The sequence below is a fragment of the Paralichthys olivaceus genome, chromosome 9 (genome assembly GCF_024713975.1).
Source record: "Paralichthys olivaceus isolate ysfri-2021 chromosome 9, ASM2471397v2, whole genome shotgun sequence".
NCBI classification, from domain to species: domain Eukaryota; kingdom Metazoa; phylum Chordata; class Actinopteri; order Pleuronectiformes; family Paralichthyidae; genus Paralichthys; species Paralichthys olivaceus.
Genome location: NC_091101.1, coordinates 6,194,535 through 6,312,479, shown reverse-complemented (window position 1 = coordinate 6,312,479; position 117,945 = coordinate 6,194,535). Strand labels below are relative to the sequence as shown.

The following is a 117,945-nucleotide window of genomic DNA, read 5'->3' as shown; positions in this document are numbered from 1 at the left end:
TGTAAAATGGTCACTGCAGGAGAGAGATGTGACATGAAATAAAACCAAAGGATAGCGAGGAGCAACCTGTTAGCCTGAGGGATGAACACAGGAGGACTTGTTTATTTCATCTCACAAAACAACAGACAATCACATACACGCACAGAGCAGCTGGGAAAGTATTGTTGTGATGATTAAAGAACGATTATGGCTGAGATTGGGTGATGTCAGGAGCTGTGTGAAAATCCACAGTTTGATTGCAGGATGGAGAGAGGGAGAAGAACAGGACTGATGGATGAGATAATGGAGGGATATGATCTGATCTGTCTGTGATCTGTATAATCATCATCCTCTACATAAACCAACTGCAATCTTCCAAAGTACGAAGCAAAATCACGTCAGACATGTCGGGGTGATTTTAAACCCATTTCCTTTGACTCCATACAGACACAGGTAAAAATAGCACTGCTTCATTCTGCATTGTGGATTTCATAATCTGTTGTAAAAAAGCTAGTTAACATCTGTTATGGGGCTTTATTTATAACTCACATTGATTGTGACCCTTTCAGTAGAGGTGAAGGAATATTTAAATTATACCTACACGCTTAGCAGCTACCATTTACCTAGACCAGGAGCTGGCAGGTTAGCTTGTCAGTATTGCCAAGTAACAAGGACCTGCTGGATGTTGCTGGTTCATCAAAGTCATAAGTCGATAAATCCTCACATTGAATGGTGTTATAGAGCCCTTACATCTGTTAAAAGGGCTATGGGAAGAGATTCAATGAAGACGGAAACAGATTATTTTTGAGGGCCTGTGAATGAAGGTAATTCAGTTTGAAGAAGGTGACACGAGGGCCCTCTTGGAGAAAAAAAATAGAATTTACCAAATTACACAGCTTTAGGCAGAAAGCTATAGTGGCATGGGGCGTTGATATGGGGTATCCAGGGTTTCCTACAATGGCCACTGATGTACTTTTATTAGTTTCAGACACTTTTTTTAGATAAGATAGTCAGGCCTTTTGTGTTATTTTTCTTTCTCACAGATAGAGTTGAGCTAGGCCCTATTTTGTTGTACTTTGTTTATTTTGTTTGGCACAACCCCCACAGTTCCTCCTTCCCCCACATGTTTCAAAACTACGTTTGTTGTTTACCATCATTTAAATTGTAAATAAACCTTTTTTTCTTTGACTGCCTCACGTCCACCCTGAGTTCTTTCTTTGTTAATTGTCAGTGTTGTTTCTGCAAACACGGAAACGTAACAGTCTCATTGCAGTCTCCTGCACATAACAGATCACATCATTTAAGAGGGTTCTCTCAAAATTCTCTGAGCCCCTCTCAGCTGGCAACCCCACACAATTGCTTGCTTTGCCAACCCTGCTGCAACGCCCCCGAGCAGGGAGGTCAAAGGTCGTTACGGACCCTGGTGTGTGAAGAGCTGGGATGACCATGGAACATGGAAAGGAACCACAGGGGGTGTGGGACTGGACCGTGGTGTGTTTTAGAGACGTACAATCCTTAAAGAAACTCAGCAAATTCAAGAGGATAAAATGGATTTCAGTTTGGTAAATCATGGACACGAGGCAACATCATTTCAGCAGGGGGCAACATGAAACTGTTCGTGACTGAGGCTTTAAACCTCAGACTAGGACAGCAGGTCAGAAAAGGAACAGATGGCCTGTGGCTTTATTAATTTACTTTTATGTATCTGTTGTTTCTCAGAGAGTGGAAAATCCTGTCCTCTTCTTCCCTTCCTCTTGTCAGCAGCAGTCAACCACTGGACCGTACAGTCAGGCCGGATCTGCTTTCTATCATTCTCTGTTTCTCTCTGTCCTTCTCTTTCAGGCAGTGTTCCATATGTTGACTTGTACCTGTTTAGATTCTCTTCCTCTCTTTAACATTTATTATCTGTTCTTCCTTTTGCCTTCTTCTTTCTGCGTCATCGAAAAAATGTTTCTCATCATTATTTTAAGTCTCATTCTATCTCTGTGTTTTTCATGACTCATTCTGTTGAAGGCTGGGCATTCATTAGATTTTTTTTCTCTGTAGCTTTCCCTGTCCTCACCTCTTTGAATATGTCTCTGTGATGCTTTCTGTTTCTTTGTCTTCTTTTGACTTCCGAGTTTTCTCTCAACATAAGAGGCTTTTAAATAAACAGTGATTGTAGAGGTTGGCAGGGTGCAATAAATGACTATAATTAATCTTTCTACTTTCAGAGATATGGAAGGTGTGACTTTACCTTTGCAGTGTTGAAGATGTGGGAGAACAGAATATATATGCTGAGACTATTTTGCTCTGTGGTTTTAAATTTGAGAGGTCAATGAGTCCAAAATATGATTTTGTAAGAGGTGATCATAAACTTTGACAATGCCAGTGTCGGCTTTCAGACCTGCCCCCAGTCAGACAATAAACAGACAGGATGTGTTTAACGATGCGCCCCGTTTTTCTCCAATACAACATTTCAAATCGATGGTGGTTTTGTTAGGACACAATCTGAGATGTTTTGATGCAGCTGGAAATGTACCAGAAATGTTAAACTGTTGTCCAGTCCACAAATTAAGAAAGACACAACAAATACAATGGAAAGTGCTATGGAAGAGAGGAAAGACACATTATGTCAGCAGGGTGATGGAAGGATTTGCATGGGTCACAGTGTCTTAGGCAGACATAGAGATCTTTAGAAGCAACACAACCTAAGCACACATGATAGTGCATATTAAGGTGTACTCACTGGCAGTGGTGGGGAGTCAAAAGTGCATGACAATATCCCAGTCTCCTTTTTTTCAATGTTCATCCAGAGAAGGGGCAAGAGTCCTGTTATTGACGTAAATAATATAACGAAAGATGGCAGAATTCCGAGTTTTGGAGTCCTGGTAACGTTCATCATATATAACTTGAACAGAACTGCAGGGAAAACACCATATCACCCCTCTAGAGCACTGCACTTCCTGAATTCAGGCTAACTTGTCGTCCCTGATGTCTCTAAAAGTAGAATAGGAGCCAGAGCTTTCAGCTATCAAGCTCCTCTCCTGTGGAATAATCTCCCATTTTCCCTTTTTTAAAGTTTATAGTTAGAGCTGGCTCAGGTTTGTCTTGGACCTGCTCTTTGTTATGCTGCTATAGGTCTAGAACAGTGGTGTCAAACTCAAAGGCCCAAAATTAAAAACTGGGCCACGTCGAGGGACAAACAGGGTCAACATTTATTAAACAGGATAGACAGGATATTGGATAAAGTGCAAAAAGAAAACATATTTAGGTCGGCTGCATTCTTCTTTTATTAATTCTTTTAGCCAGTTCATTGAAGTTTGGGGTTGGGGTGCATCAGTGAGACGACTCCTGTGTGGGTTTTGTTGATTTCATCACAAGAGAAAAGCGTGTGAGTGAACTTGACTGGGCACAGAGCGCAGCACACAGGCACTGGGATCTCTGGAACGCTGGAAAAACAATTTAATATCGTCAGATACTCGGCGAGTAAGTGGAGACGAGTGCTCTGGCCAGGCATTGCGCACCCTGGCTCGCCCTATGGAGCCTGTGCACGCCGCCTGGCTCTCACTCGGTGAGTGGAGAGGATGGCTCTCTGCTCCTATGCTTCTAGCCGGACTTTGCGCACCTCGGCTCAGCCTGTGGAGCCTTTTTTCACAAAAAAAAGTGTGCGTCCCATTTACCACCAGGCCAGTTAAGATAGACATATGATATTTTATCGCTGGCTGCATATAATTGTACCACAGGCCAGAAGTGGCCTGCAGGCCTTGAGTTCTCTTTCCTCTTCTACCTCTTTATCACATCAGTGTCTCATCAATACATGGTACTGACTTGACCTCTTCCCCGGAGTCCTTGTGCTTTATCATTTGTAGATCCAGGACTGCAGCTGCAGCCACATCGTGGATTATGACGGCGGATCATGCATCATGATCACGGTGGCAGCTGATCGTGGATCATGATGGTGTATCCTGATATATGCGAATATATGCGCATGCACAACATGTCAATAACAGGAGGACAAACTAATACAATGAGACATAACTACTTGTATAGGTATTTTTATTTCAGTTTTAACATAAAACATACCTACACATTACAAATTAAGTAAATGAACTAACCGTAAAACTTAGACCATAAAAAAAGACAGCTCTCTCGCTCGCTCCCCTCTCTCTCTCTAGTCACCCTTACTGATTATTGACTTATAATGTAGCCTAACCTAAGAAATCTCTTGGCTGCTGTCCAGTTCGGTAATATGGGTCTCTGTGGGTGACGTGAGCTGAAAGTAGTGGGAGTGTATGTTGCGAGTTTAGGGGGCACATCAGCCAGAGCTGTAGTGTGTGTGTATGTGAGGGAATGAGTGAGTGAGACTGCAGCCTGCTTAACAGAGGGTCGCAGGAAGAATGATCTGAACTGCTCATGTTTCGGCTACAACACCCCGCCTAACCGATCCGAAACCAGCCCAAATTTGTATCCACCCGCCTGACAACCCTGGTCGCGTCTCACTTTCAGCAGTGAGTGACGCTGTGCAAGTCCAACTTCTGTGGCCTGACCCGTCATGCAGTGTGCCCACTCGCAAAGCAGCCGCTGATGTGTTTTTTTCCACAGTCGAATATTAATTTTCACAATCGAATCTCCGTTTTTTTAAAATATTCGAATATATATTTGAATTTAGAATATTCTTTGACAGCCCTATTGTGGACTATGATTACAACAAAACTACTTGATCTACAATACATCTACTCACATTCTCTACCATTACTGACAACAACTCCTCAATGTATCATTGCTGCTCCCTTCATTTCTATCAGACATTTTCTTATGTACAAATACTAACATTGATACACTATTCCATTATGTAACGAACTGTTTCTTCAATCAATGTTGTAAATATTTTGTTGATGTTCTCAGTTTCACATGGCATCTATTGACCTTCTGTCTGTCCTGGGAGAGGGACCCCTCACATGTGGCTCTCTGAGGTTTCTACCTTTTTCCCCAATTTTTTTAATAGTTTGTCCTGTTGTTCAGGTTTAAGGGCAGAGGATGTCCCACCTTGTTAAGCCCTATGAGATTTGTTAATTTGGGCTATAGAAATAACATTTGATTGATTCATTGAGTGTGCTGTACTCCTTTTTCCCTATCAGAGTTCTCCCTGTGATAGTACAGGCCTGGTGGGCCACTTGGCAAAAGAGAGTCCAGCTAGGCCAAAATAATTTTTTTAACAACAAAACTAAAATTAATTCCAATGAAATAACAAAGAATCATGCCAAATATTAATTATTTTGGACATTTATAATCACATGTGTTTGGGCAAATCTGTGCAGAGCTGTGTGGGGTTGTTCTGGGGTAACCTGCTACGTGATGCAAGCACGACTATCATTGTTGACCCTTTGCACCTGATTGAACAAATTGCATTGCTGAATATCAGAACTGGCATAACAAAAAGGCAGATATAAACAAATGTATCAACCATCTGAATGTGAGAGTCCTCCTTAAACCAGGTGGAAAAGCCTCATCAGTCTAGCAGCCGACAGAGTGCAGGCGACACACAAGACAGGTGTTTAATCGCTCTGTGCACCAAGCAGTGTACCCCCTGTTGTACCTGTGGCTGGTGTTTGTTCTCACTCTGACAGGCTGAAAGGAAAAGCTGCAAAGCGTCACTGACACAACAAGTGCCCCATTCATTACAGTTCACAGGAACACGTGGGCAAGCTTGGAAGAACGTTTTTTTTTTTTTAACACTAACCCATGTAATGTCACATCGTCTAACACATGGTGAAACTGCAGAAGCACCAGGATCCAATGATACAGAATCATGCACATTAGGATGAGGAGGTGTGAGATGATAAAAAATGTCTCCCCAGCAGATGATAGTGTAGGAATAACCCATACAGCTCATGACCAGCTTCCTCTCCATTGAACCCACACAAAAGCCCTATGGTACTCTATTGGTTAAAATGACACCATTAAAAATGTACCAATAAAATACAATTGTCTCTGTGTTTCTCACACTCAAACTATGTCACCTAATTGAGAAGACAGAACTTTGTCCTTGTCTTTACATGACTCAGATTAGAAGTTCAGCAGCAATTTCCCAGGTCATGTTTAGTCTCAGAAATACCTTGAAACATCTCCACAATTTGAGCATGAAACAGGTTTGACCTTAAAGTTGAAACCTGTGTTACAACCATGGATGAATCCGGGCTCAGGCCCAGAGGTCAGAAGCCAGACGCTTTGTTTGAACTGATTCCTCAACATTTCTAGTTTAAATGTCACACAGCTCGCCCGCTCGAGTTGAAATATTTGCAGCAATGTCGCATAACCCAATTAACCAGTCTCTTGTCAGCCTCAGGCAGGGCTCCTGGAGAAGACATTGAAATTTTCCAAGCACACCTCCAGATGGTCTTGAGGACCCAGATACATTGCAGCAATTGCAGTAACTCCCACCAGTAACCTTCCTCTCCTATTTTCTGGAGGAGAAAGGGCAACACAAATGTTCCTGTGCCCTAAAGTGCACAAGTTGTCACACCGCAGTAAAGGTCAAGTTAAGTTGTTGTCCTGTCTCTATGTTTGTATTGTGACTTCCTGTTTTATTCTGTAAAGTAACTCTCCTCTCATTTCAGGTCACATGCCCTTCCTCATGTGCCTCGGTCTGATTGTCTTCCCCGATCCTGATTATACTCACGTGTTTCCCATTACCTCCATTTGTGCTTATAGTCTGCGTGTCCCCTTTGTCCTGTGCCAGTGTGTCTTGTCCTCTTGTCAAGCAGCACCAGCCTTTTCGTCTCGAGTAAGATCCATAGTCACAGTCGGTTGCCTCGTTAAGAGTGTTTTTTGTTGGCCTTTTGCCTCATAGTTTTCATAGCTTCTTTAGTTAGCGTAGTTTAGTTTATCTTTAGATCTTGTCCCTCTTCAGAGGTGATTTTTGTTTATGTATATTAGAAGTGTTGTTCCCCATTGTAGGAGTTTTATTTTAGTATAGGTTCATAGTTTTTTCTCTCTTAGGAGGAGATTTACTTTCTTGTAACTAGTTATAGTTGATCCCTCATTGTAGGAGTTTTTTGTTTGAGTTAATGTTGGTAGTTTATTCCTATTTGATTTGTAACTAATTTTCATAGCTTTTTCCCTCTTCGGAGTAGATCTTAGTTAAGTGTTGTTTTCTTTTTCCCTTATCCCCTCACGGAAGGTAGGATTTTTTTTGTAATCATTCCCTCTTTTTTCGAGGCGCCTTCTGTTCTCCTGTTAATTGTATTTCTTCGACAAATAAACACCCAAGCTGAATCATCTCTCTCCTAACTCTGCGTCCGAGTCCTTCCTCCAAGTCCTGTGCATGACACAAGTAACGCAACATGAAAATTAGCTTTGTGTTTGGTGTCAACACATCATTAGAATGTGAGTTTCTTAAAGGAAGCACATACAAGTTTAAACTTTATTTTTGCTTTGAAATATAATGGGTGGGCTTTTAGGTACATGTATTAATGATCAAGAGGGTAGTTTAATCTGAGGATCTCTATCCCCCTTGGTGAGACTGATTAATGAGTCAGTAGCAACATTCAAATGAAATGAAATGTTGGAAAGATAGAGGTCATACATGTATTCTCCAGGGTATATGCACACATTTGCCCCATAGAATACATTTATGTCCTGATGAATACATACAAGCAGCTTATTTGACTGGTTATGCTGGATTTTTAAAATGTCAAAGATTTCATTAAACCTCTGGGAATGTCGTGTTGCTTGAGGGATTTATTCCATACAATCACTGGGCTGTGTTACAGCATGTAAGGTTTGTGAGCTGGATGAAGCACACACTGTATTCTGAGCACATTCTTCAATATAACACACACATGTATACACATCCTATCACAGTATACCCAGGTGATGTAATTCTCTCTAAAACACTGCAGGCTGGTGGTTATTACATGATGCCCCATCATACACACCTGATAACCTCACCCCCTATCTGTCTCCAATGCACATATACATACAGACCATTTCATCCACACACATCTATCTCACTATCTTCTCATTTACACTACGATGCATATTGTTCTTTGGGATATAAAAGCTGTGGTGTGAGCTGAACTCTGCCACTGAACCGTGCATCTGATATTCTACATCATAAAGCTAAACCTGCTGAGTGTGCGTGTGTAATAAACAGAGAATGGTAAGGTGGTAGCAAAAGATCAACAGGCCAAATTTATTTTCTCTACCTGCTCAGCTCACAGTGGCGTCATCTACCTGCCGAGTGTGCTTGTGAGTGTCAGGACCGGTGCAGTTGTCTGCTGTGTATTTTGATCAGTCACAGCAGTCCTCCTCTCACGTCCCACTGACAACACCAGTCCATCTGTACAGAGAGATCACAGCAGCAGAGGCTGTGGAATAGCTGCTGCCTTTCATTAAGAGGTTGCTAATAAAATGATGATGAGTCAATGACACACTCAGTAAATGGAGTGTGTCAAGCGGAATCATTCCAGGGTTAAGATGGCCATGTGGATTTAGTGCAGTTCTCAAGGTTGTTTGTATCTTATACCAACTTCTTCAACTAGGTCATCCAACCCTCATTTTAATAGCCTTTATATGCTATAATAAAAATCTGCCCCTAAATTGACAGAATCAAGTTTCACATAAATCTGTCATACATCAGTTTTTCATATATTGAATCTTGGGGTGATTTAATTTTTTTTCTATTTGATGCTGACACATATCAGTGAGTTACAATTGCTTATTGCCAACATTTTGTAACACAACTTACAACTGTTGTAAAACAAACTCAATACACGTACAGATCTATTTTTTATTGGTGAAGGTTCAGAAATGAGACTGTGGGAGCGAGTTAGACATTTTTTTCAGTTTTTCTCATTTCTGACTTTTTTTTCAAAAATTAACATGGGAGTCAATGGAGAAATGAAAACAGAAAACTTTTCTCAGTAAGTTGACTCAGCCTAAACTACTGCACCAAGAGATGTCACAGTGACATGTGTGCGTAGGAAACAAACTCTACTTTCACCTGAAGTGGCACCCATAGTGAAAAATAATTCCTGGGTACAAATCTGCTCCAAAATTGAATGGGTTCTTCCCTGACCTATACCACATCCCCGCATCAGTTGGATTATGTGGAAATGCATTTGGTTGTTTTTTGTAATCTTGCTTATACACAAACAAACAAACCATCGAAATAAACAGACAGGGGTGAAAACATAACCTCCCTGGTGGAGGTAGTAATGGTCAGAAAAAAATCGGAATTACACAAATTGAATAGAAGATTTACTGGAAACTGCAGTGGATGACCTAACCATTTATAACTTGTACTAGGGCTCAGCATAAAGGAAATTATGATGCTGATTTTAGCCCAGAATCTATTGTGTTGGAATATGTGAAGGCTGAGGGTAAAGAGTGAAAGGCAGTTTATGGGAGGAGTTGTCTGACGTGGAGAATGATCTGGAGAGCGGACTGACGAGGCAGGGGGTGAGTGAAGCTGTAGGAACTGTGGAGACAAGCTGGTTATGGAGAGGAGCGCTGTGAAGCATAGCAGGCACCGACGAACAGGAGAACATAAATGTGTCTGTGGATGCAATCAGTAATAAATCTGCCCATTGCGTTGTTGTTCCCAATGCACAAAATCTTAATATAGGATTTTTGGCAATATTATCCCATTCCTTTGACTCAGTATTTTTATTATTGTTTTTCTCACCAGCTGAGGCAGTTGTAGTTTCCCTCTCATTGCAGCCTTAGTGCTAAACTAAAGACATCATGTCCTGGGTCCCCCTTTCGACTTATACCTGCAGTTAGAGATTCTTTGGGTAAGTGGAAACAACATAACATAGATAAAGTATGACGTCCTATGTTGTTGGCAACCTCTTTTGGATTTACAGATCCAGACAATAGTGAGTCACATTAGTGTTCATTGGGAACCTTCTGTTGAAAAGAGGTCCAACATTAACTCTCTCTGTTTTTATCTCCATCAACTCTTGAGAAACGATCTTTGCCATTCAGCCCTCTGGTTCGGGGCATGTTGTGCACTGTGGGTTGCTCTCACTGTTATATCTGGAAACAATACAATTGAGGTCAGGTGGCATCACTCTTATAAAATACCTTGAAGCTATAAAATCAAAAACACTGGGCTGAGGGGGTCTGTAGAATTCTTCACCATGAGTGACCCCTCACACTTAAAATACTGTATGTAAAATGTAAAAATAATTATTAGAGCAGTTTTGAACTGTATAATATTTATGAAATGCAACAGTGATGGCCAGAATCTAATGGACAATATTTATGAATGACCTTTACTGGCCAGATGAAAAGTGAGGACTGTCCTCACTTTCCAAAAATGTCCTCACTCTGTAGAGTCTATGCTTAAACTGGTCCCCACAAAGACATAAGTACAGGAACACACACACTTATAGAGGCCAGCTATCCCTTGCCTGGCCAAGGCCAATTAAGCTGGCACTCTCTTTATGCCTTAACTAAACTCCCTCTCTTCCTCTCTCTCTCTCGCTCTCTCTCACAGACACACACGCACATTTTCCAAGACAAACTCTCTCCTTCCCTCTGCGTGTCTTTAGCTCTCACGCTCTCTGATGGGGACAGGTGGACGTGTGTGACTGATAAAGAAAGGTAGTTTCACTCGCTCCCATGAAAGAGCTCAATGAAGATTCATTGAATCACGTAACTAAGACACACGCACAGACAGATAGACACACGCACAGACAGACACACGCACAGACAGATACAGGCACAGACAGATACACGCACAGACAGACACACGCACAGACAGACACACGCACAGACAGACACACGCACAGACAGATACACGCACAGACAGACACACGCACAGACAGACACACGCACAGACAGACACACGCACAGACAGATACAGGCACAGACAGATACACGCACAGACAGACACACGCACAGACAGACACACGCACAGACAGATACAGGCACAGACAGATACACGCACAGACAGACACACGCACAGACAGATACAGGCACAGACAGATACAGTCTTTGATTAATATTCAGGCTCTTGACCACCTCTTTAGAGAGTGTTTGTACCAGATGGCTGCATAACACAGAAAACCTAAGCTACGTTTGACTGGAACATTATTGGGTGTCGTCATTATCAAACTTCACTCTGTCACCTCTGAAGCCGTGTGTGTGTGAGGATGTGTGTTTGTGTGTGTCACTCTCAATTAGGCCATATTTGGAAACACATTTTGGATTTGAACCAGTTGATTAAGAACAGCTTGTGGACGCTGGAACCAAATATAAAGATGGACAGCTCCCAAAGAGTGAAGCCTGGTAGGCTGTGTAACATTTAATACTGGATTCAAATAGGAGGTGGTGCTGCAGATGGAGGACACAAACCTAAAGGGTTTGCCATTAGATTGTATAAGGATTCAGTCAAACAAAATCTTCTGAAATGTTGAGGGAATATTTCAACTATGCACAGATACTGCTAATTGTGTCTCTCTCTATATATAGAGAGATGTATGGATGTATATATATATATATATAGATAGATAAATAGATAGATAGATAGATAGATAGATAGATAGATAGATAGATAGATAGATAGATAGATAGATAGATAATTAGGATTCTGTAAAAGGTACACAAAGGTCCTGTTTGAGTCGCTTACATGCAGTGAGATCCACCTTGGACTTCATTCTCAGGTGCCTCTTCCTTCGCCTATTGACTACTAATAGTGCAAATCCATGTGTACTTTTGCCACAAGATTCACTTGCACAGTTTGGTAGTTAAGAGAGGAAATCATACATTTGGGCCCTTAAACCAAAACAAAGTGCTGAAATACACTGAAATCTTAAGAGCTGAGTGAAACTGCAGTGTGGTGATAATTCTCTGTGGATTCATCACCAGGAAGTACCCCTTACACACTATTCATTTGATTTGTTGTTAGTATAATCACATTGGTTACTTTAAGAAACCAATAATAATGTGTTGCCATATGAGTCAAACACTTAAACCCATATGTTTATGAATCCTTTTCTTAACCTGTGCAGATTATTAGTTGCATGCAAAACACTGTGGCAGGAAAGTCAAATATATTGTGTTTTCATCCCATCTATATCCATGAACACAAAGTCAGTTTTCATGTCCCTAAACATTTTCTGTTTTATTTGACTTATATTGGCAATTTATAGTTTTACATAACTTTTTAATCAGGTTTTATTGATGTTTATTGGTCCGAAATTGTCAATAACATCAATTTGACTGAGTTGAACAATAAATTAGACAGAATGATATGAAGTGAGGTAGGAAAGTCAGACTCAAGTAAACAACTTCTCCTCTATGAGGCATCTTCACCAGGCACGGCTGTGAAAACCTTCTCCGAAATGACAGAATGTAGCCACAGCAGGAATTTCATCTATCCTCTCTTCTCTGTGTGTGCGTGTGTGTGTGTAAGAGAGACAACAATGGTGTGTCACAGGTTAAGAAGTTAAGGCCAACTGTTTCACAAAGGTGTATGACAGACTAACCTGCAGGTCTAACATACACTTTTTTATTTGATGAGTGTGTGTGTGTGTGTGTGTTTGTCTCACCAAGCCTCCAGCTTTAAAAAGTTCCAAGAGAAAAACAGGAAAGAAAACACAGAAGTAAGAGACTGCGGGACAAAATGACTCAAGAGAAATTAAGACTGTCATACGTATAAGCAAAGGCAGAAGGGGAGCAAAACAGACAGAGGCCAAGAGAAACAGAATTTCAAACAGCAGCCATGTTATCAGTTTGATATCTAATTTGCTGTTAAGATAAAGACTGATGCCTCTTTGCTTCCGGTGGTGCTCCCCTGATGCAACAAAAGCCAGTGGCTGACTCAAATTAACATATCCTCTGACTCGGTGTCCCCACAAGCACACATCAAGGTACTGAATTGCAAACAGGACCAGAGCAACAGTGCAAATCAATGCCACCAGGCTCTCAAGTGTATGTGTGTGTGTTTGCATGAGTGCATGTGTGGTTTTAAAGCACCCTCATCATTTGTACAAACGATATATATATATATATATATATATGTATAGCAGATATATATAAAAAAGCATTAAGTACAATTCTGGTTAAAACTGGTCTTACTAAAGAACCGCTGACACTCTTAATAAATATTATTCTAATAGCCTTCAAAAACACAAACATGACTTTACACGAACAGTACGTCACTGGTGTGGTATTCAAATCATGGAGAGTCACTTTTTCCAATAAGTTATAATGACATGGTAAAATATGGTATCAAAAGGATATTTAGCTGCTATTTAACTGGTGATAAATGAGGAAGTTGTCTTATCTTTTATGTTTTTGTGACACCGCCTGGAACCCTTTTTCTGAAGTTTCTGCCATAAAGTCCACGTCTACTTTGCTTTCTCTAATTATTTGCTGCAGACCGAGGAGCAGGAAGATGAAAGAGGAAAATAAAGTCAGTGTGTGTTTTTTTTCTCTAGCAATTTTATGTAAATGGTGTGAACACAGAACAACATATTGGTTAGCTCAGGCTTCCAGTGTAATGTCTATTTTGTATCAAATGAAACATTCCCCCGTATTGTCTAAAATGTAAAAGATAGAGCACATGTAAAAGTGTTTTATTTTTATCTGTACAACTGAATTGTATAAATGTTCTTTGATGAAATACATTAATGCTGGTTTTAAATTGTATTTAGTACCAAAATCTACATTTTAGTGAGAACACTCACGTTCAAATGTTTAATGGAACAGTAGAACAGATTATTGTTTGGGGTCTAGGCTCCGACTTCATCACTCCCCAGATATGATTACACAGATGTGATGGAAGTGATGAGCAAATACTTAGAACCCCCTCGTCGGAGCCTACAGGTGGACGCTGGGGTGGTGGAGGGGCTGAAGCAAATGGCAGCGGGAACTAGCTCGCAAGCACCGCTCCAATGATGGATTGAACATGACTCATAATTTCACCCAGTGTTTGAAACGGTCTTGGACTTTTCAAACACTGTGATGCCATGATTATGTAGAGTCATCAATTTGGGACATGTCGACATCATGTCGTTTATATATATTTGAAAAGGTTAAAACTCTCTGAAGTTATTTGATTGTAATGTTGTGCGTTAAGAGTGTGTCATATGTGTTTACGATGTCTGTGTTTGTACACTTTAATTTGAATAACATTGCCTAAAGGTTTCTTTCATTGCCTTCTAAAACAAACGGTATGATTATTTCTCGAATTATTTTCTCCAACAGAAGGAAATCGTGTTTTTATTGGGGATTACACATCTGGAGATGCCACGAGAGCCGGTAGCAGGACAGCATGCTGCATGTCAGATTCACTATTCACTGTTGGCTCTGGCCTTTGGAACATCACCACAAGATGGCTTCGTGGAGCTACTAACAATGCCTCACTGCAGCATGAATGCATGGAGAGAGCTGGATAGCCATTCAGCCTTGCTGTGAATTTGTCCCAGTGACAAACCCTGGTCTTGCAAACAAATCCCCTTGTCACCACATGCTGAATCGTAGGAACTGCTCAATTTTAATCTTCATATTCTATGCTTTTAACTGTAAGGGAATTTGGAAGGAGAAAATAAATGAGCTACACTGGCCTCTATTGCTTAGATGTGATTCTCCTTATTGGCACCAACTCCACCTGATCAAAATCAGACAGTTTTTCCTTCCCATTGATAATTCCTTAGTCTCTCCCTCCCCTCAGGTTAAGAGTCTGAGTGTCATCCTTGGCATCCACTATCTTTCTATGCTCACATCAATAATGTAACTCAGTCCGCATACTTCCAACTACGAAACGTTACATCCCATAGATTTATATATATGAAAATATTTAAATGTATCCATGATGTATTACTGCGTGGTGATGTTCCAGGATTGATGTAATTGTGTTTTTGTCTGCTTGCTTTGTTTAGATGAATAAGAGGAGTGTTACGTGTAGGTTGTTGAATGATAAAATGAAACCAAACGAACTCTGTGCCTTTCATTCTCAAAGCAGACAGTCGCTGACATTGCATGGTCCCAGTTAATGACTGTCAGGAAGATGTAAACAAAACTCAATTTAATCATTTCAACAAATGACTCATGCTGTTGTTTTTCTAGAGAACGCCCCCATGAAAGTCAAATTGTTGCACTGGATGATAGAAACTACAAATGTCATTCATTATAGAACAAAAATAATAGACACACACTTGCTTGAGGCGGATCTATGTTTTGTCTGTGAATTAATTCTGCAATTAACACAACCATTTTTCCTAAATATCAGATGTCAAAACCACTTTGATAATTAATAGTTGGTGTGCATCCCATTGTTACACCCTTCAGAATGAAATTTGGGCAACATTTGCCGACATTTAAAAACAACAACAAATTCCACACCACTAATGAGTTACTTTTTTTCAGACGTTGCTCCAGCTTCTTAAAGCGGTTTAGAGCCACTTCAACAGTGGGACACACATTTACATAATTCTAATTTTATTTTTGGTGGCCTTTTAAGAGTTTGCTTAAAATTCCCCTGGCAGTTGAATGGAAACACAGCTAGTCACAGAGACAGGATGCTCAGTGTGTTTCATTTTTAACCTTGCCTTGTTCATTTAGCACTCAGATGCGTCAGTCTTTATTCCATCTCTTCTCTGTCACAGCCTGTCCTCACAGTTTCTGTCATGGCCGCGCTCATCACTGGGACTGAGACCTGAAATGCGAATCATATAAAAAATAAAGTTTCTCCTGGCAGGGGCTGAAGACAGAGGCAAAATGGGGACAGCAGGCAGAAATATTACTGACATCACAGGGGGGAAAGTATCTTGGAAGTTTTTGAGAATGAGGGGAAGAAATTAGTTCTCTAACTGAGGCTGTAGATTCTTTGAAATTTGAACTGGTTTTTAATATTGGGTGGGTCCAGAGGAAAATCATGCAAGTTTGGTTAATAGACTAATTCAACAATGGCTTGTGATGTGTCACTTCCTCATGAAAATATAATATACAAATCAACATAATCTTAAATGGAAGCTATTCTTCTTATTGTTCCTTGTTCGTGGAGAGGTCACGTCAGTACACTGAAGCATGGTGAATTCTTGAACCCAGAAGCTGTTTGAAGTTTAGCCTCTTTACACTGTATCACAGATGAAAGTGAAATCCCTGAGTATCTTCATCTTCATACATCACATACATGGTTCTGTTCATTACTGGCTCTGACTGATGTTTAATTTAAGCTTCTTCTATTCGAGGAACATTATCATAGATTATCAATTTCACTGAAAAACACCAATAACTTCTCTGCAAACCACCCCCCCAAAAAAATATTTTAGAAATAACATTAAATGGCTTGTCTCTTTAAGTAATTAAATTACGTGTTGTCTGTATAATGTAGTCAGGTATTACTGCAGCTAAAGCAGATATTTTTATTTTACATTTATTGCCCTCAAGAACATGAAAGGACAGAAATAAGTCACTCAAGGAGTGTCTGGTTGAAGGTTACCTTGTTAATCTGTGGTTTTATTAACTCAGAATTTCTCTCATCTGGATTACAGCAGCTGGCCAGAGAGAGAACACTGAGACGCTGTGAGGATTAAGCCCAATTTCAGCCCTGAAGGGTCGCCTCTGACTCATTTTAAAAATGGACCCAATTTCTGCCTGGTCTGGTTGACGTTTGATGTTCAGTTTGAGGAAACTCACAATACTCAGTGGGGTGGATGAAGGGGGGATGCCATAACTATCTCCCTTAATAACCATTTCTGCTGCCCCCCCTCAGCCCCCCATCCACTCTAAAAAGAGATGTCTGCGTGTGCAGAGAGAATTTGTGATTGCAGGTGAGCACTCTACGGTTAATAATGATAACGAAATCACAGGATCCACGGTTTATTTTTAATAGGCTGCCCCTGCAAGATTCACATCCGTGGGACCTGAAGCAAAACTGGGGGTGGTCGCAGCAGAGACATGGTCTGAGGCACTAAGTTAAAACCGGCCCGAATGAAACAATTCAAGTCAATTTTATTTGTATAACGCCAAATCATAATATACATTATCTCAAGGCACAAGATGAACAAGAGGACAGCACTCTCTCTCTCTCACCCTCCCAAGTAATGTTCACACCAAGTTTGGTGAATACAGATACATGTATTATTGATTTTCGAGTTCTTTTGTTTAAGTTACTTTGACATCGCATCAGGAAAATATGACAACTAATGTGAATTGAGTGATTTAAAGGTCCAGTGTGTAAGATTTAGGTGAAAGGGATCTACTGGCAGAAATATAATGTAGAATAATCCTCATGATGTTTTCACTAGTTAATTTCATCTAAATTGTAGTTTTCTTTAACTCAGAATAGGCCCGTTATATTTAGATACTTTATATTTACATCGAGGGGACCCTCTCTACGGAGGCCGCCATGTTTTTTACATTAGTCCAGACTGGACAAACTAAAAACCTTTTGAGTTTTTATGACTGAAGCTACCACAGTTTCTTTTTCATGTTTGGAAGGAGAGGGTGAGCTGAGGGGTGTTCAGCTGCAACATGAAATTTCAACACTAGATATCACTAAATTCTACACACTGTACCTTTAAGGTCGGGACTTTGAAATGACAGAACTGACCAGAGGTTTTGAGCATTTTTACTCCCACAGTGTGAGGATGTCACATGTTCTTGTGATTAGGCAGCTGCAGCATGAACGTCAAAACTCTTTCTCTTTCTCTATGGTCTCTGCTACATATGAAGAACTCCATAATAACTTCTCTTATGATAGCAGCCTTTTCATGGAAATGTTTTTCATGTTAGTGTCAGGAGGCGCATGCAGATGAAAACAACAAAAAGTTACTTGTCATATTATTTTTCATTCCGTTTGCATTCTACTTTCACTTCTTCTTCCTCTCCTGTCTCCTGTGTTCTCCCCTTCACCTTAAATCAAGCCCTTATCTTATCTTCTCTCATCTTTACTCAAGAGCTGCTTCCTCTCCTTTCATCATCTTCATCCTGCAGGAGCTTCATCATCACCTCCATTTGTTTGTATTCTTGTCTTTGTCTTCCTCCCTCCCTGGGAGGAAGCCTCCCTGGCTTTCCTCCTCCTTTCCTTTCTTGTCCCCCAATTCGTTTCTTTCTTTGCCTTCATTATGCTGTCTTTTTCCTTTGTGCTTTCTTCTCCACTCTCTGGTGATATCTCTTCCTTGTCCATATCCTCTGTTCCTCCTTCTCCTTCCTTCCTGTACTTTTCTAATTATCTTCACCTCTCTGCCCTTGTCCTGTCTTTACCTTTTTTCCTCCACTCCACTCCCCTCCTCTCTCCTTTCCTTTTTATACATTTTCAACTTCTCTTCCCTTGTTCTCTCCTTTACTCATCTCTTCTCCTGGGTGTTTGACAGCTTTATAAAAGTCCACTAAAAGCCTCTGTCACGGGCTGCTGTTATTACCACAGCCTAATTTACCTTCAGTGGAAAAAGGCTTTTACCAGCTGCCATTTTGGCACTGTGCGTTACACTGGGAAATCTGAAAACGTTACCCGACCCGGAATGTGAAATAAAAGGAGAAAAAGGTTGACAGAGTTTATTTTAACTAGGAAACAATGGTGAAATGGAGAATATATCACTAACCTTAATTCAGCCAAGTTTGTATGTTTTGTTTGATAGCATGAAGAAATTATAAGACAAAGGCAATTAGGTCTACTGGTGTTTATTGTGAGCAAATTCAAGCTAGTAAGTAAGTTTGTCTGAAGGAGCTTGTTAGGGAATTGTGTCTCAATTCAGGGGCTGTCCAGTCCCCCTGTTCTTTGTTTATTCCACTGCTCTGTTCAGCCTTTTCTAAAGGGGTCTGAATAATTGCACTCTGAAAAAAACAAGTTGTCTTGGGTCCAGCTGAACAGTTGAACAATAATTAAATGCTGGGTCATCTTCAGTGTTGCACAGAGCTCTTGTAAGGATTAGAAGTGAACAGATCCAGTCTCGCTTTCAGTTTTGTATTACAGTGATAGTTTAAATTTTATAAAGTAAATAATTTCGTAGAGCTGTTGGTGCCCATTTAATTATATATTTAAAGTGAAAATGAACAAAGTCAGTAAACACATAATCAGGAACACCGTAACAATACTGTACTGTGGTAATGTGTGGACCTCCCTTTGCTCAGCCTCAGTTATTTGTGACATTGATTCTGAAGATGGAACCATTCCTTTGAGATTCTGCTCCGTGTTGACATGACTGCATCACATCATCCAAATGATCTTCAACTTGATTCACATGGGACTGTGGAGGTCACTGAGGTTCACTGAACTTATGTTCACAAAACCAGTGTGTAATGACAGTAAGTTCACTTAGCCTTTAGAAGATGGAAAACTGTGGCTATAAAGAGACGGATATTATCTGCAACAATACTCATTCCTCACAGCATTACACCACCAGCAGCAGCCTGGACTGTTGACACAGGGCAGGTTGGGTGAATAGATTAATGCCAAATGTCAAATTCTGACCCTACCATCTGCAGCCTTAGCAGAAATCCAGCTTCATCAGAGCAGAATGTGTTTTCACAGTCATCACTTGTGCACTTTTGGCGAGCCTGTGTCACCAGGTTCATCCAGTCCGGCAATTATCCTTTGACCTCTTTCATCAACAAGGTGATTCCGTCTGCAGAACTGCTGCTCACTGAATGTTTTTAGTTTCCCTCACAGTTAAAAACTGTAGACTGTTGTCTGTGAACATCTCAGCAGTTTTGGACTGCAGTTTCAGTCAAATCAGACTGTCTGGCACCAACAATAATGTCACTAAGGTCACTTTTTTGTCTTCCCCATTCTGATGTTTGAAGTGAACATTAACTGAAGCTCCTGGCCTATATCTGCAGTTCTATACATCGCTCTGCAGCCACATGATTGACTGGTTGGATGACTGTATGAGTAGTTAAATGTGCAATTGTTTCTAATAAAGTGCTTTGTGAGTGTACAGTACTTACCAAAGTTATTCGTTTATTATTAGTATTAATAAATACATCTGAATTGTAACCAGGTTTAGTTTAGTATTCATATTTATCAATTAAATGGTGCATTGTTTCAAAGAAGCCAGACAGATGAGCAGTAATTGAAAATTCCTATTTTGGTAAGTGTGTGTGCGGGCTTGAGGATGGTCGGAGGAGAATGAAAGAATACCTGGCTGACTAACAATAGATCCTTGCTTTCCACTGACTAAGGCCTGAGTAAACAAGGTGTCAATCCCCCCTTGGTTTCATGTGTAGACCATGTGTTTGATGGAGCTGGAAGCTCTGGCTCCATTGTCCTGCTGGTATAAACAGAGTGAACGTGTATGTGCCCCTCAGGACTAAATGAGAGCGCCTGCCATTGGAAGGCAGCCATAACTAGCACTCAAGGGACACACACATACACACACACACAAACAATTTCAAACTCTGTCTATGTTTTTTTCACTCAAAAATGCATTTGCAATCCCTTGGTCCCTGTGGGTGTGTGTTTTGGGGTTTAATTAAGGGATTTTTATGGCATAATCACTTGGCCCTAATAAAGCCAAGAAAGTCTTAGGGGAGATCTGCACACACATGCCTCCTATTCTCTCTCACAACACACAAGCAGGCTCAGACTTACATACACATACACAGCATGGTATGATCTTCCCAGTTATAGACCATCAGTCAAAGCATTGTAACTGCCAGGTTCTCTACAGTAAATGATGGGGTGAAACAGAGTGGCACAGTGGTGAACTACTCTGCACCAGTTTGGTGTGGTGGGCTGATTCGCCATGCGGCAGGCACAGGACAGGGTGTGATGACTTGAATCCAGCAACACATTACACTCCTGGTGCCAAGAGTTTTGCTTGGTGAGCAGGGAAACGGCACAACGAATATTTGCTTAATCTACTTCACTTTAGGGCGGGGTCATGAATGTATAAATGTAGCAGTGGTGAACAACCGCTAAATTTAATTTTCGCTTCCTGTGGTGCAGGCAAATCAGCAGTGTGGCTTCACATTGAATTAAACTCTGGTGAATTTTGCACACCAGTCACAGCCGTAAAAATCCCCCTGGATTCATACAACTCTCTCTTTTCTTTTGATCTTTTTATAATTTTAATTTACATTTTAAACCAGTTGACGAATAGTCATACTGACACAAAAAATTTGACTGGTGATAAGGCCAGCTAGACAGAATAAGGAATGAATTAATCTTCTCAGCTCTGCAAACCACATAAGTTAGTCTATATTGATGGCCTTATCTTTTCTGTTTTGAGTCTTGATAGAACCGTCTGAAAGCAGCTGGTATCACTTCCATCTCAAGTCTCTTTCTCAAGAGATATTGTCACTGTCAAGCCACAACTTCACACACCAAATCCATTGGTTATTTTTGTACAATCAGAATTAAAAAATGTTATGAATTTCCCCAGTGTCTATTGCAAGTCAACAGATGTTTTGGATACCAACACTTGGAAACAGGTCAAACCCTCTCATGAAATATCAGTTAAAACTTTTCTGTGCTAATAAATCCCCATCTGCACTTTCTGCCTTCCCCAGTGTCTCCATCCAAAACAGTGACAGTTACTCAGCAGCTGTCGTCTTGGGCAAAATATTGCACTACCTGGAGCTCTGTACTTTAAATTAAAGATATGCTGCTGTGATCACCCACTTGATGTGACAGAGATTTGTTTTAACTAGTATCTCCAAATCAAACTTATTTTAAAAATTCAGATTTATTGTTGGATCATAGCACGATCATGATAATGTTTAAATATGAGGATGGAGCAGGTAATGGTTCCTTAACCAAACTCCCAGCATTTGTTTTTCATGATCTAGATTAAATTAAACATTTAAAATCATTGATTCTATACCTTTACTGTACAAGTGGGTGTGGATCATTGTATGATTCACAAAAAACTAAAAGGTGTCATTTCTTCAGGTGTCCAAGTGGATCTAGAAGTAAATTAAACTTAACAGAAACATTATGTGCCTTATTCAGGGTTTTGAGCTGCATTGTCCTGGTTTGACATGTCGGACAAAAGCTCTCTACTGTATTGCCAAACAATGTGTCATGATCACATTTAAAGGGACATATAGTGCATTTTATATTTATATTTAAGAATTGTAGTTTTCTTTAGCCCAGAAAAGGCCCTTTATATTTAAATATGACAATTAAAGGCTACCACGGGTTCCTTTTCATGTTTGGAAGGAGAGGGGGAGGTGAGGGGTGTTCAGCAGCAACATGCAATTTCAACACTAGATATCACAAAATTCCACACATTGTACCTTTAAGAAATACGCATTACAAATGTACTAAAGAATATGTATATTGATGAATAGGGGGGGAACACATCACTAGTGAGCTAATTGGCAGTTTGGGGTAACAAAGAGATGGAAGAAACAGTCCAGTGGTCAAAGCTGCACAAAATATGCTTTTGGAAACATTTATTTTGTTCTGCCTGAATGCACCCTCTAATCCCCAAAAGGGTTTGAGTTACAAAAACACTGGGTCCTATGATATTTAAGCTTAATGGTATCTCCAGCCCACATCCCTTACTCTCATCCTATAAATCAACTCAAAAGCTTTGACTTGTGTTGTCTGTTGTAAATTTGAAGTCTCTAATCTTGACCCCTGTTGACAGCATCAGCAGAGCCACAGAAGACATTATAAAAGTGTTTCCACAGGCTGAGTTCTCACCAGGACGTGAAAACTCATTTTTATATTTACAGTAAAATCACTGGAGTGCTGCATTTAAACGATCTCTTCATATTTATATTCTTGTATTAAACGCATCCTATGGTTTTATTTAATAAATCCTATTGTAACTGTGGTGCTATTTTACTGTGGCCACTGATATATTCTTATGGATGTACAGGGTTCATGCTCTGTCCATATAGATTTTAAGAACAGCTCATTTTTTAATGGTCACACTCCTGAATGTTATTATTCAAAGCTTAATTTACAAAAAGAAAAATGTAAATATCCAATATGTAACTTCTGCTACTAGGAGTCTCTCATTCAAAACAATCTCACAAGGGCTAGTTTGATGACATTGTGAAGCAACGTGGAATCATGGGAGTTGCTGTCTACCTGACGTGACTCAGGGGTAAGTCATGTTCACTGATGAGGTAATATGATGTTTTATTCACGTAACGGATCAAATGGCCATGAATAATCGTCCTGCATTATGGGTGACCAATACAGACAAACATGAATCAGAACCCAACAAGTTCTCAGTCAGGTCGTCTGTTTAACACCAGAAAGCACTGTTTTAGTCAGTGGTTGTTCGTCCAAACAGGATTTGCACACACGCACACGCACGCACACACACACACACACACACACACACATATATGTATATATATGCTTTAGATTTGACTATTGATTTCAGTGATTACCTCGCCTTTAACCTCAGAGGAGGAGCTCAACAGTGAGATCACAATGTAGTTGTGTAGTGTAGTTGTTGTTGACATATTTTTTTTCTCCATATATGGTCACTGTGACCTTTGACCACTGAAATCTGGTCAAAAATTGAAGGAAATCCCTCCAGTTGTTTTTGAGATCACATTCAAGAGGCCACAAGAGTGAACTTGAGTGTTTAAAGTTTAAAGGATAATATAGTATAGTATCATTGTATTTTATTTCCTTCTGCCATCAGTGCCTTTGACATGGAAACAGAACCTTGCCCATTGACCACCAAAATCATATAAATTACTCTGTGAGTCCAAGTAAGCAGGTATGCCAAAGAATTCCTGATAAAAACAACAATCTCCAGTGGCAGCCATGTACTTTGATCCTTTGATATAAATAACTGGAAACGCCCAGTGGCAGCCATGTACTTTAATCCTTTGATATAAATAACTATAGATCCATTGATCTAGGGGTTAGGGTTAGACTGATAGAGTGATGGCACAGTTAATGAAACCTTCGACTGAGAAGACAGCAGCTTTCATTTACGAAGACAACAGCTTACCAAATATGCTTCCTTTACCAATGGAGCTCCAGAAGATTAGAGAGGACCTTATTAAAGCCATAGCTGAGACTAAGGCTATCAAACTTGATGCCGAGGCCAAACTGGCTGCAGAACAGCAGAAGCTCATGAGCATTGAGGCCAGGTGTGCAACTCTGGAGGCATACATGCACCACGAGTCAGCGAAGGGTGATAGATGCTGGAGCGGGGCAGAGTCTCTGGAAGAAGCCAATATTACTCTGAAGGAGAAGGTGGAACTTTTTAAAAGTGAGAGGAGCCAGCTTCAAGACGAGCTCAAACGCAAGGATGAGCTCATAATATATGCAGTAGAGACAAGGAATGCTCGCAAAAGATCCCAGGTTGACCTCATGGCCAAGCTGGCATCAAAAGAAGATGAGCTCAAGAGCACTGAGGCCAGGTGTGCAGCTCTGGAGGCATCCCTGCACCACGAGAGAGCCAAGGCTGATAGATGCTGGAGCAGGGCAGAGGCTCTGGAAGAAGCCAATATTGCTCTGAAGGAGCAGGTGGAACTTTTTAAAAGTGAGAGGAGCCAGCTCCAAACTGAGCTCAAACGCAAGAATGAGCATGAGAACAGCGTGAGGTGGAGGCAGCTTCAAGACGAGCTCAAACGCAAGGATGAGCTCATAATATATGCAGTAGAGACAAGGAAAGCTCGCAAAAGATCCCAGGTTGACCTCATGGCCAAGCTGGCATCAAAAGAAGAGCAGCTCAAGAGCACTGAGGCCAGGTGTGCAGCTCTAGAGGCAAACCTTCACCAGGAGCTGGCTCAGTCTGAGGAAGAGTGTAGCAGTGAGGTGGAGCTGCCTCAAGTGGAAGAAGAGAGCTGCACTCAGACCAAAGACAAGTGCAGCAGTGAGGCAGAGCTGCCTCAATCTGAGGGAGGTTGCAGCAGTGAGATGCAACAGTTATTAATACTGAAGAATGTGAAGGTGGAGCACGAGACAGGGGAGGGTAAACACAAATCTTCAGACAAGAAAGCAAGGAACATTAAGCAGCTGCATCAGAAGAAAAAGAAGAAGAGAAGGAGTCGAAGGCCTCACAGTTTTTACTGAAAACCGTTTACCCCTTCTTACATTACCTACTTCACCCTTCCCCCTTCCTACCCTTTATCCACTGCCCAGTCTTACCCCTTTCTCTCCCACCCCTTACCCTTCACCTACTCCCTGAAACAAACCCTCTAACCCTCAACCCTTTGTGTGCTTTTGTAAGTAAAGATTGTTAATAAATGTAAAAAAACACATCAACCTGTGTACATATGTTTCTGAATACACAGAGACAGGATTCATGGCTCTGATCAATTACTACACTATTACAGGGTTGTTGGTGTCAAGTCACCAATACATGTCAACATTTCCTTGTGAATCATTTTGTGCGCGACTCATTTTGGTGATGAAACAAATTTTAATGCTCTCAAAGATCTGTGGGTCGGCACGGTTCACTCTGACAGCTGAGAGGGACACAATATAAACATCGTTTAGATCAGCCTTTCTCAAGGTGTGGTCCGTCCCCTAGTGGTCCGTGAAGTGACAAGTAACATATCATGTTTTAAAATTTTAAATGCCAAATTTAATATCAGTGTTTCTCAAACTGCCTGCGACATATATGTGTTGTTTTCAATATCAAATCAACTAGTATGTAAAATCAAAAAATATTTGTTTTGTGGCATTTTGTTTGCAACAGCGCAACCGTTTTAGGTCAAAATAAGTGTGACCCTGCCATAACTTTGGGAATGTGCCTGTGCAAAGCATGGATGTATCGTGCACAGCTTTGAATTAAAATGGATCGGTGGCTTAGGACTGGGTCGCGTAAAAGAAAAGCAGATGAAAATTCTGACACGAATGGAAAAGTAGTTGAGTCCCAGGATGATTGTTTAACGTCAGTGACGTCCTCAAAGCAGACCCCGCCGCAAACTCGTCATGAATGTGAAAAATCCACCTCTAGGGTGAAACAAAAATAGCACATCGACTACATACTGTAGTTTGCGGCTGAACCTCTCCTTTCCTCTCGCTCGCTTCCACTCACTCCAGTCACACACACCTCACCCCCAACACTTCCTCATTCATGCCCCAACCTGCTGACAACCGGCCAATGGGGAACCAGCCATGCCATCCCACCCCAACCATTGGTCCAAATGGTCACGTGCCCTCCTGTGACACATTTGAATAGAATAGAATGCCTTTAATGTCATCACACAATGAAGCATGGCGAAATAACAGCAGCTACCACTGAAATGTGCACTTTAGTAAAAAATAAATAAAATATAACAATAAAATAAACATGTTTACAGGACATTAAAAACTATACAAAATAGTGCAAAGAGAGGTGCAAGAGGAGGTAGTTGTAGTTGATTGTAGTGCAAAGTAGGTATTTACAGTTGGATTGTATAGGAGTTATTTTATTGAGTTCAGTGTTCTGACAGCCCATGGATAGAAGCTGTTCCTCAGTCTATTAGTTTTGCATTTTAATGACCTCAGCCGCTTCCCAGACGGCATCAGGTTAAAGAGTCCATGGCCAGGGTGGAAAGTGTCCCTGGAGATTCTCTGTGCTCTGCTGAGGCAGCGGTAGCTGGCAATGTCTTCCAGGGGAGGTAGAGGGGAACTAGTGATCCTCTCTGCAGCCCTGGTAATCCTTTGCAGAGCCCTCCTGTCTGCAGCCGAGCAGGCGGTGAACCACACTGTGGAACAGTACATCATCACTGGCTCTATGGTGTACCGGTAAAAGGACACCAGCAGTTTCTCCTCCAGAAGGTGCCTCCGCAGCACCTGCAGGAAGTGGAGTCTCTGCTGGGCCTTTTTGACCAGCGCCAATATGTTGGCTGAACAGGTGAGGTCCTCAGTGATGTGTGTCCCCATGTACCTGAATGAAGCCACTCTCGCCACGCTCGCTCTGTTGATGGACACATTCAATGATGTGGGAAAACACACTGCTTCAGCAACAACCACACTTAACAGCTGAACACAACACAATCACAGATAACAGTGACAACAGTGAACAACACAGAACTATCAGGCCGTTACAATACATTTTGGCGCTATTTTGAGTAAGGTGGTCCGTGAGTGTTTTTTTATGGGTTAAGTGGTCCTTAGTCTGAAAAAGTTTGAGAAACAATTACATAGGTTTATGTCTCTCTCTCTCAATATGTATATCAAATGCTTTTTCGGAACCATCTTTCATATTCACTGTTTACAACAACAAAAGAGTGAAATCGGTGTTAGACTGTTCCTTACAAAAAAATATGCATGTGTAGAATGAATGGTAGCACATGTGGTGATCATATGGGTTTCACATGGGTATTATCACACCACAGTAAAATCAAGTTAAGTTTTTGTCCTGTCTCCATGTTTGTATTGTGACTTCCTGTTTTATTTTGAAAAAGTAACCTTCCTCTCATTTCAGGTCACTTGTCCTTCCTCATGTGCCTCGGTCTGATTGTCTTCCCCGATCCTGATTATACTCACGTGTTTCCCATTACCTCCATGTGTGCTTATAGTCTGCGTGTCCCCTTTGTCCTGTGCCAGTGTGTCTTGTCCTCTTGTCAAGCAGCACCAGCCTTTTCGTCTCAAGTAAGATCCATAGTCACAGTCGGTTGCCTCGTTAAGAGTGTTTTTTGTTGGCCTTTTGCCTCATAGTTTTCATAGCTCCTTTGGTTAGCGTAGTTTAGTTTATCTTTAGATCTTGTCCCTCTTCAGAGGTGATTTTTGTTTATGTATATTAGAAGTATTGTTCCCCCATTGCAGGAGTTTTATTTTAGTATAGGTTCATAGATTTTCCCTCTTAAGAGGAGATTTACTTTCTTGTAACTAGTTATAGTTGATCCCTCATTGTAGGAGTTTTTTGTTTGAGTTAATGTTGGTAGTTTATTCCTATTTGATTTGTAACTCATTTTCATAGCTTTTTCCCTCTTCGGAGTAGATCTTAGTTAAGTGTTGTTTTCTTTTTTCCCTTATCCCCTCACGGAAGGTAGGATTTTTATTTGTAAGTTTTGTAGTCATTCCCTCTTTTTCGAGGCGCCTTCTGTTCTCCAGTTAATTGTATTTGTTTGACAAATAAACACCCAAGCTGAAACAGCTCTCTCCTAACTCTGCGCCCGAGTCCTTCCTCCAAGTCCTGTGCATGACAGTATTTACAGGTGCTTCACACATTTTACAACCAAAATGTTCCAAAACCACGCTTCCCATGTGCAAAACATGTCAAGATGAATTTCACATGTGGTCACACCTGATGTACTCAATTCACATCCAAAAATAGTCTTATCTAAGAGGGGATAATTGTGTGGGTTGGATTTGTAGGCTATGTCACAGTGTGTGTGTGTGTGTGTGTGTTTGTGTGTGTGTGTGTGTGTGTTTGTGTGTGTGCATGCATGTGTATGTTTGTCAGTAGTTTTGAAGTTTTCTGGATGTGATTTGAAACTTCCAGAGCTTTTCCCCAGACATCAGAAATTCAAAGAGAAGCTCTTTGAAACCTTTTTGAGAAAGAACCCAAGTCTTTAAAAATGTCTTCAGGGAATGACAGAACTGTGTGTTGGTGTGTGTGTGTGCCTGTTTGAGACACAGACAGAGGAAGATAATAAGTCTCCCTTGATATGAAACACTTTTCTGAGAGTTCACAGAGCTGTGATGATGCATTCATTTGATACAGATACTAGTTGAAAGCTTATTCAGGACTTGTTCAGTTTACATTCACTTCTCTGTGTGTGTGTGTGTGTGTGTGTAGTACATCCTATTCTGCTCATGTACAATGCGTTGATGTATCTTTGCTCCCAGTAAACTCATGAGCTATTTGGACACCCACCTTCATGGCAGAACCAAACTGACCAATATTTTACTCTGTCATTGATTTCCCATCCCTGAGCTCATACATTGAACAACTGTGAGATTCAATTTGCACTTTGATGACAAAATGACTCAATCCTGTTAGATTTCACTATTATACTGAGATCGCATGAAACCTATCACCTCACTCTCCAGTTTAAATGGTAATACCACTCAAGTTTAATGTTTCATTCAATCACTTATATGCTACGGACAGCTAAATCAATAACTGTAAACAGGAACAACTCTTCCCTGAAGCAAGAAGCAACAGAGACAAGAATCTGGTGTCATCGAAAGAAGGCCAGAAAAGCAGAGACAGTATTTATTTGAGATATTAGCAAATACTGTAGCTGCACATTGTGCATTTAAAAGTAAAATAAACTCAAATGTAATTTGATGCATAATGTTTGGATTCAAGAGGTCGTGATGCAGTTTGACATCAGCGGAGCCGCATTTAAACCTGTCTCATATCTGGTGACAGGTTGTCCGTCAGAGTCTATTGACTTTGCACTCACAGATCTGCACACATATCCTACTTGGGGTCCTCACAAGTGGTGCTAAGCTGAACACAAGCTGCCACATTGTTCGAATGCAATCTGGACCATCTGAGCACCCATGGACGTGTTGGTCTTAAAATTAGGTGTGATCAGTTTCCTCTGCAGAGAAGCGTTTTTTACCAAAGGAAAAATCTGCAGTTGTCATATAACAACTCACCAAGATACCTGACCTTTAAAATGAATGGGAAATGGAACTCTAAATTATTACATGTTACACACAAAATTCTTCCATGACAAATGAAGAGAATAAGTCCGACCCTTTTGAACCATGGCTCTGGTGCTGCGATCAAGTATCAGAGGCTCTTTAGACCATGTCCTCAGATAGCTCAAATGGAGCCCTTGATCTTTTGCAAATATGAGGATTACATCTCTAGAAAATGTTTTAAAAAAAAAAGTCAATTGTCAGAAAAGCACTAGGGCGATGAAAGCTATGCTTTGCTGGAGTGTATCGTATTTAGCAGTTATCAGTTCTGCAGCTGGGGGGTAGATTATGAATGCAGCTGGGCATAGCAGATCTACAGGGCAGATAATGGTCGAGGTGAAATACAGCTAATATTGTTAAGAAGAGAAACTAATGAATGAACTGCCCTCACCCCATGGCAGATATAAGCTGGAGTTAATGATAAAAGCAGCAAGGGCAAAGTTGCACACAAGCTCATGACTATATGCATTGCATGTGTGTGTGTTTACGTGTATTGCACTGCATGTGTCTGTACTAGAATGTATGTAGTGGTGTGTGTGTGATGACACACAGATGGGACCATACATCAGGTGTTCTTAGGACCAGGGCCCATTTTCAAAATGGCCTGGAAGGTTAAATGTCATTAGAACCACAGTGAATCAGAGAGAGGGAAGCTTTCAGGGTAATGTACAACAGACACACACACACACACACACACACACACACACACACACACACACACACACACACACACACACACACCTGCAATAGGAGGTGCAATATGTTCAGAAGGGACATATATGTTACCACTGAGATGGAGAGAGGACACTACTGAGCACTCCATAAATATGGAAGGAGGAAATCCATATGCTACACTATGTGAATAGAGAGAAGAGACAAAATCAAGTGTGTCTGTGGAGTTGTATGAAGGGAGGAAAGATGGATGAGAGAAGGGGGGAAATGACAGATAGAGAAAAGCTGTATGTAACAGCACATAAATTCAGAGCCATGCAGAGCCGGGACTGAAATATGGCCAGAGACACTCGTCAGGAGCTTGGCTGACCATACATTGGAAGGGGCCAAAATGATGATGGGCTTTATTGGAGCACCGGAATATTCCAGTTGGGTAGTGGGCACACTCTCATAATGACGAAATATAAAAGCTGGATGACCAGGATTGAAAACCACCAGTTAAACAAATATGTTTGGTATATTTTGTATTTAAGAAAACATAAGCAGGTTCTTAAAGTTTTCTCTTGTCTTTTGGGAGTTTAAATAAATGAAAAAGGTTTGGTAAATTTGGAACTTGAAACAAAGTTGAAACAAAGGTTGTGATTGGCTAGCCAATATGCAGCATTCTCTAATAAATACCCCAAATGACAGGCGTCTGTCTGGCTGCCAAGCATTTGCAATTTGGCCAAAAATATAAAAGAACGAAGCTAAAGATCCGGGAACCTGAACCAGAACCTCCACTATTTAGAGCAAAGTAATTAAAGAAACAAAGGTGTGCAAAAGTAAGTAGTGTGTGATTTCAGACTCTCAAAATTAGTGGTTTTGCAGCTTAACATATAAACTGAAACCTATAATACACAAAATAAATGTCCAAATTACAGTATAAGAGGGTGGTGCGGCAATTAGCGATGGTCTCACAACAAGACAGTTCCTTGTTTGAATCCCGGTTAAATGTGAGGGTGAGTGGTTCTTTGGCTCTGTATGTTGGCCCTGGGAAGTGCTGGCTGATCTGCACCCCGCCTCTCGCCCAATTTCAGCTGGGACTGGCTCCAGCTCCCACTGCAAACCTCAAAGGACGGCGTAAGCAGAGATGATCCCCAAAAATAAAAAATGACAAAATCAACAGGACAAAACTGATTCGTCAAAAATCAGTATTCTAAGGTAAAACACACAAACACAAACACACACACTTCCTGACAAGTGAACAGCAGCATCTGACAAGACATCAATCTATCACCTGTGATTCAAGCAATCATTTCCTAATCCTCCCTTTTTGTTTTCCCTGCTCCCCTCTGTCTGACTTTCTCTTCACTTTGTTTTACTCCAGTCTCTTTTTCATAGCTGTCCTCCCGCTTTCCTTCCTCATAGTCATGCAAACCATGTGCACGCACAAACCCCTGCTAATGCGCACACATGCACACATGCCTTTTCACTCTCATTTCCAGCAGGCTCTTTTCTGTCTGACAGAGTATTAGAGAAGAGTGTGATGGAAGGAGAGAGAGGGGAGGGGGCAAAGTGAGAGAAGGTCACCTAGGGAGAGCTGGTTATTGAGTGACTGACTGGAAAAGGGAATGAGAGGAAGATGAAGAAAAGAGGAGGATCTCCCTCTTGGTGTTGCCATGAGGTCATTTCAGTTCAAACAGCCGAAAAACAGGTGACACACAGCTTCTACTGCAGTTACTGTCACTTTTAGAACATTTGGCCCCATTAGCACTATTTCTGCTACTAATGCCAGAACTACCATTACCACCTTTGGTGAAGAGCCACAGGAAGCGAAATTAACCACCAAGCACCACCATTACAATTTCATCATTATGCTACTGTTGTGCTACAGCTACAACTCTACAACCTTCTGCTGCCATTACTAGTGTAGAAGTGATGATGTAAAATCATCCAATTTGTGACAAGATTATTAAGGCATGTATTAAAGGTTCAGTGTGTAGAATTTTGTGATATCTAGTGTTGAAATTTCATGTTGCAGCTGAACACCCCTCACCTCACCCTCTCCTTCCAAACATGAAAAAAACCTGTGGTAGCTTCAGTTGTCATAAAAACTTAAAGGTGTTTCGTTTGTCCAGTCTGGACTAATGTAAAAAACATGTCAGCCTCCGTAGAGAGGGTCCCCTCAATGTAAATATAAAGTATTTAAATATAAAGAGTCTTCTCTAGGGTGAAGAAAACTATAATTCATACAATTCAGATGAAAAGAACTAGTGGAAACATCATGAGGATTATTCTACATTAAATTTCTGCCAATAGATCCCTTTCACCTAAATCTTACACACTGGACCTTTAAATCATTCATCTCAAGTTTCTCCTTGAAAATGTTAGAAACAATTAAAGACTTTTTATCAGCTGTGAATAGTTGGAGCCCTTAGTTTGGTTGAAATATCTTTTTTCTCTATTTCCTTCACAAACCCCTACAACTTTAAAGGGGAACTGCTACTTAATGTGGGACAAAAAGTCGCCAGTAAAGCCTTTTGTGACTGCTCATGAAACTCAAAACATTTGAGTCTGCGAAGGTTGCAATTTAGGATTGTAAATTATAGAGCAAGTAAAAGAAGGGGTTGTGGAGAAAGAAGCAAGCTTACCAGACCTGCGTAGGCTGCTCGTCATTTCTGCTGCAGGCTTGTAGCTTAAGGCTACTGTACATAACACAAACTCTGCAGTGTGCTGTGATACAAAGACACTCTGCGACAATTGGTGGTTACAATTAAAAAGAAAGCAAGACATATTTCCATATTACCATATCAACAAAGAGTGAAGCTTAACTTAAACTTAAACTTCCTTTATTTATCCCACAAGGGGAAATTATTTTTGCTGTGTCTTCGAATTAGGAATTACTACTTTTAATGGAATGAAGATTTGATTTTTAATGCACTGTTGACAAAATCTGCAGGTGTAGATCACATGCACAGATGCACATTGATCTGAGATTGTGGTCACTGAAAAAAAGAGCCAAACCAATTTCCAAAAAAATGTTTTCTGATTCATTTAAAGACAAATTTATAGTAGTTTGTCAATATTTCTATATAGTATTGCTAGACATATATTGTAGTTTCCTGTCATGTCATGTGTCAGTACCATAGGCTGTACACAGAGCTCCCACGTGGTGGATTCATAAACCATGCTCCTCCTCCTTGTTAGTTGAATGGGACACATTTAAATTTTCTATGAAATGTATTTGAAGTGTGAAGAAGCTCTGGTAAGGGGGAGGATTCAAGAGCATATAGTTCACATATATTGGTATGTGTGTGAGCTGTGTACATTGATGTATACACGATGCAAACTACAGAAGACACATTGAAAATAGTCACAAAGACATTGCCATTCTCATAAGTATTCTGCATTTCCACTTCCACAGATTTTTGTTGTCCTGTTACCAGGCACTTAATCATCTCCTATGCATCAATAATATTCAACAAAGATTCATGTTGCATCAGTACCCAGAATGCTTTGTAAGCAGTGACACAGGCGATTAATCAAGAGGACGATAAATTAATGCTGGTTTGTCTCACACTTTAAAGCTGCTCTCAGTTGTATTTCTACTGATCAAATGACTAAATTTAATGTGACAGGGGTCAACCTACAGAGAATTATAATGTTTGACGCAGCTAAGAGCCGAGTGAATGTTGGACTTGAGGTGTCAACACTATGGTATCAAATAAATGTTAGTGTTGCTCTGTGTCTGCTGGATGTATAAACACATTAGCTATCAACTTTATAAGTCTATAACTGGGTAATACAGCCGCACAGGGGCTGCATTAGCTGGTTTAAATATAAAGTGGAAAGTGAAGCCAATTCACAAGTGCCTGTATTCTCTGCTGTATCCTCTCATGACCAGCAGAGGGCAATTCCACTGGTTGCAAGTCTACATGAAAATTACCCAACTTCTTTTCTCATGAGGTTGTCTTTTCAATCTACAAGCCAAAGAAACAAGAGAAACAAAACAACACAGAACAAAACCATTATTTTTCCATAAATTGACATCCACCTTCCGACCTGGAATATATAAATATCAAAGACATATCACCCCATATATTGATATGTGACTATTTTTCATCCTTAATATCTGTATCAGAAAAATCCTGCATCTGTGGGCTCAACTGCTGTGAGTGTTGTGGCTAGAGGAAAGCTTTCAATTACTTTCAAATCTGATATGGAAGGTGGCAAATGGAAGGTGAGTTCTTTGGGAAAGTGAACAGAAGCTGTTGTTAGTCTGTAGCTACCAATAAACCAATTCAAGCAAGACCAACATCTATTTACCACAACAACATCAGAGCAATACTGAGTGTACAACCAGGTGAAGATGTGTTCAAAGGAAAAGGTTTATCAGATTGAATAGTGTATTGAATATAATATGTCATTTGTAAACCTTGATAAAGGAAGACATGTTTTTATTCTGATGAATGAACACATTAGAGCTACAGAAGTGCTCTGCTTGTCCTGTAGTTCTTATTAAAAGGGTTATTGCATTTGAGTCACTTTAATACTATGGCCCCTAAATTAATCTTATCAGTGTTAATCATATCCTTCAATGCAGGTATATTTTGAAATATTTCACACACACACTCATACACGACACATTGAATGGTAGCAATGCTCTGTGGTACAAAACAATACTAATTAATTTCTCTACTCCTAATGTTCAGCGTTTCTAATTCATTCTTGTATTCTATACCAGTCAGGCTGCTAATGCATTTATGTCATCCATATGAAAAGGCTGCATAAATCATATTTAATTCATCCCAAATCCTAGTGATGGAGGCTTTTGGGGAATTACGTTTTTTAACCTAAAATTCCAGTTAACATAGAAAAATATGTCTGCTATGAGACTGACAACATAATGAGACGTGGACAGCAAAACTGAGGCTTTGTATATCTTTCAAGACAATCTATTCAAGTTTTTTAGTCTTTGGAAGCTCAGCTCTTCCAGGTTGTTCGGTTGGACGTCAGGTTGAAGAGTTCACTGCGCAGTACTTGTTCAACACATCTTAAGACATGTGAGCTGTTTCACTATATCTTGTTCCCTGACAGTGAAAGGCCAGGATTAGCTTCGTGCTCCTGAATTTAAAGGTTGCAGAGGAAAGATACTGGCACACGTATGGATTAACACTGGATTAAATTGTATTCTTGGCCCTTGCTCGTCACAGTGTGTGTGTATACGTGCGCATGTGACAGTTACCTTTTCCTTGGGTGAGTGACAGGAAGGCTGCTAGTTAAAGTAGTGAAGCTATAAAGCTTGGGGTAAAGTAAAGGTTTAAGTGGTGGTTGAAGTCATTAACTGGAATTGACATGCCTACATAAACTGGAAATGGAGGTGTTCTAAAACTTGACCACTAGTGTAAAAGATGCAGTTGATTAAATACCATATCAACACTGGACACAAACACAAAGTTATTTTATAATACAAGTCAATTGATCAGAAAGTGTATTCACCACTGAAGTGTCTCAATACCAAAGCAGTAAATGTACTGCACACTCTGGATCATATTTCCTCTGACTTTAATTGCAGCATTACTCAAACTTTTATTAGCAATTAGCAGAGGACATATCTGAGGAGAATGCCTGTCAAAACGCCAGCTGTAATCGTCTCTTCAGATAGCTCTTTGGTTAAAATGGGACCCTAATTGAGCATAATGACCTGTCTCTGTCTGTCCCTTCTTTAGATGTCACTTTCTATAATATTGCTCTTTTTGTGTGGGGTAACGTCTCTGACTGCTCCAGCCCTCCTAAATGAATCATTAGCAATTCCTGTCACGGCATGAGGCTCCTCTGCAAAGGAAATGAACAAAACAAATGACTGTCACTATTAAAAAGAGGGAAGGAACTATCTTGAACTGTAAGGATATTTTAAACACCCCCATTTAATCAGTATCAGGACGGAGAATCCAGCCAGAACTCAGTCCAGGGTCCTATTAGGGCCTGGGTGGGTCCAAACCCACCCAAATTGTTGTTTGAACAATTCACAAATATTATGTCTCCTTGACATTATATTAACATTCTGGAAATTACATCATTTTTTTAACATTAATTATCTAGACTGTGGCAGCCCATCATATTCTAATTTGTCCCTCCACAGGTTCATAAGGAACCAAATAATTTTTTGAACTTCTCTTAATAACATAAGAGATCTGTAATTTGGTGTGTGCATTGCTATTTGCCGCGTGCTTGCTCACGCTGTCATGCCACATTGTGCGTTTTTACTATCCTGTCAGACCTCATAGTTTCAGCTCCAATTGTAGCACGCAATGCATTTCTTTCTCACCCTCTTATCTCCATGGATTGAAATAATTGTGTGGGAAAATGTACTGCTATTCTGATGTAGTAAGGCTCATAATTACTAACTGCATTATGTTGAGAGACAGTGTTTGAAGAGTTACATGAAAGTAATGCACAGCTGCCTCAGAAATGGTTATTGAGGATGGTGGCCAAACATAGTGCAGGAATTTGACACCAAGCACCAGGGTTTACATTCTGTTTCCTGAGTGTTGTTGTGTTTAACCTCAGCAAACACTTTGATTTGGTTATAATACATATATATATATATATATTTTATATATATATATTTTGAAAAGTAAATAAATAGTGTCTGACTTATAAACTTCATATCTTTATTATTTCTGCTGTGACTAAGACCACAATCTTTGAGCTGTGTGCCTTAACATAGACATACAACAGTATAGAAATACTGTAGTTACTTTACACAGTATTTTAGCCAAATACAGAGTTAATATATGTTTATCAGTGACCTGCCAGATACATTAATTAACAGTGTTTATTGCACTTAAGATAAATGAAATGTCTAGGAGACAAGGTTGACAAACAATGCAATATAAATGAAGATGTTAAATTGGAGGTGAGTACCATTAAACCTACAGCCACCAAGCCACCACAGAACAGTTTCTTTGCTTTGGCATCCAAACTTATATAATATTCAGTCTCTATATTTCTTCGGTTGGTCTTATTTGTCCTGGTGGTCACTGTAATCCTGCCTCTAGCTCCTGACTTAAGCAGTTCTTTCCTCTAGACCAGCTAAGTATCAGAGTCAAACACTCAGTTCTTTGGCTGTCGCAATAGAAAGAACCAGTTCAAGATCAGATGCTGGCTCTGAGCCGGCCTCTAAGCTGCCTAGGTGGAAAAAGTGGTAAGAAGTAGCCTATTGTTCCTCCAACAGAGGCATGACAGGGCTGGCTCATCTAACACGGGTTTCTTCCTCATGCAATGCTAATGTAAAATTTCTGCTTTTATAGATGTAATGGAAATTTTAACTGTCTGCAATACCTTGTATGTAATGTTTTTCTACTCCATGAACTAATTGTACCTTTGTGCAGGGACCTTCCTTTACCTTTTTCCTCTTCTTTGCCAGATTTCTGCATCACACTGTGGTGTTGACAACTCTGTCCTATTCCGCTGAATATAGAGTCTGATATATTCTCCATTATATTCTCACATAAACTATTTTGTTATTTTTGTTATATTCTCTGTTGTATTTCCTGCTACAATAAATTCTCAAAAGACAGTTTGATCTGAGAATTCTTATTTAATTTCTCTCACCAAGAATTTCCACAATAGGCACAACTGTTACCATTGAAAGTGCACAGTGCTTGTTGTCCAAGATCGGAATGATTTAAATGATTATGAATGGAGTGCTCATATTGTCCACTTGGACCTCCATAATTTTCTGACCTCCTATCAGTTGGACATGTCCAACTGGTAGGTGAGGTTTGTAATGAAGACCAACTGGTAAATCAATAGCTTTGCCTGTTCATCACCTATATGGTAAATGATTGTATTTATATAGTGCTTTTCTAGTCTTGATGACCACTCAAAGTGCTTTTCACTACAATTTGCCATTCATCCATTCACACACACATTCATACAGTGCATCTATTGGCAGCACTGCTCTGTTCTATGGGGCAATTTGGGTTTCAGCATCTTGCCCAAGGCATGCAGATGGGAAGACTGGGGATTGAGCTTCTGACCTTCTGGTTGTAGGATGACCGCTCTATGGCTGTGGCACAGCACCTGCATTCCAACACTGCCCCAATCCAGCTGTCAATCTCAAACTCAATTCTCCCCTTACTCAAGACCCTGAGATGTTTAAACTCGCTTGAGGCACACTATTGTCCAGTTTGGGTACAAACTGAAAGACATTGTGTGTGTGCACGTTACATTTGTATTTCCTCTCCATGGGTTCTATTTCTATATATATATCTCTATGTATATATAGATATATAGATATATATTTTGAGCTCAGTTGATTTTGTTTAGTAGAGGATACAGTAAAAGATTACACCACTCCCTATTTTACAGGTCAGCACAATGGACACATCATATTTACCACTTTCTCTTTTTCGCTGCTTACCATTAGAGTGGCTTACTTACACTACTTAAGACTGTGGACTGCAGAATAAAGAAGCGTGAAACTTGTTAAACTGTCTGAATGGCCAAATGTTAGTGAATGCTGTATAATGTGTGCTTTTTCTAATGCATGAATAGGAAACAAATCAAATGGCACGTTCTCCCTCCATGTTGGAGTGTGACAATGTCCACCCAACAAGTGATGGACCACAGGGAAAATACTGGGGTGATAATTATCACAACTCAGGATAGAGCACCTGTGGAGACCTGGGCTGCCAGTTCACTGAACTCATAAGTATAATCTGTATTGACTGCACCGCCAAAACATAATGAGCCAGGTAAATTATTTCATCTTCTATCCAGACATGTCACGCTGCTTCCAAGATAATTAAATCCTACTCATCTCTGCATGCTGGCAGATCAGCTCTCTTGTGTCATAATCCAGTCAAACTATGAAGGAAAAAGTGACATGGAAAGAAAACAAATTAAAGGTGGAGTAAATGCAAACACTGGACTTAACAGTCTGAAATAAACTTTTGCAGTGTGACAACAAAAACAGATAAATCAATGATGCATCTCGCATTTGTGTACCACATTAGATTTGACCATTAGCTTGATTTCAAATTATATTTATTTTATGATAATTCGACAGTTGGATGAGAGGTGAAATGTCTTCACAAAACACAACTGATTCCAGTTGCTTATGTACAAACTACTGAAGGTACCATGACCTGAATGACTGAGAACCTTCACCAATTTGTGTGCCTTCTTAATTATGCAATTATTGAGTCAGCAAATCATGTGGTAGAAGTGCAAAGCATAAAATCCTGCAAATACAGGACATCAAACATGAGAAAGAAAAAAAATCAGTCTGTGTACTTGTGTGAACAGATTGTAAAACACATCCAATATTGAGATGGTTGGGCTACAGCAGTAATGACCACATCCTGTTCCACTCCTGTCAGCCAGCAACAGAAATCTGAGGCTGGAGTGGGCACAGGCTCAGCAACACTGGACAGTTACATGTAACATAATTTCGGAGCTGACCATGTGCATCCTCTTCAGGCCACAGGTTGAAGGACAGATTTGTTGAATCAGAATCACTAATCACAACAACTATGTATGTTGATACAAAGAATTGCACCTTTTTAGTAATTTCCTCAAAACATTAAACATAAAATCCTCTATTCATTCAAAAGAGATCTGCAATGGAATTAGCAAAAAACTTGCTGGATCATGTACCATGATTAGCTTTACACTTCTATGAAACTGCTCTGCAATGTAAAGAAGCAATGAATTTGTGGTATTTCATTTAAAAAATATCAACTATCCATGGATGCATCACTGAACAGGCCTATGGCTTAACAGTCCTGATGCCCCAAACACTAAGTGTCCCTGGGCTTCACCTGCAAATTGTCACTGAAAGATATTTTCACAAAGCATAACTGTCACATCTCTGTCTGAGTTATGCTTTTTGTGTTATTTCCTGTTTTATTGTTTATGTGTTTTGGATAGTTCCTATTTACCAAACCTGTTTAGTCTAATTACAGACTGTTTTTTAGATCTGTCTTCGACTTGAGTCCTCACCTCACGTGACAGAAATTAAATGTTTATAGAGAAACCAAGTCAACTACAAATAGACACAAAATAATTAATGGGGCAAAATTAATGCAAATGAGCACCCACCTGGGAAAAAAAGGTTTTTGTGATGTTTTGTTCATTTTTAATTTGATTCATAGCTACAGTCATGTTGATACAATAATATATGACAACAAAGAAACAAAGAATAAAAGTAACTATCACATCACTCTTTTCTTTGTTTCACTATGGGCTAGTGGGGAAAAATAAACACACACACATACACACACACACACAAAGGAAAATGAAATGATTGGGAAATTAACTCAGTGTCTGAGACACCGATTCATTTTACAGAAGCAGATGAATGGTAATGACAGAGAAAAGTGTGAACAGAGGAAATGAGAGGGACAGAGAGGCATGATTAATAATGTTATTCATTTATATGTTTCCTGTCCTTAATATTTCTTGCACTTGTGCTTACTTGACCTTTGTATCAAGTGTGAATGTGCTACAGCATGTGTAACATTTTACACTTACTAAAGCATCACTGCTGTAGTGTTGATACATTGTTGAGATTGCAGTAATGATAAGAGGACAGTAAATATATAAGCTGTACAGGTGCTGCCTGGATAAAATCTTCATGCCTCAGCAGAGATACATCTCAATATATTCACTATATTCCCACAAACAGGTTTCTACTCCCTCTGCTGGGTCTGTCCATCTAAATGTAAAGGCTGTATATAGGATATGAACCCCTGTGAGCATTGTGTTCCCCCGTAATGGTCTTCTTTAACAAGTTAGGGGGGTGAGTTGGCATGAGAAAAATAACTTTAACCATTTCTTAACCTGCTCTGTACCTTTACCAATGACACAATGGCTGCACCGTAACACTGGCTTTGATTCACACCAGACATTTTGATTTGACATATCCAAAAAATCTACAGATGTAATTTATAACATTAACATTGGCGTAGTGAAATATTCAAGTATGTCATGGCTGATGACTCAATGAAGCACTGTTGTATATCATGACAGTCAGCAAACATGCACAATGGAGCCCTGCAACTTTTTGTAACTTTAAAGTGAGGACAACTGAATTAAAGACTTAAACTCTAACTGCTCAAAGTTATGAGAACCTATTCGCAACTAAATTCTGCCACTAATTAGCTTTTCGTATGGCACCTCAGTAGCGAGCGTGGAAGGCTGTTGATTAGAACCTGTTGTCTAAAGACAACAATGCACTTTAATATTTTATGCTTCTTTAATGAATGCTTATACCTAAGGTGTAAACTTAATTCTTCTGCTCTAGTTTTTGTGGTGCAGCTTCGGGTGCATTACCACCACCCTCTGAGCTGGAGTAGGACTTAAACTTTTTTGGAGCATAGGAAAACGAGAAGATCGTGTCGTATATTGGGGTTGCGATGATGTGAGGATGATGAAGGAATCTCCGATGACACCGTCTTGATTGTATATAAAAGTTTAATACAAAAAGTTCAGCATCAATACAAGCAAAGCAATCTGCCTGGAGAGAGATTCGGAGCCAATGTGAATCTTCTCTGCTGCCTGGAGAGAGATTCGGAGCCAATATGAATCTCTTCTCCTGAGGCAACTTCATCTCCTCGTTTATATAGGAGGGTTTGCGTAAACCTAAAGAAAATGCATCTGGCTTTCCTCCAGATTGTCCGGTGCCAGGAAGGGAATAGCACCAGCTCTTCACGTTTATACAGTCACAGGAAGGGAGACGACACTAGCCCAAATTTAATGTTGCACTTAGAGCTGTGACCTATCACCCTACCATTTGTTCAGGCTTTCTCCAAATTCCTCAAGACCTGTGGACCTCAAACCTAAAGATAAATTTCTTTTATGGGGAAGACTACACATAGCATTTCAGACACCACAATCGCAATCAGGTAATGAATAGGCCAACAGAGACATGTGCATATGAATAAATGAAAGTGACTTGAATCCCATCTGGCTTTTATACAGACACAACACTTGAACTCATGAATGGAAATAGTGCTTTATTTAAACGAAGGGAAACTGCAATCCAAATGTAAGGCCTGTTGGGGGGGAGGAAGGTGATGTTGGGTAGACAACTGTACAGACATTCCAAAAATGTGCCCAGATGCCTTGGGCATGTTACGGTTATCTTATAGAGGGTAAACATGACCAGCAAGTTGAACATTTGCAGTCAAACAGATGAACACAACCCGTGCAGCTTGTAACTTGCTGTCTTTCAGTTTTGTTAGTGGATTCAAGCTGCAGGGCACATTTATGTTCAAAATGAAAGACAGAGAAAAATGTTATGGTCATGGTTGGGCTCTGCCAAAGGAGCTAAACATATTTCCAGTTTGTGCATCAGAATTAATCCACTCACACTGAGAATAGGGTTTTGGGCAATAAGTGGAACTGATACTCACCAGCATGTGTCTTCACTAGCCAGATTAGCAGTAGATGGACTCTAATCTAACAACAACCTGTTGTGATAAACCACTGTCACTGCCAATGCAAAGACATACTGACCATAGAACCCTGTTTTGTTTTTATATGTATAATGGAAACCGACACATTCCCATTTATGAGCTCATTTGTATCACATCCAGGCTGCAAAATCAAATAAATACATTCACTTTTGGGGAAATACTCACAAAGAGTCAGATGAGCGGATAGATATCATTCACATAATATTTCCCAACAGAAAAATGATGCTTATAGCCAGAAGCCACTAGCTTAGTATGAAGATGGTAAATATTGGAAAACAGCCAGGCTAGTTCTGTCCTAATGTAAGAATCCCCCTAATAGTGCCACAAAAGATTTATAACCAACTCTTAATCTCATTTCAGTAAACTAAGCGTAAAAATTACTGTAGAACTTGAGGTATAGTATGTTGGTTAGTAAACAGCAGAAGTGGTTGTAGGCAGATCAATCACCTTCAGACAGAGGCATGTCTCCAGTCTTAGTGCTAAGCCAAGCAGCTGGTGATTGTAGCTTTATATTTAGAGTGCAGACACAAGATTATCGATTTTCTCATCCAACTCTCAGCATGAAAGCGAATATGTTCTTCTTCACCAAATGTCACACCTGAAACTCAGATTGACCTAAACTGTCATTTGTGTTATTGGGCGGTGTTTGGTGAATGAGCTCTCACTCGTCTGAGCCCAAGGCGTTCAATTCCACTTTTAACATCCAGTCAGTTCAGCTTGCCACTGTAGCCTAAAGAAATGTGAGATGTGATGGCAGTTCAGTGCCAAGGTGAATGACTAGCAGGATAAATGATGCTGGATTATTATAGGGTGCTGTTTGCATGTTGCACAAAATTGTTCATGGTGTAACTCAGCCATTTGATTCTGCCTCTCTTCTAATCAACCAGTGATTAATATAAGCAGGAGCAGATTTGGGTGGCTTATACTTCGCCTGCCCACAATTTCATTTTTTCTGAATATGCTCATTCGTATTAAGAAGTCTAATAGTAGTAATAGTCTGCTTTACTTGACATAGCTGGTACAAGAGATGAATAAAATCACCTACTGGCCTTGTGACATATAGGTGTAGCAGGAGTTGAGCCTAAGGGATAAAAAAGTTTTTTTTTTTATTGAATGGCCTGGATTTATATATGTGCTGCACTTTCTCTATCATACACTCTTGTCAGGTGCAATGTGCTCAAGGGCACTTTGGCATGTGGAATGGCGAACACAGGGATCGAACCAGTTCTGGTTAGTGAACTCCTTCTACCTCCTGAGCCACAGCTGCCCATGTTTTCAACACAAATATCAATATGAACACAAATCTTTCAGTGTGAACACAATATTTTCTTCGCCATGCTGGCAGAATGGTAAATGCCAATGGTTTATTTTTTATCCTGTCTGTGAGAAAGGAAGGGCTTCATTTTATATCTGTGAATCAGTGCACCTGCAAATGTTTGAAAAGCTGAATTTGTTGCTAGATATTTTATTTCTAAAAACAATGAAAAGGTCAGTAAAACACCAAATATAAAGACAGCCCAAGGTTGTAAAAACCAGTTTTACACTTTGCTATTGAGAGTTGCACAAATTCTAAAAGTGCTTAAGTCAAAGAGACACATGTTTTTTCATAGATAAGAAGGTTCCTTGTGTCTTTGTAAGCAAAACTGGATACCACTGAGTGCACTTTGTAAATGTGTTTAGATAAGTGCTATACAAGTACAGGTATTATATTATTAACTTGCTTGTTTTAATAAAATGTGACCCAGAGGCAGGCTGGGCACTGTAGAATTCCACAGCTGCAATACTCCCAGGTCATCCAACATAAGCTTGCCTGGCCCAATTGGCAGAGCAAATACTTTAAAGCTTTTTTTAAATAATATTTGCCCACATTGGTGATAAGACTTTCTTTTAAATATCAGCATTGCATTTCATCATTCCAGCTTGTTTTTCTCAAAACATACAGATTTACAACTTCTCAGCCCCTGCGGAGTCTGGCTACAATATGGACCCTTAATTCCAACAGCTGGATGAGTGAGAGAGACTGACAGAAGGTGTTCATCCCCATATAGGTTGAACACAAATCCATCTGTTTTACAAGAGAGAGATCAAGTGAAAGGGTGGGGAGTGGAGCTAGAGGGATGAGAGAGAGGCCTTTAAGAGAGTGAAGCAAGTGTAGAGAAAAAAGTTTATTGAACACAACTCAATGTTTTTCTTGACACTGCACCTTGTCTATTGTCCTCACAAAATGCATGCACAGTTCCCCTGAGGGACACACACACACACTTGAATTCTTACAAACTGTACGAGTTAGAGAAGCCTACATTTCCCTAGATATGCCTCATCTAATTTTAACAGCTGTCTTTTGACAGCCCCAGATAATCAGTGCTGTACTCTGTGTTGGTGGAATTTAAAGAACAGGAGAAGAAGGTATTGATATTACAACATGTTAGCAGTGCAATACAATCATGTCCAATATCGGCATTAAAATTTACAAGTCCATGTATGAAAACTCAGTGAGATGTCTTACCATCTATATTTGAAGAACACAACCCAATCTCAAATGAGCATTGAAACTACAGTCCACCCTAAAAAGACAGAGCCTTCACAAATAAAGCAGTGAGGTTGAGAAAAAAATGTTTTTAAGTTTTCAGGCTGGCTGGAAAACTGCATGAAAAACTGCATGTTTCAGTTCTGCTGGTTTGTTAATTTTCCCTGGATTTACCTGAGCCTCACATTTGCTGGTTTATTCCTTTTGCCCATTTGCTTGCCTATTAAATTTCACCCACTGTACCTGCCTTGCCATTTGGTCTGCTTTTGAGTCTACCATAAACATGATAAGTTGCCCTCATTTTTTAGGTTCATGTCTTAGTTATTTATATACTTTGCAAGGTCCTATAAAGATAATTATACAATTATATATTATATATATTTTTTACGTGGTTCAAGAAGGAGAGACATACATATTAATAACTTTTTCAAAGTATTCATTTGTATCCATCTTCAAACATTGTGTGGTATGGTCCTCATGTCATTTTGGCCTTTGTATGAAGGACATTGAGGTTGTCAGATAGATTCTTAAAATGGCTAAGACAGTAGTTTGTCCATCGGTTTTCTAGCCTATATACCTAATATTTAAAGACTACTATAATACATCTTGTTGAATATGTTGATGTAACATTCCAACATCTTAAAGTCCTTCAACAAAGAATGGTATTATTTATTTTTCACCAAGCACCTTTGGATTCATACCATCTAACTGTTGTGTCCAGTTTCCTTTCTGTGTGCTGATGCTCATCACCAAGACCAAAAAAAGACCAAAGCAATGTTCCTCAGGTTTCTTATACCATGTTTGTTTAAGTGTACCAGTGGAGTTTTCCATTTCCCTCTTCTGCTAATGTTGTGTCTGTGGGACTGTAATCTGGTTCACAGGGAATTACGAGCAACTTTAGGGAGTTGTGAGCAGTGACTTGTGGGTGGGAGCCAATTCTCTGGAGCAAGATATTCCCCAGTAGGTTTGAAGGAAACCTGGACAACCTGTTGGCCAATGTGGGTGAACATGGTCTGCAAACACACATTGCTTCATATGCATGTTCAATCCCAGTTTTACTCAGCATATGCACTCACATCAGCACGCACCATGTATCTCCCAGCCTGAAGGTTGACTCTGCCCTGAGGGTTGGAAAGATTATTATGGGCACAGAGAGCGAGAGAGAGGAGCCTCTGAATCGCTGAGAAAGAGAGCTACTGCCTAACAAATACCCCCAGTTTAACAAGCCTCACTTATTTTGCCTGCAGTTGAATGAATTAAGCTTTCACAAAAGTAGCCTATTGGGCTCAAAATGAGCCTTTTCTCAATATCCATTTTTCATTGTTGTATTTTCTGCATGAACACCAGATAACTACCTGGTCACTGTTCAGGTATTTTGTGTTTCATGTCATTCAGTTTTAGTAATTCTCTCAAACTACCCTGTCTATGTGTGAGTGTCTCAGCTTCAGATCCTCAAAAAACTGGTCACAATCAGCGGCGATTCTAGAGTCTATTGGGGCCTTAAGCAAACATTTCCAGGGGTCTCCTCAAACAGCGTTCGTCAACATTATCTTATAAATAATAGCACACCAACAAAAAACAAATTTGGCATCATATATTACTCATCATATGTTATAAATATAAAAAACATCATGATGGCATCATTGAGAAAAGGCATGATTGCAGTTTTGTTGCTGTAAGATCTGAGATGGAGAGAGAAACGGCAACAGTGTGTGTTCATTTAGCCTCTTCCAAGTTTCACACTTCATCAATCTGACTACAGCCTTAAACTGACGCACACACTGTGATTAAGAGGAAGATACCGAGGACAAAAATGCTATTAACACACAAACCCACAACACTCTGCTTTGAATTAGCTTATAGGAAGATAGCATCTCTAATAATTCTTCCTAATACATAGTAACCTACTCACTATTGAGCTTCTCTTCCATTTAGTTAAAGGCCTATTTGATTGTAATGAGGATTTGTGTCTTTACATCCATTTCTAATTGCTGAAGTCTGAAACAATCTACTTTCAGAGGAGAGGAATCCACATAAGCTGACAGATGTGCTATATCATATAAGCTTTGAGTGGTCCTCAAAACTAGAAAAGCACTATATGAATACAGACTTTCACCATGTTGTAAGAAAAATATAAACAAGAACAAACACAAAACTAAAAGGTCCTACAAGGAACTTTTAATTTTCTTTTATTTTGACGTCTGTGGACAAGAGCAGTAGTGCTTTCTCTGTCTCCTGTTGTAAAAATCCTGTTTTGGAGGAAGTCAAAAAAGACAGCTGCTTGTGGGATGCATAGCAATGAGGTAATGTATCTTTTTGTTGCTGTATAATTGGCATTTGACCAGTTTGAGATCTGCATGACTGAAGTCTCCTGCTACAATAATCATGTGCAGCAAGTGGCGGTAGTGCACCATAAGCTGGAGGCAAATCGCCGCTAAACACAAAGACGAAGACTGTCGTAAATCGTTTGCATTCAACCACGTGGGTGATCTGACCTGAGCACAGTTGTTCAGAATAGTTTATAGCACAAGCTATTTTTTTGATTGTTTTTCTCCCCTCTGTATATCCTGGTTTGTACCTTTACATGTATAACTTATTTTGAGTATTGTTTAGGACACGCTAACTGGTTTGAAGTCAGTGGTGAAGTCAAGCAATATGCATTATTAACTTTCCAAAGATAATTTGAAGGCGTTATAAAATGATGATATCATAATAATGATTGAACTGAATTTACTGTGAGTGTAATTGTGTTGATGTGCACTTTTACAGTATATAAAAAAAAACAAAATGCTGTGTCATATCCTCTATTAGTCATCCACACTTTATTTGTATAGCACCTTTTGTGCAGGTTAGTTATGACTGACAATATGATAATAATCAAACAATTTGAGACTAATGCACACACTAAAATGTAGATTCAATAAATAGAAAACAATAATGAATATAATTTTAAAAAATGGCTAAAGTAATGATGAGAGTGGAAAACGAGTGTAGAATAAAAACTAAATCAAGAAACTAAAATAGAAGAAAATTAGAAGAATAAAAATTGAATAAAAAAGAGATAAAAAAATAAAATAAAAGTGGTTAATTATGATAAAAGAGAGTAAACTATAAAATAATAAAACTAAACATTTCTAAATAAACATTCTTAGTCCAAAGCAACCCATTGAATATTCTAAAATACAATGCAAATTAATAAAGGTCATATGATGACTGTAATATAATTCATACATATTTATAATTTATATAAAAAGGTTCATTTGTACAATTGGTATTAATGGTGAGTAGAAACAACCCAGAAACCAGGAACAACCTCAGGCACCATGATGACAGCAAAATAAAAGGGTTTGAGGAATGAAGCCCTCTGGGGAAGAGAGTATTGATGGATTTTCATCAAAGCTCACACTATGAAATTGGGCATGTATAACCCAACACAATAACCCTTGAGCATCAGCCCTATTGTGTTCTCATGCAAGGCACTGAACCCTACCAACTATAGACTGACCTCTGACCTCCCAGTGGTGAGCTGGCAGGTAATAGAGAGCTTTGTGATCACCCAGTCTTAAAAATGAAATGAAGTATGAGGAAGACAGAGAGAGACAGATGATGAGGTGAGAGACAGAGTGGAATTATGGAAATGTAATATCCGGCTGATAAATCATAGTGACTGTCAGTTGGTCAGTCATCTGATAACATGACAGACAGGCAAGACGGCTTCCTCTCCAACCCACCGCTAATTATAGACAGACATAATAAACTCACATCCAGTGTGTCTTTGTATGGGTGTGACGTGTGTGTACAAGAATATTTTACTAACCTCAGTGTTAAAATATCATCATGAAGTTGAATAACGCTGGAATCTCTACATGTGGATGCTGTAGTGTGAGATCAGATATTCTGGTGGAAAATAATCAATAATTATCTGTGAACATTTTACTGACATGTTAAGCATTAATGTATTTGGTACACATCCTCATCACTTCATTAGAAAACATAATCTGGTCACTGACGTTGCATGGAAACATTTTCAGGGTTGCCAGGAAGCAGTGAGTGGAAATTATTTGGAAACAATTACTTTCCAGAAAAGAACATTTTGGAGCGAACCGTAATAATTTCAAGGTTGAGTTGTAAAATAATATATTATTTTGTAACAAGGTGAAATGTCATTGAATGTTTGTCCACTGCAACTGTACTTTTTAATGTTTTACAAACCTTTAGGCATTGAGCACTCTATGTGCACAACACACAAAAATACCCAAAACCCAGTTTAAAAAACATTTGCTCCTCATCCTGCTGCTGCTGCATCCAAAGTGAAACAGTTGAGGCCACCTAACTGCCTACTGTTCATCAGTCATCCTCAGGACCCTCACAAGAAGTCATCACTGATCAGATCTATATGCAAGGATATGAGGCAGGTGTTTCCAGAGGTTTTCAGGATCATTGAAGAATGGGAAGGAATTTTCACCACAATCTGAAGACACAAAGTGCAGTTATGTGATACTACACTGGATAATACACCAACCACCCCTAAAACGTGAACAGATATGATGGTTTTCATGTTGTGGCTGATTGGTGTACTGAGGGGCAAGACACTGTCTCTGTCCCATGACAGATGGATGTTGCAGGGCAGCTGGAACTACGTGCTCGTTGGAAATTATACGTGGAGATGCAGAGGTTCAGGATAAGCAGGATGAGTAGGAAATGAAAGTGACTCAGAGGAGGAAAAGCAGATGAGACATTTGAGTGTGGAACCTCTTAAAAGTGGTGCTTACGATCCTTCCCCTGAGGACTTAAGAGTTCTGCTCAAGAGTTTGTAAGTAATGGTTTGATATCCTTTACTTGCCCTTCAGCACTTGCTAATATGTAGCATATCACATGGGGAGACCAGACGTGGAAAATGAGACATGTTTGTCCTTAATCGGTTCCCATAACAATAATCATTGATGATTAGGAATACTCAAAACTTGACCAAATGGGCAGATCTCTGTGCAGTGGTTAGCATGCAGCAAGAAGTTTCTTACTTTAAATGTCGTTCAGGACCAATGAATGTATAAAAATATTATCGACATAACAGCTCCACAAAAGTGAAGCCAAACAAATCTGGATTGCACCCAAGAAGCTGGCTACTGCATAGGTCATAAACTCTTCCATGCTGGTGACTTGGATATGGTCTAAATAAAAAGAAATCAAAGTACAAGTCAAGTACATTGTTTATAAAGATGGTTTCTGTCATTTTAAGGTATTTTTTATTTCATTGATGTATGTTGTAAAAACCGGGTAAGATGTCATGATTGACAGCTGAGACTGACCATGGTATTGGTCATTTGGACTCTGACTCCAAATGACATAAATGGTGCAAGATGACAGCACCTGTATCCTGGATATTTTGGTTTCATTTTGGAGGAAGTTGTTGCTCATGACTAAAAGAAATTGCTCTATCACCAAGCTTTGAGGAAAAGTACTGTTTCCACAGAGACAAATAAAAGTTGTTAAAGGCAAAAATAAAAAAAGCATGATCTCAGCAAAAGCAAGTAATCAAAGTGAGTCACAGTGCAATTGATTTCCCATTTTGTAGGTTTTCTGCCTCTGTAGTGTTTTCTTTAAATGCACAAGGCTCAAAATATATTGTCTTGCACAATGATTTTTACAACCAAGCACCAAAAACTTTGATAGGAGAGCTTTAATGGCAATAAAAGGCGAAGAGGGAAGCAGAGACACAAATTGAAAAAACAGGGAATGAGCTCTACGTCTTCACAAGTTCATGTAATATTAACCATTAATTAAAAGACCATAGCTGCCTGAAGGCGAATAAGACAGATAGGGAGAAGCCTAGGTGGACTTTGCAGTGTGTATTTCACTTTTATAAGCTCAACCTATTACAGCAGTGACCATCGGTTTAACAAAGCAGGGTTTGCCTCACCTTAAGTGACCTCTCTCTCTAAACGTTTATGTTGCAATACCCAATCAGCTGTGAAGTAGTATGAGAAATCGAATGTGATCCTCTAATGTGGGATGCACTCTGCTAAATGCCCTCTAACAGCTGCTACATTTAGACTCTCTTAAATACACATCGGCAAATAATTGTTCACAAATACACACAGAGTCATCTGTCTGTCTGGATCGTCTCTCCCTAGAGAAGACAGTGAGACAGTACCACTGGAAATGTCAGAATCTCACAACACAGGTTGCAACATTTAAACCAGCTTTGTAAATACATCACACAGAGAGTGGCACATTAGAAATCTAATAATAACCTGCTATCAAATGATCAAAATTCCAGTTATAACAAGTTTTAGCCATGCAAGCAGTTCTGTGACAATCAGAGCTGCTTTGAGCTGAATTAGCAATTGCACGTCATCAAATTGACAATGCCAACATGCTTATTAGTTTTGAATGTGTAACATCTTAGTATAACATATAAGCATTATAATATTTCCTGGCACAAACACTGAGTACTATTGAGGACGATGGGAGAGTTATTAGTTTCACAGTTTCATTAACACTGATGAGGACATGAAAATACCACATTTTATAGCTATAGACATTTCACTCAAATATACAAATGTCAACTCCATTGTCATGGTATGGAAACAGGATGGCCAAAGTCACATGGGTGTATCCTCTGGGCAGCATAGATGACTGTATACAATGTGATGTCACTTTCATCTAATAGCTGTTGTATTATTTTAGCCAGAACCAAAGTGGTGAGTGACCACCGGACACTAATTCCCAGCCCTAGAATGAAGTGAAAAGTATTCAAATTAAAAAATGTTTGATGTTACGCAGGCTTGCCTGATGCTAGTTCACCCATCTGTAATAAGAATGAACTGCCATTAGTTTCCACTTCACAACTGATTTATGTCATAGCCATGTTAACTGATTCTTATTTGGGTCATTTGCCCTAAACCATTAGCATTCACTTGAGTAAGTTCCATCTGCACCATTTTCAGTAGATATAGAAACTCCAGCAACTGCTGCAAATATTAGTTCACTTACATTTGTCATGATGAGCAACTGAACTTTATGGTGTGAGTGTGAAAACCTAGTGATCTTAATGCGATGCACCTCTACATTACTGCTCTTATCAGAGCCAATTTGTGGCTGACCAATGATGCACATAAGCAAGGCTCAAAGCAAAAATAATTAAAGTGTGAAAGTCAATTAAAAAAAGTGATTCGCTTAAAAGAATCCAATCTGGAAAAACATCACAGAATAGCTGAGGTGACGTGACATGATCTGTTCAATCCCAGTGTCTCTTACAACAATCAACAGATGCATCAATGTCATCTTCACTTAACCCCATTTTGTTTGGAAGGGATTCAGGCTCTGGTGGGAGAAATATTCATAATCCTGCTAGCATGGTCTTCGTTTAGACCTGTTATTTGGAGGTCAAGAACCAGACTAATTTAGTCTGGATTATTAAATTTTATTCCTGAACCACTACTAAATTACATGAGAGATTAATTGACTGATTAATGTGAGCAGTTAAAGTTAACGACAGATGGACAAATTGTTAAAATACTTTTGCATTAACCCCAAAAAATATTTTATTAATTGTTTCCATACCTCAACTCACCTTCTCCATCCAGCCTTTTTTTCACACACTGACACAGCAACCTCTTCTAGCTCTTATTAGCTCTCTGCTCTGGCCATAAGAACAATAACCTCACAACTTTTAAAGGAATGATCAGCATCAGTAGAAACTTCATTCTAAGCAGAATGTATCCCCATACCATGTCTCCCCCTCACCCTTACCCTCCCTCTGGCAAAAAAAAATAGCTGACCAAGACTTAGCCAGCCATCAAGAGTAACAATTTCCCCTTTATCCGCAGTTCACTTTATGTCAAGTTTGCTCATAACGGAGGCCAATAAACGTAGACGTTCTCATTTTGACCAGGCCAAGAGAGCTCTTTGAGTCGAGAGACATTTTCATCAATGGTGGAAATGTACACTTTGTTTTCAACTTTTTATACTGATGCCTGCATTGTTTTTTTGTCTTCGCTGCAACACTGTAGGGCCCCTGCTGGTCTGTCTCCTTTCTGTCAGTGTGGGCTTGTGAACGACAAAATCTCCAGTTATTGTTCTGCAGAAGCAGATACAGTATATGCCTTCATCGAATCACATGGACATGTCTTCCAGAAGTCTTTAACTGTCCTGCCAGCAAACATACAGATACAAACAGTTTCTCTTTTTCTAATTGGTTAAGTTAAGAGAAATCTTAAGAGGTTGATGTTTACAATATTGCACAACAAAAATAAAACTCTGACAATTTAATACGACTATTTTTTCCCCCCTTATTCCTTTAGTCATCTTGTGACCCCCAGACTTTGTTTATGACCAGTGTTACACTAGCCAATGGGCACGTAAGGATGAATAGTGGTGAGCCACCATGTCAGTGGACTCAGCCATGACCAGTGTTATTGGACTTCCCTCCCCTCCTGGATGATCCCTGTGGATAAGTCCAGGGCTGAATTTCTTTCACAGTCCAACCCTGCCTGAGATCTCTTCAGGTGGATTTATGTTAGTCATATGTTAGATCATTTTGATCTTTAAAGAACAGCGTTGCTACTTTTTTCTTTAACAATGTTACATCTGTGTATCAAGCCGAACCACCGTGTCCCCGCTTCTTTTCATTTAAACCTGTAGAGAAAAGTATTGCTTGAAAAGTGTAATATAAGTACAAGAGTTATTGAACCCATGCCTTAAAAAAAAGATTTATGACTAAATTTACCACCAAACACATCTGAGGAGATGGAAAATCCAACCTGATCGGCCTGTTCATCTCCCTCGGGTGATGTACTTGTGTACACTGATGTACATACATTGCTCTGTGTGTGTGTGTGTGTGTGAGAGAGGTGTTTTCATGCATGTTTCTATTAACCCACCATAGATCATGTAGAAAGCTGCTAGTTCTGTACAGATGAATGTATTTAGTTTGCATTGCAATATGTCAACCTCCCCTCCACCTACCTCCTAAGATTCCTCATCCTCCTCTCCTTTCCAATTCCTATCTTCTCCAGTCTCCATCCTTCCTGACCTCCTAGGTGATGGAGTGTAGGATGGGGGGATATTTAGGGAGGGAAGAGAGAGTAATGGTGGACCTTTTCCTGACAAGCTCAGAGTCAGAGTAAAGAGAAAGACAAATAAAGTCAGAGAAGGGAGGAATTAATTTAGAGTAAGGAAAAGGTTGAGATGCAAGGAAGTGACAGAGAGAAATAGAAAGTAAGAGAAATAGGTGCAATAGTGCACACCTGAAACCCAGTGGAGCATAGTTTGATAATGTCCTTTTTTCCTGCATGTATATACTGTACACAGGCACGTGCACACACTGGTTGACAAACAGCAATCGATAACAGTACAATTTCTTTGGTCAAATATGTCATAAACTTACATTTTATTAAAGCCATTTCAAAGTATTTCAGTTCCAACAAATCAAGCTCTAGTTGATTTGTAAATAGTAAGAAATGGAATTGTTGATCAGGTCCAAGAGTAAGATAAGAACTCACACTGTGCCATCTGCAAAATAAGCTTTGTACATTACAATTGTGCTGGACGTAACCTTTTTATTTCTGATTCCGTCTTGAGGTCTACTGCTGGGTCCACAGTGGTAGATAGAGATTCCAGGGTTAACAGCCTTTGATTTTCCACAAGGGTGAAGGACACAGACCGCCAGCTGTGCCAATCATAACGCATGGAATATTCATTTCCCCAAACATGCAACGTGGATGTGTCCTCGAAAGACTAATGCTTGAGGACAATATACTGTCAGCTAGTGAAGGTAAGCAGAAATTGGAAAATAGAAATAAGGGACAAAGTTGGAGACAAATATGACATAGAGAGATATTAAATAAGAGGGAGATGAAATTGAAAGCAAAAGAGAAAGAAATGAAGGGACAAAAAGAGAAAGACGATTTGACTTCCTGAACCTTTTCTTCAAACAAATGTCTAGACTCAGATGGAGGGATCGAGAAAGACAGAGAGAGAGAGAAGGGAGGAGATTAGAGAGACGGAGTGATGAAAAAGATAGACACATCTGACTGTCCTTTCCACCAGAATGAACAGCACTTTTTGTCAGTCAACAAAACATGGCCATTAACTGGCTTTAATGATGCATACAGACACGGACACACACCCACCAACCCACACACACATACATTTTTGTACAGCTGTCTTAGTGAGGACACTCATTGGCATAATGCATTCCCCAGCCCCTTACCCTGACCATCCAAACTAAATGCCTAACCCTAACCCTTAACCTAAACCTAAACTTAAACCAAACAGTCCATTAAAGGGGGGTCACAAAGTGAGGACCGGCCAAAATGTCCTCACTTTGACAAAAATGTCCTCACTCTGTAGGTTAAATGTTAAAACTGGTCCTCACAAAGACAGCTGTACAAACACACACACACATCTGTAGCATTCAAATCAATTTTTTTCACACAATGGATATTGATTGTGTCTTCATGTTTTCATAGCATCATAAAAAAATGAAATGGAGGTTTTATTACATCTCATCATATTATATGTCATTATGACACATAATGAGTTGCTTTAGTCTGGATTCAAACCACATTTGTAGGCGGTTTGAAATGTGATGAATGTAATTTATGTGAAATGCAACCGAGTTTGACCAATCAGATTGAGGTTCTTACTCCCCACACAAAACACACTTTATATCACGTGTCAGCAAGATGATGAGAGAAAAAACATGGAGGGGAGCCAGAAGATGTATCATTTTTTTGTCAGTCTTCAGATAAAGAAATAATAACAAATATCATGACAGTAGTATGTCGCTACCAAAAGAAATGTAAAAACATGGGATTATGATTAATGTTAATTTCTTTCACAAAAATGATGATGATTGCGAGACAAAACCAACACCATTAAACAAAAATGGGGAATATATAAGCTTAAAAATGATAAAAAAACACTGAAATGTTTTAAAAATAAAGTCTGAGGAGTCAAAGTGTCTCTGGGTGTTATTAGTGAGGTTGGGATTGTGCTTGAAGATTAACAGGAGAAGTTGACCATTGTTCTAACCCTCAAATATTGCAGATACAAAACTACTCCAGAGGAGGCCTTGGTGCAGCAACACGTCCATTATTAACTGTGAGAGTTCACAGAATGACACAGCTCTGTAGTTCTGGTTGGATTTTGGGATTACATTTTTATATTTCGAAAACTTTTGTACCAATTGTTCAGTACAGTCGTTCATCCTATTTTCCAGAGTCAGTACAGTGGAACGACTGGAGAGACACACTGCTGTGTTCAGTGCATCTTCTACCCTGCCCGTGTCAGTGTCCTCCAATCCATGTCTAACATCTGAGGAGCTGTATTTCTCAGCCCCTGAAGCAGATAGAAAGGTGACATAAAAACCACTCGAGATCTTTGTGAGAGATTCATGCATATGTTGTATTTGCTATGAATGGGTTAACAAAAGGTGTTCTGCAAACATCTCCCTTTTCTCTTCTTTAACTGGCTGTGTGTGTGTGTGTGTGTGTGTGTGTGTGTGTATGAGAGAGCAAAAGAGGGAAGTGAGAGAGAGATTTTACCTCTTTTTAAAATGTCTGGCAATGACACTGTTGCTTTACTTTTGGCTATGTGGGAAGATCCGGCCATCTGTCTTGTTTCAGTCTGCTACACTGTTGCACGTGCACACACCCACAAACCAGAGACAAATAAAAATCAAAAATTGGAAAAGCTGGGAGCAAGTTACAGCAAACATTTCACATCAGAGAATAATCTGCAGAGATGTTACATTTGACCCTATAGAAAAGAGCATTACAGTGATTTAAATTAGTATATTTCGAAAATACAGCAACCCCACACACACACTTATGGTCTGTCACTACAACTATGTAACAAAGCAGGGCATCAGGAAGGTCATAACCACGGCTGGGCCCTAAGCACATCTCAGTTGATATCAAAACGACTGAAGACATATTTGAGTGGACAGACGTGCACACACATACTAACACACACATATCACTGTCATCTTGGCAAACAACAAGTGACAGAAGAATTATTAGAGTTTGTAGTGAGAAGGGAATTGTGTGAGTGTGTTTTCTTATGAATTAATCTGTTATGGTGACAGAGCTTCTTTCTTGCACTCATTTTACAACAAGCATTCAAACTGAAAAAGCTATAATGAATCTATTGTTAAAGAGTATCTCCCCCATTAATGGACTGTAAAATATCAAAACAGCCTGTTCTTTCGTTTGGGATTTCAAAGTTAACACTGACATAGAGACACAGTATGAACAATGAAGGTCAAGGTCAATGTGTTTGTGAGTTTTGATGTGATGACAGAACAGAGTGAATGTTTGACATATTGACTTTGACCTTTTGCAGGCTGCCGAAAATCTTAAATTCAAATTCAAATGGGAAACACAGTGGAAATACTGCAGATGAAGGGAGAATCTGAATGTGTAGTTGTAACAGTGCAAGTGTGTGTAATACAGTTATTCTTTGCCTTAAATATGATGAGTCATTTGACAAACATCAGATTTACCTACCAACACTGAAGGATTACACATTCAGGCCAAACTGTAATAAGAATGCTGTGGATATGCCTAAAACTTGACTTAACCTTCCACTTTGGAAGGTAACTAAATGTGTTATTTTATTTTATTGTATTGAATTTTATTTTAAGTCTTTTTTTTATTTCAAGACACTTTATAATACCCCTGGCAAGGCCGACATGTCCCCTTATTAATCCACTTTTCAATTCCTAGATCAGAATTTGCACCAAATATGCACACACGCATAAATATTGGTGTCCTGAACAGGCCAGATTTTACTTCATTAAGATCCACAAATTATTTTTTGAGAAATCAATGACATAAGACATGCAATTTGACAACGCAACACGTTACAGATAACAGAACACATTACGTACAACACAACACATTACAGAAACGGGCTGCAATTACAGAAAACAACAACAGAACTAGAATTAGAGATCATATTACTCCTGTCTTAGCTCCTCTACATTGGCTCCCTGTAAAATTCAGAATAGATTTCAAAATCCTGCTCCTCACATATAAAGCCCTTAACAATCAAGCCCCTTCATATATCAAAGACCTGATAACACCATATTATCCAAATCGATCACTTCGTTCCCAAAACACAGGCTCTCTAGTGGTTCCAAGAGTCTGAAAGAGTAGAGCAGGAGGTAGAACATTTAGCTATCAGGCTCCTCTCCTGTGGAACCAGCTCCCACTCTGGGTTTGGGAGGCAGACACCATCTCTGCCTTTAAAGTTAAACTTAAAACTCTTCTCTTTGATAAAGCCTATAGTTAGTTCTGGATCAGGTGAGTCCTGAACCATCACTTAGTTATGCTGCTATAGGTCTAGACTGCTGGGGGAACTCCCATCATCCACTGAGCACCTCTCCACTTCTCTCTGTCCCTCCACATTCGCTCATTTATTTATTTTAATACATGTCAATGACTATTTCACTTTGTACTCCCATAGTCGCTCTCTCTTTTTTCTCTCTCTTTTTTCTCTCTCAGTTCAGATATCTCCGACCCCAGAACCTCAGGACAACAACTTCTCCTATTACTTATTACAATATCGCAGTAATTCATTATGATATAAAATGTGTCTGTTATCCACAGTAATTAATAATCTTTACACTGTTGTTCCATTTTTAACCAGTCAGATCTGATACCTGATGGCGCCCAAGTGTCCCCGGTCTTTCTCTCACCTACTTCCCCCTCCCCACTATCCCTCTCTCTTCTCTCCTCTCTTTTCCAACCCCTCTCTCATCTCCTCCCCCCTGTTTTCTTTGCTCACCCCAACCAGTCGAGGCAGATGATCGCCCATGTTGAGCCTGGTTCTAGAGGTTTCTCCCTGTTAATGAGGGAGTTTTTCCTCCACAGTCGCCAAAGTGCTGCTCATTGTGGGAAATGTTGAGTCTCTCTATATTTAATATGATTTTAAGGTCCTGACCGGTGCCTTGAGATAATGTATATTATGATTTGGCGCTATACAAATAAAATTGAATTGAATTGAATTGAATTAGTGTTCCCGGGGGAATATCAAAAGTGATGAACACCGTCTGGACACGGTTGTTGCCATGGTTTGACATTGTCAAAGTCGGTGTCCGTCAGTGATGTTGGAAAAGTGTTTTTGGTTTATTTTAACATGGATGATTCAGATTAATTATTCAGAAATGACTGCGGATGTCTGCTGTTAACCCTCTGACACCTACGAGCCGTATACAATCCCAAATATCAGTTTGTCTTTAGTGCACCCTGGAAGTACTTCCGTTTTCTGTAATCGCAGCACATTTATGTAATGTGTTGTGTTCTGCGTAATGTGTTGTTTGTAATAAGTTGTTTTGTTAAATTGATGAAGATTGCTTTGCTTGTGTTTTGTCTACTTGGATGTGTTTTCTTAAGTTGCAGTGCTTTGAGCTCTCAGGGCCACTGTATGTTTTACTTGAAATAAAGTATTTTGAAACTCTGGTTTTAATACTGGAAATTTAAGGGTAATTTTAAGTTTGGTTTATTGCGCATTTTTCATTATGTATTACCATAACTGATGAATGTTGACTGACTAATTTTATTCAGTGTATTGATCCTGTAGCTACCCTGTGAATAAGACCATTGTCAGTACTAAATGTAAAGGGTCTAGATCATTTTGCTCGGAACAAAATACAATCAAAGAGAATTGTGGCTTTACTTTTTGATTCTTTTAAATTGTATTCTATTACAGAGCGGTGTCTTCAAGGGGCTGAGGCCTATGGCCATTATTTATAGCAATAGGTAACTAGTTTGATGTTAACAACAATCCTGTTTCTGTGAACTAGGAGAGGAGCTCGAAACCATATGATGAAATTAACTGAACAAACAGACAACAAATTCCCTGAATTTAACACCTATTACACCGATGCAATATTTTAAGAAATACGATGTTTTAACCAGCCTTAATTCTAAATGTGATAAAAAATACCAGAATTAACAGATACACATGAGTGTGAATAGAAGTCTAAGGCCAAACCCCTTCTATTTTGCGAAACAGAGGTCTCTGTGAAACAATTGCTCAGTGCGTTCGGCTGTTAACCGAAAGGATGGTGGTTCAAGCCCACCCAGGGACGCATGTGCTTTAATTATGTAGATTTTTTGAGTTCTTGCTTCTGTGAACTAGGCGAGGAGCTGGAAAACCATATGATGAAACTAGTTGACCAGACTCAGAGGCCACGCCCCTTCTACATCACATTAAGGCGGTCTCTGTGGCGCAATTGGTCAGCGCATTCGGCTGTTAACCGAAAGGATGGTGGTTCAAGCCCACCCAGGGACGCATGTGCTTTAATTATGTAGCTAGTTTGAGTTTAACAACAAATCTTGCTTCTGTGAACTGGGCGAGGGGCTGAAAAATCATATGATGAAAATAGTTTACCAAAAGGCAACAAGATACCTGAATCATACACCTATTCTTTCAATAGGACCGTATTGTTTAAAAAATACAGTTTGGGACCTGAACAGACCTATGTTTTAATGAATAGAAGTTCCAGGCCACACCCCTTCTACATCACAATAAGGCCGTCTCTGTGGCACAATTGGTCAGCGCATTCGGCTGTTAACCGAAAGGATGGTGGTTCAAGCCCACCCAGGGACGCATGTGCTTTAATTATGTAGCTAGTTTGAGTTTAACAACAAATCTTGCTTCTGTGAACTGGGCGAGGGGCTGAAAAATCATATGATGAAAATAGTTTACCAAAAGGCAACAAGATACCTGAATCATACACCTATTCTTTCAATAGGACCGTATTGTTTAAAAAATACAGTTTGGGACCTGAACAGACCTATGTTTTAATCTGCATTAGTCCTTAATGAATAGAAGTTCCAGGCCACACCCCTTCTACATCACAATAAGGCGGTCTCTGTGGCGCAATTGGTCAGCGCGTTCGGCTGTTAACCGAAAGGATGGTGGTTCAAGCCCACCCAGGGACGCATGTGCTTTAATTATGTAGCTAGTTTGAGTTTAACAACAAATCTTGCTTCTGTGAACTGGGCGAGGGGCTGGAAAACCATATGATGAATCTACTTTACCAAAAGGCAACAAGATACCTGAATCATACACCTTTTCTTTCAATAGGACCGTATTGTTTAAAAACTACAGTTTGGGACCTGAACAGACCTATGTTTTAATCTGCATTAGTCCTTAATGAATAGAAGTTCCAGGCCACACCCCTTCTACATCACAATAAGGCCGTCTCTGTGGCGCAATTGGTCAGCGCGTTCGGCTGTTAACCGAAAGGATGGTGGTTCAAGCCCACCCAGGGACGCATGTGCTTTAATTATGTAGCTAGTTTGAGTTTAACAACAAATCTTGCTTCTGTGAACTGGGCGAGGGGCTGGAAAACCATATGATGAATCTACTTTACCAAAAGGCAACAAGATACCTGAATCATACACCTATTCTTTCAATAGGACCGTATTGTTTAAAAAATACAGTTTGGGACCTGAACAGACCTATGTTTTAATCTGCATTAGTCCTTAATGAATAGAAGTTCCAGGCCACACCCCTTCTACATCACAATCAGGCCGTCTCTGTGGCACAATTGGTCAGCGTGTTCGGCTGTTAACCGAAAGGATGGTGGTTCAAGCCCACCCAGGGACGCATGTGCTTTAATTATGTAGCTAGTTTGAGTTTAACAACAAATCTTGCTTCTGTGAACTGGGCGAGGGGCTGAAAAATCATATGATGAAAATAGTTTACCAAAAGGCAACAAGATACCTGAATCATACAACTATTCTTTCAATAGGACCGTATTGTTTAAAAAATACAGTTTGGGACCTGAACAGACCTATGTTTTAATCTGCATTAGTCCTTAATGAATAGAAGTTCCAGGCCACACCCCTTCTACATCACAATAAGGCCGTCTCTGTGGCGCAATTGGTCAGCGCGTTCGGCTGTTAACCGAAAGGATGGTGGTTCAAGCCCACCCAGGGACGCATGTGCTTTAATTATGTAGCTAGTTTGAGTTTAACAACAAATCTTGCTTCTGTGAAATGGGCGAGGGGCTGGAAAACCATATGATGAATCTACTTTACCAAAACTAGTTGTCCAGACTCAGAGGCCACACCCCTTCTACATCACAATAAGGCGGTCTCTGTGGCGCAAAATTATTTGATGAACTTAACTGAATTAACAAACAACAAAATACCCGAATCATACACCTATACCTTCAATAGAACCGTATTGTTTAAAAAATACAGTTTGGGACCTGAAGAGACCTATGTTTTAATCTGCATTAGTCCTTAATGAATAGAAGTTCCAGGCCACACCCCTTCTACATCACAATAAGGCTGTCTCTGTGGCGCAATTGGTCAGCGCGTTCGGCTGTTAACCGAAAGGATGGTGGTTCAAGCCCACCCAGGGACGCATGTGCTTTAATTATGTAGCTAGTTTGAGTTTAACAACAAATCTTGCTTCTGTGAAATGGGCGAGGGGCTGGAAAACCATATGATGAATCTACTTTACCAAAACTAGTTGTCCAGACTCAGAGGCCACACCCCTTCTACATCACATTAAGGCAGTCTCTGTGGCGCAATTGGTCAGCGCATTCGGCTGTTAACCGAAAGGATGGTGGTTCAAGCCCACCCAGGGACGCATGTGCTTTAATTATGTAGCTAGTTTGAGTTTAACAACAAATCTTGCTTCTGTGAACTGGGCGAGGGGCTGAAAAATCATATGATGAAAATAGTTTACCAAAAGGCAACAAGATACCTGAATCATACACCTATTCTTTCAATAGGACCGTATTGTTTAAAAAATACAGTTTGGGACCTGAACAGACCTATGTTTTAATGAATAGAAGTTCCAGGCCACACCCCTTCTACATCACAATAAGGCCGTCTCTGTGGCACAATTGGTCAGCGCATTCGGCTGTTAACCGAAAGGATGGTGGTTCAAGCCCACCCAGGGACGCATGTGCTTTAATTATGTAGCTAGTTTGAGTTTAACAACAAATCTTGCTTCTGTGAACTGGGCGAGGGGCTGAAAAATCATATGATGAAAATAGTTTACCAAAAGGCAACAAGATACCTGAATCATACACCTATTCTTTCAATAGGACCGTATTGTTTAAAAAATACAGTTTGGGACCTGAACAGACCTATGTTTTAATCTGCATTAGTCCTTAATGAATAGAAGTTCCAGGCCACACCCCTTCTACATCACAATAAGGCCGTCTCTGTGGCGCAATTGGTCAGCGCGTTCGGCTGTTAACCGAAAGGATGGTGGTTCAAGCCCACCCAGGGACGCATGTGCTTTAATTATGTAGCTAGTTTGAGTTTAACAACAAATCTTGCTTCTGTGAACTGGGCGAGGGGCTGGAAAACCATATGATGAATCTACTTTACCAAAAGGCAACAAGATACCTGAATCATACACCTATTCTTTCAATAGGACCGTATTGTTTAAAAAATACAGTTTGGGACCTGAACAGACCTATGTTTTAATCTGCATTAGTCCTTAATGAATAGAAGTTCCAGGCCACACCCCTTCTACATCACAATAAGGCCGTCTCTGTGGCACAATTGGTCAGCGCGTTTGGCTGTTAACCGAAAGGATGGTGGTTCAAGCCCACCCAGGGACGCATGTGCTTTAATTATGTAGCTAGTTTGAGTTTAACAACAAATCTTGCTTCTGTGAACTGGGTGAGGGGCTGGAAAACCATATGATGAATCTACTTGACCAAAACTAGTTGTCCAGACTCAGAGGCCACACCCCTTCTACATCACAATAAGGCGGTCTCTGTGGCGCAAAATTATTTGATGAAATTAACTGAATTAACAAACAACAAAATACTTGAATCATACACCTATACCTTCAATAGGACCGTATTGTTTAAAAACTACAGTTTGGGACCTGAACAGACCTATGCTTTAATCTGCATTAGTCCTTAATGAATAGAAGTTCCAGGCCACACCCCTTCTACATCACAATAAGGCGGTCTCTGTGGCGAAATTGGTCAGCGCGTTCGGCTGTTAACCGAAAGGATGGTGGTTCAAGCCCACCCAGGGACGCATGTGCTTTAATTATGTAGCTAGTTTAACAACAAATCTTGCTTCTGTGAACTGGGCGAGGGGCTGAAAAATCATATGATGAAAATAGTTTACCAAAAGGCAACAAGATACCTGAATCATACAACTATTCTTTCAATAGGACCGTATTGTTTAAAAAATACAGTTTGGGACCTGAACAGACCTATGTTTTAATCTGCATTAGTCCTTAATGAATAGAAGTTCCAGGCCACACCCCTTCTACATCACAATAAGGCCGTCTCTGTGGCGCAATTGGTCAGCGCGTTCGGCTGTTAACCGAAAGGATGGTGGTTCAAGCCCACCCAGGGACGCATGTGCTTTAATTATGTAGCTAGTTTGATATGAACAACAAGTCTTGCTTCTGTGAACTGGGTGAGGGGCTGGAAAACCATATGATGAATCTACTTTACCAAAAGGCAACAAGATACCTGAATCATACACCTATTCTTTCAATAGGACCGTATTGTTTAAAAAATACAGTTTGGGACCTGAACAGACCTATGTTTTAATCTGCATTAGTCCTTAATGAATAGAAGTTCCAGGCCACACCCCTTCTACATCACAATCAGGCCGTCTCTGTGGCACAATTGGTCAGCGTGTTCGGCTGTTAACCGAAAGGATGGTGGTTCAAGCCCACCCAGGGACGCATGTGCTTTAATTATGTAGCTAGTTTAACAACAAATCTTGCTTCTGTGAAATGGGCGAGGGGCTGGAAAACCATATGATGAATCTACTTTACCAAAACTAGTTGTCCAGACTCAGAGGCCACACCCCTTCTACATCACATTAAGGCAGTCTCTGTGGCGCAATTGGTCAGCGCATTCGGCTGTTAACCGAAAGGATGGTGGTTCAAGCCCACCCAGGGACGCATGTGCTTTAATTATGTAGCTAGTTTGAGTTTAACAACAAATCTTGCTTCTGTGAACTGGGCGAGGGGCTGAAAAATCATATGATGAAAATAGTTTACCAAAAGGCAACAAGATACCTGAATCATACACCTATTCTTTCAATAGGACCGTATTGTTTAAAAAATACAGTTTGGGACCTGAACAGACCTATGTTTTAATGAATAGAAGTTCCAGGCCACACCCCTTCTACATCATAATAAGGCCGTCTCTGTGGCACAATTGGTCAGCGCATTCGGCTGTTAACCGAAAGGATGGTGGTTCAAGCCCACCCAGGGACGCATGTGCTTTAATTATGTAGCTAGTTTGAGTTTAACAACAAATCTTGCTTCTGTGAACTGGGCGAGGGGCTGAAAAATCATATGATGAAAATAGTTTACCAAAAGGCAACAAGATACCTGAATCATACACCTATTCTTTCAATAGGACCGTATTGTTTAAAAAATACAGTTTGGGACCTGAACAGACCTATGTTTTAATCTGCATTAGTCCTTAATGAATAGAAGTTCCAGGCCACACCCCTTCTACATCACAATAAGGCCGTCTCTGTGGCGCAATTGGTCAGCGCGTTCGGCTGTTAACCGAAAGGATGGTGGTTCAAGCCCACCCAGGGACGCATGTGCTTTAATTATGTAGCTAGTTTGAGTTTAACAACAAATCTTGCTTCTGTGAACTGGGCGAGGGGCTGGAAAACCATATGATGAATCTACTTTACCAAAAGGCAACAAGATACCTGAATCATACACCTATTCTTTCAATAGGACCGTATTGTTTAAAAAATACAGTTTGGGACCTGAACAGACCTATGTTTTAATCTGCATTAGTCCTTAATGAATAGAAGTTCCAGGCCACACCCCTTCTACATCACAATAAGGCCGTCTCTATGGCACAATTGGTCAGCGCGTTTGGCTGTTAACCGAAAGGATGGTGGTTCAAGCCCACCCAGGGACGCATGTGCTTTAATTATGTAGCTAGTTTGAGTTTAACAACAAATCTTGCTTCTGTGAACTGGGTGAGGGGCTGGAAAACCATATGATGAATCTACTTGACCAAAACTAGTTGTCCAGACTCAGAGGCCACACCCCTTCTACATCACAATAAGGCGGTCTGTGTGGCGCAAAATTATTTGATGAAATTAACTGAATTAACAAACAACAAAATACCTGAATCATACACCTATACCTTCAATAGGACCGTATTGTTTAAAAACTACAGTTTGGGACCTGAACAGACCTATGCTTTAATCTGCATTAGTCCTTAATGAATAGAAGTTCCAGGCCACACCCCTTCTACATCACAATAAGGCGGTCTCTTTGGCGAAATTGGTCAGCGCGTTCGGCTGTTAACCGAAAGGATGGTGGTTCAAGCCCACCCAGGGACGCATGTGCTTTAATTATGTAGCTAGTTTAACAACAAATCTTGCTTCTGTGAACTGGGCGAGGGGCTGAAAAATCATATGATGAAAATAGTTTACCAAAAGGCAACAAGATACCTGAATCATACAACTATTCTTTCAATAGGACCGTATTGTTTAAAAAATACAGTTTGGGACCTGAACAGACCTATGTTTTAATCTGCATTAGTCCTTAATGAATAGAAGTTCCAGGCCACACCCCTTCTACATCACAATAAGGCCGTCTCTGTGGCGCAATTGGTCAGCGCGTTCGGCTGTTAACCGAAAGGATGGTGGTTCAAGCCCACCCAGGGACGCATGTGCTTTAATTATGTAGCTAGTTTGAGTTTAACAACAAATCTTGCTTCTGTGAACTGGGTGAGGGGCTGGAAAACCATATGATGAATCTACTTGACCAAAACTAGTTGTCCAGACTCAGAGGCCACACCCCTTCTACATCACAATAAGGCGGTCTCTGTGGCGCAAAATTATTTGATGAAATTAACTGAATTAACAAACAACAAAATACCTGAATCATACACCTATACCTTCAATAGGACCGTATTGTTTAAAAACTACAGTTTGGGACCTGAACAGACCTATGCTTTAATCTGCATTAGTCCTTAATGAATAGAAGTTCCAGGCCACACCCCTTCTACATCACAATAAGGCCGTCTCTGTGGCGCAATTGGTCAGCGCGTTCGGCTGTTAACCGAAAGGATGGTGGTTCAAGCCCACCCAGGGACGCATGTGCTTTAATTATGTAGCTAGTTTGAGTTTAACAACAAATCTTGCTTCTGTGAACTGGGTGAGGGGCTGGAAAACCATATGATGAATCTACTTGACCAAAACTAGTTGTCCAGACTCAGAGGCCACACCCCTTCTACATCACAATAAGGCGGTCTCTGTGGCGCAAAATTATTTGATGAAATTAACTGAATTAACAAACAACAAAATACCTGAATCATACACCTATACCTTCAATAGGACCGTATTGTTTAAAAACTACAGTTTGGGACCTGAACAGACCTATGCTTTAATCTGCATTAGTCCTTAATGAATAGAAGTTCCAGGCCACACCCCTTCTACATCACAATAAGGCCGTCTCTGTGGCGCAATTGGTCAGCGCGTTCGGCTGTTAACCGAAAGGATGGTGGTTCAAGCCCACCCAGGGACGCATGTGCTTTAATTATGTAGCTAGTTTAACAACAAATCTTGCTTCTGTGAACTGGGCGAGGGGCTGAAAAATCATATGATGAAAATAGTTTACCAAAAGGCAACAAGATACCTGAATCATACAACTATTCTTTCAATAGGACCGTATTGTTTAAAAAATACAGTTTGGGACCTGAACAGACCTATGTTTTAATCTGCATTAGTCCTTAATGAATAGAAGTTCCAGGCCACACCCCTTCTACATCACAATAAGGCCGTCTCTGTGGCGCAATTGGTCAGCGCGTTCGGCTGTTAACCGAAAGGATGGTGGTTCAAGCCCACCCAGGGACGCATGTGCTTTAATTATGTAGCTAGTTTGAGTTTAACAACAAATCTTGCTTCTGTGAACTGGGCGAGGGGCTGAAAAATCATATGATGAAAATAGTTTACCAAAAGGCAACAAGATACCTGAATCATACACCTATTCTTTCAATAGGACCGTATTGTTTAAAAAATACAGTTTGGGACCTGAACAGACCTATGTTTTAATCTGCATTAGTCCTTAATGAATAGAAGTTCCAGGCCACACCCCTTCTACATCACAATAAGGCCGTCTCTGTGGCGCAATTGGTCAGCGCATTCGGCTGTTAACCGAAAGGATGGTGGTTCAAGCCCACCCAGGGACGCATGTGCTTTAATTATGTAGCTAGTTTGAGTTTAACAACAAATCTTGCTTCTGTGAACTGGGCGAGGGGCTGGAAAACCATATGATGAATCTACTTTACCAAAAGGCAACAAGATACCTGAATCATACACCTATTCTTTCAATAGGACCGTATTGTTTGAAAAATACAGTTTGGGACCTGAACAGACCTATGTTTTAATCTGCATTAGTCCTTAATGAATAGAAGTTCCAGGCCACACCCCTTCTACATCACAATCAGGCCGTCTCTGTGGCACAATTGGTCAGCGTGTTCGGCTGTTAACCGAAAGGATGGTGGTTCAAGCCCACCCAGGGACGCATGTGCTTTAATTATGTAGCTAGTTTGAGTTTAACAACAAATCTTGCTTCTGTGAACTGGGCGAGGGGCCAGAATAGAAGTTCCAGGCCACACCCCTTCTACATCACAATAAGGCCGTCTCTGTGGCGCAATTGGTCAGCGCGTTCGGCTGTTAACCGAAAGGATGGTGGTTCAAGCCCACCCAGGGACGCATGTGCTTTAATTATGTAGCTAGTTTGAGTTTAACAACAAATCTTGCTTCTGTGAACTGGGTGAGGGGCTGGAAAACCATATGATGAATCTACTTGACCAAAACTAGTTGTCCAGACTCAGAGGCCACACCCCTTCTACATCACAATAAGGCGGTCTCTGTGGCGCAAAATTATTTGATGAAATTAACTGAATTAACAAACAACAAAATACCTGAATCATACACCTATACCTTCAATAGGACCGTATTGTTTAAAAACTACAGTTTGGGACCTGAACAGACCTATGCTTTAATCTGCATTAGTCCTTAATGAATAGAAGTTCCAGGCCACACCCCTTCTACATCACAATAAGGCGGTCTCTGTGGCACAATTGGTCAGCGCGTTCGGCTGTTAACCGAAAGGATGGTGGTTTAAGCCCACCCAGGGACGCATGTGCTTTAATTATGTAGCTAGTTTAACAACAAATCTTGCTTCTGTGAACTGGGCGAGGGGCTGAAAAATCATATGATGAAAATAGTTTACCAAAAGGCAACAAGATACCTGAATCATACAACTATTCTTTCAATAGGACCGTATTGTTTAAAAAATACAGTTTGGGACCTGAACAGACCTATGTTTTAATCTGCATTAGTCCTTAATGAATAGAAGTTCCAGGCCACACCCCTTCTACATCACAATAAGGCCGTCTCTGTGGCGCAATTGGTCAGCGCGTTCGGCTGTTAACCGAAAGGATGGTGGTTCAAGCCCACCCAGGGACGCATGTGCTTTAATTATGTAGCTAGTTTGATATGAACAACAAGTCTTGCTTCTGTGAACTGGGTGAGGGGCTGGAAAACCATATGATGAATCTACTTGACCAAAACTAGTTGACCAGACTCAGAGGCCACACCCCTTCTACATCACATTAAGGCGGTCTCTGTGGCACAATTGGTCAGCGCATTCGGCTGTTAACCGAAAGGATGGTGGTTCAAGCCCACCCAGGGACGCATGTGCTTTAATTATGTAGCTAGTTTGAGTTTAACAACAAATCTTGCTTCTGTGAACTGGGCGAGGGGCTGAAAAATCATATGATGAAAATAGTTTACCAAAAGGCAACAAGATACCTGAATCATACACCTATTCTTTCAATAGGACCGTATTGTTTAAAAAATACAGTTTGGGACCTGAACAGACCTATGTTTTAATCTGCATTAGTCCTTAATGAATAGAAGTTCCAGGCCACACCCCTTCTACATCACAATAAGGCCGTCTCTGTGGCGCAATTGGTCAGCGCGTTCGGCTGTTAACCGAAAGGATGGTGGTTCAAGCCCACCCAGGGACGCATGTGCTTTAATTATGTAGCTAGTTTGAGTTTAACAACAAATCTTGCTTCTGTGAAATGGGCGAGGGGCTGGAAAACCATATGATGAATCTACTTTACCAAAACTAGTTGTCCAGACTCAGAGGCCACACCCCTTCTACATCACAATAAGGCGGTCTCTGTGGCGCAAAATTATTTGATGAACTTAACTGAATTAACAAACAACAAAATACCCGAATCATACACCTATACCTTCAATAGAACCGTATTGTTTAAAAAATACAGTTTGGGACCTGAAGAGACCTATGTTTTAATCCGCATTAGTCCTTAATGAATAGAAGTTCCAGGCCACACCCCTTCTACATCACAATAAGGCCGTCTCTGTGGCGCAATTGGTCAGTGCGTTCGGCTGTTAACCGAAAGGATGGTGGTTCAAGCCCACCCAGGGACGCATGTGCTTTAATTATGTAGCTAGTTTGAGTTTAACAACAAATCTTGCTTCTGTGAACTGGGCGAGGGGCTGGAAAACCATATGATGAATCTACTTTACCAAAAGGCAACAAGATACCTGAATCATACACCTATTCTTTCAATAGGACCGTATTGTTTAAAAAATACAGTTTGGGACCTGAACAGACCTATGTTTTAATCTGCATTAGTCCTTAATGAATAGAAGTTCCAGGCCACACCCCTTCTACATCACAATAAGGCCGTCTCTGTGGCGCAATTGGTCAGCGCGTTCAGCTGTTAACCGAAAGGATGGTGGTTCAAGCCCACCCAGGGACGCATGTGCTTTAATTATGTAGCTAGTTTGAGTTTAACAACAAATCTTGCTTCTGTGAACTGGGCGAGGGGCTGGAAAACCATATGATGAATCTACTTGACCAAAACTAGTTGTCCAGACTCAGAGGCCACACCCCTTCTACATCACAATAAGGCCGTCTCTGTGGCGCAATTGGTCAGCGCGTTCAGCTGTTAACCGAAAGGATGGTGGTTCAAGCCCACCCAGGGACGCATGTGCTTTAATTATGTAGCTAGTTTGAGTTTAACAACAAATCTTGCTTCTGTGAACTGGGTGAGGGGCTGGAAAACCATATGATGAATCTACTTGACCAAAACTAGTTGTCCAGACTCAGAGGCCACACCCCTTCTACATCACAATAAGGCGGTCTCTGTGGCGCAAAATTATTTGATGAAATTAACTGAATTAACAAAGAACAAAATACTTGAATCATACACCTATACCTTCAATAGGACCGTATTGTTTAAAAACTACAGTTTGGGACCTGAACAGACCTATGCTTTAATCTGCATTAGTCCTTAATGAATAGAAGTTCCAGGCCACACCCCTTCTACATCACAATAAGGCGGTCTCTGTGGCGAAATTGGTCAGCGCGTTCGGCTGTTAACCGAAAGGATGGTGGTTCAAGCCCACCCAGGGACGCATGTGCTTTAATTATGTAGCTAGTTTGAGTTTAACAACAAATCTTGCTTCTGTGAACTGGGCGAGGGGCTGGAAAACCATATGATGAATCTACTTGACCAAAACTAGTTGTCCAGACTCAGAGGCCACACCCCTTCTACATCACAATAAGGCCGTCTCTGTGGCGCAATTGGTCAGCGCGTTCAGCTGTTAACCGAAAGGATGGTGGTTCAAGCCCACCCAGGGACGCATGTGCTTTAATTATGTAGCTAGTTTGAGTTTAACAACAAATCTTGCTTCTGTGAACTGGGTGAGGGGCTGGAAAACCATATGATGAATCTACTTGACCAAAACTAGTTGTCCAGACTCAGAGGCCACACCCCTTCTACATCACAATAAGGCGGTCTCTGTGGCGCAAAATTATTTGATGAAATTAACTGAATTAACAAACAACAAAATACTTGAATCATACACCTATACCTTCAATAGGACCGTATTGTTTAAAAACTACAGTTTGGGACCTGAACAGACCTATGCTTTAATCTGCATTAGTCCTTAATGAATAGAAGTTCCAGGCCACACCCCTTCTACATCACAATAAGGCGGTCTCTGTGGCGAAATTGGTCAGCGCGTTCGGCTGTTAACCGAAAGGATGGTGGTTCAAGCCCACCCAGGGACGCATGTGCTTTAATTATGTAGCTAGTTTAACAACAAATCTTGCTTCTGTGAACTGGGCGAGGGGCTGAAAAATCATATGATGAAAATAGTTTACCAAAAGGCAACAAGATACCTGAATCATACAACTATTCTTTCAATAGGACCGTATTGTTTAAAAAATACAGTTTGGGACCTGAACAGACCTATGTTTTAATCTGCATTAGTCCTTAATGAATAGAAGTTCCAGGCCACACCCCTTCTACATCACAATAAGGCCGTCTCTGTGGCGCAATTGGTCAGCGCGTTCGGCTGTTAACCGAAAGGATGGTGGTTCAAGCCCACCCAGGGACGCATGTGCTTTAATTATGTAGCTAGTTTGATATGAACAACAAGTCTTGCTTCTGTGAACTGGGTGAGGGGCTGGAAAACCATATGATGAATCTACTTTACCAAAAGGCAACAAGATACCTGAATCATACACCTATTCTTTCAATAGGACCGTATTGTTTAAAAAATACAGTTTGGGACCTGAACAGACCTATGTTTTAATCTGCATTAGTCCTTAATGAATAGAAGTTCCAGGCCACACCCCTTCTACATCACAATCAGGCCGTCTCTGTGGCACAATTGGTCAGCGTGTTCGGCTGTTAACCGAAAGGATGGTGGTTCAAGCCCACCCAGGGACGCATGTGCTTTAATTATGTAGCTAGTTTAACAACAAATCTTGCTTCTGTGAAATGGGCGAGGGGCTGGAAAACCATATGATGAATCTACTTTACCAAAACTAGTTGTCCAGACTCAGAGGCCACACCCCTTCTACATCACATTAAGGCAGTCTCTGTGGCGCAATTGGTCAGCGCATTCGGCTGTTAACCGAAAGGATGGTGGTTCAAGCCCACCCAGGGACGCATGTGCTTTAATTATGTAGCTAGTTTGAGTTTAACAACAAATCTTGCTTCTGTGAACTGGGCGAGGGGCTGAAAAATCATATGATGAAAATAGTTTACCAAAAGGCAACAAGATACCTGAATCATACACCTATTCTTTCAATAGGACCGTATTGTTTAAAAAATACAGTTTGGGACCTGAACAGACCTATGTTTTAATGAATAGAAGTTCCAGGCCACACCCCTTCTACATCATAATAAGGCCGTCTCTGTGGCACAATTGGTCAGCGCATTCGGCTGTTAACCGAAAGGATGGTGGTTCAAGCCCACCCAGGGACGCATGTGCTTTAATTATGTAGCTAGTTTGAGTTTAACAACAAATCTTGCTTCTGTGAACTGGGCGAGGGGCTGAAAAATCATATGATGAAAATAGTTTACCAAAAGGCAACAAGATACCTGAATCATACAACTATTCTTTCAATAGGACCGTATTGTTTAAAAAATACAGTTTGGGACCTGAACAGACCTATGTTTTAATCTGCATTAGTCCTTAATGAATAGAAGTTCCAGGCCACACCCCTTCTACATCACAATAAGGCCGTCTCTGTGGCGCAATTGGTCAGCGCGTTCGGCTGTTAACCGAAAGGATGGTGGTTCAAGCCCACCCAGGGACGCATGTGCTTTAATTATGTAGCTAGTTTGAGTTTAACAACAAATCTTGCTTCTGTGAACTGGGCGAGGGGCTGAAAAATCATATGATGAAAATAGTTTACCAAAAGGCAACAAGATACCTGAATCATACACCTATTCTTTCAATAGGACCGTATTGTTTAAAAAATACAGTTTGGGACCTGAACAGACCTATGTTTTAATCTGCATTAGTCCTTAATGAATAGAAGTTCCAGGCCACACCCCTTCTACATCACAATAAGGCCGTCTCTGTGGCGCAATTGGTCAGCGCATTCGGCTGTTAACCGAAAGGATGGTGGTTCAAGCCCACCCAGGGACGCATGTGCTTTAATTATGTAGCTAGTTTGAGTTTAACAACAAATCTTGCTTCTGTGAACTGGGCGAGGGGCCAGAATAGAAGTTCCAGGCCACACCCCTTCTACATCACAATAAGGCCGTCTCTGTGGCGCAATTGGTCAGCGCGTTCGGCTGTTAACCGAAAGGATGGTGGTTCAAGCCCACCCAGGGACGCATGTGCTTTAATTATGTAGCTAGTTTGAGTTTAACAACAAATCTTGCTTCTGTGAAATGGGCGAGGGGCTGGAAAACCATATGATGAATCTACTTTACCAAAACTAGTTGTCCAGACTCAGAGGCCACACCCCTTCTACATCACAATAAGGCGGTCTCTGTGGCGCAAAATTATTTGATGAACTTAACTGAATTAACAAACAACAAAATACCCGAATCATACACCTATACCTTCAATAGAACCGTATTGTTTAAAAAATACAGTTTGGGACCTGAAGAGACCTATGTTTTAATCCGCATTAGTCCTTAATGAATAGAAGTTCCAGGCCACACCCCTTCTACATCACAATAAGGCCGTCTCTGTGGCGCAATTGGTCAGTGCGTTCGGCTGTTAACCGAAAGGATGGTGGTTCAAGCCCACCCAGGGACGCATGTGCTTTAATTATGTAGCTAGTTTGAGTTTAACAACAAATCTTGCTTCTGTGAACTGGGCGAGGGGCTGGAAAACCATATGATGAATCTACTTTACCAAAAGGCAACAAGATACCTGAATCATACACCTATTCTTTCAATAGGACCGTATTGTTTAAAAAATACAGTTTGGGACCTGAACAGACCTATGTTTTAATCTGCATTAGTCCTTAATGAATAGAAGTTCCAGGCCACACCCCTTCTACATCACAATAAGGCCGTCTCTGTGGCGCAATTGGTCAGCGCGTTCAGCTGTTAACCGAAAGGATGGTGGTTCAAGCCCACCCAGGGACGCATGTGCTTTAATTATGTAGCTAGTTTGAGTTTAACAACAAATCTTGCTTCTGTGAACTGGGTGAGGGGCTGGAAAACCATATGATGAATCTACTTGACCAAAACTAGTTGTCCAGACTCAGAGGCCACACCCCTTCTACATCACAATAAGGCGGTCTCTGTGGCGCAAAATTATTTGATGAAATTAACTGAATTAACAAACAACAAAATACTTGAATCATACACCTATACCTTCAATAGGACCGTATTGTTTAAAAACTACAGTTTGGGACCTGAACAGACCTATGCTTTAATCTGCATTAGTCCTTAATGAATAGAAGTTCCAGGCCACACCCCTTCTACATCACAATAAGGCGGTCTCTGTGGCGAAATTGGTCAGCGCGTTCGGCTGTTAACCGAAAGGATGGTGGTTCAAGCCCACCCAGGGACGCATGTGCTTTAATTATGTAGCTAGTTTGAGTTTAACAACAAATCTTGCTTCTGTGAACTGGGCGAGGGGCTGGAAAACCATATGATGAATCTACTTGACCAAAACTAGTTGTCCAGACTCAGAGGCCACACCCCTTCTACATCACAATAAGGCCGTCTCTGTGGCGCAATTGGTCAGCGCGTTCAGCTGTTAACCGAAAGGATGGTGGTTCAAGCCCACCCAGGGACGCATGTGCTTTAATTATGTAGCTAGTTTGAGTTTAACAACAAATCTTGCTTCTGTGAACTGGGTGAGGGGCTGGAAAACCATATGATGAATCTACTTGACCAAAACTAGTTGTCCAGACTCAGAGGCCACACCCCTTCTACATCACAATAAGGCGGTCTCTGTGGCGCAAAATTATTTGATGAAATTAACTGAATTAACAAACAACAAAATACTTGAATCATACACCTATACCTTCAATAGGACCGTATTGTTTAAAAACTACAGTTTGGGACCTGAACAGACCTATGCTTTAATCTGCATTAGTCCTTAATGAATAGAAGTTCCAGGCCACACCCCTTCTACATCACAATAAGGCGGTCTCTGTGGCGAAATTGGTCAGCGCGTTCGGCTGTTAACCGAAAGGATGGTGGTTCAAGCCCACCCAGGGACGCATGTGCTTTAATTATGTAGCTAGTTTAACAACAAATCTTGCTTCTGTGAACTGGGCGAGGGGCTGAAAAATCATATGATGAAAATAGTTTACCAAAAGGCAACAAGATACCTGAATCATACAACTATTCTTTCAATAGGACCGTATTGTTTAAAAAATACAGTTTGGGACCTGAACAGACCTATGTTTTAATCTGCATTAGTCCTTAATGAATAGAAGTTCCAGGCCACACCCCTTCTACATCACAATAAGGCCGTCTCTGTGGCGCAATTGGTCAGCGCGTTCGGCTGTTAAGCGAAAGGATGGTGGTTCAAGCCCACCCAGGGACGCATGTGCTTTAATTATGTAGCTAGTTTGATATGAACAACAAGTCTTGCTTCTGTGAACTGGGTGAGGGGCTGGAAAACCATATGATGAATCTACTTTACCAAAAGGCAACAAGATACCTGAATCATACAACTATTCTTTCAATAGGACCGTATTGTTTAAAAAATACAGTTTGGGACCTGAACAGACCTATGTTTTAATCTGCATTAGTCCTTAATGAATAGAAGTTCCAGGCCACACCCCTTCTACATCACAATAAGGCCGTCTCTGTGGCGCAATTGGTCAGCGCGTTCGGCTGTTAACCGAAAGGATGGTGGTTCAAGCCCACCCAGGGACGCATGTGCTTTAATTATGTAGCTAGTTTGATATGAACAACAAGTCTTGCTTCTGTGAACTGGGTGAGGGGCTGGAAAACCATATGATGAATCTACTTTACCAAAAGGCAACAAGATACCTGAATCATACACCTATTCTTTCAATAGGACCGTATTGTTTAAAAAATACAGTTTGGGACCTGAACAGACCTATGTTTTAATCTGCATTAGTCCTTAATGAATAGAAGTTCCAGGCCACACCCCTTCTACATCACAATCAGGCCGTCTCTGTGGCACAATTGGTCAGCGTGTTCGGCTGTTAACCGAAAGGATGGTGGTTCAAGCCCACCCAGGGACGCATGTGCTTTAATTATGTAGCTAGTTTAACAACAAATCTTGCTTCTGTGAAATGGGCGAGGGGCTGGAAAACCATATGATGAATCTACTTTACCAAAACTAGTTGTCCAGACTCAGAGGCCACACCCCTTCTACATCACATTAAGGCAGTCTCTGTGGCGCAATTGGTCAGCGCATTCGGCTGTTAACCGAAAGGATGGTGGTTCAAGCCCACCCAGGGACGCATGTGCTTTAATTATGTAGCTAGTTTGAGTTTAACAACAAATCTTGCTTCTGTGAACTGGGCGAGGGGCTGAAAAATCATATGATGAAAATAGTTTACCATAGGCAACAAGATACCTGAATCATAAACCTATTCTTTCAATAGGACCGTATTGTTTAAAAAATACAGTTTGGGACCTGAACAGACCTATGTTTTAATGAATAGAAGTTCCAGGCCACACCCCTTCTACATCATAATAAGGCCGTCTCTGTGGCACAATTGGTCAGCGCATTCGGCTGTTAACCGAAAGGTTGGTGGTTCAAGCCCACCCAGGGACGCATGTGCTTTAATTATGTAGCTAGTTTGAGTTTAACAACAAATCTTGCTTCTGTGAACTGGGCGAGGGGCTGAAAAATCATATGATGAAAATAGTTTACCAAAAGGCAACAAGATACCTGAATCATACACCTATTCTTTCAATAGGACCGTATTGTTTAAAAAATACAGTTTGGGACCTGAACAGACCTATGTTTTAATCTGCATTAGTCCTTAATGAATAGAAGTTCCAGGCCACACCCCTTCTACATCACAATAAGGCCGTCTCTGTGGCGCAATTGGTCAGCGCGTTCGGCTGTTAACCGAAAGGATGGTGGTTCAAGCCCACCCAGGGACGCATGTGCTTTAATTATGTAGCTAGTTTGAGTTTAACAACAAATCTTGCTTCTGTGAACTGGGCGAGGGGCTGGAAAACCATATGATGAATCTACTTTACCAAAAGGCAACAAGATACCTGAATCATACACCTATTCTTTCAATAGGACCGTATTGTTTAAAAAATACAGTTTGGGACCTGAACAGACCTATGTTTTAATCTGCATTAGTCCTTAATGAATAGAAGTTCCAGGCCACACCCCTTCTACATCACAATAAGGCCGTCTCTATGGCACAATTGGTCAGCGCGTTTGGCTGTTAACCGAAAGGATGGTGGTTCAAGCCCACCCAGGGACGCATGTGCTTTAATTATGTAGCTAGTTTGAGTTTAACAACAAATCTTGCTTCTGTGAACTGGGTGAGGGGCTGGAAAACCATATGATGAATCTACTTGACCAAAACTAGTTGTCCAGACTCAGAGGCCACACCCCTTCTACATCACAATAAGGCGGTCTCTGTGGCGCAAAATTATTTGATGAAATTAACTGAATTAACAAACAACAAAATACCTGAATCATACACCTATACCTTCAATAGGACCGTATTGTTTAAAAACTACAGTTTGGGACCTGAACAGACCTATGCTTTAATCTGCATTAGTCCTTAATGAATAGAAGTTCCAGGCCACACCCCTTCTACATCACAATAAGGCGGTCTCTGTGGCGAAATTGGTCAGCGCGTTCGGCTGTTAACCGAAAGGATGGTGGTTCAAGCCCACCCAGGGACGCATGTGCTTTAATTATGTAGCTAGTTTGATATGAACAACAAGTCTTGCTTCTGTGAACTGGGTGAGGGGCTGGAAAACCATATGATGAATCTACTTGACCAAAACTAGTTGACCAGACTCAGAGGCCACACCCCTTCTACATCACATTAAGGCAGTCTCTGTGGCGCAATTGGTCAGCGCATTCGGCTGTTAACCGAAAGGATGGTGGTTCAAGCCCACCCAGGGACGCATGTGCTTTAATTATGTAGCTAGTTTGAGTTTAACAACAAATCTTGCTTCTGTGAACTGGGCGAGGGGCTGAAAAATCATATGATGAAAATAGTTTACCAAAAGGCAACAAGATACCTGAATCATACACCTATTCTTTCAATAGGACCGTATTGTTTAAAAAATACAGTTTGGGACCTGAACAGACCTATGTTTTAATGAATAGAAGTTCCAGGCCACACCCCTTCTACATCATAATAAGGCCGTCTCTGTGGCACAATTGGTCAGCGCATTCGGCTGTTAACCGAAAGGATGGTGGTTCAAGCCCACCCAGGGACGCATGTGCTTTAATTATGTAGCTAGTTTGACTTTAACAACAAATCTTGCTTCTGTGAACTGGGCGAGGGGCTGAAAAATCATATGATGAAAATAGTTTACCAAAAGGCAACAAGATACCTGAATCATACACCTATTCTTTCAATAGGACCGTATTGTTTAAAAAATACAGTTTGGGACCTGAACAGACCTATGTTTTAATCTGCATTAGTCCTTAATGAATAGAAGTTCCAGGCCACACCCCTTCTACATCACAATAAGGCCGTCTCTGTGGCGCAATTGGTCAGCGCGTTCGGCTGTTAACCGAAAGGATGGTGGTTCAAGCCCACCCAGGGACGCATGTGCTTTAATTATGTAGCTAGTTTGAGTTTAACAACAAATCTTGCTTCTGTGAACTGGGCGAGGGGCTGGAAAACCATATGATGAATCTACTTTACCAAAAGGCAACAAGATACCTGAATCATACACCTATTCTTTCAATAGGACCGTATTGTTTAAAAAATACAGTTTGGGACCTGAACAGACCTATGTTTTAATCTGCATTAGTCCTTAATGAATAGAAGTTCCAGGCCACACCCCTTCTACATCACAATAAGGCCGTCTCTATGGCACAATTGGTCAGCGCGTTTGGCTGTTAACCGAAAGGATGGTGGTTCAAGCCCACCCAGGGACGCATGTGCTTTAATTATGTAGCTAGTTTGAGTTTAACAACAAATCTTGCTTCTGTGAACTGGGTGAGGGGCTGGAAAACCATATGATGAATCTACTTGACCAAAACTAGTTGTCCAGACTCAGAGGCCACACCCCTTCTACATCACAATAAGGCGGTCTCTGTGGCGCAAAATTATTTGATGAAATTAACTGAATTAACAAACAACAAAATACCTGAATCATACACCTATACCTTCAATAGGACCGTATTGTTTAAAAACTACAGTTTGGGACCTGAACAGACCTATGCTTTAATCTGCATTAGTCCTTAATGAATAGAAGTTCCAGGCCACACCCCTTCTACATCACAATAAGGCGGTCTCTGTGGCGAAATTGGTCAGCGCGTTCGGCTGTTAACCGAAAGGATGGTGGTTCAAGCCCACCCAGGGACGCATGTGCTTTAATTATGTAGCTAGTTTAACAACAAATCTTGCTTCTGTGAACTGGGCGAGGGGCTGAAAAATCATATGATGAAAATAGTTTACCAAAAGGCAACAAGATACCTGAATCATACAACTATTCTTTCAATAGGACCGTATTGTTTAAAAAATACAGTTTGGGACCTGAACAGACCTATGTTTTAATCTGCATTAGTCCTTAATGAATAGAAGTTCCAGGCCACACCCCTTCTACATCACAATAAGGCCGTCTCTGTGGCGCAATTGGTCAGCGCGTTCGGCTGTTAACCGAAAGGATGGTGGTTCAAGCCCACCCAGGGACGCATGTGCTTTAATTATGTAGCTAGTTTGATATGAACAACAAGTCTTGCTTCTGTGAACTGGGTGAGGGGCTGGAAAACCATATGATGAATCTACTTGACCAAAACTAGTTGACCAGACTCAGAGGCCACACCCCTTCTACATCACATTAAGGCGGTCTCTGTGGCGCAATTGGTCAGCGCATTCGGCTGTTAACCGAAAGGATGGTGGTTCAAGCCCACCCAGGGACGCATGTGCTTTAATTATGTAGCTAGTTTGAGTTTAACAACAAATCTTGCTTCTGTGAACTGGGCGAGGGGCTGAAAAATCATATGATGAAAATAGTTTACCAAAAGGCAACAAGATACCTGAATCATACACCTATTCTTTCAATAGGACCGTATTGTTTAAAAAATACAGTTTGGGACCTGAACAGACCTATGTTTTAATCTGCATTAGTCCTTAATGAATAGAAGTTCCAGGCCACACCCCTTCTACATCACAATAAGGCCGTCTCTGTGGCGCAATTGGTCAGCGCGTTCGGCTGTTAACCGAAAGGATGGTGGTTCAAGCCCACCCAGGGACGCATGTGCTTTAATTATGTAGCTAGTTTGAGTTTAACAACAAATCTTGCTTCTGTGAAATGGGCGAGGGGCTGGAAAACCATATGATGAATCTACTTTACCAAAACTAGTTGTCCAGACTCAGAGGCCACACCCCTTCTACATCACAATAAGGCGGTCTCTGTGGCGCAAAATTATTTGATGAACTTAACTGAATTAACAAACAACAAAATACCCGAATCATACACCTATACCTTCAATAGGACCGTATTGTTTAAAAACTACAGTTTGGGACCTGAACAGACCTATGCTTTAATCTGCATTAGTCCTTAATGAATAGAAGTTCCAGGCCACACCCCTTCTACATCACAATGAGGCCGTCTCTGTGGCGCAATTGGTCAGCGCGTTCGGCTGTTAACCGAAAGGATGGTGGTTCAAGCCCACCCAGGGACGCATGTGCTTTAATTATGTAGCTAGTTTGAGTTTAACAACAAATCTTGCTTCTGTGAACTGGGCGAGGGGCTGGAAAACCATATGATGAATCTACTTTACCAAAAGGCAACAAGATACCTGAATCATACACCTATTCTTTCAATAGGACCGTATTGTTTAAAAAATACAGTTTGGGACCTGAACAGACCTATGTTTTAATCTGCATTAGTCCTTAATGAATAGAAGTTCCAGGCCACACCCCTTCTTCATCACAATAAGGCCGTCTCTGTGGCACAATTGGTCAGCGTGTTCGGCTGTTAACCGAAAGGATGGTGGTTCAAGCCCACCCAGGGACGCATGTGCTTTAATTATGTAGCTAGTTTGAGTTTAACAACAAATCTTGCTTCTGTGAACTGGGTGAGGGGCTGGAAAACCATATGATGAATCTACTTGACCAAAACTAGTTGTCCAGACTCAGAGGCCACACCCCTTCTACATCACAATAAGGCGGTCTCTGTGGCGCAAAATTATTTGATGAAATTAACTGAATTAACAAACAACAAAATACCTGAATCATACACCTATACCTTCAATAGGACCGTATTGTTTAAAAACTACAGTTTGGGACCTGAACAGACCTATGCTTTAATCTGCATTAGTCCTTAATGAATAGAAGTTCCAGGCCACACCCCTTCTACATCACAATAAGGCGGTCTCTGTGGCGCAATTGGTCAGCGCGTTCGGCTGTTAACCGAAAGGATGGTGGTTTAAGCCCACCCAGGGACGCATGTGCTTTAATTATGTAGCTAGTTTAACAACAAATCTTGCTTCTGTGAACTGGGCGAGGGGCTGAAAAATCATATGATGAAAATAGTTTACCAAAAGGCAACAAGATACCTGAATCATACAACTATTCTTTCAATAGGACCGTATTGTTTAAAAAATACAGTTTGGGACCTGAACAGACCTATGTTTTAATCTGCATTAGTCCTTAATGAATAGAAGTTCCAGGCCACACCCCTTCTACATCACAATAAGGCCGTCTCTGTGGCGCAATTGGTCAGCGCGTTCGGCTGTTAACCGAAAGGATGGTGGTTCAAGCCCACCCAGGGACGCATGTGCTTTAATTATGTAGCTAGTTTGAGTTTAACAACAAGTCTTGCTTCTGTGAACTGGGTGAGGGGCTGGAAAACCATATGATGAATCTACTTGACCAAAACTAGTTGACCAGACTCAGAGGCCACACCCCTTCTACATCACATTAAGGCGGTCTCTGTGGCGCAATTGGTCAGCGCATTTGGCTGTTAACCGAAAGGATGGTGGTTCAAGCCCACCCAGGGACGCATGTGCTTTAATTATGTAGCTAGTTTGAGTTTAACAACAAATCTTGCTTCTGTGAACTGGGCGAGGGGCTGAAAAATCATATGATGAAAATAGTTTACCAAAAGGCAACAAGATACCTGAATCATACACCTATTCTTTCAATAGGACCGTATTGTTTAAAAAATACAGTTTGGGACCTGAACAGACCTATGTTTTAATGAATAGAAGTTTCAGGCCACACCCCTTCTACATCACAATGAGGCCGTCTCTGTGGCACAATTGGTCAGCGCATTCGGCTGTTAACCGAAAGGATGGTGGTTCAAGCCCACCCAGGGACGCATGTGCTTTAATTATGTAGCTAGTTTGACTTTAACAACAAATCTTGCTTCTGTGAACTGGGCGAGGGGCTGAAAAATCATATGATGAAAATAGTTTACCAAAAGGCAACAAGATACCTGAATCATACACCTATTCTTTCAATAGGACCGTATTGTTTAAAAAATACAGTTTGGGACCTGAACAGACCTATGTTTTAATCTGCATTAGTCCTTAATGAATAGAAGTTCCAGGCCACACCCCTTCTACATCACAATAAGGCCGTCTCTGTGGCGCAATTGGTCAGCGCGTTCGGCTGTTAACCGAAAGGATGGTGGTTCAAGCCCACCCAGGGACGCATGTGCTTTAATTATGTAGCTAGTTTGAGTTTAACAACAAATCTTGCTTCTGTGAAATGGGCGAGGGGCTGGAAAACCATATGATGAATCTACTTTACCAAAACTAGTTGTCCAGACTCAGAGGCCACACCCCTTCTACATCACAATAAGGCGGTCTCTGTGGCGCAAAATTATTTGATGAACTTAACTGAATTAACAAACAACAAAATACCCGAATCATACACCTATACCTTCAATAGGACCGTATTGTTTAAAAACTACAGTTTGGGACCTGAACAGACCTATGCTTTAATCTGCATTAGTCCTTAATGAATAGAAGTTCCAGGCCACACCCCTTCTACATCACAATAAGGCGGTCTCTGTGGCACAATTGGTCAGCGCGTTCGGCTGTTAATCGAAAGGATGGTGGTTTAAGCCCACCCAGGGACGCATGTGCTTTAATTATGTAGCTAGTTTAACAACAAATCTTGCTTCTGTGAACTGGGCGAGGGGCTGAAAAATCATATGATGAAAATAGTTTACCAAAAGGCAACAAGATACCTGAATCATACAACTATTCTTTCAATAGGACCGTATTGTTTAAAAAATACAGTTTGGGACCTGAACAGACCTATGTTTTAATCTGCATTAGTCCTTAATGAATAGAAGTTCCAGGCCACACCCCTTCTACATCACAATAAGGCCGTCTCTGTGGCGCAATTGGTCAGCGCGTTCGGCTGTTAACCGAAAGGATGGTGGTTCAAGCCCACCCAGGGACGCATGTGCTTTAATTATGTAGCTAGTTTGATATGAACAACAAGTCTTGCTTCTGTGAACTGGGTGAGGGGCTGGAAAACCATATGATGAATCTACTTGACCAAAACTAGTTGACCAGACTCAGAGGCCACACCCCTTCTACATCACAATAAGGCCGTCTCTGTGGCACAATTGGTCAGCGCATTCGGCTGTTAACCGAAAGGATGGTGGTTCAAGCCCACCCAGGGACGCATGTGCTTTAATTATGTAGCTAGTTTGAGTTTAACAACAAATCTTGCTTCTGTGAACTGGGCGAGGGGCTGAAAAATCATATGATGAAAATAGTTTAACAAAAGGCAACAAGATACCTGAATCATACACCTATTCTTTCAATAGGACCGTATTGTTTAAAAAATACAGTTTGGGACCTGAACAGACCTATGTTTTAATGAATAGAAGTTCCAGGCCACACCCCTTCTACATCACAATGAGGCCGTCTCTGTGGCACAATTGGTCAGCGCATTCGGCTGTTAACCGAAAGGATGGTGGTTCAAGCCCACCCAGGGACGCATGTGCTTTAATTATGTAGCTAGTTTGACTTTAACAACAAATCTTGCTTCTGTGAACTGGGCGAGGGGCTGAAAAATCATATGATGAAAATAGTTTACCAAAAGGCAACAAGATACCTGAATCATACACCTATTCTTTCAATAGGACCGTATTGTTTAAAAAATACAGTTTGGGACCTGAACAGACCTATGTTTTAATCTGCATTAGTCCTTAATGAATAGAAGTTCCAGGCCACACCCCTTCTACATCACAATGAGGCCGTCTCTGTGGCGCAATTGGTCAGCGCGTTCGGCTGTTAACCGAAAGGATGGTGGTTCAAGCCCACCCAGGGACGCATGTGCTTTAATTATGTAGCTAGTTTGAGTTTAACAACAAATCTTGCTTCTGTGAACTGGGCGAGGGGCTGGAAAACCATATGATGAATCTACTTTACCAAAAGGCAACAAGATACCTGAATCATACACCTATTCTTTCAATAGGACCGTATTGTTTAAAAAATACAGTTTGGGACCTGAACAGACCTATGTTTTAATCTGCATTAGTCCTTAATGAATAGAAGTTCCAGGCCACACCCCTTCTTCATCACAATAAGGCCGTCTCTGTGGCACAATTGGTCAGCGTGTTCGGCTGTTAACCGAAAGGATGGTGGTTCAAGCCCACCCAGGGACGCATGTGCTTTAATTATGTAGCTAGTTTGAGTTTAACAACAAATCTTGCTTCTGTGAACTGGGTGAGGGGCTGGAAAACCATATGATGAATCTACTTGACCAAAACTAGTTGTCCAGACTCAGAGGCCACACCCCTTCTACATCACAATAAGGCGGTCTCTGTGGCGCAAAATTATTTGATGAAATTAACTGAATTAACAAACAACAAAATACCTGAATCATACACCTATACCTTCAATAGGACCGTATTGTTTAAAAACTACAGTTTGGGACCTGAACAGACCTATGCTTTAATCTGCATTAGTCCTTAATGAATAGAAGTTCCAGGCCACACCCCTTCTACATCACAATAAGGCGGTCTCTGTGGCGCAATTGGTCAGCGCGTTCGGCTGTTAACCGAAAGGATGGTGGTTTAAGCCCACCCAGGGACGCATGTGCTTTAATTATGTAGCTAGTTTAACAACAAATCTTGCTTCTGTGAACTGGGCGAGGGGCTGAAAAATCATATGATGAAAATAGTTTACCAAAAGGCAACAAGATACCTGAATCATACAACTATTCTTTCAATAGGACCGTATTGTTTAAAAAATACAGTTTGGGACCTGAACAGACCTATGTTTTAATCTGCATTAGTCCTTAATGAATAGAAGTTCCAGGCCACACCCCTTCTACATCACAATAAGGCCGTCTCTGTGGCGCAATTGGTCAGCGCGTTCGGCTGTTAACCGAAAGGATGGTGGTTCAAGCCCACCCAGGGACGCATGTGCTTTAATTATGTAGCTAGTTTGAGTTTAACAACAAGTCTTGCTTCTGTGAACTGGGCGAGGGGCTGAAAAATCATATGATGAAAATAGTTTACCAAAAGGCAACAAGATACCTGAATCATACACCTATTCTTTCAATAGGACCGTATTGTTTAAAAAATACAGTTTGGGACCTGAACAGACCTATGTTTTAATGAATAGAAGTTCCAGGCCACACCCCTTCTACATCACAATGAGGCCGTCTCTGTGGCACAATTGGTCAGCGCATTCGGCTGTTAACCGAAAGGATGGTGGTTCAAGCCCACCCAGGGACGCATGTGCTTTAATTATGTAGCTAGTTTGACTTTAACAACAAATCTTGCTTCTGTGAACTGGGCGAGGGGCTGAAAAATCATATGATGAAAATAGTTTACCAAAAGGCAACAAGATACCTGAATCATACACCTATTCTTTCAATAGGACCGTATTGTTTAAAAAATACAGTTTGGGACCTGAACAGACCTATGTTTTAATCTGCATTAGTCCTTAATGAATAGAAGTTCCAGGCCACACCCCTTCTACATCACAATGAGGCCGTCTCTGTGGCGCAATTGGTCAGCGCGTTCGGCTGTTAACCGAAAGGATGGTGGTTCAAGCCCACCCAGGGACGCATGTGCTTTAATTATGTAGCTAGTTTGAGTTTAACAACAAATCTTGCTTCTGTGAACTGGGCGAGGGGCTGGAAAACCATATGATGAATCTACTTTACCAAAAGGCAACAAGATACCTGAATCATACACCTATTCTTTCAATAGGACCGTATTGTTTAAAAAATACAGTTTGGGACCTGAACAGACCTATGTTTTAATCTGCATTAGTCCTTAATGAATAGAAGTTCCAGGCCACACCCCTTCTTCATCACAATAAGGCCGTCTCTGTGGCACAATTGGTCAGCGTGTTCGGCTGTTAACCGAAAGGATGGTGGTTCAAGCCCACCCAGGGACGCATGTGCTTTAATTATGTAGCTAGTTTGAGTTTAACAACAAATCTTGCTTCTGTGAACTGGGTGAGGGGCTGGAAAACCATATGATGAATCTACTTGACCAAAACTAGTTGTCCAGACTCAGAGGCCACACCCCTTCTACATCACAATAAGGCGGTCTCTGTGGCGCAAAATTATTTGATGAAATTAACTGAATTAACAATCAACAAAATACCTGAATCATACACCTATACCTTCAATAGGACCGTATTGTTTAAAAACTACAGTTTGGGACCTGAACAGACCTATGCTTTAATCTGCATTAGTCCTTAATGAATAGAAGTTCCAGGCCACACCCCTTCTACATCACAATAAGGCGGTCTCTGTGGCGCAATTGGTCAGCGCGTTCGGCTGTTAACCGAAAGGATGGTGGTTTAAGCCCACCCAGGGACGCATGTGCTTTAATTATGTAGCTAGTTTAACAACAAATCTTGCTTCTGTGAACTGGGCGAGGGGCTGAAAAATCATATGATGAAAATAGTTTACCAAAAGGCAACAAGATACCTGAATCATACAACTATTCTTTCAATAGGACCGTATTGTTTAAAAAATACAGTTTGGGACCTGAACAGACCTATGTTTTAATCTGCATTAGTCCTTAATGAATAGAAGTTCCAGGCCACACCCCTTCTACATCACAATAAGGCCGTCTCTGTGGCGCAATTGGTCAGCGCGTTCGGCTGTTAACCGAAAGGATGGTGGTTCAAGCCCACCCAGGGACGCATGTGCTTTAATTATGTAGCTAGTTTGAGTTTAACAACAAGTCTTGCTTCTGTGAACTGGGTGAGGGGCTGGAAAACCATATGATGAATCTACTTGACCAAAACTAGTTGACCAGACTCAGAGGCCACACCCCTTCTACATCACATTAAGGCGGTCTCTGTGGCGCAATTGGTCAGCGCATTTGGCTGTTAACCGAAAGGATGGTGGTTCAAGCCCACCCAGGGACGCATGTGCTTTAATTATGTAGCTAGTTTGAGTTTAACAACAAATCTTGCTTCTGTGAACTGGGCGAGGGGCTGAAAAATCATATGATGAAAATAGTTTACCAAAAGGCAACAAGATACCTGAATCATACACCTATTCTTTCAATAGGACCGTATTGTTTAAAAAATACAGTTTGGGACCTGAACAGACCTATGTTTTAATCTGCATTAGTCCTTAATGAATAGAAGTTCCAGGCCACACCCCTTCTACATCACAATAAGGCCGTCTCTGTGGCGCAATTGGTCAGCGCGTTCGGCTGTTAACCGAAAGGATGGTGGTTCAAGCCCACCCAGGGACGCATGTGCTTTAATTATGTAGCTAGTTTGAGTTTAACAACAAATCTTGCTTCTGTGAACTGGGCGAGGGGCTGGAAAACCATATGATGAATCTACTTTACCAAAAGGCAACAAGATACCTGAATCATACACCTATTCTTTCAATAGGACCGTATTGTTTAAAAAATACAGTTTGGGACCTGAACAGACCTATGTTTTAATCTGCATTAGTCCTTAATGAATAGAAGTTCCAGGCCACACCCCTTCTACATCACAATAAGGCCGTCTCTGTGGCGCAATTGGTCAGCGCGTTTGGCTGTTAACCGAAAGGATGCTGGTTCAAGCCCACCCAGGGACGCATGTGCTTTAATTATGTAGCTAGTTTGAGTTTAACAACAAATCTTGCTTCTGTGAACTGGGTGAGGGGCTGGAAAACCATATGATGAATCTACTTGACCAAAACTAGTTGTCCAGACTCAGAGGCCACACCCCTTCTACATCACAATAAGGCGGTCTCTGTGGCGCAAAATTATTTGATGAAATTAACTGAATTAACAAACAACAAAATACCTGAATCATACACCTATACCTTCAATAGGACCGTATTGTTTAAAAACTACAGTTTGGGACCTGAACAGACCTATGCTTTAATCTGCATTAGTCCTTAATGAATAGAAGTTCCAGGCCACACCCCTTCTACATCACAATAAGGCGGTCTCTGTGGCGAAATTGGTCAGCGCGTTCGGCTGTTAACCGAAAGGATGGTGGTTCAAGCCCACCCAGGGACGCATGTGCTTTAATTATGTAGCTAGTTTGAGTTTAACAACAAATCTTGCTTCTGTGAACTGGGCGAAGGGCTGAAAAATCATATGATGAAAATAGTTTACCAAAAGGCAACAAGATACCTGAATCATACACCTATTCTTTCAATAGGACCGTATTGTTTAAAAAATACAGTTTGGGACCTGAACAGACCTATGTTTTAATCTGCATTAGTCCTTAATGAATAGAAGTTCCAGGCCACACCCCTTCTACATCACAATAAGGCCGTCTCTGTGGCGCAATTGGTCAGCGCGTTCGGCTGTTAACCGAAAGGATGGTGGTTCAAGCCCACCCAGGGACGCATGTGCTTTAATTATGTAGCTAGTTTGAGTTTAACAACAAATCTTGCTTCTGTGAACTGGGCGAGGGGCTGGAAAACCATATGATGAATCTACTTTACCAAAAGGCAACAAGATACCTGAATCATACACCTATTCTTTCAATAGGACCGTATTGTTTGAAAAATACAGTTTGGGACCTGAACAGACCTATGTTTTAATCTGCATTAGTCCTTAATGAATAGAAGTTCCAGGCCACACCCCTTCTACATCACAATCAGGCCGTCTCTGTGGCACAATTGGTCAGCGTGTTCGGCTGTTAACCGAAAGGATGGTGGTTCAAGCCCACCCAGGGACGCATGTGCTTTAATTATGTAGCTAGTTTGAGTTTAACAACAAATCTTGCTTCTGTGAACTGGGCGAGGGGCCAGAATAGAAGTTCCAGGCCACACCCCTTCTACATCACAATAAGGCCGTCTCTGTGGCGCAATTGGTCAGCGCGTTCGCCTGTTAACCGAAAGGATGGTGGTTCAAGCCCACCCAGGGACGCATGTGCTTTAATTATGTAGCTAGTTTGAGTTTAACAACAAATCTTGCTTCTGTGAACTGGGTGAGGGGCTGGAAAACCATATGATGAATCTACTTGACCAAAACTAGTTGTCCAGACTCAGAGGCCACACCCCTTCTACATCACAATAAGGCGGTCTCTGTGGCGCAAAATTATTTGATGAAATTAACTGAATTAACAAACAACAAAATACCTGAATCATACACCTATACCTTCAATAGGACCGTATTGTTTAAAAACTACAGTTTGGGACCTGAACAGACCTATGCTTTAATCTGCATTAGTCCTTAATGAATAGAAGTTCCAGGCCACACCCCTTCTACATCACAATAAGGCGGTCTCTGTGGCACAATTGGTCAGCGCGTTCGGCTGTTAATCGAAAGGATGGTGGTTTAAGCCCACCCAGGGACGCATGTGCTTTAATTATGTAGCTAGTTTAACAACAAATCTTGCTTCTGTGAACTGGGCGAGGGGCTGAAAAATCATATGATGAAAATAGTTTACCAAAAGGCAACAAGATACCTGAATCATACAACTATTCTTTCAATAGGACCGTATTGTTTAAAAAATACAGTTTGGGACCTGAACAGACCTATGTTTTAATCTGCATTAGTCCTTAATGAATAGAAGTTCCAGGCCACACCCCTTCTACATCACAATAAGGCCGTCTCTGTGGCGCAATTGGTCAGCGCGTTCGGCTGTTAACCGAAAGGATGGTGGTTCAAGCCCACCCAGGGACGCATGTGCTTTAATTATGTAGCTAGTTTGAGTTTAACAACAAGTCTTGCTTCTGTGAACTGGGTGAGGGGCTGGAAAACCATATGATGAATCTACTTGACCAAAACTAGTTGACCAGACTCAGAGGCCACACCCCTTCTACATCACATTAAGGCGGTCTCTGTGGCGCAATTGGTCAGCGCATTTGGCTGTTAACCGAAAGGATGGTGGTTCAAGCCCACCCAGGGACGCATGTGCTTTAATTATGTAGCTAGTTTGAGTTTAACAACAAATCTTGCTTCTGTGAACTGGGCGAGGGGCTGAAAAATCATATGATGAAAATAGTTTACCAAAAGGCAACAAGATACCTGAATCATACACCTATTCTTTCAATAGGACCGTATTGTTTAAAAAATACAGTTTGGGACCTGAACAGACCTATGTTTTAATGAATAGAAGTTCCAGGCCACACCCCTTCTACATCACAATGAGGCCGTCTCTGTGGCACAATTGGTCAGCGCATTCGGCTGTTAACCGAAAGGATGGTGGTTCAAGCCCACCCAGGGACGCATGTGCTTTAATTATGTAGCTAGTTTGACTTTAACAACAAATCTTGCTTCTGTGAACTGGGCGAGGGGCTGAAAAATCATATGATGAAAATAGTTTACCAAAAGGCAACAAGATACCTGAATCATACACCTATTCTTTCAATAGGACCGTATTGTTTAAAAAATACAGTTTGGGACCTGAACAGACCTATGTTTTAATCTGCATTAGTCCTTAATGAATAGAAGTTCCAGGCCACACCCCTTCTACATCACAATAAGGCCGTCTCTGTGGCGCAATTGGTCAGCGCGTTCGGCTGTTAACCGAAAGGATGGTGGTTCAAGCCCACCCAGGGACGCATGTGCTTTAATTATGTAGCTAGTTTGAGTTTAACAACAAATCTTGCTTCTGTGAAATGGGCGAGGGGCTGGAAAACCATATGATGAATCTACTTTACCAAAACTAGTTGTCCAGACTCAGAGGCCACACCCCTTCTACATCACAATAAGGCGGTCTCTGTGGCGCAAAATTATTTGATGAACTTAACTGAATTAACAAACAACAAAATACCCGAATCATACACCTATACCTTCAATAGAACCGTATTGTTTAAAAAATACAGTTTGGGACCTGAACAGACCTATGTTTTAATCTGCATTAGTCCTTAATGAATAGAAGTTCCAGGCCACACCCCTTCTACATCACAATAAGGCCGTCTCTGTGGCACAATTGGTCAGCGCGTTCGGCTGTTAACCGAAAGGATGGTGGTTCAAGCCCACCCAGGGACGCATGTGCTTTAATTATGTAGCTAGTTTGAGTTTAACAACAAATCTTGCTTCTGTGAACTGGGCGAGGGGCTGGAAAACCATATGATGAATCTACTTTACCAAAACTAGTTGTCCAGACTCAGAGGCCACACCCCTTCTACATCACAATAAGGCCGTCTCTGTGGCGCAAAATTATTTGATGAACTTAACTGAATTAACAAACAACAAAATACCCGAATCATACACCTATACCTTCAATAGAACCGTATTGTTTAAAAAATACAGTTTGGGACCTGAAGAGACCTATGTTTTAATCTGCATTAGTCCTTAATGAATAGAAGTTCCAGGCCACACCCCTTCTACATCACAATAAGGCTGTCTCTGTGGCGCAATTGGTCAGCGCGTTCGGCTGTTAACCGAAAGGATGGTGGTTCAAGCCCACCCAGGGACGCATGTGCTTTAATTATGTAGCTAGTTTAACAACAAATCTTGCTTCTGTGAACTGGGCGAGGGGCTGAAAAATCATATGATGAAAATAGTTTACCAAAAGGCAACAAGATACCTGAATCATACAACTATTCTTTCAATAGGACCGTATTGTTTAAAAAATACAGTTTGGGACCTGAACAGACCTATGTTTTAATCTGCATTAGTCCTTAATGAATAGAAGTTCCAGGCCACACCCCTTCTACATCACAACAAGGCCGTCTCTGTGGCGCAATTGGTCAGCGCGTTCGGCTGTTAACCGAAAGGATGGTGGTTCAAGCCCACCCAGGGACGCATGTGCTTTAATTATGTTGCTAGTTTGATATGAACAGCAAGTCTTGCTTCTGTGAACTGGGCGAGGGGCTGGAAAACCATATGATGAATCTACTTGACCAAAACTAGTTGACCAGACTCAGAGGCCACACCCCTTCTACATCACATTAAGGCAGTCTCTGTGGCGCAATTGGTCAGCGCATTCGGCTGTTAACCGAAAGGATGGTGGTTCAAGCCCACCCAGGGACGCATGTGCTTTAATTATGTAGCTAGTTTGAGTTTAACAACAAATCTTGCTTCTGTGAACTGGGCGAGGGGCTGAAAAATCATATGATGAAAATAGTTTACCAAAAGGCAACAAGATACCTGAATCATACACCTATTCTTTCAATAGGACCGTATTGTTTAAAAAATACAGTTTGGGACCTGAACAGACCTATGTTTTAATGAATAGAAGTTCCAGGCCACACCCCTTCTACATCACAATGAGGCCGTCTCTGTGGCACAATTGGTCAGCGCATTCGGCTGTTAACCGAAAGGATGGTGGTTCAAGCCCACCCAGGGACGCATGTGCTTTAATTATGTAGCTAGTTTGACTTTAACAACAAATCTTGCTTCTGTGAACTGGGCGAGGGGCTGAAAAATCATATGATGAAAATAGTTTACCAAAAGGCAACAAGATACCTGAATCATACACCTATTCTTTCAATAGGACCGTATTGTTTAAAAAATACAGTTTGGGACCTGAACAGACCTATGTTTTAATCTGCATTAGTCCTTAATGAATAGAAGTTCCAGGCCACACCCCTTCTACATCACAATGAGGCCGTCTCTGTGGCGCAATTGGTCAGCGCGTTCGGCTGTTAACCGAAAGGATGGTGGTTCAAGCCCACCCAGGGACGCATGTGCTTTAATTATGTAGCTAGTTTGAGTTTAACAACAAATCTTGCTTCTGTGAACTGGGCGAGGGGCTGGAAAACCATATGATGAATCTACTTTACCAAAAGGCAACAAGATACCTGAATCATACACCTATTCTTTCAATAGGACCGTATTGTTTAAAAAATACAGTTTGGGACCTGAACAGACCTATGTTTTAATCTGCATTAGTCCTTAATGAATAGAAGTTCCAGGCCACACCCCTTCTTCATCACAATAAGGCCGTCTCTGTGGCACAATTGGTCAGCGTGTTCGGCTGTTAACCGAAAGGATGGTGGTTCAAGCCCACCCAGGGACGCATGTGCTTTAATTATGTAGCTAGTTTGAGTTTAACAACAAATCTTGCTTCTGTGAACTGGGTGAGGGGCTGGAAAACCATATGATGAATCTACTTGACCAAAACTAGTTGTCCAGACTCAGAGGCCACACCCCTTCTACATCACAATAAGGCGGTCTCTGTGGCGCAAAATTATTTGATGAAATTAACTGAATTAACAAACAACAAAATACCTGAATCATACACCTATACCTTCAATAGGACCGTATTGTTTAAAAACTACAGTTTGGGACCTGAACAGACCTATGCTTTAATCTGCATTAGTCCTTAATGAATAGAAGTTCCAGGCCACACCCCTTCTACATCACAATAAGGCGGTCTCTGTGGCGCAATTGGTCAGCGCGTTCGGCTGTTAACCGAAAGGATGGTGGTTTAAGCCCACCCAGGGACGCATGTGCTTTAATTATGTAGCTAGTTTAACAACAAATCTTGCTTCTGTGAACTGGGCGAGGGGCTGAAAAATCATATGATGAAAATAGTTTACCAAAAGGCAACAAGATACCTGAATCATACAACTATTCTTTCAATAGGACCGTATTGTTTAAAAAATACAGTTTGGGACCTGAACAGACCTATGTTTTAATCTGCATTAGTCCTTAATGAATAGAAGTTCCAGGCCACACCCCTTCTACATCACAATAAGGCCGTCTCTGTGGCGCAATTGGTCAGCGCGTTCGGCTGTTAACCGAAAGGATGGTGGTTCAAGCCCACCCAGGGACGCATGTGCTTTAATTATGTAGCTAGTTTGAGTTTAACAACAAGTCTTGCTTCTGTGAACTGGGCGAGGGGCTGAAAAATCATATGATGAAAATAGTTTACCAAAAGGCAACAAGATACCTGAATCATACACCTATTCTTTCAATAGGACCGTATTGTTTAAAAAATACAGTTTGGGACCTGAACAGACCTATGTTTTAATGAATAGAAGTTCCAGGCCACACCCCTTCTACATCACAATGAGGCCGTCTCTGTGGCACAATTGGTCAGCGCATTCGGCTGTTAACCGAAAGGATGGTGGTTCAAGCCCACCCAGGGACGCATGTGCTTTAATTATGTAGCTAGTTTGACTTTAACAACAAATCTTGCTTCTGTGAACTGGGCGAGGGGCTGAAAAATCATATGATGAAAATAGTTTACCAAAAGGCAACAAGATACCTGAATCATACACCTATTCTTTCAATAGGACCGTATTGTTTAAAAAATACAGTTTGGGACCTGAACAGACCTATGTTTTAATCTGCATTAGTCCTTAATGAATAGAAGTTCCAGGCCACACCCCTTCTACATCACAATGAGGCCGTCTCTGTGGCGCAATTGGTCAGCGCGTTCGGCTGTTAACCGAAAGGATGGTGGTTCAAGCCCACCCAGGGACGCATGTGCTTTAATTATGTAGCTAGTTTGAGTTTAACAACAAATCTTGCTTCTGTGAACTGGGCGAGGGGCTGGAAAACCATATGATGAATCTACTTTACCAAAAGGCAACAAGATACCTGAATCATACACCTATTCTTTCAATAGGACCGTATTGTTTAAAAAATACAGTTTGGGACCTGAACAGACCTATGTTTTAATCTGCATTAGTCCTTAATGAATAGAAGTTCCAGGCCACACCCCTTCTTCATCACAATAAGGCCGTCTCTGTGGCACAATTGGTCAGCGTGTTCGGCTGTTAACCGAAAGGATGGTGGTTCAAGCCCACCCAGGGACGCATGTGCTTTAATTATGTAGCTAGTTTGAGTTTAACAACAAATCTTGCTTCTGTGAACTTGGTGAGGGGCTGGAAAACCATATGATGAATCTACTTGACCAAAACTAGTTGTCCAGACTCAGAGGCCACACCCCTTCTACATCACAATAAGGCGGTCTCTGTGGCGCAAAATTATTTGATGAAATTAACTGAATTAACAAACAACAAAATACCTGAATCATACACCTATACCTTCAATAGGACCGTATTGTTTAAAAACTACAGTTTGGGACCTGAACAGACCTATGCTTTAATCTGCATTAGTCCTTAATGAATAGAAGTTCCAGGCCACACCCCTTCTACATCACAATAAGGCGGTCTCTGTGGCGCAATTGGTCAGCGCGTTCGGCTGTTAACCGAAAGGATGGTGGTTTAAGCCCACCCAGGGACGCATGTGCTTTAATTATGTAGCTAGTTTAACAACAAATCTTGCTTCTGTGAACTGGGCGAGGGGCTGAAAAATCATATGATGAAAATAGTTTACCAAAAGGCAACAAGATACCTGAATCATACAACTATTCTTTCAATAGGACCGTATTGTTTAAAAAATACAGTTTGGGACCTGAACAGACCTATGTTTTAATCTGCATTAGTCCTTAATGAATAGAAGTTCCAGGCCACACCCCTTCTACATCACAATAAGGCCGTCTCTGTGGCGCAATTGGTCAGCGCGTTCGGCTGTTAACCGAAAGGATGGTGGTTCAAGCCCACCCAGGGACGCATGTGCTTTAATTATGTAGCTAGTTTGAGTTTAACAACAAGTCTTGCTTCTGTGAACTGGGTGAGGGGCTGGAAAACCATATGATGAATCTACTTGACCAAAACTAGTTGACCAGACTCAGAGGCCACACCCCTTCTACATCACATTAAGGCGGTCTCTGTGGCGCAATTGGTCAGCGCATTTGGCTGTTAACCGAAAGGATGGTGGTTCAAGCCCACCCAGGGACGCATGTGCTTTAATTATGTAGCTAGTTTGAGTTTAACAACAAATCTTGCTTCTGTGAACTGGGCGAGGGGCTGAAAAATCATATGATGAAAATAGTTTACCAAAAGGCAACAAGATACCTGAATCATACACCTATTCTTTCAATAGGACCGTATTGTTTAAAAAATACAGTTTGGGACCTGAACAGACCTATGTTTTAATCTGCATTAGTCCTTAATGAATAGAAGTTCCAGGCCACACCCCTTCTACATCACAATAAGGCCGTCTCTGTGGCGCAATTGGTCAGCGCGTTCGGCTGTTAACCGAAAGGATGGTGGTTCAAGCCCACCCAGGGACGCATGTGCTTTAATTATGTAGCTAGTTTGAGTTTAACAACAAATCTTGCTTCTGTGAACTGGGCGAGGGGCTGGAAAACCATATGATGAATCTACTTTACCAAAAGGCAACAAGATACCTGAATCATACACCTATTCTTTCAATAGGACCGTATTGTTTAAAAAATACAGTTTGGGACCTGAACAGACCTATGTTTTAATCTGCATTAGTCCTTAATGAATAGAAGTTCCAGGCCACACCCCTTCTACATCACAATAAGGCCGTCTCTGTGGCGCAATTGGTCAGCGCGTTCGGCTGTTAACCGAAAGGATGGTGGTTCAAGCCCACCCAGGGACGCATGTGCTTTAATTATGTAGCTAGTTTGAGTTTAACAACAAATCTTGCTTCTGTGAACTGGGCGAGGGGCTGAAAAATCATATGATGAAAATAGTTTACCAAAAGGCAACAAGATACCTGAATCATACACCTATTCTTTCAATAGGACCGTATTGTTTAAAAAATACAGTTTGGGACCTGAACAGACCTATGTTTTAATCTGCATTAGTCCTTAATGAATAGAAGTTCCAGGCCACACCCCTTCTACATCACAATAAGGCCGTCTCTGTGGCGCAATTGGTCAGCGCGTTTGGCTGTTAACCGAAAGGATGCTGGTTCAAGCCCACCCAGGGACGCATGTGCTTTAATTATGTAGCTAGTTTGAGTTTAACAACAAATCTTGCTTCTGTGAACTGGGCGAGGGGCTGAAAAATCATATGATGAAAATAGTTTACCAAAAGGCAACAAGATACCTGAATCATACAACTATTCTTTCAATAGGACCGTATTGTTTAAAAAATACAGTTTGGGACCTGAACAGACCTATGTTTTAATCTGCATTAGTCCTTAATGAATAGAAGTTCCAGGCCACACCCCTTCTACATCACAACAAGGCCGTCTCTGTGGCGCAATTGGTCAGCGCGTTCGGCTGTTAACCGAAAGGATGGTGGTTCAAGCCCACCCAGGGACGCATGTGCTTTAATTATGTTGCTAGTTTGATATGAACAACAAGTCTTGCTTCTGTGAACTGGGTGAGGGGCTGGAAAACCATATGATGAATCTACTTGACCAAAACTAGTTGACCAGACTCAGAGGCCACACCCCTTCTACATCACATTAAGGCAGTCTCTGTGGCGCAATTGGTCAGCGCATTCGGCTGTTAACCGAAAGGATGGTGGTTCAAGCCCACCCAGGCACGCATGTGCTTTAATTATGTAGCTAGTTTGAGTTTAACAACAAATCTTGCTTCTGTGAACTGGGCGAGGGGCTGAAAAATCATATGATGAAAATAGTTTACCAAAAGGCAACAAGATACCTGAATCATACACCTATTCTTTCAATAGGACCGTATTGTTTAAAAAATACAGTTTGGGACCTGAACAGACCTATGTTTTAATCTGCATTAGTCCTTAATGAATAGAAGTTCCAGGCCACACCCCTTCTACATCACAATAAGGCCGTCTCTGTGGCGCAATTGGTCAGCGCGTTCGGCTGTTAACCGAAAGGATGGTGGTTCAAGCCCACCCAGGGACGCATGTGCTTTAATTATGTAGCTAGTTTGAGTTTAACAACAAATCTTGCTTCTGTGAAATGGGCGAGGGGCTGGAAAACCATATGATGAATCTACTTTACCAAAACTAGTTGTCCAGACTCAGAGGCCACACCCCTTCTACATCACAATAAGGCCGTCTCTGTGGCGCAAAATTATTTGATGAACTTAACTGAATTAACAAACAACAAAATACCCGAATCATACACCTATACCTTCAATAGAACCGTATTGTTTAAAAAATACAGTTTGGGACCTGAAGAGACCTATGTTTTAATCTGCATTAGTCCTAAATGAATAGAAATTCCAGGCCACACCCCTTCTACATCGCAATAAGGCTGTCTCTGTGGCGCAATTGGTCAGCGCGTTCGGCTGTTAACCGAAAGGATGGTGGTTCAAGCCCACCCAGGGACGCATGTGCTTTAATTATGTAGCTAGTTTGAGTTTAACAACAAATCTTGCTTCTGTGAACTGGGCGAGGGGCTGAAAAATCATATGATGAAAATAGTTTACCAAAAGGCAACAAGATACCTGAATCATACACCTATTCTTTCAATAGGACCGTATTGTTTAAAAAATACAGTTTGGGACCTGAACAGACCTATGTTTTAATCTGCATTAGTCCTTAATGAATAGAAGTTCCAGGCCACACCCCTTCTACATCACAATAAGGCCGTCTCTGTGGCGCAATTGGTCAGCGCGTTCGGCTGTTAACCGAAAGGATGGTGGTTCAAGCCCACCCAGGGACGCATGTGCTTTAATTATGTAGCTAGTTTGAGTTTAACAACAAATCTTGCTTCTGTGAACTGGGCGAGGGGCTGGAAAACCATATGATGAATCTACTTTACCAAAAGGCAACAAGATACCTGAATCATACACCTATTCTTTCAATAGGACCGTATTGTTTAAAAAATACAGTTTGGGACCTGAACAGACCTATGTTTTAATCTGCATTAGTCCTTAATGAATAGAAGTTCCAGGCCACACCCCTTCTACATCACAATAAGGCCGTCTCTGTGGCGCAATTGGTCAGCGCGTTTGGCTGTTAACCGAAAGGATGCTGGTTCAAGCCCACCCAGGGACGCATGTGCTTTAATTATGTAGCTAGTTTGAGTTTAACAACAAATCTTGCTTCTGTGAACTGGGTGAGGGGCTGGAAAACCATATGATGAATCTACTTGACCAAAACTAGTTGTCCAGACTCAGAGGCCACACCCCTTCTACATCACAATAAGGCGGTCTCTGTGGCGCAAAATTATTTGATGAAATTAACTGAATTAACAAACAACAAAATACCTGAATCATACACCTATACCTTCAATAGGACCGTATTGTTTAAAAACTACAGTTTGGGACCTGAACAGACCTATGCTTTAATCTGCATTAGTCCTTAATGAATAGAAGTTCCAGGCCACACCCCTTCTACATCACAATAAGGCGGTCTCTGTGGCGAAATTGGTCAGCGCGTTCGGCTGTTAACCGAAAGGATGGTGGTTCAAGCCCACCCAGGGACGCATGTGCTTTAATTATGTAGCTAGTTTGAGTTTAACAACAAATCTTGCTTCTGTGAACTGGGCGAGGGGCTGAAAAATCATATGATGAAAATAGTTTACCAAAAGGCAACAAGATACCTGAATCATACACCTATTCTTTCAATAGGACCGTATTGTTTAAAAAATACAGTTTGGGACCTGAACAGACCTATGTTTTAATCTGCATTAGTCCTTAATGAATAGAAGTTCCAGGCCACACCCCTTCTACATCACAATAAGGCCGTCTCTGTGGCGCAATTGGTCAGCGCGTTCGGCTGTTAACCGAAAGGATGGTGGTTCAAGCCCACCCAGGGACGCATGTGCTTTAATTATGTAGCTAGTTTGAGTTTAACAACAAATCTTGCTTCTGTGAACTGGGCGAGGGGCTGGAAAACCATATGATGAATCTACTTTACCAAAAGGCAACAAGATACCTGAATCATACACCTATTCTTTCAATAGGACCGTATTGTTTGAAAAATACAGTTTGGGACCTGAACAGACCTATGTTTTAATCTGCATTAGTCCTTAATGAATAGAAGTTCCAGGCCACACCCCTTCTACATCACAATCAGGCCGTCTCTGTGGCACAATTGGTCAGCGTGTTCGGCTGTTAACCGAAAGGATGGTGGTTCAAGCCCACCCAGGGACGCATGTGCTTTAATTATGTAGCTAGTTTGAGTTTAACAACAAATCTTGCTTCTGTGAACTGGGCGAGGGGCCAGAATAGAAGTTCCAGGCCACACCCCTTCTACATCACAATAAGGCCGTCTCTGTGGCGCAATTGGTCAGCGCGTTCGCCTGTTAACCGAAAGGATGGTGGTTCAAGCCCACCCAGGGACGCATGTGCTTTAATTATGTAGCTAGTTTGAGTTTAACAACAAATCTTGCTTCTGTGAACTGGGTGAGGGGCTGGAAAACCATATGATGAATCTACTTGACCAAAACTAGTTGTCCAGACTCAGAGGCCACACCCCTTCTACATCACAATAAGGCGGTCTCTGTGGCGCAAAATTATTTGATGAAATTAACTGAATTAACAAACAACAAAATACCTGAATCATACACCTATACCTTCAATAGGACCGTATTGTTTAAAAACTACAGTTTGGGACCTGAACAGACCTATGCTTTAATCTGCATTAGTCCTTAATGAATAGAAGTTCCAGGCCACACCCCTTCTACATCACAATAAGGCGGTCTCTGTGGCACAATTGGTCAGCGCGTTCGGCTGTTAATCGAAAGGATGGTGGTTTAAGCCCACCCAGGGACGCATGTGCTTTAATTATGTAGCTAGTTTAACAACAAATCTTGCTTCTGTGAACTGGGCGAGGGGCTGAAAAATCATATGATGAAAATAGTTTACCAAAAGGCAACAAGATACCTGAATCATACAACTATTCTTTCAATAGGACCGTATTGTTTAAAAAATACAGTTTGGGACCTGAACAGACCTATGTTTTAATCTGCATTAGTCCTTAATGAATAGAAGTTCCAGGCCACACCCCTTCTACATCACAATAAGGCCGTCTCTGTGGCGCAATTGGTCAGCGCGTTCGGCTGTTAACCGAAAGGATGGTGGTTCAAGCCCACCCAGGGACGCATGTGCTTTAATTATGTAGCTAGTTTGATATGAACAACAAGTCTTGCTTCTGTGAACTGGGTGAGGGGCTGGAAAACCATATGATGAATCTACTTGACCAAAACTAGTTGACCAGACTCAGAGGCCACACCCCTTCTACATCACATTAAGGCGGTCTCTGTGGCGCAATTGGTCAGCGCATTCGGCTGTTAACCGAAAGGATGGTGGTTCAAGCCCACCCAGGGACGCATGTGCTTTAATTATGTAGCTAGTTTGAGTTTAACAACAAATCTTGCTTCTGTGAACTGGGCGAGGGGCTGAAAAATCATATGATGAAAATAGTTTACCAAAAGGCAACAAGATACCTGAATCATACACCTATTCTTTCAATAGGACCGTATTGTTTAAAAAATACAGTTTGGGACCTGAACAGACCTATGTTTTAATCTGCATTAGTCCTTAATGAATAGAAGTTCCAGGCCACACCCCTTCTACATCACAATAAGGCCGTCTCTGTGGCGCAATTGGTCAGCGCGTTCGGCTGTTAACCGAAAGGATGGTGGTTCAAGCCCACCCAGGGACGCATGTGCTTTAATTATGTAGCTAGTTTGAGTTTAACAACAAATCTTGCTTCTGTGAAATGGGCGAGGGGCTGGAAAACCATATGATGAATCTACTTTACCAAAACTAGTTGTCCAGACTCAGAGGCCACACCCCTTCTACATCACAATAAGGCGGTCTCTGTGGCGCAAAATTATTTGATGAACTTAACTGAATTAACAAACAACAAAATACCCGAATCATACACCTATACCTTCAATAGAACCGTATTGTTTAAAAAATACAGTTTGGGACCTGAAGAGACCTATGTTTTAATCTGCATTAGTCCTTAATGAATAGAAGTTCCAGGCCACACCCCTTCTACATCACAATAAGGCGGTCTCTGTGGCGCAATTGGTCAGCGCGTTCGGCTGTTAACCGAAAGGATGGTGGTTCAAGCCCAACCAGGGACGCATGTGCTTTAATCATGTAGATTTTTTGAGTTCTTGCTTCTGTGAACTGGGCGAGGGGCTGGAAAACCATATGATGAATCTACTTGACCAAAACTAGTTGACCAGACTCAGAGGCCACACCCCTTCTACGTCACATTAAGGCGGTCTCTGTGGCACAAATTGGTCAGCGCATTCGGCTGTTAACCGAAAGGATGGTGGTTCAAGCCCACCCAGGGACGCATGTGCTTTAATTATGTAGCTAGTTTGAGTTTAACAACAAATCTTGCTTCTGTGAACTGGGCGAGGGGCTGAAAAACCATATGATGAAAATAGTTTACCAAAAGGCAACAAGATACCTGAATCATACACCTATTCTTTCAATAGGACCCTATTGTTTCAAAAATACAGTTTGGGACCTGAAGAGACCTATGTCTTAATCTGCATTAGTCCTTAATGAATAGAAGTTCCAGGCCACACCCCTTCTACATCACAATAAGGCCGTCTCTGTGGCGCAATTGGTCAGCGCGTTCGGCTGTTAACCGAAAGGATGGTTGGTTAAGCCCACCCAGGGACCCATGTCTGAGTTTAACAACAAATTTTGCTTCTGTGAACTGGAAGTGGGGCTGAAAAACAATATGATGGATTGACTTGAGTTTGCAGATTTCTCAGCAAATTAGTTGTGCAGAGTAACAGCCATATGGACTCATCCATCGTCTAGTTAAGTCTGTATTTTATGTATTTAAAACATCGATTCTTCCATTTGATTTACATATATTTACATGTGTGATATGCAACCTATTGGACTCAGATACTGTGTGCTGTGCGGCAGCAGATGATCGAAGCTCTGCTATGCTCTCATTTTAGACAATGTAACTCATATTTTCCTCATTAATGATGTATTGTTGCTCAAAACCGTAACATTGGCACTTCGAGGCTTGAATGATTAAAGACAATACTGAAATTAGTAATTTTGATAAATAGATCTACTCACAAAGTCCGGCTTGCACATGTTATGTCCACCAGCAAGTAATGTTGGCAAAGAGCTGACGACTTCAATGGCTGAATCGACCCCTGCAGCCAGGGCGAGAAAATTATCTTTTATCTTACGATCTCAGTCTTTGAGACAAGTTTTGCACTTGGTCGATTTTACCTTCATTAGTCCATAAGCCTGAGTCACACTTCCTTAGTCCTTGCTAATATTTAAACTCAATGAATATGAAGTACATGTGAAGTTCTCCCGTTAAATTGGCCTCTCTGTGTTTATATTTTCTGTAAAGTGCTATCTTTGCAATTTTAAGGTTTCACTTTATAACTTATGCAATGTGCCGGCTGAATTGTCCTCATTCAGTGTGTTTCTGTGGTGAGTGTATAGTTTCTTATCAGCAAGAGAAGCACTTGTGTCTGTAGGGGCATGTGTGTGTGTGTGAGTGTTTGTGACTGTGTGTGTGGGGTGTGAAATATTGCATGAATATGAAAATTGCTCCCATAAATCGGCTTTACTTTAAGTTCTGTGAAACTTTAATTTGGACCCCACCACCCCACCCGTTGCATATGAATCTCATCCCCACATCTCTCCAGAGATCTCTCTGTGTGACGCTTGCTCTCTGTCACGCTCTCTATTTTTGTTTTTCTAAGTCTTGCCATCTCTCTTGTGTCTCCAAACTCTATACTTTCTTTTTGCAACCATAAATTAGTTGCAGAGAGGTCAAGAGAGAGTTTTTCTGAGCTTCAGATGATCACATCCACTATACAAATATTTGACAGGGCCAAGTTCAGCAGTGGCTGCAGAGCTTTTGTGAATTAAAGAAACTTTTCTGAAGAAAATGATTAGGAGAAAAAAAGGAACAAGGAGAGATAGAGACAGAGAAACTTCACAGGAATATCACAACACATATTCTATTTCCTCTAAGGCAATAGAAAGCACACAACAGTGATTCTGATATTACTATTTCATGAAGCTATTCCCCCCATTTCCTGGGATTTTCAATAGGTCTTGCAATACATGGATTTTGACGTCAAAAACTGAACTGCTGTAGATTTATCATAAAAAGAAAGTATTCGATTTCCTGAATGTAGTTTGTCATATCTGTTGTATCTGTATCTGGTAATTCTGTTTGGTAGAACATGATTCCACTGGCTTTGTGGAGATAAAAACACAACGTCCTGAAGCCTTAATTGAACTCACAGACAAACTTCCACAGGTATTTGTCCCAGGAATCTGGGAGCAGATAATTTGGGATATTTAACCAAAATGCCATCCTTTGTATGTGGTATTTTGAAAGTATTAGGGAATCCTAAGTAAGCATCTAACTCCACAGAGACATGGTAATCGGGCAGATTGCTTAAGTGCATTGATTTGTGACAAAATGTCCTGACAAAAACCAACAATGTTTTTTTTTTTTTTTAAATGACAAAACATAAAAGCCTGTCAAAAACAATGTCAGAAAATGCCAATCAATTTTAAATACTTACTAATTACTTCATATAAAATGGACACAGGCAAAGAAAAGCCATAACCACTAAAATTTTATGAGACTTATCGTAAAGAAAACTTCTTTCCATCAGTCAGGCAGCTGGAGAAACATTATCCTCGAAGACAGCTGACCACATCAGCAGCATTTCTACATTGAAGTTTGAGGGGAAAAACAATAACGGAGCAGCAGAAGAAGATTTTAAAAAGAAAAGGCTTGCCTCCAAATACCCACTATCACTCACTCCATACTAAAGGTCGGAGCTGCAATAGCACAGAAGAAATATAGGTTCTATCATCATCACTCTTTGCGTAGTGTGTGTGTGGTAAGGAGCAGTGTTTTCATATTACTCACAATAGTCTCTTTTGTCTCTACTTCACTTTTTTGTTCTCAATCAGCTTTCTATCCTTCTCTGTAGTTAAAGCCCCAGGGGTTTTCTCTGCATCTTTCTGTCTTCTCTACTCTCATCCTCCACTCCAGACTGTCCATTCCCTTACTTCTCTTTGTCTACTCTATCTATTCTCTCCGTCTCTATCTAACCCCAAAACACACACACTTTCTCCTTCTGCCCACCTGTTACACATTTCTTTCATTTTAAACAGAGCTGTTATTGCTCAACAATATTGGACCATAAATATAGATTTTTCTTCAAGAATCTCATATCAAGAAGTCACACATCTCTCACACAGTCACACACACTGTGCCCTACACAGAAGCTGAGTGTGCATTTAAGCATCATTTACTGAGAGTTACCTCAAGTCACATTTAAAAAGGAGCAGAAAGGTGTTGCTACATTGAATGAAATTTAGGGCAGAAGCTACTTCACCTCCTTCTTTCTGTAAATATTAATTTTCATCCCTTAATGCTGATCACACCTGTAGCCAGAGGCTTAATGTGTCAGGGTTGTCACTCCCATTGCGCTAACACGATATCCAGGCCTTACAGGAATTTCTTCAAATGTCTTTCACTTGGATTCAAAAATGAACGGATTAGATTGATGTGGTCAAAGGTTGAAGGTCCAGGTCACTTTGATTTCACAAACATCTTTGAAGCGAGAGTCGAGGACAAGTTTCTGTGTGGGAGAGATATGTGGAAAGTGCAACCTGGTGGTAGAAATATGGCTGCCTCTGTCCCTGCTCCATTAGCAGTGTCCTTCAGCTAGCTTTAATGCTAAGAACAGCTATGAATCAGCACCACACACACACACACACACACACACACAGGGGCATGGTCAGAGACACACATATCTCTGAGGTGATGATTGGGTCAGTCAATGAAGTCAGGACTTCACAAGAAATATGAACTCATGCTGAAACTCCATGTTTGGCTTAGTGTTCCACAAATGACTCCAACTGTTATTAATGTGCAGGCTTTGTGATTGTGAGTGAGTTTTAAATAGTTTCATATAAAAAGGAAGACATTGATGGAAACTGTGTACCTTAGTTCAGATGGATTTGTCAAACAACAGCAATGATGTGAAAACGAGACATTCCTGTATTTCCATTCATGTTAGAAAATGGGGACAGACTGAAAACACATTTTAATCCAGTTTGAATCTAACCACCACTCCTTCATACCACGTTCCCCGTGAGCTGCTGGAGCTCATGAGTGATCAAGCAGGTTCCTGCTACTTCTTTCTCTGGGTGACTGAGAAATATTGTTATTAAAGAAGTTCAGAAGTCAAATCAGGCCCTTTTTTTGTTTTCTCCGTTTTCTTCCTTCCCACTTTAATCCCAGCATGCTGTAAAGATACACTTCAGCGATAACAAACTTCATCACAGTTAGATGGGATTTTTATTAAAGCGAAGACCAATTTAGCCATTAGAGTGGCTGTGAGGAGGCAGAATAATCCTTCTGAAGCTTTCAGATGTGCTGCTTCATAACTCCATGTATTTCCAGGGGAGGAAGCAGAGTCATCGGCGAGTCATTTGGCTGAGACAAAGATTAAACAAGGGAGCTTCAAAAGCACTTCCTGTTGCTTTCTGTTACTCATTTAATCTCTATCACTGTTGATCCCCTACATGTCAATCTTATCACATCCTGTCTGTGTACTCAAACCCAGATTGTCACCTCTCTTTAATTGTCAGAAATACTTTTATCAACCTCTCTCTTTTATACTTTTTTCTATTCCCCTCACTTTCTTGCTTCTTGAGTCTTTCATCCGATAATGAGCAGACTTAAGAAAACAAAGGCTGGTATAATCTAACTCATCAGTGCTTGTCTTCCTCAGGACTCCGGTGCTATCTGTCATCTCCCCTACGTGTTCTATTCTCACCTCTGTTCAAAGGGATGCCACATTCACTCCCTTATTGTTTTACAGTCTGATTGGTGCATTTTAATTACACAGGCAACGAGACGGTCTCCCCTCCCAACACGCTCTTAGTTTGACATTACCTCTGTGCTTTGAGCCATGAGGCAAAGCTCTTGGCGACACTCCATTTAAAACGTACATATGAAAATCATCTGCTGTTCCAGTTGTTGTATATGTAGTATATGGACAGGATGTTAACATAATGAAAACAGTGAGCTAAAGTCAGTTTTCATGGGCCAGGATGTAGACACCATGCCCCTTAATGGGACCATCTTTGTGATGGAGGAAAGGGAAAATCTATGAAAGAGAGAAGCCATTGCTTTCAAACATGTAGGAAGAGGTTAGGTCAGCGTTTACCATGAGTTTGTCTCTGCCTTTGTTTCTACTACAGGGGCTTTACCATCACCAGATATGTGAGATACACAATTACAAAGTCAAATTATTATGAAATAATCAGAATCATAAAATCTGACTCTACTAACTTAAATCTGAGAGCAGACCACATTACTTTAGTGTAAATAGTTTGTAAATATTCTTTTTAAACTTAGCCAACCTTTTTTCATTCAGGTTGTTCTTTTAACATATTCAGCAAAAACTAAATGTCAGGCCTGGACTTGAAAGAGGACTCAGCTGCAGAGTAATGACCGTTAAATCAGACTTTATTTTGTATACTCTCCAACCTCTCAGACAGAGTGACAAATTAACAGGCTATGAAAAATAGCTATTGGGTCTAAGAAGAATTATCAAGAAAATAAACAGGAAGATAATTCTTCCAATAAACAAAAACCCACTCCCTGAAGGAGGGGGGAAAAAAAACACACAAAACAAAGAGATATGTATCAAAAGAAAATCACTCCACAAGGAGAAAACCAAAAGAACTATAAACTCCAAAAACTACCTAAGGAGGAACCAAACCAAACTCTGTTCAAAAAAAGACCAAATGAAAACGCACTCATAACAATTGGAGGCTCTACTACTCACTATGAAACTTTTCACTAGAACAAAAAGATCACTCCAAAGGAGGCTATCACAACAGCTATGGAACTTAACTGAGCACAACACTAAACTATGAAATATACAAACAAAGAATCACTCGCAAGGAGGCAAAGACACAACATGGACTGTGGCGACTGGCTGGGGTGCACAGCAGAAACAATCCACTCTGGCACAAGACAAAGAGACGCAGACTATATAACACATGAAGGTAATGAGCTACAGGTGGACACGATCAGACGATCAGAGCGGTGACACATGAGGAAGGCAAGTGACCTGAAACGACAGGAGAGTTCATTTTCAAAATAAAACAGGAAGTCACGAGACAAAAACCCAGAACGAGACAAACCTCACCGTGGTGTGACACTAAATATATAGCAACATAAACTATTCTCTACAAAAAGTTGTATTGTTTTTATTAAAGTTGAGTTAACTAACATAAGTCAACTGTACAATGCGCAAACTATAATAATCAAATTTGGATCTCTTACAAAATCGTAGTATGATATTATTTCTTGTTTCACATGAAGAATCTGTTATGTGATGCATGAATAGAATCGCCTCTGTCTTTATTTACCTTTGTCTGATGCGTCACACAAAGAGCTTCAGCCACATGCGTGGAGAAGGAATTAGGGATTTTTTCATGACGACAATGAAAGGACATCTCCAAATCAAAGCCACACTTTCACATCCAGACTTGGAAAAAGTTATAAACACACTTGCTTTCTCTAGACTCCCACCTCTCTGGCATCTCTTTTATTTGCCTTTCGCTTTGCTTTGCTTTGCACTAAACTCTGTTTTTAAAGGTGCATATAAATAAAGTTCATTATTATTATCATTACTGTTGTTATATTCAAGTACCAACAGGATACTACCATACCTTGTTAAAGCTCAACCCTAAATTGAAGCTTAGACAGTGTTTCTTCTGATATGTCCAAACATGGGGTTTGACATCCTTTGAAAAATGGACAAATACACACCATGGCTGTAATGGTCTCAGCCATTTCTGTTTGTCCAAACAATGAGGAGAGAGACCATTAAAATCAGTAGCTGAAAGGGGGGGGTACTATCTTTGTCGTATCCAAGTATAGTACAAGGTAGATATGTGTTGTGTATTCTTTGTGTATGTTAGCTGGAGTATGCCATTTAGGAAATACAATCACTGGCAGGTTATGAATTAGTATCTGATAACATGCAGGGAATATTAAAACCATCTCAAGTGACATGGTTTTGGTTAAATCCCTGTCTTGCTCCCACAATTAAATCACTGCAGTAGAGAACACAACAGCTTTTTTCTGCTTGATTTCACTTTGGATGTTGAAATATATTATTGTGTGTTTAATATTATGTCTGGAATCATTTATTCACATTGTATTATAAGGAGCTAAATTAAATATTATAGTTGCAAAGGTTAATCCCAAACATTTTGTAAAAAACTCAACAGAGCTTTTCTAAATCAGTCAGTGATGCATTTTGCCCAGTAAGAACGGTGTTAAATAACTGATTTGTTACTTTACAACTATCACGAAACAAACCACACAGGTTCCCTATTCTAAAGCTGCCTCTTCTTTACACTTAGTAAATTCATAAAGTAAAGTCCATTATAGCACACGACTACTGCAATTGACACTATTCTTAAGTCATGGGTTACACCTTGAAAATCATGGTCTACTGTTCAACCATTTCTCTATACATTTGTTACAAATAAAAAATTGCATTACACCAATTGACTTAGGGAATAATTTAAAGTTATATGTACATCATTCTAACATGATTGTTCTCTCTATGTGCAATGTTATGCTAATGTGAACTACAAAAGTAAAAAAAAGGACAGATAATAGCTTATTAACTACCCAAAGGTCAAGATGAATTTGTTGATATACCAATTCCTTTTTCATCGCCATGGAGGGTTTTACCTTCTTTGGCGCTGGCTACAGGCGTTCTGACACAGAATCAAAATCGTGAAAGCCCGAAGCTACTGTGTGTCTTCACATTAGATGCGTTTTGTATTTTGCATAACGCAGAGGCCCTTGTATGTGTCAACTTTTGTTTAACTACACTTGTGCTTTGGGCTCATCTCTATATAATCACTTATTGACTATATGCAACATGTATATAGGTTGAATTTATGTTATTTAAATTACCTTTTAAATCTATCTGACTTTATAGCTTTAAATGTAATGAGAAGAAGAAATCTAAAATACAATGGTTGCCACCTTTCAATAAAGCAGACCAAGCAAAGAGCCCACTAACTTTTAAGAAAGCCCTCTAAAATGCCAGAACATTCTATTATTCATCATTACTTGAAGAAAATAAAAGCGACCCCATGTTCCTCATCATTACTGCTGCCAGGATATCTGAAAGTCATAGCTCTACTGAACCAGCTAGTCCTTAACTGTTAACAATAATGATCGGGCAGAGTGGTGGTGGCACAGATCTGGTGCCAGGGCTCAGGAGAGACAGCACCAGCAAATCATTTGACTATTTAAAATATTAAGCTGAAAAAAAAAGCTTTAAGGAAGGCTTATATTATCATAAGAATGTGCCTCATTAGAACTGGATTAAACACATTGTTGATATTAATTCCAAATTCATTAAGTTATCTATATACTTGTTGAATATATGCAACCTGTGTAAATAGTTCAATTACATTTACACTGTGTGTGTCTCAGGATCACCACTAACCTGACTTTAAAGCACTCATTTAAAAATAAGAAGAAGTCAAAAATGCAATTTTAAATGTTATTGTAATAGTTGTGAAAACCTGGAGTACCCAGGATCAACCTAAACATATTCACTGACAATGACAAACTGCTGGTCAACCTAATAGCATAATTGTTGAGGCAACCAAGCAACTGTGACATCTATGGTCTTTTTTTGTAGTCTGTAATTATATAGCGGTTGTCTGGTCTTGATGACCAAGGTGCTTTACAGTAGTTTTTTGCTATTCACACACACATTCATACAGTGCAGCATGGGCAGCATTTTATTCCAATTAGGAGCAATATGGGGTTCAGTATCTTGCCCAAGGACTCTTCGGCATGCAGATGGGGAAGACTGGGATTGAGCCGCTGACCTTCTGGTTGGAGTGCTATAGACGCAGCTGCCTCTGATTTATCTAATTTACATACATTTCTGACAGAAGACACGTAGGTTTTAAAACCATATTGCAACAGCGAATACAGTTATCAAAGAACAAATCAAACATAATCCCACAATTATTGTTGCAACAATCACCAAATTTCTCCATGATCTGCGTCTTTCATAAGTGTAGTCCTTGACATGGTTTTGAATATAATTAATCATGGTAGCCTCTACAAGTGGGTCCTCCATCTGTATCAGATACTGTGCTTGCTTGTGATATTCCTTCTCCAGGTGTTTCAGCACAGCTTTAGCGAAGGATTTCGCTTTGGAAAAATCCAGACACGACACATTCTCTGTGAGTCCATCCATAATCTGCTTTAACAGTCGTGATGAGTATTTGTCACACTTGTCCTTTCCCCAGAATTCCACAGTGTAGGTTTTTTCCAGCATGTCAACTATCACCATCAGCACTAAACTTTGGCGCTGGTTCTCTTTTGTGAACATACAAACATTGTTATTTTCAGGCATATGCTGAAGTCTTAAATCTGGATACATCTTTGTGTTCAGTTCCCTGTTTGGTTTATTGGCTCTCTGTTATGTACTTATGCTTCTTCTTAGTATGGTTTAGAGTGAAACTCTCTTATCCATAGTTGCCTTTGATCTGAAATATATTTGATCCTCTCTATTTTATGTTTGATGTGGTTCTTTGTTTGGTTTATTACATTATGCATTACATCATAAAATAAAACAATCAAACATCAGAGGCAAGAAGCAATGTCAAACAATGTTATGTAATCTGAGTTGAAGTTGAAGTGTTTGTAGGGTGGACTAGTCGGCTCTCGGCAGAGAGGGAATGTTTAACAATAACAATTGAAGTTCAAATTTGGAGGCACTGTCAGCAGTCAACAGTTTAGTTTGCCATGGACATGTGCATATGGTGCTAAGTTTGCCAGTTATTTGAGAGGACAAATGTTTTGGACATTGTCACTCGATGCCGATGTGCTTTATGTGAAGCACAGTGTTTTGGTGTCAGCAGAAACACTAGTGGTGCCACTGTCTCCATTCCAACATATTATCTTGAGCTTGACAGACATGCAATGTTGACAATGTTATCATCAGATGTACCCTTAAAATTATATCACTGAGGTTGAATGTTTTGCCATGGCATGTAAAAGGGTAACATATCTGAATGTAACTTACTCCATAGATGGAACTAGAGCTGAAAGGTCAGCATATGTATGTGGTGTACGAACAGATTTGAGGAACCCATCCTTGACCCTTCAACAGAACCACGACCAGCCATTATGAAGCAGTTCATAGTTGTTAAAGCCATACTCAAACCAGCTGTGAACAGTGAACAGTGTAGTAGTTTGCCTTAGTTGGTTGGTGTCTTACTCTACTCATATTTGAACTCTTTGATTAACTTTTGTTCGTGCTATATTTGTTGTCCTGGTTCATCTTCAGTTTGTTGGACATCGTTTTCAGTAGATTCTTCTTTGTTGGCTTATTCCCTCTTCAGTTCTGTGAAGAGCGTTTTGTGTTTCATGCTGATTTTACGTTTGTTAATAAAAGAGTTGATTTTCCCTGAACACATCCTGCTGGTCACTTGTTTTTCCCCCAGTTTAATTTTTATTGTTTGTCCCTCATCCCCTGGACCTCTTAGGGACGTAACACCTCAGTTTGCTGGCTTCATCCCCATCTGGACAGACATTTTTATAGAAATCCAGTAGAAGTTTGGAGCTTGCAGGGAACAGACAATTCATACCCAGCATCATTTCTTCCTGTTTAGCTGATTGCTGGAAAATGTGTGGTAAACACACCCTCTCTTTAGGAAACTGGTGAGTGTAGACATGCCACTCTGCAAATGGTTGAGATATAGGATAGTGTTCATATGCAAGATTGAAAAGGTGGGTTTCAGTCCAGTCCAGGGAAACAGACCTTATCTAGCCTTTTTACCCCTGTATGCATGTATGTATGCATGCATGTATGCATGTATGTATGCATGTATGTATGTATGTATGTATGTATGTATGTTGCCACACCTGGTCTCAATCATCTAACCACCATCCCTCAAAAAAAGAGATGATGTCTAATAAAACACTGTCAACTCTGGTTATATTAAAAAAAGTTATTTAAGTTTAGTTGCACTTAGATGGCACTTACTTGTAGCACTTGTAATCTGGCCTTTTGATTCTTGCTGTTCTGGGTTTGTTCCCTCACTTATTGTAAGTTGCTTTGGATAAAAGCGTCAGCTAAATAAAATAAAATGTAATGTAATGTCATGTGGGGTGGTAAGTTTCACATCACAGGTATCAGTGCTGATCAATTGGCTCTTGGCTCTTAGGTGTTTATTTCAATAAAAATGTGCAAGTACAGGTTTTCAAAATACAGCTCACAAAAATAGTAGAATTCAACATCAGACATTAATTTGTAAACAACTTAAAACACACATATTTACACTGATAACCACATTTCTCTGCAGATCTTTCCCCATTGGCCACCACTCACAAATATCACATGCAAACACACACAAACCATTTAGGTGCCCCCTCTGTTCATTACCAAAAACAACATCTCTTCTGTATCAATCAGAGCGGATGACTACCACTATTACAAAGCAGAATGGATGACTTGCACCGTGAGGGCCATCTTACTGAATGACACCAACACATTACAGGGGAATGGTGTTCAATACAGTAAGTGGAAATCATCTGTTGGGGTGCTGTCTAAAGCAATCATAAGCTGTCCAAACCTTTCTTTATTTTCTGGGTCCCAATGGAGTGAGAACACATGCATTTTCAAAAGGATGTTGAAATGCCTGGTTTATAGAAATGTGCTTCTGCAGCAAATTCTGCTAAAATGCACATAATACAATCTAGTTTTCACATTTCCTTCTTTTTCAGTGTCTTAGAAGTACTTCTACATGGTCACTGCACTATGCAAACAGGCCAATACTGTAAAAATCCTACAGCTACAAAAAATGTCATACAATAATATGAAGATTGTATGAATGTAAAAACAAGGAATCACAATCCATGGTAACCTTTTAAATATGTTATCAAAATGGAATAGAAGCTAACCAGCCATGTCTTGCAATGCATGTGACTTCTGTTTGCTCGCACATTTACTAGGTCAAAACTGTTTAATTCATGTGATGTTGATTGTAGGAAGGTTTGACCAACAAAACATTTTTCAAGGAAATTAATATACTAATGATCTGGCTCAAAATGTGGTTTATCTTTCTCTCAGATGTACGTGATGCACATGTGTATCTTTACAACACAGATACAGGTACTGGATCAAATAATGAGCATTTTATGACTGTACAATGCAACCACAACAATACATCTTTGAATAAATGCAATATAAATTGTATTTCCACATCTAAGAAAATGTAATCTTATTTGAATTGTTTAGTTTTTTCTCCTTTGTCCCCATCAGGAGCCACTCAAGTACAAGTTGTACTTAAAGTTTTACTCTCACACTAATAAGAACGAGATAGAGCAGGGGAGTTGTGGAGTGTTGTTTTGTTCTGATTGTGCTATGTTTAAAGTTGTCACCAGACCACCTCATGTTGTCTCTACAGAGAAATATTGCGTAAATAGATGTGATATAAATGGAAGTATAAAAGCCATCGTACAAACGGAACACATGGGAGGAGCAGACTCACTGTGGGAGACTGATCTACTATTCTGACTCAAGTTAAGATTTTTTTCCATTCAATTAAAGATAGAAGAGGCAGATGTCTTTATTGTTCTACTGAATTTTTTTTTCCGATATCAGTTATGTGCACAGGATTCAGCCTTCTCAGATTAAATCATAATGAGCATGATGCCAATTGTGGTGTGTCAATGTCTGAGTGACAATCACATTTTCTTTTTACATCTACTACAACCGGAGATTCACACAAAAATCGTACACAGACTGGGAGTTAGCAGATCTGTTGTCACCAGTCCCACCAGATCTGCTTTGTAAATAGACAACTTCTGGAAAATAAAACATAAAGGAAGCGGTGTGACGTGCAGACACGCAGCTGGAAATGTATAAATAATAGCGGCTCTCATAAATTAAAGATGACAGAGAACAAAGGCAATGTACTGCCATGAGAGTTTCCAGAGCAGCACTAAAAAGAGCAAATGATGAATACAATTAAATCGAGTTATGCTTTCATTGATCATTTCTCTTTTACGGCTCACCCAACTAAAGTCAGGTGAAAGCAGGTATCTTTTTAGACCTGGAAGACTGTACTCCAGGGGTTAATAAATAAACTTGTTTGCTCTGTTCAAATATGGGGATAGAGGGTTAAGGATGATTCAAAATTGTCTGTCTCATAATGGAAGTGTAGTTTCTCCTGATTTAGCACCGATTTTGTAGATGGACATAAAATGCACATTTAGTGTTCTATATTCTGGTCTCTTTTTACAGTTAGATTATTTACACTGTTTTGAAAAGGGTGCATACATATAGTTTCTCTTTTGCCTCCTTGAAGACATTTACCTGAAAATACACAACAGATGGGGCGGAAAAAGAAAATAAATATACCTGAAATAATGCGACTAACTGCATTATGTTTGTGTGGAAGGGAAACTTCAGCTTAATAAACTACTAATATCAAAAGACGCTAAGAGCAAAGTAATGAAGATAAGAAATGATAATGATTCACAATAATGAGGTGCATGAAAATTTTCCAAAACCACTGCCTCAGTCAGACATTTTCAAGTTAGACCAGAAAGAAAAATATTTTAGTTATAATAAAGATCTATATTTAGATCATTATGTGTAAGGTACAGTATGTATTTTTTTTACTTTTGTTATTTCAAAAAATATATGTATTTTCTAAATATTTAGTGGTTTTAGAGTAAAACAAAGCAGTTTAATTCTCAGTAAAACTGCAAAATTCTATGATCACATAATTCTTGAATTTGTGTCTCCACAGTAGAATGTAGTGTATACATTTATGTATGGTGCAATAAAATAATGATGTTACCTTGGCTTATAAGCATCCTTGATTTATCATCTAATTCAATTGAAATTATCAATGTAAAACAAAAATTCATATAATAGTTACAACAAAGACTGTAGAGTATTAATTTCATCATAATAACATCTGAATTGATCAGTTGTGTATTTTTACATTTTTTTACAAAGTCATGTGACGGTTTTGGGAGTATTGATTTATATCTAAGTCTACTCTATTGATAAATTCCAATACCTTCCATTAAACCACTATAACCTCCATAAACATGACAGATGCCAATAGATCTGGTTCTGAAAATCAAGTGCACCATGGGCTCGGCCTTATCTCAAAATGTTTTAAATACAAATATCTTTTGGTACATTTTAAAATATTGTGTAAGTAGCTAGTGAGGAAAAAATACTGCAGAAATGAAACAGGGGATCAACAGTCCTAAAAACACATTTTATCCCTCCCACCCGGCCTCTTTGACCCTGTGGTTGTACTTTCAGAGCATCCCAAGAAACATTCTAATGAGGAGGCTGACACATCCTGCTCCCAGGTTAGAAGACTTGGAGGAAGGGTCAGGCAAAGATAAAGAGCATATGACATAAGCACGGAACCCATCTCTACTTTCTCTTTATGCTTCTGAACTGCTCTGTCTTTTTATCTCTCCCTCTTTACACCAACCCCTAGCTCCCTCTCTCTTTTCTCTCTCTCACCCCTCCCTCTCCCCTCCTCCCTCTCCCCTCCTCCCTGTCTGACAGTCAGTGAGGTGTGCAAAGTAATTTTCAGAGGCCATTACCATGTCTCAGGAGAGGCTCTGAATTGTAGAATTTGCATTCATTGTGGCACAATAGAGAGCAACGGTTGAGAAAATCTAACTTTCTTAAAAAAATGACGGAACAGAAGACGATAGCCAAGTGTATTGTA

General features: G+C 40.6%; 61 non-coding genes across 61 annotated transcripts; all 61 read left to right on the top strand.

The window, feature by feature from the left end:
• The first annotated feature begins 60,332 nt into the window (after nucleotides 1-60,332).
• trnan-guu (transfer RNA asparagine (anticodon GUU)) lies at nucleotides 60,333-60,406 on the top strand. Its single transcript has one exon. It is a non-coding gene; the product is annotated as a tRNA-Asn (tRNA).
• A 579-nt stretch (nucleotides 60,407-60,985) lies between these two features.
• On the top strand, nucleotides 60,986-61,059 carry trnan-guu (transfer RNA asparagine (anticodon GUU)). The gene has a single exon. It is a non-coding gene; the product is annotated as a tRNA-Asn (tRNA).
• A 261-nt stretch (nucleotides 61,060-61,320) lies between these two features.
• trnan-guu (transfer RNA asparagine (anticodon GUU)) lies at nucleotides 61,321-61,394 on the top strand. The gene has a single exon. It is a non-coding gene; the product is annotated as a tRNA-Asn (tRNA).
• Nucleotides 61,395-61,990: 596 nt separating this feature from the next.
• trnan-guu (transfer RNA asparagine (anticodon GUU)) lies at nucleotides 61,991-62,064 on the top strand. Its single transcript has one exon. It is a non-coding gene; the product is annotated as a tRNA-Asn (tRNA).
• A 356-nt stretch (nucleotides 62,065-62,420) lies between these two features.
• Nucleotides 62,421-62,494, top strand: trnan-guu (transfer RNA asparagine (anticodon GUU)). The gene has a single exon. It is a non-coding gene; the product is annotated as a tRNA-Asn (tRNA).
• A 154-nt stretch (nucleotides 62,495-62,648) lies between these two features.
• trnan-guu (transfer RNA asparagine (anticodon GUU)) lies at nucleotides 62,649-62,722 on the top strand. Its single transcript has one exon. It is a non-coding gene; the product is annotated as a tRNA-Asn (tRNA).
• A 579-nt stretch (nucleotides 62,723-63,301) lies between these two features.
• trnan-guu (transfer RNA asparagine (anticodon GUU)) lies at nucleotides 63,302-63,375 on the top strand. Its single transcript has one exon. It is a non-coding gene; the product is annotated as a tRNA-Asn (tRNA).
• Nucleotides 63,376-64,395: 1,020 nt separating this feature from the next.
• Nucleotides 64,396-64,469, top strand: trnan-guu (transfer RNA asparagine (anticodon GUU)). The gene has a single exon. It is a non-coding gene; the product is annotated as a tRNA-Asn (tRNA).
• Nucleotides 64,470-64,952: 483 nt separating this feature from the next.
• Nucleotides 64,953-65,026, top strand: trnan-guu (transfer RNA asparagine (anticodon GUU)). The gene has a single exon. It is a non-coding gene; the product is annotated as a tRNA-Asn (tRNA).
• A 579-nt stretch (nucleotides 65,027-65,605) lies between these two features.
• On the top strand, nucleotides 65,606-65,679 carry trnan-guu (transfer RNA asparagine (anticodon GUU)). The gene has a single exon. It is a non-coding gene; the product is annotated as a tRNA-Asn (tRNA).
• A 1,020-nt stretch (nucleotides 65,680-66,699) lies between these two features.
• trnan-guu (transfer RNA asparagine (anticodon GUU)) lies at nucleotides 66,700-66,773 on the top strand. Its single transcript has one exon. It is a non-coding gene; the product is annotated as a tRNA-Asn (tRNA).
• A 356-nt stretch (nucleotides 66,774-67,129) lies between these two features.
• Nucleotides 67,130-67,203, top strand: trnan-guu (transfer RNA asparagine (anticodon GUU)). The gene has a single exon. It is a non-coding gene; the product is annotated as a tRNA-Asn (tRNA).
• A 356-nt stretch (nucleotides 67,204-67,559) lies between these two features.
• On the top strand, nucleotides 67,560-67,633 carry trnan-guu (transfer RNA asparagine (anticodon GUU)). The gene has a single exon. It is a non-coding gene; the product is annotated as a tRNA-Asn (tRNA).
• A 255-nt stretch (nucleotides 67,634-67,888) lies between these two features.
• Nucleotides 67,889-67,962, top strand: trnan-guu (transfer RNA asparagine (anticodon GUU)). The gene has a single exon. It is a non-coding gene; the product is annotated as a tRNA-Asn (tRNA).
• Nucleotides 67,963-68,223: 261 nt separating this feature from the next.
• trnan-guu (transfer RNA asparagine (anticodon GUU)) lies at nucleotides 68,224-68,297 on the top strand. Its single transcript has one exon. It is a non-coding gene; the product is annotated as a tRNA-Asn (tRNA).
• Nucleotides 68,298-68,749: 452 nt separating this feature from the next.
• On the top strand, nucleotides 68,750-68,823 carry trnan-guu (transfer RNA asparagine (anticodon GUU)). The gene has a single exon. It is a non-coding gene; the product is annotated as a tRNA-Asn (tRNA).
• A 685-nt stretch (nucleotides 68,824-69,508) lies between these two features.
• trnan-guu (transfer RNA asparagine (anticodon GUU)) lies at nucleotides 69,509-69,582 on the top strand. Its single transcript has one exon. It is a non-coding gene; the product is annotated as a tRNA-Asn (tRNA).
• A 489-nt stretch (nucleotides 69,583-70,071) lies between these two features.
• On the top strand, nucleotides 70,072-70,145 carry trnan-guu (transfer RNA asparagine (anticodon GUU)). Its single transcript has one exon. It is a non-coding gene; the product is annotated as a tRNA-Asn (tRNA).
• Nucleotides 70,146-72,481: 2,336 nt separating this feature from the next.
• trnan-guu (transfer RNA asparagine (anticodon GUU)) lies at nucleotides 72,482-72,555 on the top strand. Its single transcript has one exon. It is a non-coding gene; the product is annotated as a tRNA-Asn (tRNA).
• Nucleotides 72,556-73,038: 483 nt separating this feature from the next.
• Nucleotides 73,039-73,112, top strand: trnan-guu (transfer RNA asparagine (anticodon GUU)). The gene has a single exon. It is a non-coding gene; the product is annotated as a tRNA-Asn (tRNA).
• Nucleotides 73,113-73,691: 579 nt separating this feature from the next.
• Nucleotides 73,692-73,765, top strand: trnan-guu (transfer RNA asparagine (anticodon GUU)). Its single transcript has one exon. It is a non-coding gene; the product is annotated as a tRNA-Asn (tRNA).
• Nucleotides 73,766-74,026: 261 nt separating this feature from the next.
• On the top strand, nucleotides 74,027-74,100 carry trnan-guu (transfer RNA asparagine (anticodon GUU)). The gene has a single exon. It is a non-coding gene; the product is annotated as a tRNA-Asn (tRNA).
• A 117-nt stretch (nucleotides 74,101-74,217) lies between these two features.
• On the top strand, nucleotides 74,218-74,291 carry trnan-guu (transfer RNA asparagine (anticodon GUU)). The gene has a single exon. It is a non-coding gene; the product is annotated as a tRNA-Asn (tRNA).
• A 2,443-nt stretch (nucleotides 74,292-76,734) lies between these two features.
• On the top strand, nucleotides 76,735-76,808 carry trnan-guu (transfer RNA asparagine (anticodon GUU)). Its single transcript has one exon. It is a non-coding gene; the product is annotated as a tRNA-Asn (tRNA).
• Nucleotides 76,809-77,291: 483 nt separating this feature from the next.
• On the top strand, nucleotides 77,292-77,365 carry trnan-guu (transfer RNA asparagine (anticodon GUU)). Its single transcript has one exon. It is a non-coding gene; the product is annotated as a tRNA-Asn (tRNA).
• A 578-nt stretch (nucleotides 77,366-77,943) lies between these two features.
• Nucleotides 77,944-78,017, top strand: trnan-guu (transfer RNA asparagine (anticodon GUU)). The gene has a single exon. It is a non-coding gene; the product is annotated as a tRNA-Asn (tRNA).
• A 919-nt stretch (nucleotides 78,018-78,936) lies between these two features.
• trnan-guu (transfer RNA asparagine (anticodon GUU)) lies at nucleotides 78,937-79,010 on the top strand. The gene has a single exon. It is a non-coding gene; the product is annotated as a tRNA-Asn (tRNA).
• Nucleotides 79,011-79,589: 579 nt separating this feature from the next.
• trnan-guu (transfer RNA asparagine (anticodon GUU)) lies at nucleotides 79,590-79,663 on the top strand. Its single transcript has one exon. It is a non-coding gene; the product is annotated as a tRNA-Asn (tRNA).
• A 1,020-nt stretch (nucleotides 79,664-80,683) lies between these two features.
• On the top strand, nucleotides 80,684-80,757 carry trnan-guu (transfer RNA asparagine (anticodon GUU)). The gene has a single exon. It is a non-coding gene; the product is annotated as a tRNA-Asn (tRNA).
• A 154-nt stretch (nucleotides 80,758-80,911) lies between these two features.
• Nucleotides 80,912-80,985, top strand: trnan-guu (transfer RNA asparagine (anticodon GUU)). Its single transcript has one exon. It is a non-coding gene; the product is annotated as a tRNA-Asn (tRNA).
• Nucleotides 80,986-81,246: 261 nt separating this feature from the next.
• Nucleotides 81,247-81,320, top strand: trnan-guu (transfer RNA asparagine (anticodon GUU)). Its single transcript has one exon. It is a non-coding gene; the product is annotated as a tRNA-Asn (tRNA).
• Nucleotides 81,321-81,676: 356 nt separating this feature from the next.
• trnan-guu (transfer RNA asparagine (anticodon GUU)) lies at nucleotides 81,677-81,750 on the top strand. Its single transcript has one exon. It is a non-coding gene; the product is annotated as a tRNA-Asn (tRNA).
• Nucleotides 81,751-82,770: 1,020 nt separating this feature from the next.
• Nucleotides 82,771-82,844, top strand: trnan-guu (transfer RNA asparagine (anticodon GUU)). Its single transcript has one exon. It is a non-coding gene; the product is annotated as a tRNA-Asn (tRNA).
• Nucleotides 82,845-83,651: 807 nt separating this feature from the next.
• On the top strand, nucleotides 83,652-83,725 carry trnan-guu (transfer RNA asparagine (anticodon GUU)). The gene has a single exon. It is a non-coding gene; the product is annotated as a tRNA-Asn (tRNA).
• Nucleotides 83,726-84,410: 685 nt separating this feature from the next.
• Nucleotides 84,411-84,484, top strand: trnan-guu (transfer RNA asparagine (anticodon GUU)). Its single transcript has one exon. It is a non-coding gene; the product is annotated as a tRNA-Asn (tRNA).
• An 807-nt stretch (nucleotides 84,485-85,291) lies between these two features.
• On the top strand, nucleotides 85,292-85,365 carry trnan-guu (transfer RNA asparagine (anticodon GUU)). Its single transcript has one exon. It is a non-coding gene; the product is annotated as a tRNA-Asn (tRNA).
• A 1,020-nt stretch (nucleotides 85,366-86,385) lies between these two features.
• On the top strand, nucleotides 86,386-86,459 carry trnan-guu (transfer RNA asparagine (anticodon GUU)). Its single transcript has one exon. It is a non-coding gene; the product is annotated as a tRNA-Asn (tRNA).
• A 579-nt stretch (nucleotides 86,460-87,038) lies between these two features.
• On the top strand, nucleotides 87,039-87,112 carry trnan-guu (transfer RNA asparagine (anticodon GUU)). Its single transcript has one exon. It is a non-coding gene; the product is annotated as a tRNA-Asn (tRNA).
• A 1,020-nt stretch (nucleotides 87,113-88,132) lies between these two features.
• trnan-guu (transfer RNA asparagine (anticodon GUU)) lies at nucleotides 88,133-88,206 on the top strand. The gene has a single exon. It is a non-coding gene; the product is annotated as a tRNA-Asn (tRNA).
• Nucleotides 88,207-88,695: 489 nt separating this feature from the next.
• trnan-guu (transfer RNA asparagine (anticodon GUU)) lies at nucleotides 88,696-88,769 on the top strand. Its single transcript has one exon. It is a non-coding gene; the product is annotated as a tRNA-Asn (tRNA).
• Nucleotides 88,770-89,795: 1,026 nt separating this feature from the next.
• Nucleotides 89,796-89,869, top strand: trnan-guu (transfer RNA asparagine (anticodon GUU)). The gene has a single exon. It is a non-coding gene; the product is annotated as a tRNA-Asn (tRNA).
• A 1,211-nt stretch (nucleotides 89,870-91,080) lies between these two features.
• trnan-guu (transfer RNA asparagine (anticodon GUU)) lies at nucleotides 91,081-91,154 on the top strand. The gene has a single exon. It is a non-coding gene; the product is annotated as a tRNA-Asn (tRNA).
• An 807-nt stretch (nucleotides 91,155-91,961) lies between these two features.
• On the top strand, nucleotides 91,962-92,035 carry trnan-guu (transfer RNA asparagine (anticodon GUU)). Its single transcript has one exon. It is a non-coding gene; the product is annotated as a tRNA-Asn (tRNA).
• Nucleotides 92,036-92,391: 356 nt separating this feature from the next.
• On the top strand, nucleotides 92,392-92,465 carry trnan-guu (transfer RNA asparagine (anticodon GUU)). Its single transcript has one exon. It is a non-coding gene; the product is annotated as a tRNA-Asn (tRNA).
• A 356-nt stretch (nucleotides 92,466-92,821) lies between these two features.
• trnan-guu (transfer RNA asparagine (anticodon GUU)) lies at nucleotides 92,822-92,895 on the top strand. Its single transcript has one exon. It is a non-coding gene; the product is annotated as a tRNA-Asn (tRNA).
• Nucleotides 92,896-93,150: 255 nt separating this feature from the next.
• On the top strand, nucleotides 93,151-93,224 carry trnan-guu (transfer RNA asparagine (anticodon GUU)). The gene has a single exon. It is a non-coding gene; the product is annotated as a tRNA-Asn (tRNA).
• A 154-nt stretch (nucleotides 93,225-93,378) lies between these two features.
• Nucleotides 93,379-93,452, top strand: trnan-guu (transfer RNA asparagine (anticodon GUU)). Its single transcript has one exon. It is a non-coding gene; the product is annotated as a tRNA-Asn (tRNA).
• Nucleotides 93,453-94,031: 579 nt separating this feature from the next.
• Nucleotides 94,032-94,105, top strand: trnan-guu (transfer RNA asparagine (anticodon GUU)). The gene has a single exon. It is a non-coding gene; the product is annotated as a tRNA-Asn (tRNA).
• A 1,020-nt stretch (nucleotides 94,106-95,125) lies between these two features.
• Nucleotides 95,126-95,199, top strand: trnan-guu (transfer RNA asparagine (anticodon GUU)). Its single transcript has one exon. It is a non-coding gene; the product is annotated as a tRNA-Asn (tRNA).
• Nucleotides 95,200-95,778: 579 nt separating this feature from the next.
• trnan-guu (transfer RNA asparagine (anticodon GUU)) lies at nucleotides 95,779-95,852 on the top strand. Its single transcript has one exon. It is a non-coding gene; the product is annotated as a tRNA-Asn (tRNA).
• Nucleotides 95,853-96,872: 1,020 nt separating this feature from the next.
• On the top strand, nucleotides 96,873-96,946 carry trnan-guu (transfer RNA asparagine (anticodon GUU)). The gene has a single exon. It is a non-coding gene; the product is annotated as a tRNA-Asn (tRNA).
• Nucleotides 96,947-97,435: 489 nt separating this feature from the next.
• On the top strand, nucleotides 97,436-97,509 carry trnan-guu (transfer RNA asparagine (anticodon GUU)). Its single transcript has one exon. It is a non-coding gene; the product is annotated as a tRNA-Asn (tRNA).
• A 261-nt stretch (nucleotides 97,510-97,770) lies between these two features.
• trnan-guu (transfer RNA asparagine (anticodon GUU)) lies at nucleotides 97,771-97,844 on the top strand. The gene has a single exon. It is a non-coding gene; the product is annotated as a tRNA-Asn (tRNA).
• A 596-nt stretch (nucleotides 97,845-98,440) lies between these two features.
• trnan-guu (transfer RNA asparagine (anticodon GUU)) lies at nucleotides 98,441-98,514 on the top strand. Its single transcript has one exon. It is a non-coding gene; the product is annotated as a tRNA-Asn (tRNA).
• Nucleotides 98,515-99,003: 489 nt separating this feature from the next.
• Nucleotides 99,004-99,077, top strand: trnan-guu (transfer RNA asparagine (anticodon GUU)). The gene has a single exon. It is a non-coding gene; the product is annotated as a tRNA-Asn (tRNA).
• A 356-nt stretch (nucleotides 99,078-99,433) lies between these two features.
• trnan-guu (transfer RNA asparagine (anticodon GUU)) lies at nucleotides 99,434-99,507 on the top strand. The gene has a single exon. It is a non-coding gene; the product is annotated as a tRNA-Asn (tRNA).
• Nucleotides 99,508-99,768: 261 nt separating this feature from the next.
• Nucleotides 99,769-99,842, top strand: trnan-guu (transfer RNA asparagine (anticodon GUU)). Its single transcript has one exon. It is a non-coding gene; the product is annotated as a tRNA-Asn (tRNA).
• A 1,026-nt stretch (nucleotides 99,843-100,868) lies between these two features.
• Nucleotides 100,869-100,942, top strand: trnan-guu (transfer RNA asparagine (anticodon GUU)). Its single transcript has one exon. It is a non-coding gene; the product is annotated as a tRNA-Asn (tRNA).
• Nucleotides 100,943-102,153: 1,211 nt separating this feature from the next.
• On the top strand, nucleotides 102,154-102,227 carry trnan-guu (transfer RNA asparagine (anticodon GUU)). The gene has a single exon. It is a non-coding gene; the product is annotated as a tRNA-Asn (tRNA).
• Nucleotides 102,228-102,381: 154 nt separating this feature from the next.
• On the top strand, nucleotides 102,382-102,455 carry trnan-guu (transfer RNA asparagine (anticodon GUU)). Its single transcript has one exon. It is a non-coding gene; the product is annotated as a tRNA-Asn (tRNA).
• A 261-nt stretch (nucleotides 102,456-102,716) lies between these two features.
• Nucleotides 102,717-102,790, top strand: trnan-guu (transfer RNA asparagine (anticodon GUU)). The gene has a single exon. It is a non-coding gene; the product is annotated as a tRNA-Asn (tRNA).
• Nucleotides 102,791-117,945: the final 15,155 nt, after the last annotated feature.